Raw genomic sequence first — 144179 nt, 5'->3', positions numbered from 1 at the left:
TGCAGAAACTAGTCCAGTCTAGGGAAACTGAAAAATATATTCTAGCTGGGACTGTTGTGACATCTACTATAAAGATGTGCTACTAAACTACCTTTGAGCATCTGGCTTTTCCCACAGTACAATTTGTTTGGGAATGTGATCTCTACAAACTGTTTCTTATTTCATGGCTGAAGAGCAGTAACTGAACATGTTCAGACAAATTTACCATGAAAGTATTGTATCCCTTTTATCTTTGGACAGAGGAAATTCTTCAGGCAAAGTTTCTTTTGATCAGTAAATGCCAACCCAGCAGTGCGCTGCTGGCAGTGATGAAGCTGTAGGTATCTGTCTGTTCTGAGTTGATAGAATGGCCTGCAACAAAAAAAAATGCATGAAATTCATTCTTCAAATTCCTTGACAATGCCAGCCAGTGAGAAAATGATGGTGACAGTGAAACTACTTGTAGCAATAGGGTCCTCCTCCTACTTTAGGACAGGTGGGAGGAGTGCTCATAGCATACAGGCTGTGGGATAGTCAAAGAAATGTAGCAAGAATCCTGTTAATGAGAGGAAGAAAACTTTCTGCCACAGGGCACAGCTCACTTGCTTTTATCAGTTTTCTGAAATGACCTGAAGAGTAACAGCACTTCTGCCATCCAGCTAAGATTGTTGCTGTCAGAATAAAAATAACATGAAGCATATGTAAAAATCTAAATGGTAAGTGTTCATTCACCTCTTTGTATATGACAGTAACAGGAATACAGAATTCATAGTATTGGTTCAAAGAAATTTAGTTCCTCTTCTCCAAGCTCCACTCCAAGGAGTGATTATATTTGTGGCAAACTCTTTATCTTTCATGTATGATTATCCAAGGTAAATGACTTAATGTGGCTGCACAAGTTCTTTATTATTTCTGTGCTTACGCTAAATGAAAGGCATTAACAAGGTGGGATAACCTACTGATGGGTAGGGAAAATACTACATTAGTGTATCCGGGTAATTTGTATGCCAAAACAGACTGGTTATTGTTTTCCCTGGTGTCAAGAGATTGCCAGTACTGCAGAAACAATCTTACTGAAAATTTTATCCCTCTGAGTCTTCAAAATCAGAACTTAGTCACAGTTCTTAGTTTACAGTCTCTGTAAATTTAAAATGTTTAAAAATGTAAGGAAAAGGAGAAGAGCAAGATATATACCATGCACATATATCATGCACTGTTAAATCATAGAATCATAGAATCAAAGAATCATAGAATCAGAATCATAGAATCATAGAATCATAGAATTGTCTGGGTTGAAAAGGACCACAGTGATCATTTGGTTTCAACCCCCCTGCTATGTGCAGGGTCGCCAACCACCAGCCCAGTCTGCCCAGAGCCACATCCATCCTGGCCTTGAATGCCTCCAGGGATGGGGCATCCACAGCCTCCTTGGGCAACCTGTTCCAGTGTGTCACCATCCTCTGTGGGAAAAACTTCTTCCTATTATCCAACCTAAATCTCCCATCTTCATTTAAAACCATCCCCCCTTGTCCTATCACGATTCACCCATGTAAACAGTTGTTAATGATCTAACCTATATAAAAAAAGGATGTATTATATATGCTGAATTTTGCTGGTAATGATTTGAGAAATAATTTCTAATAAAGAAGAAAAATCATAATGGTCTTCTGAACAATATTTTCCAGGGATAAAACAGAAAAATGCTGCCGAACCTTATAGAATGATAAAGATGATATTTCCTATCTGGAGGAGTATAACTGACAATATCATTAGAAAACAGATGTTTCAGAGGACTGGTGGCTGAGCTGGGTAGAAAAGTCTTTTCTTGAACACAAAATTGCATCCAGTGAATAACTGTTCATCTGCCTTTTTCAGTATCGTATACCTGTTTCTTGTGTATCCATAGCTAAAGCTGAAGTATGAAAATCCTAGGCATAAAAAACGGCAACAATCAGCTGTACAACAAACTGATTTTGCAGATAAAAATCTGAGTTTTGAACAGATGGTGTAATGTCCTGTTATCCATATTAACATTGGCTGTCAGAAATGTATCAAAATCTGATACCCAAAAAAATGGAATAAGCAATGGGCATACTGCCATTCAACTGCTAAGAGATGGCATGGATATTAATTATACTGCAGAAAAAACAGACCACTTAATAGCAAAAAGACACTAGCTCTTTTCAGGATGAGCCACAGAACTACCTCAGACGTGTTCTGACTTAGAATTGCGTGTGAAATACTGTTCTTCTGTCCTGGAGCTAGTGAAAACTTCTTTGCAGCATGCAATGGAAAGGACTCTGTTCCTCCAGTGGATGCACTTGAAACTTGCAGCAGAATTGAGTACTGGACAACACAGTCCACTCAATCATTATTTCACACTGGCTGGGCATTTTAAGATATGATTTGTGCTGCTCCATTTTTTTTTTTTTCCTCAGTTCTCCTTCATTTTTATTTCTGTATCATATGATATCTGATAAATATTTTAGTTTGATCAATGGAACACCATATGCACATTATTTTAGGATTTAAAGACCATCTGAGATAGGAAATCACACTCAGATAACAGAGTTGTCACAGTTCAGATGCCTTTGTGAAACTAGAGAAAGTTTCCTTTGGTTAACATCCTGTGTGCTATAAATATAAAACCTGAAAAACTGAATTTATACTGACTGTGAACAGAGACTAATAAAGAGCTTTACATTTATCTGGACTTCTCTTTCAGGTTGTTAGAGCCACCGTGGCCTATTTTCATGGACCTTGGCAAAGCCTGCTTTTTTGTTGCTGAGATATCTATAGCTGCAGACAAATACTACATGGCGCTTTCATTTGTGATTCTATTTCCATTTCAGAATCACATGGAGAGCACTTGATCACTACTTTTATGATTTTCTTGTACTGTCATAGTCTGAAATCATACTTAATGTCTATAATGCTAGATATTAAACGTTCCTCTTACCTTATGAACATGTCCTATATGCACATAACTACGTATTGCAGATCCTCTCTTACTTCAACTAGCTAAATATATCATCTTTAATAGCAGAAAAATAGAGGGTGACACATCCCGTTCGCTAGATGGCTCTTGAATATTGATGATGAAAACACAGGTGGGAAAGAAAGTTCCATCAAGTCATTGTAGGCATAAAACAGATATGATTTTTCTTAGTAACATACTTGAAAGTTCTTTCTGAAATCTGTGATAGAGAGTCACTCAATTTAGTAATTTCCAGCAGCCAAGAATGCAATACTGAGAGATGCACACTGGTTCACAGATTTCCAAGAAGGAATTTCAGCTCAAGCTCAAAAGTTGAAAGAATGAGCCCTTGTCATTAGTTTCATGAAAATGTACTTGTCTGCAGTAGGACTATAGGTTTTGAATTTTGTGATTTTAAATATTATACTTCAATACAGAAGGGACGCCGAATGAAGCACCCAGGCAGTAACTTCACTCTGAGTAGCCAATAGCATCATGAAGCTGTGTCCCATGTTTAGTCTTGGGCAGAGGATAGACTGAGGATTTCAAAGTAGACAAATTTATTGTTGATTGCTTACAGCAAAGGTGTTTGTGCAGGCTCAGATCAGATAGAATAAAGCAGTGCACTGAGTTTATTTGCCAAACAACCACTTTGTTGGAATTTAATACCATAGCTTTTGATCAAAACAGTTAATATAATCACTGAATTTGATCACTGAGTTATGGATAGTTTCTTAGAACAGTGAAATAAATATCATCAATCCTTAAGCATCAGTCTGGAGGCTGAGAGACAGAACTGAAATGAGCAGCCTGAAATTACATTACTTTTATGCTACCACAGGGAAAATGTCTTTACATGATATGCATCCTTGGTAAAAGAGTAGAAGCAAGTTTCGACATTTAAGAAATCACAACAAAAATTTATGAAGAATCATTGCACCTTAAAATAAGGATAAGAGCTGGTTAATCCAAACAAAACTGAGAGTTTTTAAAAAGTAATTTCCAAAAGAGGTTTCTGTGATTGAGTGTCCATCTACAAACCTGATGAAGCAAAATACATTTCATCCAAGAAAGAAAAAGGAGGCAACTGCTGTGTCTTCATTTACACCTTTTGTGTTTATGCTCCAAGTCCTGTGACTACCTGTGTTGGGCCAAATTGAGAATGATTTCTGTCTGAGGATGATTCATTACAAAAGGTTGGACTACTACAAGAATATAAATTTCTGCTGGCATTGCCAAACACAGGACGCAAAAGGAAAAGAATACATTAACTAGAGTGCAGTTGGAATGTGCTAAACGAGAATGGAGCTGTGCATGATTGTTCTGTCAGGAGGAACCTCCTTGTGATTATAAGATAACTTTAAGGATAACCTCACACACTGTGCTGTCAAGTCTGAAGGAAACATAAGAACACATTTTTCTATTTGATGGACCATGGTGGGAATGAGGAATGAAAATGAAGAGTGAAATTAGATTCAATCATCACTACTTTGGAGATAATGAAGTAAATACTGAAAGGGTGCTAGCACTCCCTTGAAAAAAGGTGTGTTCAGTAATTCAGACCATCATTTGTATTACACGAAGTATCTCCACTTATGTGATTCTACCTTCCTTTTCTCTGACATGCTCATTCATGCTTATAGTACTTTGAGATGCAAACTCTTTTTGTAGTTTATATGCCCTTGCAAACATAACAGCAGCAAAATAATAAAGTAACAATTCAAACAACAGATAATATACAGGAGAAGCAAGTCTCATTTTTGAAAAATGAAAAGATGACATAATTATCAATTTTGTGAAAGTGACAGTGCTTTTATTGATATGTAATGGCAAATTGGAATAGCATCAATATGTGACTTCAAACAAATATTCTGAACAGCTACTCAGTGAAATCTTTTTGTTTGTTTGTGTTTTTGTTGTTCTTGTGTGTCTTTATTTTTTTCAATCATTAGAAAGTTTGCTGAAAATATCCAGTCTGAAATGAAAATTATCTGCATTCCTATGCAGTTTAATTGAAGATTATCTCTTCACCATTGCCCAAATCTATACAAAGTAAACATTTTACTGTATTTGTATTGTTGCATTGAGGATCCTTCCCTCCAGATAAGGCCCTCTTTTAGCACTGACAAGCACTAAGAAAAAAGAAAATCATTTATGAGAATTAATATGTCTATGAATTCTGTTATTTTGCATACTATCTGCAGTTTTGTGTTTGTACTTGTAATATTAGATAATGGATGGCTGCTGGAAACTGGTTAAGACTTGGAAAGGATAACTGAGGAGTACTTTGTTTTCAATAGATCAGATCACTTGCTTGTTGTTCAAAGATGAGAAATAGGAAGTGATGACCTGTTTTTCTGCATTTACTCTCTGCTTTGTCAATAGAAGTTGCTTCTGAGAAAGATGAACAAATCGCAACCATCTTGTCGGACAGCATTCCAAAATGCATGGTTATCCATCCTCCCTCAGGTCTTGCATGGTTTAAGTGATAACTTCAGTCGAACTATTTCAGTAGATGACCTATTTAAATGAATGTATAGCTGTGAGTGGGAAAAGGAAAATGTAAACTGTTAACCCTAATTGTGCTCATCTGAAGATTGGTTTCTTTATATTTTACCATACGCCAGAGCTTACCTTGTATTCCAGTGGTTTCGTATTCATATCTCCGAGACTTCCTGACTGCTTCTCATCAACTGCAAAAGCAATTAAAAGGAAATAACTGAGCTTTGACAAGGGAAACAACAACCTTGAATTTGGAAGCTGAAGAAGGTGAGACTGAACTGACGGCAGAAACCAAGCAAGAAGTTTACTTCCTTGTGGACAATAAAATAAAATAAAGTTTCCAAATTCACTGAGATATTCAGATTATAATGAAAGCAAGTAGCTCAGCTTCTGGCAAGAAACTCGGTAGTGTGTAGCAAAACTGGATAAAAGTCTTTTGCATTTTAGGGTAATAATGCTCATGTGAAATGCAATGTTAAATGAAATTTATCTTTCATTTCTAAAACACTAGACTCCAACAAATTTGTTTTGCAAAGAATAGATATTTCAAGGTTCAATGAGGAATATCTACCGTTAGTATCTATTTCGAACTTATTGCCCTCTAATGATATTCATGAGACTACCAAAGTATAATCTTTTTCTATACAGTGCTGTGTCTATCAAGAAATTCATTAAGTTATGAATTTCTATTTCACTGCATTGTACCATACTTACAGCTATAGTAGCCATTAACTAAAATTTTATTTTTATTTATTTTTAAGAAAAAGGAGGATTTACTGTGCAATCTAGTAATTACTGTACTTATCTAGTACTACCTGGACTATCTATGTTCTGTAACTAAGGAAAATGTGTTATTAGTATCTCAGAAATTTATTTTTCCTGAACAATTTTTGCAAAGGCCTTGACTACCACCTAGCTCTCTAAAAATGGGAGCAGATAAAAAAATCTTGCAGGAACAAATATTATTTTTTTTTTTTATGTGAACCAATGGTGAATTCGTTTTTAATGTTTTTTATGGTAGAGTACACTTAAGCAAGAAAGGGAAAAGCTGTAACAAGCAATTTTTAAGATCTCAGTTACGAGTGTTGCAGAAAACTGCTTTAGATATAGAGATATTTAAAACAAGATTCAGTTACTTTGAAGAATGTAGTAATTGAAGAACACCACTTAAGACAAAAAATATTTGTTCTTCAGGTGTTTTTTGTTCGTTTATTTGTTTACTTTTTTGTACCTTTTGGGCTCTGATTCAACAACAGATGATGTGTGATGAAAAGAACAATGTCAGTCCTTTGTCACCTTTGCATAAATCTCTCCATAAATTAAAAATGAAAATAAAAAATTGAGAATTTCTAGATTTAAATGATTTTATAAAAAGACATTACTATGTTGCCAGTGTAGGCAACAGTATTGCAAGCTTCCCCTGGCAGTTGCAAAAGATCACTCCTTATAACTAGGATGTTTCTAAAACAGCATACCTAGTCAGTTCTCAGGTCCTTCATGCTGGAGGGAACACAAGGATAACACTTACTCAAGAACACTTCTTAGTTTATGTTAATACCAGAGTCAAAGTTTGGTTAGTCTTGCTTGCTTTGAGCGTGGGCTATAAGCAGATGAAAATGTTTGTGATGTTTTCCTTTTCAGCATGAGGGAATGTTGTCTGAAGCAGCCCTTCTTGTCTGTTCTAGAATCAGAAAGAAAATCTACCTGGAAAGCAAATGGATAGACAAATAGTTAATTTTCAGGATTGCCGCAAATCATGAGGTGAGATCCTAAGAGAGCAAAAAGCTATAGTACTAGTGAAACAAGGCATAGCACACAGGGGGAACCTCAGTCTCCTTCCCAGGCCAGTTCAGGTCTCGGAGACAAGTCACCTCACTTCAATCTCTGATCAACTTTAAAAAAGGAAGGAGTCTCTTTACATCATTAAGGATGATCTCTCTCAGTTGCAACTAGGAATGTATTAATGATCCTTTAGCTCAGGACTGTTCAGACAACTGGATGCAGTTTTAGTAAGATGGTTTCTGTATGTGCAAGCCATAATCACATAAATACACCAGTGGGCAAGGGAAAAGCCTTTGATGTCACCTATCTGGACTTCAGTACGGTCTTTGGCACCGTCAAACATAACATCCTTCTCTCCAAATTGGAAAGATAGGAATTTGATGGCTTCACCATTTGAGAAACAGACGATTCTACCCAGCTACTAGTGGTCAAAGACTCAATGCCTAGATGGAGATCAGTGACCAGTAGTGTCCCTCTGTGATCTGTACCAGTGCTGATGCTCTTCAACATCTTCATCAATGACATCGACAGTGGAATCGAGTGCACCCTCAACTGTGGATGACACCAAGCCACGTGGTGCAGTTGACATGCCTGAGGGGCCAGATTGCCATCCAGACAGACCTAGACAAGTTCAAGAAGTGTGCCCAGGAGAACCTCATGAGGTTCAACAAAACCAAATGCAAGATCGTGCGCCCAAGTCACAGGTTAATACAAAGTGGGGCAGGAAAAGAATATGCACAGTCCTGCCAAAAAGACTTGGAAATACTAGTGGATGGCAAACTGGGCATGAGTCAGCAGTATGCCTCACAGACCAGAAAGTCAACCATATTCTGGGCTGCAACAAAAGCAGAGTGGCCAGCAGGTCAAGGGAAGTGATCCTACTCTTCTACTCTTCCCTGGTGAGGCCTCACCTGGAGTACTGTGTCCAAATGTGGAGTCCTCTGTACAGAAGAGACATAGGCCTGTTGGTGTGTGTCCAGAGGAGGGACAAAAAAAAGTGATCCAAGGGATGGAACACTTCCCTGTGAGGACAGGCTGAGAGAGTTGGGTCTGTTCAGCTGCAAGAGGGCTTTAGGGAAACCTGACAGCAAACTTTAAATATGTAAAGGGGGGCTATAAGATAGAAGGGGGAGTACTCTTTATCAGGGTCTGCTGAGATAGGAAAAGGGGAAATGGTTTCACACTAAAAGAGAGAAAATTTAGATTGGATAGAAAAAAAAAGTTTTTTACAATAAAATTTGTGAAGCACTGGAAGAGATTGCGCAGAGAGGTGCCCCATTCCTGGAGACGTTTCAGGTCAGGCTGAAACAGGCTCTGAGCAACCTGACCTATCTGTAGATGTCCCTGCTCATTGCAGAGGAGTTGGACTAGACAGTCCATTCCAACTCAAATGAATCCATGATTCCAAGTCCCTTGCATAGGCATAAGAAAGTAGGCACTCAATAGCAATGTAAATGATAAAAATGAGTAAATTTCCATTCTTGTGAGATAATAACATAATGAACAAACAAATAGGAATAAAAAATACAAGCTAAGGCGGAAAAGAAAATGATCTTACTTTGGATTGCTGTGGCTTTTCTTTTACTCATAGAAAAGCAGTAACTTTTGAAGAAGGAAAAAACTTCAGCTGCTGCTGACATTTCAAAGTTATTTGTCAGTAAGAAGGTACTTGGAGGCTGATCTTTAACTACTCTGTAAGTAGCAAGTAATTTCCATTTGCAATATTTCAGCTTACTGAGTGTGCATTGATCTCATTTTTTATGACATGCTGCAAAATGATTAACCTCTACCTCACAGATACAAATATATAATGATACATAAAATGCTTAAAGGCAACACAGTTAAGGGAATATGTCCTGGAAATCTTAAACTGTGGCCTTTCTTATAGCTAAGAAAGCCTGCTATTCAACGCATAACTTTTGCCTCACTAATACAATAAACTTAAAATTTCTTAAACATATAACTCCGTTACGGAAAATTATGGATGATAAACATCCACCCAAAACACTATGCTGACTAAGCAAACACAATGATTACAATAAACATATTGCAATCAAAAACTAAATATTTCTTAGCAAAATCTTCTATAAACCCAGGTACCATAAATATCTATAGAAGGTTCATCAAGTGACAGTTAATTAACAGGTGAACTTGGCAAGTGTAAACAACAGGGATTATAGCCCACGGGGCTGAAGTTCTCTGGTGGGTTTGCTACTAGTAGATATGATTGATCTGCTGCATTTTGAAAAATATATATGGTCTCCCTGTTTTGCAGTAAAACAAAACATGTTTGTATTGGGTGAAATAGTTTAATCCTGCTCTCTTCCAAGCAAAATAACAAGAATTGCTAATTTGTCCACATCACTATATCTCTCCTGCATATTTGAACTGACACAGTTCACAGAACGTGATACATTTTGTCTACATTACAGGTGTTTCCAACTCCACAATAGGATGGGCAAGTTACTCTATTATCTTAAGAGATAGTTCAGCACAGATAGAACAATCAAGTTGCCTACTACTGTCTTGGAAGGAAAATGATGAGCTCAATTATGTTATCTTATTAATCTATATGCATGCATAAATTAATAAGTATTAAAAAATTACTTATTAAATGAACAGTTTGTATCTTTAGGTAAAAGTTTCAGACTACAGGATAATAAAGCTTTTTTCAACCATTTGCTCTGCCATGCTGTGTTTGAACTACACTGAAGAAATGACTCATATATTTTGACATAATTCAGTCAGATTTTTTATTTTCAATTTTTTTTTGTTTAAAAACTGGATCAGTTTAATTCTTCTAAAATATTAATGGCTTTATGAGATCTGGATAATCTCTGTTCACAATATAGTTGAGGAATGAATGACTAGATAAACCTTGATGTCTGAAAACCTTAAAATCTCAAGTAACATTCAGAGAAGGAAAGCAGTAATTTCATTGAATGAGCAGAAACATCAGATGTAATTTCAACAATAATTTTAGAGCTAATCCTTAAGAAACTTTGTTCATTTATTGCATTTATAGAGCTAGATAGACTGTGCTTATGTAACTGTGTTCTTTGAACTGGGTCAATTTCTTACCTTGATCAAATTACTGTACTTTTTAACTAATAAATTAGAAAAGGAAACACACTACTGGAATTAAAAGGAGTTATTGAGAAATCTTTCAAACTTCCTTATTCTTAAAAAATCTAAATCTGATACTTACAGCTACTATCATGTTTAAATTGTTGTGCAAACTGTCCTACTATCTGCATTTGATAGCTCCTATCACAGTAGGTAGACCATACTGCTTAAAAAAAGCATTTATAGCTTATGATTTGAGACATTTTAGATATCTTGCATGGAATTTAATCTACATTTTGTCATTGAAATTTCACAGCCATAGAGAGCTGCACACAGTTTAAAGAGACATAATGAATAGGATAGGAACAAATCTGGGCCCAAGCAAAGGACAGTCCTCAAAGATGAGGCGTGAAAGATGTGTATTTTTGGTTGGAACTATGGGGTGAAGTTTTACAATTTTGTGCACTTAATATTATGTAAAGTAATTAAATTGCAGCAGAAAACCTCTCTGCTGTACGTAACAAATGCTGATAAAAGGCATTTACTTTGAGTTTCTGTTGGCAACGGAACACATGGTGGTATGAGGCTACCAGTGTCTATGTCTGCAGGATTCTGATGAAGCTTCTGGTAAACAATTATCACCCAAGAGACTAAAATTAAAGGTCAGTGAAGACTGCCGGTACAAGTCTAGACTACCATGGCAGAGACAGCTTTTGAAGACTTGCTTCTTACTGATACTTTTGATTTGTCTGGCAGAAGCATCACTTTGTCTCCCATTTTGATGGCACTGGGAAGTTTTAGCAACAAGGACTGAAAACTGGAGACCATGTGGGAGCACATAAGTGCTGGGGGAGGGGTTACATCCACAAATTCAGGGACTACAGAGGTAGTCAGATCTGTTCTATCCCTTCTCATGATGTCTAACATAACCCCACACTTCCCTCTTATGTGGCTTATTATGGATATCGCAAATTACAGTCACTGAATTGTAATCAGTACTATTTCTGTAGCTTGAAAATCTATAAATGAAAATGAATTTTAAGCTAATTCATTACTAGATTTTGTCTTTTTGATTTCCACTATTTTTATGAGACTTTTCCTCTATATATAGTAAGAGTGAATAAAAGAAGGAAAGCCAGGATTTATACATACAGAAACAGTGGTGATTTACTTTTGAGTAAAACCAGGTAGAAAAAAATCTGCATCCTTACACTGCACTATAATAGGTGAGTTACTAAGAACTCGTGTATTTGAACTGTGGGATATTCCTCTTCTCCCAGTGCTTTACTAATTCCTTTAATGCTATTTTAACTGTGAATACTGTAATATCTGTGTTAAGTGCACTGATAGACTTAACTGCCCTGACAAGCCTCATCTGGGATTACCATCCCACTCTGCTGGCCCAGGAGCACCATTTCAGCTCTGGTTTTGGTAATCAAATGGTGGTTTGAGGTGGGCTGGGGTTGGTAGTGCTTTGGCACAGTGCAGAGACAGGCCTCTTTCTCTGGTGGAAATACCTGTGTTGCTGATGGCTTATTGTGCTATGGCTCTAGGCTCACCTGAAGAGGAGAGGCATGTGGCTGTACTCACTGTTACACACTGTCTGTGTCTGGCTGATGTCTTCTGAGTTAGGCCATGGGAAAGACTAAAATGCAATTTTCTTTTGAGACAAAGCAAGTCTTAGTCTATCTGGTCTTCCTGGACTGGATGCTTAGCTTTGCTGTGTGCTTAGCCTGCTGTGTGTGTGTTGCTGCCTCTGTTAGAAAAGACTTTCTGAAATACCTCCACAAGCAGCTTTAAAAATATGTTCACCTTCAAGTTGTTCTTTCTGTAGTTGAACTGTGACATAACAACCTCAAAACACAATCTTCACATCCACAGGAAGGAAAAGCTGTTTGGCAAAGGGTGCTCCAGAATTGCTAGGCCACGACCTGAACAAGTGGTTGAGCACCAGGTGAGAAGGTATGGTTAACTCAGGGAGCTCAGGTGCAAGCAATGAAGCTAAGTGACCAGAAGGGTCAGAGCCTTGATCCACCCCCTGCTCACCCTCACTTAAGGGTTGGTAGCAAAGAGAGCAGCATCTCTCTGGATGGAGATTGTACTCTTCTTGAACTATCACTGATTGTTGGAAAGGGTGAGCTAATTTTTCTTCTTTGTTGACTACTATTGCTTTGTGCTTACGGCCTGTTAGGAGGCATGGTTGTTGTCTCCTTTCGCTCTCACTTGTGAGGAAGCGATTGTGAAACATTTGTTTCTCAGCCATTTGTAAGGTCGCTGAAGGGGAACGAGTCTTTACATTCTAGTCTGACTGTTTTTGTCCTGTGGCCCCTTCTAGAAAAGTCTTCTGTTCAGCAGGATTTCTAATAATGACCTTAAGGAAGCCTTCAGCCCAATTTTGTATTCCTTTCTGAGCAAATCTCTGGGAAGAGTACCACTACTTGATTTCCCTTTTAGAAACCTTTATTTTAAATGCTAAGAGATCTCTTCATTTTTCTGATTTTTTTTTTTTTTTTTTTTTTTTTTTTTCCTTATAGGGTTTTACAAAGCTGAGCTGCAAACGTAGAAATGGAATACTTGTGAGTACAATGTATTTTAATACTTAGGGCCTCAGTCACAAAACTAGATCTGCAGAGTTCTTTCAGGTATGTGATTTAGTTAGAGTATTAGCAGAAGTTCGGCTGCTTTTAGGTCTGGAGGGAGCTTTTGTGAGCATACGGCTTTTTCAGGCTGAATATGCTGCCTAATCATGTGTTGCATAGTAGCATTGATCTGCAAAGTTTTGAAGTGAGCTTTTACTTACTTGTGTGATGGACTGGAGGAAAAAAAAAAAAAGAAAATTGGATGGTCATTATAAGGGATATTTGAAGTGAATTCTGAAGGCTCTCTAGAAGAAAGTTGAAAATCCTTTTCCATTCTGTGTACTGTAGGCATGCATGAGTGTTTAAAATAGCTGCTTCAAGCTTGTAGGAAAGTATATGCCATTCAAGAAATATTTCAGTTGCATACAACACTATGAAATTAACTTTTTTAGCTTATCTTCAGTCATGAGTATTATTATTAATTTAAGATATTACTTACTGATTGGTTATTTTTTCTGGGCAGCGTGTTTCTATATAAGTCTTTGTTTCTTGATGGCAAAAAAAAAAAAAGCAGTCAGTTCATAGTGATCTTGTAGTATTCTCTACTAACTGCCTTAATATACAACAGTCATTATTCTATTTATAGACCATTTATAGATAGAAAATAGTGATAAGGTAATTTCAAACTGTTCTTTTTCAATTTAAGCTGGAAAAAATATTTCTATTTAATGTTTGTCAAGGTCTAAGTGTGTTCCAAACCTTTACATGATAGCACTTATATATTCAAACTCACAGGAATATCAATACAAATGGTGAGATGAACATATAGAATCAGTACAGTAGTTGTAAATTATGTCTACTTCATGAAAGTAAAAGCAGCCATGTGGAAAAAATTGTTGGAAAAATAACATGTAACAGTTGCCTGTTTTTAAAGGTTAGTTTTAGAAACTTTAAACACCTTCTGATTACAAGCAGATATGTTTATTTCTCAGTGTTGGAGGTAACTGCTCAGTAACTTTTCTAGGAGATTAAAAACCATGGCAGCTTCAACTCTGTTTAGGTCCATCTGTGACTTCCTAGGCTACAAGCTGGTGAGTAAGTGATGTCATTTCAATTCAGCCAATCCTAAAATATTTTTTCTCAACCTAATTACTTATTAATGCAAATATCTCCTCTCTCAGTCCTTATTTGTGCACCTCCCTCCCAGTTCCACCCACCTTAGGTTTCTGTATACCAGAACTTTCCCTGTCTATTATAAGAGAAATTCTAAATGCTGTAGAACTAGTACTAGCAGCTATTTTTACAGGTTCCCAGTAAGCAGTGACTGTGAAGAATAAGATCATTAACGTGCAACTGGCTGCACAATTGTTAATGATTGCAGGCTGCAAAATTACTTGCCTGTAGTTTTCTTAAATATTCTCTAAGAGTGTCAGAAAAGAAGTGTACTTTCTAAATCTGAATTTGATCAGTTATGCTATCACAACAGAAATACAGTCTTTGAGAATTCATGTCTGTGGGGAAAATTAGAATGTAGCTGAAAGCTTCTGCTAGTGTAGTACTGACCTATGAATACTGAGAGAGTCATTCAAGTGTGCTGTGAAAGGAACAAACAAATAGAAAATTTTCTTTGAAATGGCAGTGGGGAATGTATCTTCACTCCAAGTGAACTGTTTCTCCGTGCTATTTGGCTTCTTAGAACTTAAATTTCCTCTTGCTTTTGGAGCCTCTATATCAAAATTTCAAACTAAAATACTTCTAAAGCTTACAAATAGTTGTAACCACATAATGCCAAGTGACAAAACAAAGATAATCATGCAACGGAGATATCTAACAGATTCATTTCTAAATGTTTACATGAGGATTGTTGTAGAAATATTAGACCTTTTCCTACCATTTAGAACTGATAGCATAGTATCTGAGGTTGTCAGCATGTTTGGTTAATGGATTTGGTAGCAGGTGGGAGAAAAGATTAAGGCTGAATCAGCTAGAACTGTGATGTTCTCCTAGAGAATCCATTATTAGCAGTGTGGAGTACACAACAGATTCATAACTCTTTTTTAGTCAAAATTCTCAACTAGTTGGCTTTCAGGTGTTCTCTCAGATTGTAAATGAACTTTGTTTACATAGAAGTAGAAGGTCTTAAGAGGTTGATGCATCCATGTGTCATAGTAGAAGGATATGCCCAAAGACTCAGTCTGTTGGATTAGAGGAGATGTGCAGGAACTTCTACTGTAGACTAGCTTTCCTTGTGCATAATTTATTACTTGGCTTCACTAACAATGGATCTCACTCTGAGGGCTTTTTTCTTATTCCCAGTAAATGCGTGCCACTGATCTAATAGCAGTCTTTATATCACAAAAGAGAAGAAAAAGTGGTATTGAGTTTTCAGTATTAGGAAATCTGTTCTCCCTCTCATATCTTAACGTAGTATTGCACCAAGATTCTATACAAACTTTGATAAATGTGCAAGTGATGACATAAGTACATTGCATAGACACTTTACCTTATAAGTAATCGCTGATAGTCTTACAGTGGTGATCCTTGAGTAGGTCTGTTTCCTATCAAGAGCAGCTGTTATAGACAAAATTCAATACATCCCATATTAGTTGCGCAGTATTAGAAGGAGGAAGTTGAATTCAGATGTGCAGGTACCAAGGTGATGACACATTGGGTCCTTTTGTTTTGTGGCTTTCTGTTTTGCACATTAAATGTTTACCTAACAGTGAAGCTCTTAGTTACCACCCATTACTTTATTTTTTTGTTACTTAATTACTTGATACACACCCTAAGCACAAACTTGTGGCCCAGAATTTATTACCATCATATGAATTCAATGCACTGAAGGCTACTTGGATAAATTCCAGCTTGCATGTTCACACCATGTGGCACTCTACTGAAAAGAGCAGACAACATGTGATAGGTGTAGAATGAATGTAGTTCTTGAGAAGAGAAACTGAAAGCTTGACACAAAATCTTGCTACTTCGGGTGCATTTTCAAACCTTCTATCCTTCTAAGTGAACTGCTGAAAATAGTAGCTTCTGATATTTGTCCAGTATAGTGGTGTTTGTATTTGAGTTAGATCCTATAAACAAAGCAGGAAAGCACTATAACAATGTTTTAGATCTACCTGGTGCTGTTGCAGTTCACTGGGGTGGACTCTGTACCTCCAATAGAAAGAACTGGCTCAGCCTGCTCTGAGTCATAGAGAACAAGAGGGACTTGAATGTTTTCGTGATAACCTGATAAACAGCATGGTGTTCTGAAATCCAATCCTGAGGTAGATGTTTGGAATGAATTAACTGTTGTCTTGCAGAACTGTTGTAACAAACTAAGCTATTCTGGTTGAAAACCAGAAATCCAGCTGCCTATCAAGGGCTAAGTATGCAATTGCTGTCGTTTGATTATTTTTTTTTTTAATGTAAACACGAAATCTTAATTAGTATTTTTTTTTAAATAAATTTGGCCTAATAGCTTTTGACGTGGTTTCCTCTTTTTTTTTTTTTCCTCCACGTAACCAATTAAAATAATTGTATGCTCGTTCATTTGATTTTTTTTTTTTTTTTTTTTTGTCAAGATGTTGTTAATAGGATTAGTGTGTGCTACTGCTGGGTTTTAGTGAACTACCAGAATTTTCTTCAGTTCAGTGTAGCCTGTAGCTTACACATCTAGTGACTAATTAGAGCAGTAGATTCAGTTTGTAGTGTGGGGTACAGAGTTGGACATGTTTGCTGTGAACAGACTGGTTATAGGAAAAATTCTAGACTGTAGTATAATGCTGAAAAATGAACTTGTACTATACTTCATGCTAGCTGCTGTTAACATGGATTAGTCTTTTCTTGAGCTCTTGAAACACAATTAACTTATTCCTATATAATTTCTTTAGGACAGAATAATCTGGAACAGCTGGGAGGGAATACATTGGTCCACTGGTTGATTTTTACCAAGTGAACAGGACCAGATGGTACCGTAGTATGACACTGTAAAATCTGCATAGTAAGCAGTATCATGCATAAACACTCATTAATTTCAGAGGGGAAAAAATGAAGAAACACAGTTTTTCTGAATGTATTCCAGATCAAAATAACTATGGAATTGAGGATGTGTGGATGGGACTAAGAATGAAAGAATAAAGAAAATGAGTATATGCGGATATACACAATGGAGAAAAGTTCTGTAAAGAAAGCTCATCCACAGATGGAGGGATTTTCTGAAGAACTCACAGTGTGTTGTCGTATCACGACTGATCAAATGTGGAAGGGTTTCAAAGTCAGCCAGAGAGTGCTCTGAAGAGAAAGGAGATAGGCTGAAGGAAGCAGTTGGAATTAAACATACAGAAATGGGTTCATTTCTGTTTTGAGAAGTCTTGGTTGTTACCATGTGTTCCTCAGAAATGTGAATACATTCTTAGTAAGAAAAGAAATGGAATATTAGAGTTGATAGGAAGTGCATAAAGTTGGTTGTTACTTAAGTTGCTGAGCATGTTATTTGTTTAAGTCTTAAAAACTGTGCAGTTTGAGCCTTCACTCCTCTCTCTTTCCAAGTAATATAGATCTTGAAAAGGCACAAAGAAAAGTGGCTACCACGGTATGAAGTGGAAGCCAAAAATGTAATCAATTTAAAACATTGTTTACTTCCCTCATGGAGTTTATGTCCGTAGATGCAGGCAGGTGCTTTTTGATATGCCTTTACCCAGGCTTGGAACTAGAAATGATTCCACCAGAGCTCCTTCAATGTACCTGTGTTTTTTATGTATGTATGCTCTACAAATAACGTTTTGGGCTTTTTATTTTGCTTAATAATTTTTTGATAGTTGCTGTTGACAAGATACTTAATTTGACTCAATACAAAAGTTGCTAGGGCTTACAATGAGCAAGTGAGCTGCAGCTCATTTACTTCATTTAGATGACTAAACAGTGCTTGAATTTTCACAAAAGATATTTTTATTCTTTGTGCCAGCTGTCTGATAGCAGCATGAAAACTCTTCAAATACTAACTTCTTGTTAATCTGGGCTTGACTAATGAGAAGGAAGCAGAGCAACATTGACATTGCTGTAATTTGAATGAGTCACTGTAGTTTGTTTGGTGCAGCCTATACACAGGAATCTTGCACTGGAAATGCAGATGTTGATGTTAAACTTCTTTGCTCTTGGATGGTTCTACAGTCAGATAACACTGAATCTTTCTTAGTTTGACAGTTAAATTGTTGCTTTTTTTTTTTTAACCCATGTCTTAGGCAGTACAGCCTGTAGCTAATCAAGACTATTGCAAATTGCTGAAAACTGAAAGTGTCAGGAAGTCTGATTTTTGAGATGTAAAAGCACAATTTGTAGATATTTGTATGGTTGGAGCAGTTAAATTTTCCTTTTCTTTCCTTTTACTAAATGAATAAAAACTCATACATGAAAATGCATTTACTTCACAGAATGTTGGCTCATAATGCTGGAATTCTAAATCTTGTGTGCATGATAGTGACTATAATTGATACAGGGCATGGAAGTTCTGTACTGTGATGCACTGTCTGAATTTATTCAGAGAGCAAATTGTAACTATAGTATTTGAAAACAGTTTCTAGCTGGTAAGAGTTATATGAAATGTAAAATGGAGATTGAGCCCATTCTTGTTCCAGATGATTACAACCACTTGAAAGTTAACCTAGCCTTATACTCATGAATGTCCCTTTATGGCTCTTTAAAATATGAAATAATTCCATGCAGTAGGGGACTGACTGGAATGATACCCGTGAGCTAATAATGCACAGGCTGCTATCTGTCTTGTAATGCTGTCATGTTTTGTTGCTATGAGAGAGAAAGTAACAACTTGCTAATTTAAGGCTAATATTCAGATACCATTCTTATTTTGTTCTTAACATAGGTCCTTGACTAATCAGGCACAGTCGGATCATTTGACTTGGCTGAAATTTCCTTTAATTTACTTGCTGCTTATTATAGTTCTGTAATAGTATATATTACCAACACTTGCCTTACAAATGTCTAGTCTATTATAATTCATAATTAATACATTTGATCAAAATATTCAAAATCTTCTTAGACTTCCACTGAAGGGAATGTAACAAGCAAAAACATACCCAGGGGGTGGAAAAAGATGTTATGTTCAAGATTATCATTCCGCTTGCTGTTGAAGTTCCATATCACTTATGGAAATTGCTAGATCAAATAATGGATTCAATATTGAGCCAAAGCTTTGAAAGTGACTTTTTAATAGTAACTGGTCTGTTTCTGTATTCAGCTCATTTGGTTGTATGTTGCTATTCAAATTGAGTGTAGTATGACATACAATAACATGGGTGCGTTCATTCCTGTTGTCTGGGTTCCTATCTCTGCTCATTCATGATGAGTGAGGAATAACCTCCAGATATCCGATGGCCAGATAACTTCTTGTTTAGAGGATCTCACACCTCAGTTGGCTGTAAATAAGTAATTCTAAGTTTACTTATGAAACTAAATATTGTCCCTTAATTTGATCACCTTCAGATTAGTCCACATCTGAAGGAACACCTTACCAGTAATTAGGATGGCAATTAGAATAAAGCAGTTAATTACATGGTTCTAATTTCTTATCTGGACCAAACTGCATGTAGTCTTGTTTGTACCTTGAGAAAATTATAATCAAATAATAATAAACAGATACTTTTCTGGTGCAAGCCATTAGAAGATAAAGCATACAAGTGAATTAACTTGAATGCACTTACTTGCCTTGCAAAGGCAATTAATATTTTAACTATTGTAATCAGGAATAGTTTTTACATACAGGGAAAGGTGGAGAGAGAAGTCTTCAGTGCTGTTGCAGGTGACTAGAAGCCAAGCTACAAAGTAATGAGTAATTTTTGAGTTCGTATGGGGCTGCATTGTCCATGTCCTCTTACCACTGGTTTAAGTATATATGCATTCTCCTGAGTTGTGAACAGTTGAATTAAATGTGTAACAAAGCGATAGAATTAGGTTCTGAACTTGCTTGCTTTTATTCTTCATTTCTCCCCTCAATTGGGCGGTAATTTATATAACATCCAGTAGACACCTAGGTATTTAAAAGCTGATATATCATGAAGAGTGGTCAGGACTTTTAATCCTATTCTCTTTTTAAATAGGAGAGTAATCTAATGGTACTCAAAGCTTCCAGGAAGCTTACAGTCTCCCTCCCTTGTCCAATTCCCTGCCAGTTACTAGACTTCAGCCTATTGTTCTTCAGTCAGGAAGATCAGTGCTGTAAATAGAGAAATAATCTGGGTTGGTCTTGTGATTTATTTTTCTTTTTGTGACCATGTTTGTGCAGAAGTTATAACTCTATTTGAATAACATTTGAAGTGCAATTTGCTGCAGTGCTGTGAAGTCAGCTGCATTAATACAGGGGAAGCAGCAATGGTATGGGGACGAGTGACTGGGGACAGAAAGGGGAAGAGCCCACACAAAAGGTCATTTTCATCTATGACCCTAGATGCTTGTATTTCCCACACAGTTTAGCTTAGTTTCCATGTCCTGTGACAGTACTGGTTAGTTTCATGCTGTCTCACCTTTACTTCAGTCTATCAATCAACAATGATTTCAAAGTATTTCACATTCTATGATCAGATGATTCCAATATAGGTTAACAACTGCTTCTCTTTCTGCAGACCTTTCAACTAAGATACAATTGTGTTTGCTTTACGCAGATGTCAGTCTGAGGCTGTCACTATGGTTACGTTACTACTACTATGTTAAAAAAAAAAGTTGCAGTGAAGTACCATTGTATGTGAAGTGACAGCACATACGTGCATATAAATGTGTAGTAATGTGTGTATGTTATCTGTTAAGGATGATGCTTACGACAGACAAATATGTGCTTTAGTGACAGAAATGGTACAAAGTATCTTGAAACCAGATAGGGAGATTGAAACAGCTGTCAAGTTATTTCTTAAAGCGCAGCCTTACCACTATGGAAGAAATGCAAGACACATGGTGGGACTGCAGCCACTATTTATATGCAGTCTCTCAGTCCCAAGAGAAATTTCTTTCCTTTATGAATATTGAAGCTTTAAAAATAAGCCAACATACTTTACAAGTTACATCTGTGTATTCTGTTGCAAATGCGTACTATCATTGTGTGGTAGATGTTAATCCTAGATTTTTGAAACTTGATTTCCTTCTCAGGCTGGAAACGTTTATTCACATCTGGAGATTACTAGAAAGGGGCATTGAAAGTTGTTTGGCAACTTGTAAACATAATTATTTCAATACTGGAAGCGTGTGCCCCTTCTACGAGAGTCTCATTAAAAGTACAGAACATGAGTCTTTGTGGAAATATATTTTAAATCTTGGTGCAAAAGCTTGCAGTAAGCATGAATAGTATAGTTGATGTTTCTAAGAATATGAAGTAATATAAAATTGCTCCGCACTGGAAAAAAAAGAAGTTTAACTTATCCAAGTTAAGACCAAGCGGTCAGAAAACATTAGTTAGATGCATTTTCCTGAAATAATACACTGTTTTAGGTATGCTTGTTAAATATTGTCTCCTTAAAAGATGAAGGTATCTCAGACACAGCAAGACCATTCAGAATCTTGTTTAAGATGATGAAGATGAATATGCTCAAGAGCAAAGAATGGAGCTGCTGGGGATTGTTTGGGCCATCCAATAGCATGGGACTCGTGTTTAGGACCTTTGTATCTGGAAAGGACTACAGAGTTAATTTATGGTCTGGAGTAAATTGTTCTTCAAATCTGTTAATTCCTATTGTAAACTTGATTGGAACTATCTATTAAAACTCATCTATTTTAGAGTGCTTCTCCAAGAGCATCAAAGTGAACTTGTGCTTTCTATATTTCCATTCTGATACGTCTGCCAGCTCTTCAGGTGAGCCATCTAGGCTTCTTAAAAGGTTGCCATAGCATTTTATTGACGTATACTGTTATAATGACATAAACAGTTATTTATTTTCTCATTGTTAGCATTACAAGTCTAACACTTAAAACCTGGTCTCCTTGGTAACAAGTACTATAGGCAAATTGTGGACTCTGCATTCTGCTTACAAAAAGGAGAAAACTCTCCTGTAAGTTTATTTTGTGCTATAAAGAAGTCATTCCCCAAACAAGAGCAATAATCTGTGCTCTTTGGTATTTTTGGCCATGGTTTTGAAGGACACATGTCTGTGAATATCTCCTGATTTCTTTTTTCAGGAATGTAGTTTATCAGGAAGGCTTAGGAAAGCAGATACACATCTGCTAGTTTTAAATAAACTTTAAATAACTTCAAGTAAACCTCCTAGTTCTGTCAAGTTTCTGTGTTTGTTGTATCTACTGTGGTCTCTGAAGAGAGAAGGCTACAGGGTCACACCTGTTCCTTGAAATAAAACATATGATTTATGCTCAAGGGGCTTTGGGGTCACACTACAGAGATGCAAAATTCCCAAAGGAGAAAATAGATTCTTTCATCTGCAGGATCTAAACAGGTGTTGCCACCTTTTATGCCAGCTGCCAGATCTTGGCAGAAAACAGTGCTGATGAATAGCAGGGGGAAAAAAAAGCCACCCTGAAACCTAGCTTTTACTACTTGTCTTCCATTCTATATATGATTCTATTCCTTGTGTATTGCAACAGAATACACAATACAGAATACACCTTTTTTTTTTTCTTTTTTTTTTTTTTTTTTACTAATGCAGTTCTGACACTTACTTGCTCTGAGCTAGTTAACTTCCTCTAAACTGGAGGAAGGTGGGTTGAAAAAATTCATGCTTTTTTTTTTAAATATGATGCTTAAATTAGATCTGGGAAATGTTGTTTCACATGGAATTGAGCTGCAAGACTTTACCTACCTTGTGTGTTTTGTTCAGTTATTTGGACTGTTTTTTAAATTCAAGTGTACATTTCAATGGGAAAATCTGGCAGAGCTTAGAATTCTATGAAGTGGAGGGTTCTGAAATGTTTTGTTGTATTAAGACATTCTTTACTCCAGAGAAACCGTTCCTTGAATCAGCTATTTGTCAGGAGATCTAAAGGAAGGTGTGTAGCAAAATATCTTGGAGGAATCAAGGATTCTTTATTATTGAACACTGAGACAGCACTGGCAGCTCAACTGAGAAATAAGCAGAAAATGTATTTCATTTATATCTTGTCCACAGTATTTTTAAATGAAGGGAAAAATAACTTACTACTACTTGTCATCTGATAGGAATCTTTCAAACTTAATTTTATGGCTGATTTTTTTTTTTTCAAGTCAGTTATTGAAATGGATGTATAAACTCTTCAAACAGAATTAGAGAAACAGGTAATTCTTATGTTACTATTAGATCACCTAAAACACATTTCTTCAGAAATACAACAGAAAGAAACTACTTTTAGTGTCGTAAGTAACTGAGATAGGATGATATTTGTCTATAGTCCAGGTTAGGTAAGTTCATGGATGACATGAAGTTGGGAGTGTTGATCTGCTGGAGGGTAGTTAGGCACTACAGAGAGACCTGGGTAGACTGGATTGATAGGGCAAGGTTAACTGCATGAGTTCCAATGAGACCAAGAACAGACTGACCAAGGCTGATGTCTGTATCAAGCTGCTTGGAGAATGGACTAAATGTCAGGTTGATTGTTGGAAAGGAATGTGTCTACCTAGATATGTGATGCAATGATGTGCACTGTGCATTTGATTGTTTCCCCTAGGCTTGTGAATATGGTTGCCTTTTTCTCTCTAAAACGAGAAAGAAAACAGTGTCACATGTAAGAGGCACAGAGTTAAATGATCACTTGGGTCAGTAATTTTCAGGCAATGGTAGTGTACGATGATAGTGAGTCCATGTTTTGTCTTATCAACACTAATGTATAATTTCCCCATGGCAAGCCCACTGGCAACACAGAATCACAGGCTCCTTGAGGTTGGAAAATACTTCCAAGATCTTCCATTCCAACTATCCACCTACCAGCAATATTTTCCTGCTAAACCACAACCCATCTAAATATTCCTTGAACACCTCTAGGATGGTGTCTCAACCATCTCTCTGGGCAGCCCTTTCCTGAGTCTGACCACTCTTTCAGAGAAGAAATCTTTCCTAACATCCAACCTGAGTCTCTTCCACATGTGACTTGAGGCTATTCCCACTAGTTCTATTGCTAGATATGTGTGAGAAGGGGCCAACCCCCCTTCACTACAACCTCCTTTCAGGCAGCTGTAGAGAGCTGTAAGCTCTCCTCTGAGCCTCGTCTTCTCTAGAATGAGCCACTTCAGATCCCTCAATTGCTCCTCATGATTTTTGTGCACCAGACCCAAAACAGAAGGGTTCAGAACTGAACACAGCACTGGAGGTGCAGCCTCACCAGTGCTGGGTATGCAGTGAGGATGAGCAGAGTGTTGAATCGAGGTGAAGGAATTGAAAATTACTCTACCACTCCTTTAGAAACTAGATGCTGTGTGTGATTTTTCTAGTTGTAATTAAGTCAACTTTGATTCTGTGAAACGCATTTTGAAGATTGTGGCAAAATTGTACTTGGGGAGAGGTAAATACTTTGAGCTAGCAATACAGTGAAACTGTCCTGCATGACTCAAGAAACAAATGTGTGTCTTTCCAAGAAATGAGTTGCCACTTTTGCATAGTATTTTCTGCATGAGCAGACTAACTTAATTATAGGTCTGCATTTGAAGGCAGTGCTAAAATACTATTAGATTCCATATTGGTGGTGAAGTAAGACGTCACTGGGTACTGCTTTTGTGACCTCAGTCAAGATGAAGTACTTAGATTATCCTTAAATACACACCTAAATAAAAAAACTTATTGATGACAGCGTAACTAGTCTGGGTGAGACAAGGAAAAAGACTTGTGCATATGTTTTGGTTTGATCTACCTATGATATAGACAAAAAAAAAAGTCTTGAGTCTGAAACTAGTTACCCTACTGAAGTGTTGAAAACATATCTGCAGTAGTATTTAAATTTGTATTCAGAACATGCGGCCAGAACTCTTCTGCCTCCTCCTTTTTTTTAACTTTTTCTCAGAAATGATTCTGAGGAATATGAATTTAACATCATATGTTGTCCTTCTGCAACAGTTCTTGTAAAAAGAAAACCTTTGCAATACTGTAGTTATGCAAACCTTAAACTTTCAGTGACATTGCAATGCTTCTACTTGTTGATGTTGCCACTTGAAATATAATCAAAAAAGGCAGTACTTGTAGCTATGGTACGAGTGTGCTAGTTATGGTTTTGAAAACTGTTCATGAAGTCTCTCCAAAAAAGTCATTGTTCTCTCCATGAGAAAATCTACTTCTACTAATTTTCTTTCTCTCTGTTCCCCAAAGTATGTATGTATATTAAAATTACTGCTGTTTGCCAAAGAATTGTTCCAGAATGAAAGATTCAACTTTTATTGCAGTTGAGTTAGAAGAGATTATCACATGATACTGGGATGCTTCAGAAGTTTACGATCTGTTAACCAAGCTACAATTGCAGTGCTTGGAAACAATTCTTTGGTGCATGAATGGAAATGGATTTGCGTGCTGGTGTGGGAGGAGGGTGGAACATATTTGTAGAGGGAGATGGTATGATCATCTTATGGAGAAAATAGGCTTTGATCAATCAAAAAATTATTTTTGAGAAAGTGTCTAAGCACTAAGTCTGGAGATCATAAAAACATGGTGCTGTATGATTGGTTTCCAAACTTGTAAAACTTTAATACTAGCTGTTCCAAATCTTGACAAGACAAACATTTTTTTTTTTCTAAATGTCATATCATTGTCTTGGTACATGGAGTTCAATTAATTACTAATACATGTGAAGTGCTGTTATTTCAATCTCTAAGCCTCACCAAGCAGAGGACTGCAAAATGCAGCTTTATTTTTTTTACAGTAAATTTCTATATTTATAATTTTTGTTTGAAAAACAGTGTAAAATCATAAGGGTTTACTTCAGTCAACTTATATGATATTAAAAATCTTGAAGTTCAGTCACAGTACTGACTAGGTGTGGGCAAATGTTGCCATTTCATTTTTTTAAAAAATGATAACATAACACCTATTCTCAAGATGATACTTCATATTTTAGGTCTAGAGTTGTGACCTGAAAAACTCAATTTGCTCTGAAATGTTTCCTACCAAAGGGAGGTAAGAGTTACATGTTAATGAGCGACTCTCAGACTCTTACTGCCAGCTGACTGCTTTTCAGTCACTTTTCAATTTTCAAAGAACAAGAACTAGCAACTATTTGTATCAGTCTAACATCACAATTTGCTGGTCATTTAGCAAGCTTTAAACAAGCAAGAAAAAGAAATGTAAATGTTAGAGTGCATATATACACACAACTGCATGCATGCATTTTTAAAGTAAGCAAGTTCCCTCTTACTCTGTATAATTGAATGCTTTTCCTCCTGCCTGTTTCTCCAAGAAATCTTGGAGGGTAATGTTTGTTGAGCTGGGTAAGAATTCAGGTGTCTTTAAACTTAGAAACTAGTTGGATTCACGTTCTTTCTCTAGTTGCTCCCATCTCTTTAATGTAGTAATTATTTAATTTTCCTGAATGGTCTGACTGAAAATTCATTCAAATATATTTCAGTATGAATGAAATATTTAGCTGATGCCTGCATCCAAGCTTCTAATAATTTTTTGCCTTAAGTTCTTTATCATTTTTTTAGACTTGCATTAGAATTGGAACTGATCAAAGATCTAAAAGCTAAGAAAAAAAAATCCCATAGTATTAATTCTCTTATTAAAAATGAGTATATATAGAGAATGCCATGAGAATGGCATAACTTGACCTGGACAACATGCTCCTCTGAAAAAGTCAGACTCCTAACTGTGTACTGACTGTGTTGAAGTGGGATAGAATTAATTGCTGAGGAATCAGAGGAAAACACTATAGGACTATTACTTAACAGTAAAATGTTATTGTGGAAGTTTGTATGCTATAATGAGGACTTTTTATGTTAGAATCAAGAGAAATCTGCTTTCCACATGTGCTTCAATAATGAGCCATTATAGTTTTTTCTATTGCTTGTAAGATGTCAGGCAGAATTTTTGGTGTCTTGAGTCTTTGAATTTTCTAGATATTTGTTCCAATCAGGTTCTTAGTTTCCATTACACAAAAACTTTTAATGTTTTGTGCAAAAAGGTTTGACCAATATATTCTTAGAGAAAGTTTTAGGAAAAACTAACAGGGAAGAGGTTTTGAACTTAACATTTTTGGAATGACAATAAGAAATTATGGTGGTTCTGGAAGAAAAGCTACTAATATGTAAAATTACATGAACCAAAACATGAATTTTCTTCTGACATGGAGTTCTTTTCCAACATGGAAAACAAACTTTTTAGCTGATTCCTCATTTAAAAGTGGCTGGTAATACTGAAGGCTAAATTTTATGCTATTCTCAATGTCCCTTAAGTACCACGTGATAGACAAGATTGTTAGATTTTGAATTTATTAGCAGAATTTAGAAATGTTGTTCAACAATGAGAACTACTGCCTGAAAATCAATTTATATATATTTTAAAGATGCTTTAACATAAATATTAGTATAGCAGTGTGGTACCTTACATTGATAACAGGGTAAGAGTTTGTTGCTTCTTCTCTAAGTAATTATTACGGAGTTCAAGAAATGAATGTTCATTTCAATGAGGAGAACTGTTTCTAGGTCTTCAGATAGTTCAGAGGCTGTGGACAGTAATAGTAACAGATGTCACTGTGATCCCTTACCAGTTGTACTTCATGCTCAGCTGTGTAAGTGAGAAGAGGTTTCTGAGAACAAAATGCAGAGGAAACTCATTTTAAGGAAATAAAGCAGTGTAGAACCAGATTCAAATGTCTCTTGTGTAGCTGTCTGTACCTAGTCATAATGTATCATACAATGCTTAAGCTGTTAGGGACAAAAATCTCCCTGACAGTGTTATAGCATCCCTCATGCCATAAGTTTTAAAGGCAAAGGTGCGTAGCTAGAACTACCAACAAGCACATGAAAGTTGCGTCATTACTCTTCTGACAAGAACTAACACTGCAATGGTGGGGCCAACAAATTACAAAAGGTATACCTATTAGATTTCAGTTTATCATGAATGCTGTCCTTTTTTATTACTTTTTTTAACAAAAAGTATATTGAACCTTTTTCTGCGTAAGTACCTGGGCATCTGTGTACATCCTTTCTATCTCTGAAAGCAGATGGATTATTGTTTTTGGTGACTTTTGGACAAGAAAGCTCTATAACGGACTTTGGTTTTCTCTGATCTCAGTGTTTTACATAGTGGTGGAAAGAATTTATAGAAACATAAACAATTGGAATTCTCTTAATCATAAACGTTTCAATTTCGAAGCCTCAAGTGATGTAAATTATTATCATGTGTAGGAATAACTGCTACGTTTTTATCCTGTAAGTGAGAAATTATGTACCAACTGATGCTTTTCTGTTTCGAAGTGGACAGATGGTATGTTAAAACATCTTACTGTAACTGGGGTGTGGGGATTGTTTTTCTTGATGTTTTCTCTTCAGTGCAAAGTTGATGCTTTCTCTTCCTTGCTATAGCTTTTGTGAAACTAGAGTGGAGGAGTGTTGGTGTTAGACTTCATATCATTGTCAGCGGCTGCTTGCATGCTTTTGTCTATATAGCTGTAAAGGTGTATAAAGGCTTGCTTTAACAGAATGAAACGAATGCTATCTCAAAGGAAACATGAGATTTTTTTTCTACATGGTGATATTTTACACTAATTATTAGTTTATTTTTTGCAATGTGCCTAGAGACTGAGAATTATACAGTTCCTCTAAAACCATGGCATGTTGTGTTTATCATAAAGCTTCGTAATGGCTGGCTTTTAAGGGCATCTTCTCTCTGATTTCAGAAGACCATGGAGTAGTATATATCAGTAGGCACTAGAAACCTATTGGATAGAAGAAAGCAATGTATTAACTTCAACTTTATTTTCTCTCCTGTTTGTTAGTGACTTTGAAAGTGTGCAAAGATGAATAGAGTCAAGGAAAGAATTGAAAGAGAATACTTCCTAAAATATGTTCATGAGAATCCAAAGTGGATCAACGGTCTGAGGCTTTCAAAATTAATTGAGGATATCTTAAGTGATAACGTCATAAGCACATAAATGTTATGATGTTAAGACAGTTCTTTTGATAGGTAGCAGGGGATTTAATTTTGCTGTAAATTGGGAGAATAGTATGTCCAGCAGGACAGCTTGAAACTGCTTTGGTTCTGAGTTATTCAACCAGAAGGAGCTTAAGGAACATGAAGCAGTTTAGTTCCCCCCCCTATTGTTGGAGACTTTTTTTTTTTTTTTTTGCATCAATATACTGCATTGATCTATTCCCCAAAATTGTAGAGATGTATGAAAATATCACATGAAATTGCCCATTTGGCTGACACATTTTCACTAGTTTGTGCTCTCCATAGTCATCTCTTGCTCTACAAGATACAAATATTATTTCTAACTTAAAGGTGCAAGACTTCAGAGCTGTCAAATAAGAAGTTCAGTAACTGTCAACCTAATATATTTCCAAAGGCTGTGAAGTCATTCTTGTTCATAGGTCCTGTAATGTCTGCCCCTCTGTTGGGGCACAACAGTATAGGAGATAGAAGGGTTGCTACAACAGAAAGGTTATTAACTAGGCTCAGGTGAGCTGTGCTGGCTTACAGAAACAATTAAAAAGCAACTCCCTGTTCACACTTTCCACAGTACAATCTGGAAAAATAACTAGTACTGTTTTCTGGTACTGTTAATTCTTGTCTATTTGCCAAATAAATAACAATATGCAGTGCTCAAACAGTTTTATCCAGTCTTGATTACACAGTTGTGAAAAGTTAACTGAATACATAAATAGCAACCAAGTGTTTTATCTCTTTCTTGTTAAGTATAATTCTTTTATAATAATTGGTCAAAGATGAATCACTGATCAACCAGGGAACAATATAAATTATGGAGTAACTCCTATACAAGGGAGCTGCTTTTTTTTCCTCTAAGGTAACAGGTGTGTAATAGACTATGAAATCCTGGATGCAATGTACAGATGGGATATGGATTTCTGACACAAGAAATATGGGTACTATCAAAACTTGTTGAAATTGGTCTAGAGTCTCAAGATAGGAAGACTACAAGTGATTGCCTTAAAACTGTGTGGTGTTAGTCTCACTGAAATTGAAAAGTAAAAATGGAGTGAAAAAGAATAGCTGTTCATGCTTGTACAAGTCTTAGGACTCTTGAAAGGCTCAACTGTCTGTGTGTAGCCACTTATTAATCCAAATATACACCAGTTGAAGCTATTATCTAGTTCGGAGTTTTCCCCTTTAGAGGACCTGACAAACTGCAACTGAATCTTTTGTTATTTGTGTCTTGGACTTCTTGTGTATAGACTATTTGACCTTCTTCAGTTTAGGGATGTAGAATAATGAGTGTTAGTAAATGACCTTATTGATTAGTCTTGAGGGCAAGCTTGAGGAAAAGACCAGAAGAAAAACAATACTGTTTGTTTTTGTGAAATGAAAGACTTCATTTCAAGTTGTGAATGATTTAGTTGAAACTGCTTGCTCACACTGGAGAACCTCACCTGATGAATGTTCCATGGAGTGACAAGGCACAGGCATTCGTGTCTGAACAGATCCTGGTGTATTTAAAGGCTGACCGCAGCTTCTTTAAAAAAAACAGTGATTTCCAAGTAGCAAGGACAGTGCAGATCTGGCTGGAAGCAAATGCATGCTGCAAGACTCTGAAAGCTGCAGTTCAAGGAGGCTGACAGAGGAGGTGTAATGCTCATAGGCACCAGAAACAGTGCAGTTTGGGTGCCAGTTCTGCGTTTTTATCTATTTCAAGCATAGGCTACTAGTTCTTCCCTGTCTTGTGTAATGTACTTACTAGAGAAAGAAATATGAGCTAACATGAGCCAACAACATATGAAAATAAGGAAATGGGAGTAACTGTTGTGTCTGAAAAGCTCTGACTTTGTTTTAAAACAGCAGAAATACTTTGTGTTACAGTGCCTCAAAAAGAATCTTAGCTTTTGAAAAATCTAGCATTGTATTAGCCGTGATTAATGCTTACTGGCAATTAGCAGTCACTTGTTTATCAAGATGTGGGAACAATGTAGTCCTATGACAGCTCTATGATATGTAGAGCAAATAAAAATAACTAATTTTTCTTTCAAGCCTTAAAAATAGATTTAATCGTTCAATTGTTAGGCAGAGGTAATTATATTGTTACTTAATTTAAAAACTGAAGGTGTCAGTTACATAGGCATCCACTGGAAATAAATGCTTGGAGGCAGAACTGTCTAGAATTTAATGTAAAACAAGGTAGTAAGCTGGAATTGACTTAAATGTGTATCTGTGTTATTACACTGCTAAAAACTTTTTGAAATCCATATTATCATAAACAATTCTTTTTGGTTATGTGTACTTCATAAATAAGACATTAGGCAGCTAGATTTTGCTGTAGCTCAGGTGTGTAGAATGCTTCCTGTGAAATGCTGAGAAAATACTTAGACTTTGTGCAAAAGAAATGTTGATTTGAATGGTAACGTAAGTTGTAAGGTGCTCTGGTTTGAGGAAGTTTACAAAGATAAGGGAGAAAGGAGATGAAACTTGTGTAGGTGTAAGAGTGAGGAAGCTACAATACAGAAAGTCTTAAGTCAACATTCTAGAACTCCATGTATGAGAGAAAAAGGGAGGGATAGCCCAAAACTGATAACATCTGATAATATCTATTTACCATAAAAACCTTGATGTCAACTTCTCAAAAACTGTGATTATCCCTTTGATTCTTAATTAGTCAATAATAATAAAAACCAGACTCGACTATCTTTTTCAGTCAAGAATTTAAGGCCCCTCATCAGCAATATTTTTGTTTCGCCCTTAGTTCCACTCCACCAGTAGAGTCTTTACTGATGTAACTATGAAATGTTTAAAGGCTGCTGTCTGCTCATCACATTAAGAAAATATTTGGGTCTCCAGAGGGAAATATCTCCCTAGGTGAGACAAGTGAAACAATTTCTCTTACTGGAGGTAAAACTGAAATGAACATCTTCAGAATGATGTAAGATCAAAGTACATTTTAAGTTTTCCATTGTCTCTGCAGTGTTAAACCAAAAGGTATCCCAACACGACACGTTTATATTGAAATGAACTATCATGAGAAGCCAAATATTGTGAATGCCAATAAAAACTATAAGATAGTCATCCCTCTTGCGCTTGATGAATAAAATAAAGATGCTTCATATGTTGTGGTACTTGCTTGATACTTTTTGTTATCTTAAAAAAAAAAAAAAGTAAAGCTTTAAGGTAACTGTCTAAAAATCTGTATACTGACAATTCATGAAAGAGATTAATTGCAGACAAATAGATAAAAATGCAAACAGTAATGGAATGAAAGATCCAAAATCTTTTTCTTTCACTAAATTTGAAGGAAGTTCAGGATCCATAGACATTAGAAAAGTGAAAATTCCAATATTCTTCTGGCTTAAAACACCCCACCCATGAAGGGAGAAACAAAACAATAAAGAAGACCTGATATTTGCAAATAATTACTTTATCCAAGGCTAGGACAGCTAGCATGTCTAGTGCTGTCATCTGTCAAGTAAGACCATGAATTAGTCATTCTCGTGTGTGGAAGATGAAGGGATAGGAGTAAGTAGTAGGAATAGTAAAATATAAGCATTGAGATTTACGTTGCTTATTACATGAAAGTTTCTAGAAGACAGGGTAGTTTCCTGCATTTCTTCATTATTTGTTCAACACTCAGAAGTATGAAATAGCTTTGACATGTTTAACAATTATTAGTCTCACTTTTTTAACTTTAAAAATAATTAGAAAAACTTTTATATTCCATCTGAATAGTAAAGTACTTGAAAGACTGGTACTTTGCAAGAAAAATAATTCAAAAAAAAGATAACTATCCCAACACTATAGATAGTTAATATTCAAGTGGTTATTTACAGGATTTTTGATAGTCAGCCAGCGCAGTCTAAGTCCTTGTGTTCAGATTAAGTCTAATTAAAACGAATAAAACCAAAACATCCATAAAAACTCCCCCAAATAACCATTCTTTTAATACATGAAAAAACACATAAAAAGCTTATCTTTAAACACTGATTTTCAGTTGGTATAATTACACGCACAGATCATGTAGTCACCTGCCAGCACTTCCTTGGCAAGTTGGGGAGCTGGTGAATGTTGCAACCATGCTTATACAGATAAATTTGATTGTTGTCAAACTTTGGTTCAATCGTCCTTTAGTCCAAAAATGCTGTCAATTCTCTCAGCTTCAGCTTTGATTTAGGAATCTGGGTGAGAGCATACAATATGAAAATGTTTTTGGCTTTATTGGCTAGTGCAGATTGGACTGAATGTACAGTTTCAAGTTTTTCTGAAACTACGTTGGTGGTTTGAATTAACAAAAATCATCAGATCATCTTACAAACACTCCTGGAGTACGGAATGACCTTCATAATAATTTAAACACAGGCATTTAATTAAGAAATATGAAAAACTGACTCTCAGAATTAAGTCTCTACTGGAGAGAAGTTACTTCAAAAATGCTTCACGTGTATGTTAATTGTATCCTGACTTTGAAGATTGAGCTTCCTGTAAGCAGCACTGCATGGCACATGGGCATCCCTGTTCTTAAAGGAAGACATAAGAGAAAAAGAACTGTCAGCAAATAGAACATTGTACAGACCACAGAATCTTACAGAACATTTTATCCTTAAAGTGTATATTTAAACTTACTGGAGGGAAATTGTACAAATGCAAATACGCTCCAACCCTGAAACTTGCAACTTCTTTTTTTCCCCTCTCTTGTTCTCTATGTGATGGTAAAGGTAGTACTAGTAATAAAGAACGGATACATGTTGAACAAACATTGTGAGAGATCTATATTTCCTGGCTTAGATGTCTGATTTTACTTGGGATATGTATGTTAAATTCACTTTGAATTTAAGATTGTCAGATTACAAAACAAAAGCAAATTGGAAAGTCTGATGTGGTTGAAAGGCAGTTCATCATGTATCTTTCATTCAGGTCATAAAACAAGTGTTTAGTATTAGCAAGTGGTATACTTAACCCATCTTTTTCTGCATTTTTTTTTTTTTTCCTCCAACCTACATTATGCTTGTATATATTCATTATTTAGCTAAGTCATGGAAGAAAACTTTTTTGAAAAAAATGTGAAAAATAGCAGGATGGGGACAGCTGCACAAAATTCATAGCTAGACAACTATGAAACAAAGGAGAAATGACAAATGCTCTAAGTGTGTTAGGTCCAAAAGGAAGACAAAATAAAAATTCAGTGGCTTGATTTTTGAATAGTATGTTTGATTACCTGTTAAGTATCTTTCATATCTCAGGAGCCTGAAATAAAACTTAATACCGGCACTACAGCCCAACATAATTATGTATTCCTATTTCCACATGAAATAGTCTAAGTGACTTTGTTATTTTTGCAATTGCTCATCTGCAATTATACTGCCTTTCAGGGTTTGAAATCAACTACATGCTACGAAATTTATGGAAGTTTTATTTTCTTGCATGAAGAAAAAGCATTGAACAAACTGAATTATACATCCCCTAACCTTATTTCTTTGCTGAAATTGACAATTATGAAGTTTCATGTGGCCTATTTTTTGCTTTATTAAAACTTAGCACGTTATTCAGGTTGCTCCAAAAGTAATGCTTTCCATTTTTTTTCCCATGGAAACTACAACAGATATAAAGAACAATAACAACACTATTTGATAGAGTAAATTCTCAGCCACAAAATGATGTTTTTTAAGAAATCACCGCCATTAACCTATTTGTGTGGATGACTGAGATGCTTATTTCATGGTGTGGCTGCTGTGAATGGCTATCCCAAGTGTAACTTGTCTTGTACCTCGCTGTTGCCAGTGCTGAAACACACCAGCCACTGCCTCACTGTGCTCACATCTGCTGTTTGGTCTCAACAGATGTTCAGCAAGCACTGATGAATTTCAAGGGACGCCATTTTCTCCACATGGAGGAATTCAATGACACATCTTTGCTTCATACGAACTTCATTGTTGTATGTTTTGTCAGACTGCCCCTTTGCTACAGCTGATTTGCTTTCTTATTTGTAAAGGAATTTAAATCTAAGTGCAGCAAAATGATGTAGAAATAAGCTAGTAACTTAGATGAGAGCATTCTCTTTTCTTGATTTGTCTAGTGAAAATTAAAGACATTAACTGCCTTTACTTTTCACTGAAAGTAGGCATGCAACTACTAACCACTTAGCAGTACTGGTCAGGAAGAAGAAATTCAGTCCAAGCTTTGCTTGGCAAAATTAATATATTGTACCTGACATTCCTAGGATATGCTCACCTGTGTGAATCATTTTTTCAACCATTCTTACAGTTTACTCCTTGGCCTAAGACTTTTAAAAAGTACAAAGTGAGAGGAAATCATGTCACTGTCATAAAAGTAAAAAGAGAATTTCTGTTTCTAGCAGGTGAACTTCAGATGCAGTTATGAAAGGTATTTGCAACGCAAGTTGCTAATAACATGCAGAGGCATTTTGTGGCAAATTACTAAAAGACCTATTGTATATCTGTGCTGCAAAAGATATTCTCACACCAGTGATAAAGCATTTGTGGTGAACTAGAAATTGTTTGAATTAGTTGCCATTCCTAAACATGAGTAATAAAGCTGTATAATAATGATCAGTAACTAAAGATAATGAGTTTTCTTTTATTAAGCAAATCGTAGCAGCTGATTCTGTGCTTCTGCCCATCTTCTTAACTTTAACACTATTTCCACACTTCATTTGTACTAATGACTGTTAAAATAGAGGACAGTATCAAGATAAAGTATGGAGAGAGTGCACTTTTTAGTTGTTTAGTTTAGATAGGATCTAAATCTTAGATATCATTATTCCTTTGATACAGCTTGACGTAGCATGTCTCAGTAAGCTTTGTTTACCCTGCACAGAATCCCTAAGTTTCATTCTGAAATGAACTGGGCCCTTCTGACAAACACTAAACCTGTTTGTAATGGGAAAGAAGAGAGGAAGCAATTTAGCCATTAAGCCTTACAGAAAAAGATAAATGCTGCAAGAAATTAGAAATGAAGGCTAATCTGAGGTGTAAGAAGGAGTTTGAGCCTTTATCAGAAGGCTAAAAGATGAAGATGAAGTATCCCATCTATCACATGTATGTCTTTGAGATGGTTGAGAGTGTTGGCTCTTATTTTAACCCTAATGAAGAAGGTTTGTACAACTAAATAGTAATGAAGATCTTGCAGAGTATATTACATACTGATGAATGCTAGATGAAGAAAAAAATGGGAGCACTTGAAGATACGTAGATTAGTTTCAGCTTATGGTAGTGAAATTATATAATGGACTCAATTAAGGTCAGCTTGCATTTACTCTATGGCATCAAAATTAAAAATAAACAAGTGAGGTTAGCAAAAGTGTAGCCATATGCAGTATTTGAAATGTCAGCAATTTATAAGAAACAGCATTAAATAGCCTTGTAAACACCTAAGAATATATTGTGATTTAAAGCCTGGGTGACTTATATTTGCAACAAAGATGACTGTCCTTGCTATTACTCTTGTTAACTACTAAGAGACATGCAGTAACTGTGACAAATAAAAGCCTTTTAATGTAGTTAACTTGTATTTTTCTGGTACTAGTTTGATAGAAGTACCTACAAATTTAACAAAACAGAGAATGAAACCTTCCATAGTGCTGACAGTTACAGTAAAAAGTTTTTAACTATGAAACACTTCAAAATTATTTGGATGGATTTGTGATTTCCACAGATGTTTAATTTTGTCATACTTCTAAGATTAAAGTGAATTTAAGTTGAGTGAAGTGATACTCTTGGTGAGTGGGAATACAAAATTCTCTAATAGTACACTTTCCAGTCAGACCTTAGCTATTTATTTAATTCTGAAGAAAAAGTACAAGGAGAAAACAGTTCGCTTTCCAACTAGTGAAAGTTTCTTACCTTCATGAACACATAATAAACTCAGTGACAGAGGAGGTATCTAGAAATAATTGGAAGGAGATATTGTGTGCTTTTAGGTGGAATCTTAGGGTTGGATAAATTGTAGTAAGAAACAGCTATCTTATGTGCATAGTATCTTCACTAGCTAAGTGCCATTCTTACAAGCAAGTCACTCCATTACTGTAAAAGATGCATGCTGAAAGCTTTTTTTTTTTTTTTGGTAATGAGTAATATTAACACATTTGAAAACCAATGCCAGATTCAGCATATATTCAACAGGTATTCAGCTGTAAGTATTGTACTGGATGTAAAGCTTCAAGATGACAATGTGATTATACTTGATTGGTCAGACAGCCACTAAAACCATAGCAGCAAGGTCACAGAATGTTACAGCGGTCCAAGACAACAGGATCAGCAGTTTAATCCATTAGTGTTTACTAGAGTGCTGTAAGGTATTAGTGATTGTGCAGCTTGAACATTTATGATTAGAGACAGGAGCTGAATAGCATGTTTGTGGCCACATGAAACTAACAAAAATGTAATGTTATATTGACGCTGATCTGGATGAAGAGTCTGATGGAAAGTATCCATGAGAAATGAATGGCAGCCTGACTAGTAATTCTAACTCTAGTGTGCAGTATATTTTCAAAAGAAAGGCTAAAAGAGAAAGTAAGAAAAGCAACAATTGTATTATATATTTTAGCATATAATGTTATTAGTTCCAGTAAAAATTTTTACTCCAGAGAATACAAGTGACATCAAGATGACTATCCTGTTAAGTTCTTCATTTTGCCTTAGAATTTTACTGTGTACATAACACTGCTTTCTATATTATGCCAAAGTGTCTTTGGCAAGCTACAAATAGGAAGAAAAAAAAAAACTACTAAACTAAAACTCTCAACCTATTCAGTATGACCTATTAGAAGAGTGCATACTGTCATTTTAGTCATTTTGCAACAAGTGATGAGCCAAAAGGGGGCTTGTGGAGACACTTCAAATACACCCATTCTAATGACATTAGTCTATTTTTTTATTTAATTGAAGAGAAGCGTAAGCCCTGTTAGTGCCACTGAGGGGACAACCTCTCACAGGGCTGATGTGGCTCCTGATCCTCATCAGTCCAACTCTTAGGGAGCCACTGGGCTCCCTGCTGCTGTCACCTGCTCCTCTATGTTGAGAGTTGCAGTGCTCCCAAATAGTGTGGGCCCTGGTGTGAGAATCACTCGTGGAGACACTGCAGGATTGGATCAGCCACAAGTACTCCTCCTGGCTGAGAAGTGCCCTTGTCCCTTCCTTTGTCACAGCCAGAATACCAACTTAGCTCATCTAAAAACAGTTTTCAAAGTTTCAAAGAACATTAGAGATTTCCTCTCTCTTTATATGTGTATATGGATACACACATGCACACACTCGCATTTTAAATGTGCCTGCAAAATGTTCACCTTGATGTTTACAGTGTTTCAGATAAATGACAGAAAAGGAAGCATTCTCTGCTATATTTTTCCTTTACTTCCCACCCTCCTTTTACAGGACTATTCATTAACGTACATAATTTTTACCTGATTACATTAGCTCAAATTGATCTTGAGATTGTTTCAAACTGTAAATGCTTCATCGTTATACTGAAATTGTTCACCATTATCTAAGTTTTTGTCTTGCTTCAGGAGCAGTCAATGTTGGGGGGGAAAGAGGGGTAAGAAGTAATTCTTTCATTATTATTTTGGGAATATCTTTCTTCCTAGAACCCATGGTTTTCCCACATTCCTCAAGAGGGGCAGGAACTGAAGCTAGGTGATCTTTAAAGGTCCTTTCCAACCAAATTGTTCTGTGATTGATTAAATGTCAGTGACATACCACGTAGTGAAATGCTTACTCCTGCTGCATTAAAGAACAGCAGAAAAGCAAGTGAGCTGATTAATTGTAGCAGATCATTATCAATACCATTGAAATGGTGGATCATTTGAGGTACTTAATAGCAGTAGTAGCTGCATGTAGGCATGCACTTGTAACAATTACTGTAACTTGTGCTTGCAACACTTATGAAGGGTATATAAAGAGGGAGGAAATAAGAGCTCACAAGAAAAAAAAAAGTATTAGCTAAAAGCATGGGCTAGGATAGTTCTGTACTTGCGTGCATTTTATAAATTCATAAGATTTCCTGCTCTATTAATGAAGCATGAAATGAACTGTGACTTCACATTCTAAGCAGGATGTATTAAGATACCTAGCAGCAGAATAAAGGTGAAATTCAAATCCTCTTGAGCAGGAGAATGATGATGATTTCCTCAGTAACCACTGGGTAACTTTACAGTGAGAAAACGCTGAACAGATCAGAAACCTAAAAGCAGTAACCAAAGTACAGTTCTAACAACACGTTAGACAATAGAAATAAAATGAGTAACTCTGAATTTTCTCCAACTTCCAAAAATTCAGAAGATTGAAGCATTTTTCTACAGTTATGTTCAGACTGAATTAATGACTTGAGTGCAGGTTAAAGCCAGATACAGAAGCCTCAATGGGAAACTTCTCCAAAACATTTGCCCATGTAAGATCTTCGCATTTAACCTTTAAGTCATGGTTTAGAATCTGAATGGCCAGATAGGAAAAACACATTGCACATTTTGTAAGGACAGCATTGCTAAGTGTCAGATCTTTTAATGTGGCTTAGAATATTAGGATGTTAATGACAAATATATTTACTAGATAACGATGTCTGCATTGCATCAGTGTAAACACATTTTCAGACCAAAGAGTGACAAAGTGGTAGTCCTCACATTTCTACATGTGGACCCTGCAGAACACACTTAATCCTTAAGAAAAGGGATGAGGCAAAACTGCTATGTTATTAACTGAACTCATCTAGCTTGTCTTCACTTAAAAAAAAAAAAAAAAAAAAAAAAAACACAAAAAACCTACAACCAACAACTGTTGAAACAAATCAGGAATGCATTATCTAGTTATTCTTTTGCCTTTTCAGTAGTGATGCTTACTGATAAATTCACATTTGAAGTGATACCATGATCATATCTGAAGGAAACAGGAAAAAAAAATATAATTACTATAGAAAATCAGTGCAGTTAGAATTTCTAGTCTTTTTTAAGAACTAGCCACCTGAGAGAGCTGTACTTAAGCTTAATTTGTTGACTGATTGCTATTAAGGAATTCCCATCCTTGGCAGTATTCAGTAGGTTATTTGGACGCAGTACTGGTTAACTGGCCCTAGGTGGCCCTGCTTTAAGGAGAGGAAGGTTGGACTAGATGATTTCTAAATGTACCTTCCAACATCAACTTCTGTAGTAGGATGAATATACTTACATAATCAAGCAGTTAAACAAGTATTTGTCCTCCTGAATGTTTCTAACTGAAAGTTCTCTCTGCTTGTCTTACTGCTTCCTGTAATCTGTTCACACTATCAACTAAGTTTGCAAGATACATACGAGAGCAGATTCATTACATAAGTAAGACAAACCAAGCACTGCATGACTTTTGTCTTTCTGACAACAAAAAGCAATGGATCTTGACTATCTTTCATGTGTCACCTAACTTGCTATGAAAAACATTCTGTGATTCTCATTTAAAACATTCACAATTAATCTTAGGTGGTTACCTAGCAGTATAGACATGAAGAGCGAGAAAAGACAACACGATGAAAACATCATCTAGTAATAAGAAACAAATTTGCATGATATACAGCAAAAGAATGCAATGAAAGCATCTTCTAATAAGACACAAGCACCACAGAGTTATAGCAGGTAACAAAGAAAGAAAATTAGCTCACCTCTTTTAGCAAGGACTCAAGAGGAGCATAACTGCTATCAAGAAAGATACCGCTCCTTCAGATGTTAAATCTTAATGAAGGTGGATTGAATGAAGGAGGAGGGGCAGATTGGGGCTCTGCCTCTTCTAATCACTCATCTGCATTGTGTGCACCTGAGATCCCTAGGCTAGCCATGACTTCTCACCTGGTGTTCAAAGATTGGTTTAGGCTGTAACCTGGCAATTCTGTTGCACATGGCTGTAATAACAAAATCAGAATTGTGGAATTGTCCAGAAGTGTTCGAACAAAGGCTATGCTTTGCGTACTGGAGGTGCTCACTGAGCATGATAAACTTACCAGTTACTTGGGATACTGTATGTGTGTTTAGGAGGAGGACGGTGCTGAGTAGTTCAGTGGATAGCAAGTGAGTAACACTGATATTTTTCTAAAAATACGGATGCGAATTACCTAAACATCAGTGTTCCTCTGCTTTGGTTGACTGTGCTTGTGCTTACGTGACGTGAAGTTATGCTTCTAGTATATCAAGATTTTCATTATGATTTCTGATGTTTTGTGAAAATGGAACCGCTATATGTTGGCTAAAGTGTTCCTCTTCGGGGAATGCTTCGAGTAGAAAAAAAAAACCAAGAAGTCAGCTTGTTTTAGAAGGTACTGAATGATCTCAAAAGCTTAGAGTAAAGCTTTTGATTTAATTTTCAAGAAGGTACACTACTAGGATGATGAAGCTCCTTTGGCACCCCTTTCCAAGCAAAAACAATGACATACAGCTGCTTATTTACAGATGATATAAGCAATTATGGTGTGTTCCTCTTCTTCCTGGAAGGTAGGTGGTCTTCTGTGATGGTGTAGTTGCAACAATGGACACAGGAAGAACCGCTGATGTCATTTACCTGAACTTCAGTGAAGACTTTGACACCATCAAACACAACATACTTCTCTCCAAATTTGAAAGATAAGAATTTGATGGGTAGACAGTTAGATGGATGAGTTGGGTTGCAAGACTGTACACAGAGAGAAACAGTCAGTGACTCATTGTCTGGATAAAGATCAGTAGTAAGCGATGTCCTTCAAGGGTCTGTACTGACACTGATGCTCTTCAACATTTTCATCAATGACGTTGACAGTGGGATTGATTGCATCCTCAGCAAGTTGATGTATGACATTGTATGGGAACTGCTGAGTCACGGCCTGAACCTCTGATTGATCACCTGAGGCGAGCTATGAGTCAGCCAGAGGAGCACAGGTGAAGGCAATTCACCTGTGCTGCCGGAAGGGGTGGAGCCTGGCTCCACCCCTCCTGGACCTATTTAAGAGCTGGCTACCAGAGGGGAAGGATCTCTTCTGGAGATCACCTCTCTTGGTGTCTTCTGGTGAGCTCAGCTGAAGGGTAAGTTCTTCCACTTATTTTCTTTTGTGATCGTTGTTTACTTTGCCTAATTCTCGTGATTATAACATCTTGATTATACAGACATCGAGATGCATGGTGCAGTCAATGCATATAAAGCACAAGATATCATCAAAGTGAAAGATTTTGAACCTGAGTTGTGGCAATTCCTGCTATTGTTGCAAGCTGGGGAAGGAAAGGAATATGCACAGCAATGCCAAAATAAACTGGAGAATTCTGATGAATGGCAAACTGGACATGTGCCAGAAATTTTGCTTTGTAACCCAGAAGGTCAACCATATTCTGGGCTGCATTAAAAGCAGTATGGCCAGCAGGTCAAGGGAGATGTTCCTGTCCTTCACAGCCACTCTTTGCTGGTAAGGCCTTACCTGGAGTACAGCACCCAGATGTGGAGCTCTCAGTGAAGGAGAGACATAGACCTGTTGGAGAATATCCAGAGGAGGGCCATAAAAAATGACCAAAGGGATGGAACGCCTCCCCTGTGAGGACTCTTTAGCCTGGAGAAGAGATGGCTCTAGAGAGACCTGATAGCAGCCTTTCAATATCTAAAGGGGGATTCTGTAAGACAGAAGGGGTAAAGGGGGGGTCTGTAAAACAGAAAGAGACAGATAGGTTAGAAGGGTCTGTTGTGACAGGAGATAGAGGAAGGGTTTAAAACTGGAAGAGGGGAGATTTAGATTGGATATAAGATAAAAAATATTTTAAGACTGGTGAAGCACTGCAACAGGTTGCTCAGAGGTGATGGAGGCCCAGTCCCTAGAGATACTTGAGGTTTGGATGGAACTCTGAGCAACCTGATCTAGATGTTAGGTGTTCCTGTTCATTGCAGGGGAGCTGGACAAGATGACCTTTAATGGTCCCTTCCAACTCAAACTATTCTATGAAAATAGAAGTGCTAAGTGATAGTTGCAAAGTAGATTTAGTTGGTTGCGTACAATGCAACAAATAAGAAAGAAACAATTGGGGCTTCAGGGAAGTATAAAAAAAATTTTAGAATTATTTGCTAGATACCTAGAAAAATTGTTTTGTCAGTGAAATGGCTATTACCCTTTGTACAGGAGTCTGTCAATTACTGCTGAAAGCTAAATTCTTTTCTTTCACATCTTTCTATTTTCATTTTAACTTCTGGTTATATTGAAGCAGAAATACTTGACAAATATTTTACGTGTTTACTTAATGGTGAATTATGAAGGTACTCAACCTTCTGTATTTTGAGGTTTTCAGTGAATATCAATAGCTGATTTGCTGTGTTATTCTTATGCAACATGAGATTTATTTTTTTAAAGTCTAAGTGTAATATGTAAGAGCTAGAAGTAATGCACCACTGTTTTTTGATTGATTTATGATGAGAGTGAATGAAGTGAGGGGTATTCAGTGAAAATGGAAGGTGATAACAGACTGTAAGAGAAAGCAAAATTCAAGATGTGTTATTTCTTTATTATTCCAATGTACATTAAGGTCTCTACGAGTTCCCTTTCTCTGTAAGTATAGTGCTACTTAATACAGAGTCAACGCAAAGACATAAAATCTTCCTTTAAATAACACTTTATTCTGGCAGTCTAAACTCTTAATGAAACTCAATGAGTAAATGGTTTTTTACCCATCTGTTTAAATTCCTCCAATTACCAAAATGATGCCCTACATACTTTCCTATTTCATTTTGTACTAAAAATTCTTCTTCCTCTAAGATTTTTCTATAGCTTCATATTGGATTGAAAAGCAAACCATAGATTTATAGCTTCTAATAGGTAAGACTTTATTTGTCTGACAGGTTTCTGGCATAAACCGTGGTAGTAAAAATCATTGCACCTGAAAAGGAAGGAGAAAGGGCAGGGAGGAACAATCTTTGATGAAAACGGAGATGTGTCTACTGATGTACAGCTTGAATTGGTTGCTCTTTGTTACTTGTAGAACCTACATGCTTGTGTATGTGTACAAAAATATACATTGATGTGATACTAGTATGACTCTATTTTTGTTAGAATGGATAAAAACGTTATTTTAGATAAGTGAGTGATGGGATAGCAATTACACTCTTGCATCTCTGAATCTGACTGTCATTCAAGTTTATCTAAAGTTAGAAGTGGGAATTAAGAGGGCTTTTCAGATCTCATTGTGATTGTTGACTATTATCATTCATCTGTGATGGATGAGAAATAAAAGGAGTTTGAAGTATGTACCCATATCTTTGGGCAGATTTTGTGTAACAGGGATTAAGTCCTGGCTTGTAAGTAATGGGAATCCACACCCTTCCTTGTTTAATAACTACAAATTCTCCCTTTTCCTGTGATAAATGTGACAACGTGTCAAGTAAATGATAAAGTCCACTGGAACCATAGAACTGCATTTATTCATAAATATATTTGAATTAATTAATTAAACATTAATATCAGCTACTGTTCTCTCACTGGGATTCTTCACTGCATTTATCTTTTTAGTTTTATCTGACCCCACGAGCTTTTGTTTTCAGTCAACAGTAAGCTGGTGGCTACAGCTTTCCTCTGTAGTAGATAAAAAGATTTTTGAATTTTTCTAAGCTCTCTGACCTTCAGATACCTATGGAAAAAGGTGTAGTATGTTGTAAAATGGAGTAAATCAAATTGTATTATCATTTGAAACATTTTTTGTTTTGTTTCTGTTAGACTCTTTAAAACTGGTTAAATGGATTTAAATGTAAAATGAAGGGGTTAAAAATAATGAACAAAAACTAATACTGGTATGTGGCTGAAAGGTAAATTTTTACGTTTGGACTGTGTGCATCTGAAATGTGATAGATATTATGAAAGTGCCAGTGCAGCATTAACTTCAAGGATTACAGTGAGAATGACTAAAACATTTCTTTCAGCAATTTACTGACACAATCAAATTATCCAAATTAAATGACTGTTAAAAGAGTAAATCTATCAAAATAATCAATTTATGAGCAGTCATCCTGCAGGTGACCAAGCAACCTGGCAAGCTGCCTTATATCACACTATACAATAAAGACAGAAGCTAGAAATAAAATTATTTTTAGCTGAAGTGCGGATGCCTGATCAAGGTCCTTTTTGCTAGTTGCTAGCTATTCTTTTAAGAAAACTTGGCATTGGCTTTCTCTCATGAATGCCTCTAATTTAGTAGTGAAACACACCGGGTAAGACATCTTCATGTAATTTAATGGAATTAGGAGTGATTTGTAATAAGGAGGCATTTATCAGGCTCTATTCTTTCATGGCAAAGTTTCTCTGTGCATGTAGACTAAATTCAGCAAATTCAGCACTGCTTTTCGAATAGTACTGAATGATAAGGACTCCAGAAATACAGTCTCAAAACTGCATTCTCAAATGACAATGTTTCTGACTGGATATATTGTCTTATTTTTGTGATGGATATCTCACTATCTTGGACAAGAAAAGCCTTGCTTGAGTAGAGAACCAAACTAATCAGATACTATGTTGGAGGGTTTGTCCATAATGAAACCTTTATGGACATCTTTAAGATTATTTATACCAGTGCCAGTCCAGATTTACACCTACTTAAAATCCTATGATGAAATCTACTTTAAAGAATGCAGAACCACTTTTGTAAGTATTTTCAAGGCCAAAAATAATTTGCCACTATTAGTTTTTGCATTAAAGGAATATACAATGAAAACATTTAATACTTTAAAGGCATACACTTGGCAACTAAATTTTATTGCACTGCATACATTCAATAAAGGAGGATGAGTTCCACAGTACAGTGTACCCCTCTAAAAACATATCATATTTTTATTACCTCCCTCTCTTTCTCCTTTACTCTGCCCTCCCTCCCCACCCCCACCAAGTAGGACTTTAAGAATGAAAGAGTAAGTGAGATGTTTACACACTCTTCATAATGTCTTAGGAACAGGTTTCCTGATATGTCTCAGGAAATGAGATGTGTTAACTTATACTTTAATATTATTTTTATTTTAGGAGGAAATACTGTATGAAGTTTTTCTTTTTCTCATATTTACTGTTTCCCTTGGAATGGGGGGGACAATACTAATATCTTCAAGGAACAGAAAAAATTATGCTTTGAAATTAGATTAGCTATCTGTTATTATGTTTCTTTAGGTTAACACAAAACTGAGGTTCTATCACCAACTGCAAAGGCTGAAGTTGAAGGTTTTTTTATTGCTTTAACATTATTAGTAGTTGAACTGACCTGTAAATTATGCCACGTATAATGCAATACACTCTTTTAATTTAATGGCTGTAGTTTCAAAGTGTTCATGAAATGATGAATAGGTGCCTCTGACATACTAAAACCTTCATAGTTTTGTTTGAAGATAGTTTACTTCAGAACAAACATTTCAAGATTTAATTAAGGTAATTCTTGACTTGACTACATTAGGTTTTTTGATGTATTGGCTCTTTCTTTTCCTTTCTATCTTAACTGGAAAATGTTTAACTACAGCAGCATAATTGTTCTTTGTAATGCCTTTGCCAGCTGCAAAGTTTTCTTCTGTTGTTTGCAGCTTGAGTCAGAGAAGCACATGGCAGTAATTGCCACAGATTTTTTTTTTTTTTTGCCACATTTGGTCTTCTCTTCTTGCTTAAGGCAATTTAATCCATCAAGGAAGGGCTGGGACTTCTGGCATATCTTTTGACTCTATCTTTAGAAAACAGAAGTGGTTTTGTTTTGATGTGGATTTTTTTTTTTCTTGGTTGGTTTCTTTTGAGGTGCATATATGTTTTGACTTGATTTTTTTTTTTAATTTATCTGAAGGAGGCCCATTTGATTTGGTTCTGTTTCCAAGCATGCTACCTGAAAAAAAACACTCCAACTCTAGTTGCTGTTCTATGGAAGTAGTATTCAGTTAGTGAGCAGCTTTTCTTGCTTTTTCTTAATCTTTGTGCGTCTATAATACTAGAGGAGGAAAAAAAAAAGTTTGTTGCTTTTTTGTCTCACACTAAGCAACAGACTTTTATCTGCTGCAGTGACAAGATAGGAAGCTGATGTACAGAGAAATGATAAAGTATATACCTACGTCTGGAAAGTAAGATGGTTCCAAGCAATAAGTGCTGGCAGTAGTTAAAGATGTAAATATATAAATAAATGCTATCTTCCCATAAGAAAAGTTGATAAGTCTATGGTTGGTATACCATGTTAACAAAATGATAGAGTCTATGCAGCTTGTAGATATGTGTGCAACAAACAAAAATATGATTCTGTTCTTTTTTTTTTTCCAATTTTACCAAATCAGTAATACTGATAGAGCAGTTGGCATTTTAAAGAAGGTGAGCAATTAAGAAAGAGGAGTAATTTACACTCACTGCAGAATTATTCATAGACTTACTGGCATTTTTGCTAAATTTTGCCTTAAATATCCTTAAATTTCATAAGCACTAATCTTAAATAGACAAAAAGACAAAGTAAGATATTTAAGAATCCAGTGAATTACCTGACACAGGAAATACTGCAAGAAGAAAGAGCTACAAAGCCATGTAACTCTTCTGCGATGCTGCTTCCAGATGTTCAAGGTCTGTATGTTTCACATAGCATTTGAAAAAACTTATTTTGATGGCCCAATGCTGTAAAGTATTTAAAAAAATCTTTGCTGTGCAAACTAAGACATTTTAATTTTAATTGCAACTGTAAAGAAAACCTCAGAAAGTGGCAAAACAGATTTCAAATATGGAAATGAGAATTTGTTGTTGTTGTTGTTTCTTCCATTTAATGGTATTTCAAATATTAACATGGAAATTTTCATTTCTACTATTCCAAAAGTTCTTGCTGAGAAGAGAAATTGAGTTAGAACATCCAGCCTCTTAGCCTGCACTACTAAGGTTTGCTCCCTGCACGTTCTGTTTGTTGCTTGAAAGTTACTATAATCTTGTCACAGAGTGTGCTGTATTTGTGGAGTTGCAGGCACATTCACTTGAGAGGAAGTCCAGTACATATGTTAAAACACTGGTGCAAAACAAGACTTATGTCATTTGTCAACTTTTGAAATCATTCTGGAAATTAGACTATAAAGGAAATGAAATCTGATAAGGTTTTCCCTGCTATAAGAGATGTAGCATCAAGGAATTTCCTCTAAAATTTGTCATTAAAGAACAAGTTAAGAGTAATTATAGACAAAACTAAAACCTGAGAGATCATGCCTTTAAATAATTCACCTTCTTTCCGCAAACATCCATGGGAGGATGCCTATTGAAGAAAAAAAAGGCTTTTAATATATAAACATATTGTACTTCACTTTTTTCCAACTCCTTAGTTTCCATTTGGACAATGCTTTTTTAGTCTGTGTTATGCAGGCATCTCACTGAAAGATGTGAAGAGCAGAACCATGAAGTTCAGTAATCCAATCAGGTCACTTCTGAAAGAGAAATCTTACACACCCATCTCCGCTTTGTTGTGTAAGCTGGAAGTTGCCAGTTCAGCAAGACTTGAAATTGCATTTAATCCCTGCAAGCAATATTATGACCTGTAGAGAGAGAGAAAAAAAAAAAAAAACAAACAGTAAGGAATGAGGAACAAGAGGGAGGCAAATTTCTTGACCACTGTGAATTAAGGTAAATAATAAGAGAAGTTAGTTTTATGTTAGATGCTATGACTGATAAGATTCAAGCTTTCTCACTGTGGAGACATGACTCCATGACAGCTTCTTGTTGATTTGAGGGAACTTATTGTCTGCTTAAAAATGCCAACAGATTCATAACAGTTTTAGTAATGATTATAGTACTTCCATCTTTTATGGAGGAAGCAGTGTTAATTCCTAGAGCAACAACAGTAATGCACAATTTAACAAAGACCTCACAAGATGACAAAATATATGGTTTCTACTTAAGCTGGTGACTGCATTCTGACTTCCAGTGTAGCAGCTCTTAATTAGAAACTGGACAGTAGACAGTACAACACTTAAACAGAAGAGATGAATCACAGCTTTGTTAAGTGAAATAAAATGTTGTAAAGTTTGTCATTAAACAATCTGAAATGTGAGCTTTTTCTAATGAACCAAGATATTAAACATAAATGTAACAAATGTCTTGTGAATATACAGCCCCCTAACCTAATTCCAATCGGTACAAGGCATGTGGTCCTGCCATGAGGCCCTACTTCTCTCATTAAATGTAGTAAGCTGATAAAGCTGTCCTGTCTCACAATCACAAACATACTGTGTGGTCCTGGCAAGGTGTTCCTGTTTCTAACTACGTATTCTGTTTAAAAATGTGTATTTACAGGATAAGTACATAAACTGTAGTGTTCACATGGAGAAAGAGCTTGAAAGTTCCTAAAAATATCTGTAGTCCTAATTGGTGGGAAGGAAAAAGCCAGCAGAATATATTGCCTTGAGTGTATACTAAAAAAAAAAAAAAAATTCTTAGTAACTTAGATGTCATACAAAAAAAATATACATCGATGAGGATGGACAGCATGGGATCTGGACAGCATGGTCAGAAACCTACTGTGAATATTGCTTCATTTAAACTGGCACAGCATTGTTTTAGTACATGCACAGGTTAAGTAAGAAATACACCTATTTTTGGAATGCAGAATGAACACTGAGGACAAGGAAGGAAAGAGATGATCAAGATTATTAATCCTGAGGGGTAGTATTTATTTATTTAACTCTGAAGGTTTTCACAGTAGCTCATGACATCTGATTAGCCTTTCTGAGATTAGGAATAATTCAGCAAGGAAGGAGGCCTTCCTACAGAATCTTTTACATTGTTCAATTCTTTTCTGTAAGTTATGCTTTAATAACAGAACAAGTCAAGGATTCCTTCATTCATTAGTGACTGAATACTGTGAGAAATTTAAACAGGTTTTCATTAGTTTAGATTAAGATCATACAAAGTCTAAGCTGTTACTGAGGATACAAGCTTGTCAGTAAGCTAGCTGAAGGTCTGTCTGAGTAGCCAAATGCTATGCAGTGAAGAAATCCACAGAAACTTTGATTGAAACCAGAAGCAGGCTATACACAATAACTTACATTCTGTGGGGAGCAACACTGAAAATCCTTAATTTGTGGTGTTAATTCATGTTTATCTACTGTCAGTTTTCTGCATAACTGCAATCCTTACTACAGAATAAGTAACAGACATTGTTTAAGAGTGTCCCTTTCAGGAAGAGGCAGAATATTTTTGTTATTTTATATTGTAGTGGCGTTTGCTACATATACTGGTCCACCATTGCACACTAATGTAAGTACACAATGTGTTGGCACTTGTAGAAAAGAAAACATCAGGCTGGAATGCATTAAAGAAGTGGGCAATTTTGCATCTTACAGGATATATGTAGGACTTAATTTGACCTTTCGTTCTGATTCCCAGCACTTCAAGAGGTGTGTTCAGTTACTTTCCAGATAGCAGCTGTGAAGAAATGCTGCAAAAAACAAGGAAAAGACTGAGGAAAGGTGTAAGACTTCAAATAAGTATAATATGTTGCTGAGAGCAATCAAAGCGGCCTCTTCCATGATTTTAAGACAAGAAGCAGCAAACTAGAAATACAGTAAAGGAGATCTGGCTAAATTTCCCAGTGGTAACACTAATAAAAAAAAATGCAATTCTACAGGGGCCTTCTACAGAGCAGGTTCAATTTTCAGTAATATCAGGGAGGAAAACAATTATGCTCCCATTTGCAGAAATAATTTCGATGTGTATGGCCCTGCCTGTGGCAACAGATTATTTGGATGATTTTCCAAGGCTGTGCACCATTGCTCTTGCAAATGTCAGTATCCTGAGTAGGATAATGGCTTCTGCCTTGGGCAGTCTGAAGGATGTTTGTACTACCATTACCTTTTTTACCTCATGTTAAATAACACATCACCATGTATGAGATTCATAGTACTATACTAAACTTTTTTTTCCTCTGAAGATGTAAAGATTATGAAATTAAACATTCAAACCTTTCAAACCTTTGCTTGTTGACCTGAGTTTCATGCCATGGTCGCTTGTGACCTCATAAGGAAAGTAGAATATCTAGAAAGGATATGAATGATTGATTGAAATAATTTGACAAGTTTTATAAGTTATTCTCTATACTACAGAAAAGATAATCAGAGACAAAGGAAGTGTAGCTGTACTTCAATGCCTTAGAATAACAGAAAGCTCTGTATGTTAGCTTTTCTCCCTAAAATTTAAATTGCCAAATTACGTAGAAAAATATTTTGTGCTGGCAGTCTAGATGAAAGTAATGCTGCCTGCATTTGATCAAGTTTCCTTACTACTGTTAATAAATCTGATTGCTGAGTTTCATTACCAGTCTCTCATACGTATCAGTAAATTAGGGAAAACCTTCACGTTCAACTGACACCTACATCAGTTGATAGCTACAGGGAACTACACGGGCCTCACCTTCATGCCTGGGAGAACTACAGAGCAGGTCTTCCAACAAGCTATGTTAAGGCACATACAAGACAAAGAGGTGATTTAAGACAGCCAGCACGGCTTCACCAAAGGCAGATTGTGCCTGACCAATCTGGTGGCTACCTATGATGTAATGGCTTCAGTGAACAGGGGAAGAGTGATGGGCGTCATCTATCCAGACTTCTGCAAAGCCTTTGACATGGTCCCTCACCACATCCTTCTCTCTAAATTGGAATATAGATTTAAAGGATGGAATGTTTGATGGATTAGCAATTGGCTTGCTGGACTCAGCCAAAGGGTTGTGATTAATGGTTCTGTGTCAGGGTGGAGGCCCATCACAAGAAATGTCCCTCAGGGGTCAGTCTTGGGACTGGTGCTCCTCAACACCTTGATCAATGACATAGACAATAGCATTGAATGCACCCTGTATAATCAATAGACATCAAGATGTTATAATCACAATATAATCAAGAGAGTTAGGCAAAGTAGACAACGATCACAAAAAGAGAATAGGTAGAAGAGCTTACCCTTCGGCTGAGCTCACCACAGAACACCAAGAGAGGTGATCTCCAGAAGAGATCCTTCCCCTCTGGTAGCCAGCCCCTAAATAGGTCTAGGAGGGGTGGAGCCTGGCTCCACCCCTTCCAGCAGCACAGGTGAATTGCCTTCACCTGTGCTCCTCTGGCTGACTCATGGCTCACCTCAGGTGATTAATCAGAGGTTCAGGCTGTGACTTAGCAGTTCCCATACACACCCTCAGCAAGTTTGCAGATTACACCAAGCTGAGCAATGCAGTCAATACATTGGAAAGAAGGGAAGCCATCCAGAAGGACCTGGACAGGCTAGAGGAGTGGGCCCATGTGAACCTAATGAGGTTCAACAGTGCCAAGCATACAGTGCTGCACTTGATTCAGGGAAATCCCAGATTTTCATACAAACTGGGCAAACAACCCTTTGAGAGCAGCTCTGTGGAGAAGGACTTGGGGAGTCACAGTAGATGAGAAACTGGACATGAGCCACCAGTGTGCGCTTGCTACCCAGAATACCAACGATATCCTGGGATACATTAAAAGAGCATTGGCTAGCAGGGAGAAGAGATGATTGTCCCCCTCTACTCGACTCTTGTGAGGTCCCCTCTGAGTACTGCATCCAGGCCTGGGGCCCCCAGTACAAGAAAGATACAAAGCTGTTGGAACAGGGCTAGACAAGGGCCACTAAGATGATCAGAGGGCTGAAGCATCTCTCCTATGAAGAAAGATTGAGATTTGGTGGCTTCAGGACAGAACTGGCTTCACATTGTATTGGTCCAAACCCTAGTCATAAAATTAAGTTCCCCAAGAAATTAAGCCAGAAATGTCATATGAAAACCTTGCTCAGATCTTAGAACAAAACTGGTACACTTTTTTCCTGTTTATAGGAATCTGAGGCATAACAATCAGACAAAAAAAAAAAAAAAAATCTTAAGTTTCATAAAAATGTAAAAATTTTATTTGGTGAAAGCAAAATACTAGAAGCCACTAAGGTGGAATCTGTGGATTTTTATATTCTAAGAACATTCCCTTGGCTGTTTTAGTAATTTATTTTCCTGTATTTGTTTTGATTATGTATGAAGTTGGATTTTTGTAACTGTAAGCCAAAGAAAAATCTGCTTTTCAGAAATGGAGAAGAAAGATTGTAGCATTGTATTATGTAATGTTTTCCAGTAATCTTTCAAAATTAGATTTGATGCAACTTTACTCCAAATTCAAACAAACTTTCCAGGGTTATCTGAATTGTACTAAAAGGTTAAATATAGGAATCCAGCAGAGTAAAATAGAGAAAGAAAAAGCAACTTTGAGTTTAATTCTTGAATATCTTTGCACCACTATTTAAGTCACTTGAAATTCCTGTATTTTATATATTTATATTTTATTTTTTATTATATTCCAATACTACATATTGATAATGACTACTTCTATGAAATAAATTAACCTAAATGGTTGCTTCACACAAGAAATAAACTTACTTTTTGCAGGTCCAACCACAACTCTTTTCTTTCACATCAGTTTGTCAAGTCTTTTTAACACTCATTTCCACTTCTCCCCCCACCCCCCATCAACAAAGTAACTCTTATAGTGTTTTAACAGTTTAAGAAAAATGTCTGGGCCTTATTTTCATTGATTCCATTTGCTGAATGTGGATGTTTATTGCTTTATATATTTACTCATATGTAAGCTACACAAGTTCAGATTTCAAATATCAATTTGACAACACATCAGGCAAAGTTTCAGTAATATAGCAACGTTGTTTTTAATAGTGGCATGAACAAGAACATCACTGTTAACAAGTTCAAGGAAATAACTAGAAAACGTATGGTTCTGATTCTGTTTGCTTGAGGCAAGTGAGACCATTAGATACAATTAAGACTTGTGAGATCTTCTGGAGGACAAAAATGTATGAACTATAGTGGAACTAAATGTAGTTTAGAACAACATACTTCTTAGAATAGCTATAGGGAATTTGTAGCCTGTAAGACACAAAGCATTTTACTCACCTTGAGTAAATACATGGACGTTGCTAAGCAAAATTTTTCTGCTACTTTTCCAAAAGCCAGATTAAGGAAAAGAGAATTGAGCTTTGTCTTTTCTTACAATGAAACCATTTAGAACTCTTCTGCAATTGCAAACATTTGTTTATAGTTTTGTTCCATAGATGGGATATTATTGTAAATGGAGTTTACTTTCAGAAGTTTTTACATGTTCAGTAATTACATTTGTAATTGAAGTTTTACATCATAGATGGGGCTATATCATAGTGGATGTTTGTAGTAGCTTTTCCATCACAGAAAATAATGACTGAATAGCAGAGATGTTTTTTTTCAGTCTCACGAAGGGAAACATTTAGGAGGAGAAAGGTATCTATTCTGGGGAAAGGAGTAAAGGGAGGGGCAGAAATGAAATGTGTTACTTTCCTGTTACATTCAGAATTATTCCATTATGTTACATCCTGGATAATTCTATCCTGATTTAATGCAATAGTTTGTGGAGTTCACTGGTAGTCTTTAAGTGGGAAAGACTACTTACAGAAGACTTAGTGGAATCTAAGTGAGTATGAAGCAGTCAGCAGGTTGAGAGAAGTGATCTCAGCCCTCTACTCCACACTGTTGAAACCTCACCTGGAGTACTGCATCCAGATTTGGAGTCCTCAGTAAAGGATCCAGATGTGGACCTCTCAGAGCACATCCAGGGAAGGGCCAATAAAATTGATCCAAGAGATGGAAAAGCTTCCTTATGAGGACAAGCTTGGAGAGCTGGGGAAGAGAATACTCTGGGGGGACCTGATAGTGGAGTTCCAGTATCTACAGGGGGGCTGTAAGACAGAAGGGGACAGATTCTTTAGTGGGGTGTGTTGTGATAGGATAATGGTTTAAACAGAAAGAGGGGAGAGTTTGATTGCATGTAAGTAAGTTGTGTTATTTAGGTTTTTTGTTTGTTTGTTTGTTTGTTTTTTTGTATGATAAGAGTGATGAAGCACTGGAGTAAGCAGCCCAGAGAGGTTGTGGGGGCCCCCATCCTGGAGATGCTCAAGGTCAGACTGGACTGGGCCCTGAGAAACCTGATCTCACTGTAGATGTCCCTGTTCATTGCAGTGAAGCTGGATTAGATGACACTCATGGGTCTCTTCCAACTCTAATGATCCTATGATTCCATGAATAAAATTGATACTTCTATTTTGAGCAGCATTTGAAAATGAAAAATAAATAAAATTTAACTCTTCTGTGATTTGTGACTTTCATAATCTGAACTGTCAGAATGAAATGCTTCACTTAATTACTGATGTAACTGGAAAATATGATGACAGAAATTAAATTAGGTTGGATAGGTTTACAGTTTCTGAGTACAGTGGGAAAAAACTGCATGTTCTGTCACTACCATCATCTAAGACACAGAATTTCTCTATACATGTAATTGGTTAATTCCTCGGGTATAATAGTAGAATATAAATTTTCAAATAACTCTTCCAAATCTATGTAAAACCAGCCTTTCCCAAGTGTAACAAATTTATAATGTAAATAAGACTTTCCCATAAAACGATAGAGGTTAGCAGGAGTATACTATGTGAACTCTTTGTATAATAACTATTCAATTTATTGCTATTAATAACATAAGCAAGTGGAGTTAAGAAAATGATTGCTTTTTGAGCTCTAGTTTAGTAATTTTGCACTGTGACCAATATCTTAATTTCTATGAACTGTTCTAAGTTGTTATAACTACATTAAACAAATTCAATGTCAGTGATGAAAAACACGTAAAATTACTTCCCTTAGATATTAATGAGATGAGTATATGCTTCATGTTTTTGAAATACAGATATTTTCCTAAATTTTTACTTTTAGGGAAATAAAAACTGTTACGAAGCTGGTAGTAACTGTCAGAAATTTACTATTGTTATTAAACTAGTATGCCTTTTCTGGTGCTGAAGTTAAAACTTGAATCTTCCCCACCCCCCCGCCCCCAAGAGAAGAGATGGGTTCAGGATTTTTTTATTAAGCTTTTTTTTTTTTTTTTTTTTTTTTTTTTTTTTTTGAGACTCCACTATCTGCCACTGGAATTCCTCAAAAGCAATTCTACCTTTTCCAGATCAACAGAAAATATTATTTTAACAGAGCAGAACAAGCTGTTGATTTTATTCCACAGTATGTACTTCAACTAGCTGTTTTTAATGTCGACTTTAGAATAATATTTCCTATAGCAATGGTACATAGTGTATGTAAAGATAGAATATAATGAGATTCAAGTAAAGCATGAGGTACATAAACTAGTTTAGATGTTTGGAAACCATTCATAATCAAGAACACAAAGGAGGTCAAAATCAACTCAAATTTAGTTCCTTCTCCTTCATCAGAAGCTTGCAGTAGAATCTTAATATGAAACGTATAATGAAAATCAATTGTTTCTGTATGACTAAGTGTTAGCATTTAAGTCAGCATATTCTTTTTTCCTAACTCAACCAGAGTTCAGAGATCAAGCATTCTGTAAATCTGATTATGACATAAAGTGCAGTTCTAAGTTGGTATGGTGTAAGAGCAGCATTTATATGCCCCTGTGATATTTGCCTACTTGCTTACCAGCAAGGGAACTGACTTTTTACAAACTTCATAGAAGTATATATTTTTAGGTTGTTTAACTTTTACTTAATATAATTCAGTGGTTTGGAGGTCCCATCCTCTTTTAACTGGAAGTGTGTCACCAAAAGTCTAGTTTAAAAATAAACATTTAGATAGAGCTTTATTTTGTGTACAGATATAGTTTACTTCACAGTTTTTTGTTATTTTTAGATACCGAGAATGGCGACAAATCTAATTTCATTTAGATTATAAACTTAGAGTTTATATCACAAAACATCTAGGAATATAACAAAATATTAGGATGAACCAAATGATTTTCAAGGAGGATTCCATGAGATTTTTAAAAACGTTTTAAAATAATTCAAGAGAAATTTCAGAAAAATAAGACTTCCTATAAGAAGCAATTTCTTCCTTCCTCTACATTAATAAATTATTTAGGTTTGGCTTCAAATTAAGGAGTTCTGCAGAAGATTAGATATCACTATAGCTTCTGGAAGAGCTGTGGTAAAGGGAACTCAAATATAGTTAACCATAAGTTAACAATGGCGTTGTAAACTGCCTGAAACATGCAGTAATCACCTTCTAAAAGCAGATATTAATATTAGGAATTAATACTGGAAATAGCTGCTTTAAAAAAAATAAAAAGTTGAAAATAAACATGTAATGCAATGGAAAGCACAACAACGACAGCAGAGCAGTGAGATCCCAGGTTGCAGAGAGCAAGGATTTTCTCAAACACAGCAACAAGAAGCATAAGAATAAGTGAAAGATACTACTTACATTTGGAAGGTCTTAGGTATACAAAGATCTCCAGGGGGATACTCCTCTCTCCTGCCAACTCTTAAATAATGTCTGGGAAGGGGTAGATCCTGCCTCCTCCCTTTATGGCCACTCAGCTGCACTACATGCATCTGAAATCCCTTGGGTTGGCTCTGCCTTCCTACTAGGTGTTCAATCACTTCTTCAAGCCATGACTCAGTATTTTCACTACAAAACTGAACCTGACTCTTCCAATCCTCTAATAACAGGCATGTTTTGAGAATAACATACATTGATTTGCTCAGAGAATCATTGCAAGATAGGAAAAATAACTTGAAAAGAACACGTTATCATACTTGACTTGAGGTGAAATATGTATTTGCTCATAAAAATTTTTGTTCTATTTGAAAAGCTCATAATGTGTCTTATGATGATGTTTCAGTCAGATTTCTACGTCTTATTTATAGTTTAATTTGAGATCCATCTTTGGAAATTACTTTCCACAAGAAAAACAGTGTTAATTTCAATATTCTTTGAAGAGTCTGGGGATCTCCTACAGGTAAGACTTTTTAGAAATAAAAATTTAAGAAAAATAGAATTCTAACTTTTTATTTTTTTCCACAAACTGTTGCTAGTAAGCCGCACTTAAGGAGTTTTGCATGAATACAGTGATAAATGTGTGGAATTTTAATTTTGAAAGGGCTTGTCAGTTGATTTCTTTCTTATAAGCACACGACAAAATTTAATAGCATAAAATCAGTCGAAGCAACACTAAAGGACTAATTGAGAATGAAAAGAAATTGATAAGCATAAAACTAGTCTTAAAATAAATCATCAAGTGCACTGTGGTCTAAGTTCAAAATATCTTAATTATTCACTGGAATCTTATCTAAATTAACACCTATCTTTATGAACACAGAATCGGACGAACGGCCCTTAATTTTAAATCAAATGTGGCATGGTATATTTGTCTTCCTGGAAACTGATATATCAAAAATGTACACGAGAAACTGTCATCAGCTCAAAATTATTTCAAATTTAGTTATTTACATTACTTCTCATCTTAGAAATGATGAACACCAAGGGGTGTATATGAGATTATATTTTGGAAATACAGATTTCAGTTATCCCCAGGAAACAAGAGATGAATGTGGTGGAGGGGGGGGAGGTGGATGTGGACTATAAGCCACTTTCCTACACTAAGAGCAAAAACATTTGCTGTATTTTAACTTACTGTTTTAGACTCTGTAGGTATGACAATTAGAAAAATAAAATTCAATATTAATTTTACTACTATAAAATTCTGCTTGCTGGTGAAATCTTCTGAATGATTATTATGAATAATGTGTATGAATTTGGCATGGTCTTTCAGGCTGTTTCTTAGTTGCAGTTCATTTATTAAGTAACACCTTTTATGTTACCGTTCAGAGAATCACATCCATTACTGATGACCAGAACTACAGCATTATTTAAATATTTTCTAGTAACCTCTTAAAACTTACATACTGCATATTTTTTATTCAGGTGCACCTCTATGATAATGTCAGCACAAGTAGCTTTGTATGAAAATGAGATGGATTTGAGCTGTAAAAAGCATAATCTCAAATTTCCCAGAAACTGAAGTTTTAATGAAAAAAATACTAACTCTGTATTGAAACTCAGCTGTATGGAAGCTCAGTTCAGGTTTTAAGACATGAAAATAAGAAATGATAATGCTTTTGAAACTGCCTTTCTAGACTAACCTGAACTAAAACATTTTTAAGAAGTATGATGATGTACAAAGAAGATGGCCTGGGTTCAGGCTGGCTTGGATAACTCTTTTGAAGTTGAACCTTTTCTAAATCAAATGAGTCCCCTTCAAGAAATGTTGATCTGAGATACTATACTTTTGACTGCAGAAGTTGATGTAGAAATCTTTGAACATGTGAAGATGATTCAGCATTAGTGTATGCTTGAGCCGAGAGATGTATTATTAAGTAAACAGATGAGATGATGCGTCAGTCTAAGATGTTTCCCTATGTTACTGCTTCCTCTATTCATTCTTCTGGTTATTTTCTCCTTCACTTTCTTTTAGTAACTAAGGTTTAAAAGGATACAAGTTAAACTTCAAGTGGGTTGAATATTTCAATTAACTTGGTGAAACCAGAAGATTACAGTATATAAGGTACTGCAAAAAAGAACTTGCAGAGTTCTGTTTCAACATTACAATTTCTATAAATTATCTTCTGTTTTAAGTAATATTAGCCATAGCCACAACTCATATTGAATTTGGTAAGTGATCTAATAGTTTTTTCTAACATTTTTTCTGATTCTCAGTGCATACAACAATTTACAGAAGAGAAAATCTCAGTATATTCTGCTTTGTTTTTGTTTGTTTGTTTGTTTCCTTAATGCATGTTGAGTCTGGAACGATGATTTAAGATCTCTGAGGCTGTAAGTATTGACATTCATGCAGTTAGGTGAGTAAACGATGAAATGTGTGCACAGTCGGATTCAAAACTTAATGCCTGAGCTGTTTTGCCAGTTATGAGAATGTCTCAAGTGATGTAAAATTGGAAGTTGAAAGACAGCATGGCTTTATGTTTGGAAGACTGGTTTTCTTTTTTTCTTTTCCTTTTTTTCAAGTTCAGGTGTATTTTCAGGCTTTACTAAGTTACAGAAAGCATATAATGCTAAAGAATGTGATCATAAGTAGCATTCATCTAAATAATGTCTTGCATGCAATGGTGATGGATGTGCCAAATGTACAGGCAGGGAGCTAGAAGATTAAGTTACATGAATTTTCATTTCAAGGTCGGATTGCTTTGTTTGTATATTACTCTCAAGTATTTTGAGTAATACATCTCCTAAGCCAAAGCAATTGAAATTAATTTTCAGCAGCTTAAATCCTTGCTGAATGAAGTACAATATCAAGCTGAAGAACCTCATTAGGGAAGGGCTTTGGAAGATCAGTGCAAAAGCTGGGAGTCAGGGAAGTGGGAAAATAATTAAAGAGTAAGTGCACAAAAAAAAAACCCCTTTCTCCTTACAAATAGTTTTCTACTTGCTAATCAGCCAGTAGTAACTTCTGTACTATAACATCCTGTGGAAGTTACTTACAGACAAAATGGATAGGACTTTGGGGGTTAACATACAAATCAACACAAACAAGAACCACGATCTTTCTTGACATGTCTTTAAAAGAATGTAAGATGCTTGTGCCACCACAGTAATGATGATAGAAAGGTAGAAATTGCAAGGAAAGAATTTAAGCAGTGCAAAACTTGGGAAGTTTGTCACTGTGATTTTGAACAAGCTGGAAGACAGTTTAAACGAATCCTCCTTGGAGTGGCTTGGGAACAGTGAGGTCAAAAAAGAATTTACAATAACAATTAAAAAATGACTGTGATGGGGGCAGAGGGCTTGCTCATGAGAACCAGGAAAGGTCAGCTTATAATGTTTCACATGCGTATGTGGTACAGTTTCTAGGAAACAAGGTGACATGAGAGTAGTGAGCTAGCCAGAGACACAAAGGGAATGACCACAACAGCTATTTTGAGAGTTGTCATTTTGATAAAGATGATTTCATTCCTGAACTTTTTCAAGTTTGGGCAGCTACAGAGTTCAGCCCATCTGTCATTCTACTTAGAAATGATCCCTAATGTCAGCAAGCTCTTCAAAAGTCTAAACTCTATCCACTGTCATAAAAACCATGCAAATCTAGCTTTTGATACATCTTTCATTTCTGACTGCTGTTTGACTGTTTATTAAAAAAAAGAAAAATCTAGGGAAGAAATGAAATACATTAGGTTTTTAATATGCCCAAAGGAAAAGCTAAACAGAAACAACAGGCTGTGCCAACTGTTTAGTCCAGATTCAGAAATCTTGCTTTATCTCAACTGCTACTTTTTAAATAGTGTTAGTGCTTAATTTTATGCAGCTGTTTGTTGTAATTTTAAAAGTAAAGTAAATAAATATACCAATAATATATCAAAAGTATATTGGGTAAATATCTAGAAGAAAATTGCTTCATTCACTCAGGACCTTCTCAGTACTAACTAGTGATAATTATCTGTACTAGAAAAATATGATTCATGTTTTAAAATATTATCAAAGACAGTAAACATTTTTGATCCATTTTGATATTATCCAAAGGCATAATAAATGAAAACACAGTAAGCTTCTCTCCTTTTGAAATAACTTTCTTCCTTAAAACATTATCTATTAACTTATGTAGCCTATAGTCAGCTATTTTTGTCAATATAATGTTCTGAACAATATTATGTAATTTCATCTTCACAAACTGAGTTTAACTGTCAGATCTTTAAACATCCAAGAAATAGCCTTAAAGAGCTGCAGCACAACCTCCTATTTTATTTTCTACTTCACAGATACATACTCTGCTATTTCTTTTAAAAATTTTTAGATGCAGCATGTGAGTACTTCTTTGGTTCACTATTGAATTAATATTGTTTTATGTGTCAATTTCAAGCTTCTTCCGGTGGCTGGATGCTTTTCATCACTGAACTGATACTCTGTGACTCCATTTCTTTACCGCATAATAGATAGTTTTATGCCTTCCAAGCGTCAGAATGAGTAACTTATCATATAAAGTTGGAATTCACGTAGCAACAGATGCCAGCAGAAAACAAAACAATATCAGTTACCTGACAAAACCATAGCAGAAATGGCTACATTATAGAAACTATTAAATACATTGTATGACAGGGAAAGACTTAATGTGTTTGGGCTTAATATACTCCTTTGTGCAGCGATAACCTGGGAAAGAGATACTATCCTAAATATTCCCAGCCTGTTGATCTGGTTGGTATGTAAAGAAAAACATGTAACCATTTATATAAACTGCAATAAAATGCCTCTGTCACTTACGAAGTACAAAGAAAGCCTCAAGGAGCTGTGAAAATGCTTAAAGTGTCCAGTCCCACACCAGCTTTACAGGGAGTAAAGTCTCTTGCCCAAATGAAGGATTATAAAGATGAACGTTGTGAATCTGGTGGGATGTTTGAATAGTTTCTGTTACGGTTAGTCTGAGACAGATTTGCATATACTGAGGAAGCAAGCACAGACTTATTTTGAAGTGTGTGTTTAGCAAACTTCTTAATCCCAGGGGAAATTTCTGTGACATGGAGAACAAAAATATCATTTATTTCCTTGCAGCATTAGCAAGACACTTGATAGTAAGAGATATAAGAAAATCTGAGTAGTTTACTTTAAAGAAAGAGCATAATTCCTGTCAGCCCACTTCAAGAAAAGTACATAGGATGCTTGGAAGTAATGCCTTCTATTTATTCCCATGAAAACTACAACAGATAGAAAGAATGCAATGACATAAATTGATAGAGAAACCTCTCAGCTACAAAGCACTATTTTTCAACATAGTCACCAACATTAGAATTTTTTCTATTAATGAACAATAACCTGTATGCTGAACTCATAAAAATCTGCAAGGCCCTCTAGTACATGGCTCATCATTCGTGTTGCCATTGTCACTACTGAAATGTACATCCACTGTTTCATCCCAATAAACATTCAGCAAGCATTGATGAATGCCAATGGGTGCAATATTTTTTATATGGAGAAATTCAATTACATACCATTGCATCCTAATCACTTCCATGTCAGAGGCTATTTCGTCAGACTGTCCCTCTGCTACCATCTGTCATACAGCAACAAAGAGTAAGACAACACTAGCAGGAAGGTTCCGACTCTACTGCTATACCAGCAACAACTGCCTCTGACATTGTAGGCAAACATAACAAAGTAGCAGACATTACTTTTGGAGTAGACCTTGTATATCTCATTAAACAGATTGTTATATAGCTATTGGTGCTTGTAAAGAATACTTAGCTAATCTGACTTTTCAGTCTATAGAGAGTACTACTGAAACTGTGTAAATGAAGCAATTAAAGATGGTAGTGTGATGGAATATATACTGTATAGTAACTATTGAATCATGGCCTGAACCTCTGATTGGTCACCTGAGGCAAGCAATGAGTCAAACAAGAGCACAGGTGAAGGCAATTCAGCTGTGTGACTGGAAGGGATGGAGCCTGGCTCCACCTCTCCTAGAGCCTTGTAAGGACTGACTGCCTCTGAGAAAGGGTCCTTTTTAGAGATTGGTCCTCATGGAGTTTTGTGTTGTTTGGGGTTTTTTTTTTTGTTTGTGTGGTTGGTTTTTTTTGTTTTTTTTTTCCTTCCCCTTCTTCTTCTCTTTTCTTCCCTCTCTCCTGTGAGTCTAGGATGTGGGTAAGCTTTTCCATTTGTTTCTGATTATCCCTTTCTAACATGAAAATCTTTCTAGCTATACAATCTGTAAATGTTGGCCTAGCCACTCTGTATATTTGTTCATTATACAACACATATGATCTTTAATGGATGGGTTTAATTGGCTTTACAGTAGAGGCTACAGTCATAGTTTCTTTGAAAATGTTTGCTTTTGGATTACTTGGTGTTAAAGAAGTTTATAAATAGTGGGTGCACTTAGAGAAGCAATCTATAATGGTGAAGATATCCTGGTGGATCTCATCCAAAGCAGCTGCTGAGACCACCTGTGTGAATGTTGTCTTGGTTTGTTTTAACATTTTTACTTGATGTTAAAAACTGGACGGTAACTGAAAGTGGCACCACTCATATTTGCATGAGGTGTCTTAAACCACTGGAGTCAAGTCTCAGGTGTGTTGCTGCTGAAAGGACTGTTATTCAACCTGAAAGAGTCTGTTGTGCAAATTGCGCCGGGAAGGTGCAATTCCTGTAGCCTTGGAAAAGGAGGAAAAAAATCTGCAGGGTGTTAAAAAACAATGAAAGAATAACATGCTTTTTGCTGAGCTTAACATCTACCTGAAAGGACTAAAAGATGACCTTGTACTAATCTAAAATAACTTTCCGTTACTGCATCTTCTTTTTACTGTCACCTGGCAAGATTTAAGATCTCTTTAACTGATTTAAGAGGCTGTAAGAAGATTGGTCCTCAACACCAACCCCAACGCCACATGCTCAATCATCCTTTTTAAATTTACAGCTTCGCTGTACTTGGACAGAAGGTTTTCGTAGTGGTCAGCTGAATTCTGTAACCAAATTACACAGTTTGCTTTTAAAGTAAGTAAGCTTAGAAGGAAATTGCACTCTTACTTCAGTGCAAGACTGCCTTTTTATTATATAGCTTTTACAAGGACAGCATCATTTTTTTGCGTACAATGTGGAGTGTAACTCTTAAACTTTGTAAGATAATCTGTTATAATCTGTGGTGGACTGAGTGGTGTATCACTTGGTAGCAGTAGTTTCCTTTAGTTTATAAGTGAAGTATAGCCTAAAATAGTGAGAAACATTTTAAACTGCCTCATCACCTCCCTTTCACTTGCCTAGCTTAATTTTACTTCAATTGTCTGCTTTTCTGCACTCATTTATGAAAATACTTGAATTCATTCATGTTAAAATTGATCAAGCAGGATCAGGGCTGTGATTCAGACCTATTGTGCCTCAACACAAATAGATCTTTTGGCACAGAGTAGGAAAAAATTATATTTTGAAATTAATAGAATTATTTGGGATGAATATGGGATTATCTCTTTAAATATCTCTATGGTTCTGTAAAAATGTTAGTCAAAATAGACAGAAATTGTGTTAGTACTTCAGAGACAAAAAACTACCCTAATTTCACAGCTTTCCAGTGACTGCTTTTAGCCTTTTTACTCAAACTGCACTCAGTATCTAAAGATGAAGTGCTCTTATATGGGCTGTTTTTTATGTGGCTAATTTCTGTCTACTGGTACAATCTACTAGGTAAGACATAAAACTGAACTGCACCCCTAAGTATTTTTAATAATGTTTGCCAAAGTCAGTAACTAGAAATCTAGTTGCTTACATTATTTTCACCTACATTAAGTGCACTCATTTAAGAAGGGCTCAAGAGGGGCTTCTGAAGTGATGTGCGAATGTGATCTCACCATTACAGGATGAGATTTTTGGTGAGCTGTCATTCTGTCTCTTCTCTTATCTTCTCTTATCTAGAGTTGTGGCCAACTGTTACAGGCAAGATGGGATGAATGCTAGGAGGAACAAAAGGATAAAGAACTGCATGAGCTGATGCAGCTGAGGAGGTAGGACTTAAAAGCAAAGACATGGACTGAAATATTCTTTTAAGATGTTAGTGCATCAAGGTGGGTATAAGTGTATTCTTGATTGTCATTGTGGTAGAAATTTAGTTCATAATCTAGAAGGTTTCTTAAGGAAGAACTTGAATAGTTTGTTTTGAAGGTACTCAGCAAAATTCTCTTTTTTCATACTGTGGAAAGTAACTTCAAAAATTGAATGCATATTATTCTATCATGCCTATACAGAAGTTGGAGTCATAACAGCTGGAAAGTAGGCAGCATGAAAAACATGAAGAAAAAAAAAAAGTGGTGATGTGAGGCCTGTTGTATTTCTAGCGTAGAGCTGAGCTCTGAGAAGACAGTATTGTAGGGAGGCGCTGCAAGAACTTCACTTGTTAACTAGGTGGGAAGAAATGGTGGTGTGGATACACAGAAGTGGACATTGGTGCATCCCTGGCAAGGTGGTTATTTCCCAGGGCTCTAGTCCTGGGCAGGATTCAAAATCCAAGGTTGACCTTGGGTTGTTGAACATAAAAAAAAAAAAAAAAAAAAAAAAAAAAAAAAAAAAAAAAAAAAAAAAAAAAAAAATTCTATGAAGATTCTTTCTGTGATTTAAGCTGTAGTAATGCATCTTTCAAATAGTAAAGGTGGCAACAATGTGTGCAGTAAGCTTTATTCTTATTTTTTAAGCTACTCCTTTTGTCAAAAGAAGCAGAATGACCATTAGGAAAATACGTTGTATACAGTATTCGTTTATAAAGTCTGTCAAATTCTAGCTCTATTTTCACCACACATTTCAAAAGAAAATGAGTTACTGAATTTAACACTCTGCTAGATTCTTCTTGGTAGAAGTGAATATTCTAGGTGGAAATCCTAGGATAGGATAATTCGTATTCTCCTTGGGAATAATGAGATATGGGTTGCAAAAAAATTATTTTTCTACCTTAGATTAAAAGTTGGTTTGAAGTGTGAGTAATTTTCTTCTCTTTCTAGGTAGGAATAGTAAAGTATAAAAGAGAAGAGTCTAGAAGTATAAATAATAAATATTCTGGATCCCCTACAGAAAGCAAGTGACCACAAACTTAGAGTTATAAGACCTTTCTTCACCTTTCAACCTGCTTGTAGTTTTCCACCAGAGCACATACTGTGTTGTGAAATCCTTTCAGACCCAGACCTATGCAGTACATTTCTTCATCTTTTTTCCTTAATGATCTCAACACAGGCCACGTTGAATCACTGCAGTTGGGAAGTATGGCAATGCCATAGGGATTAGAAATGGAATAAAATAACAGAAACATCTCAACTCATTACTGATTTTTATCAGCTGTGATACAGAACAAAATGTCATTGGTTTCAACTATGTTTGCACTCAGTCTGATATCACTTCCCACAGGACATCTGCTGGACGATTTAATTTTGTCACACTGGTAATTGTTTTTACCAGGGGAATCAGCTAAACGCAAGTAGTTAATGATAGGACATGTCTGCTGTTGTGCTGTCATAAACATCTTCTATCTAGATATAAATATTTTGTATAAGCTTAGATAATAAAGAATTACTAGGTTTCTGAAGTTTGTATATATGCCAGTGCAGCAAAGGGTAAAAACATTAGTCACATTTCTCTGAATACATTAAGTGAAAATCTAGAATATCTTGCTTGTTAGATTGTAAGCACATTTCTATTGTCTCCTTTTGATTAGAAATATGTGATCTCTATAAGAGGAAATGGATATAAGTTGAGGTTAACAAACAAACAAAAAAAAAGTAAATTTGAATCTCCAACCAGTAAAGAAGTCACATTCTCTAATTGAACTTGCCCATTAGAATAAAAATTATGTGAAGGTAAGGAAAAGTATCTAACAACTAAGGCAAAAGAATAGAAGAAACATTAGAAAAAACATAAATGGTAACACACTATTTCGATAAAGGAATAAGTGAAAAATCCATGAAGGAACAGCCTATATTCTTAATTGACTTTTCACTGTTATTTTTGGAGACATCACAGAATTGTAGGGGTTGGAAGGGACCTCCTGAGATCATCGAGTCCAACCCCCCTGCCAAAGCAGGTTCCCTACAGCAGGTCGCACAGGTAGGCATCCAGGCAGGTCTTGAACATCTCCAGAGAAGGAGACTCCACCACCTCCCTGGGCAGCCTGTTCCAGTGCTCCGTCACCTCACTGTAAAGAAGTTCTTGCGCATGTTTGTGCGGAACTTCCTATGCTGCAGTTTCCAGCCGTTTCCCCTTGTCCTGTCTCCACTCACCAATGAAAAGAGTCCGGCCTCACCACTCTGCCCCCCACACCTTAGATAACACTGTCATTGGCTGTAAACTGTGTATTACTTTTATCTTCCTTAGTCTTCTAAATTTTGGACATTTGGATCATTTGAACACTCCTAAAAGCTCGAAAAACAAAATGATGGAAGTAGGTTAAAAAAAAAAATGTGTTTTATCCATTTGTCTTTCAATTTAAATCAGACAGTTTTTTTCCCTTGATGGTTACATTGTTCAAAGAAAAATACTGAAATATTGCTGCTAAAATATGAACTTCAGAGTTCTCTACATGTCTTAGCCACTAGCAATTTGTCACTTTCTTTTAAGGACATCTGGGTCACTAAAATTTGAGTTTGAAGTCAATGTACTTGGACAATTAAAACTTCCAAGAGTTATTTTTAGGCAAACCTTATGTCAGCAGGCTAAAGGGAGACATTCACCATCTACTTCAGCAGACTCATTTCTTGGGTGCAAAGACAGTAAATCTTATGATAACATCATCATTGTCTCGGGAACACACCCTTGAAGACATGTTTGATTAGGAGCTAATAGCTGCACTTTGTTAAGAAGTCTAGTCCTCATATTCAAGTGTTGTCACTTCCAAATTGCATTTATTTCTTTTGATGAAATGTTGAAAGTGTTTTCACCCCAAATTTACTTTTTTATCTTCAAATAACAGGGCTATGAAAGGTTTTAAAAGTAAGAAATTTGAGAATAGTAAGTATTCATATTTTTATTTCTTTCGAGTATGAAGAAGATAGCAAATAAAATTCTTTCACTAGTTCTCTAGACTGGCGAGGATCAGACCTGAAGTTATTTTTGTCTTACTTTCATTTATTGAGCTAAAATTAACAACCACCTTAAAGCAAGTTTGACGTGCTGTCATTCTTTTCAGCCAATTCAGCAATTCATTGTAAATAACAGCTTTTAAATACTGTAATCGTTATAATCATTACAAATGCTCTGTTAGTCTGGTGCCTTGCATTGTTTTAAGATTTTCTTTGGAATAAAGTCTTGGATTGTTTTTTTTCTTTCCTAATAGCTGAAAAGATAAATGTATACTGTCTCTTGTAGGGACAGCACTGTTGACACTGAGAAGGGTATGTTTTTCATTTTATCTTTATTTCTTTTGTTTAAATTCATCTAGATTTTTGGCGCAAGCTTTTCATTTCTGAACATCAGAAATATTTGTTCTTGGTTTGGTCCTCTCCCCTGCGCCTATTCCCCTCTAATTTTAAGATACCTTCATGTTACCTTGTGATATTACATTAGTAACTACTATTTTCAGCTCAGCAATTGTTTCCAATGAGTTCTAGCTAAAAGATTTCACATTTGCTGGTAACTTCACACATTTCTGGTAGGGAAGCACAGTCATCACTGTTCTAAACCTCAAGTTTTACTAGCTTTTTTTTTTTAATATACTTTTTAAGGTAGGAATCAGATGAATTAGTGCTTATACAACTGATGTGACAGGAAGGATCATTATTTCTGTTTCTGTTCTCTGGAGAGTTGACTAACTGTTGTTAAGACTGTGCAATATTTTAAGGCTCAATATTCTATTCTCTTGGCAAGTGCTTCCCCTATCTTTCTCATATTTTCTTAGTTTTTCTGAATGTACTCATGTCTTCTATAAGTCCTGCAAGAAAGTCCACCTTGTTGCAAATTGTAAAATTACTGTTAACATCTGAATGTGTAGTATTTTGCCTGCAGCATCTAAGAATCTTATGTCAGAGTACAGCGTAATATATAAATATATTTATAATATTTTTATATAAATATATATATATAATATATAAATATATATATTTATATTTATATATATAAATATATACAGAGTAATATTTCTACAAGTAACACGAACATGTTTTTCTGTGATTGAAAGCCAAGGATTCATATAAAAAACTTATCTCACTTCATCTTTTTTATTATTATTATTTACATAGAAAACTATTTGCCTGTTACAAAACTGGTTCTAATTGACTTTTTTAACTAAAGCCAATATTCTGCTGCTTCATTTTTCTATTCTGTAGCAATATTTGTGTTCCCTCTAATTTACTGGAAGATGCAGAGCTGAAATACTCTGGTTTTCAGGGACTTCCAGCATCAGCATGAGTACTGTCTGGAGGAAGCTAAAATGTTTTTGCTAGATGCCATTACTACATGTATGCAAGCATGGGCAGCTAATAATCATAAACTGCTTTTGTGTTAACAGTAAAACAAACGTCTTTATTTTGCATCTTGAGGGTAGAGATTTGAGATTTGATTCATGGCTTTACACAGTTCTGCTAGTATCAAGAAATGCTTTAAATAAAATCTGTGTCTGACATCAGGTGAAGCACAGATGAATTTTGATTTTTTGCATTTTTCAGTGTAAGTTTGATAGGCTGTGCTTTCCTCATTAATGATCGTTATTGTGCAACATCTGTTAAGAGATTAACTACACCTGGTAACTATTTTAGATGCATAAATCAAGTTAATAAAGACTCCCTTTTTAATCAAAAATAAATATAAAAATCACCACCCTAGTAAATCCAACCACCTTTAACCATTAAAGACATAACCACAGCTTGTTTTGCAATTAATTATGAGTTGTTGGACTTCATCATCATGTAATGCTATTATGAATTAAAATACATCATCATTTCATAAGATTAATTTTATCTTTGGAATTCCAAACTGTTTCTTAAGCAGTGTTATGTTCATAACTTGCCTTAGACATACAGAGTCAATCTGAATAACACCACATTTCTACTTTTTCTCTTGTTCTACTATACTGTACTACTATACTACTTGTTCTACTATAGAATAACTATATAAATACTTGTAGATATCGTTTCGAATATGCTGTAATATTATGATTGAAATAATTATGCTTACAAAACAAGTTACAGTCCCTGGATAGAGTAAGATTTCTATGCTGGCAACTCTGTTTAGTTATGCCATGAAGCCCCAGGGAAGGAGATATTTAATTTTAAAGTATAACTTGCATTCCATCTGAAAACTTGCAATGCTGAAGTCTCATCTGCCTATCTACCATTAACACTTAAGTAGGCATTGATAGAAGACATTTAAATTCCCTCTGAAAGAAAATTGCAGAATACTGTTTTGTTATAGCAGTTCAAATGTGCTTGTATTATAAAGTGGTTGGGAAGGTTTGATAACACTGGCCATGATGCTATTACTGGTTGCCTGGCTTCATATAATAACTGGACACATAGGCACCTCAAGGTGTTCTCATTTTCTGTGACAGCTGAAAGATTTCTCTTCCATTACAAGCTCACTGACAGGATTTCATGAGAGTTAAGACCTCTCTCGTACTAGTATATGCTGATACGTTCTTGATCCTTGTATTAACTTGAAGAGGTCTAAATTTGTCTCTGGGAGCCTTTCAATAAAAGAAGTCACAACCGGGCACAGTTTCTAAGGCGTCTACTTAATCTTAAGCCAGAACATTTATGATGTAACCTTCATATCAGTATTAGTGTACCCATGCTCTGGGTACTCTAGCTTTTTCTCAAAGCACTCACCAGGCTAAACTTCTATGAACAGTGAGGACAAAGAAGTAGGACTCACTTTCTGAAGATGTACCAGAGAAGACACTATTACACAACTAAGATGAGGAGCCTGAAAGTTTGAGTTCTCTTGATATTGGTACTTGGAGGTGGAATGTACAAAATCTACGAGAACAAAATTCATCTACATGAAGTGTTGCTAGATGGCACTCTTATTTTTTGGCTCTAGGTGGCTGAATGTCATTCAGGACATCAAACTGGCTGTGGATGATCACTGCCTCTCCCTGGGATGAGCAGGGTTCCAGAGGTGGCCTGGAGCTATGTTGTTGGCTACTGAATGAGGATATGCCAATCCTTTTAAATAGTGATATAAAGCAGTGTTCTTAGAATACTCTTATAGAGTTGGCCTGGAAAATTCAAGTATGAGGTCTGGATTGAACAAAATATGGGTTCTTCAGTTGTTTCTTCTCAGAATTTTAGTTGAACTGTCAACAATTTCTTAAGCATATTATTACAGGTACAATTTTTTGTAACACACTGATACATCTGCTCTTGCCTGCCCCAAAATGTTACTGTGCTTTATCTGCAGTTCTAGTTAAATTCATTAGACAGCAGGCATTCAGTATTCTTTAGCAACTGTTTGCTGCTTCTCTGAAAAGCAGCAAACAGTTCTGTGTGCTGCCAGCTGAGATCTGTACCCCACTGGAGAAGCTGGTAATGGTTAGTTTGAATAACCAGGATGGACAATGCATCTGTAGTCTCTCTGATTCACAGTGACACTGAAGATTAATGTTTCAGATGTTATCTGTGATGTAATTGCTACGTAATAAAAGTGGAGAAACAAAAGTTTATAAGGTGATCTGAAACTCATTTTGTATCAGCCTACAGCTGGAAAGTTTAACGCTTCACAATCTGAAATAATATGTTTCTGCATGATGCTATCAGTACACCTGGGAACAGAAAAATGATGGGAGTTTGGGCATTTGGATGTATACTAAGTTGGCTGGATATTGGAATTAGAATTAAGTTCTAAATGATTCAGGGTGTAATTGTCCATGTGGAAAATCAGCATTCTGTGCTCTAGCTGAGCACACATCTCACCCATCTGCCCTTTGAGTAGCACAGTGTGATCTTTGTAATATAGTGATGTTCTTGAAACAGAAGTGTTGCCCTGAAATAGAGCCAAGTCACTGTGTTGTATGCTCCTGGGTGAAGTTGGGCTGAGAAGTGAAATGTGGCTGATACAGACTTGTCTTGTGTAGGATATGTAGCCTGTATAGTGAGTCAAAGCAGTGAGCCATCTTCCAGTTCTTGTATGTTCTCCTTTTTCCTTCAGATGCATCAGTACTGCACTGAGCCTACTAGTCTTATGCAGTTTCAGATAGGTCAATAAGGAGTACTACATAGCCTAAAACCCACTGACATCTTTAAAATTAATAATTCCTTTACTGGGAAACTGGCAGATTATTCTCTGTCGTGACTTTGGCACTTAACATCTAGCACCGTCTTGGAGAAATTTGCTGTTACAGATCAGAAATGAGCATGGGCAAGGCTGGTTTCAACCGGCATTTAGTATGACTTAGAGCCAAAGAGAAATTTTGTGCATAACTATAGGCTTATTTTAGATGGCATGTTTAATTTAATGTACCTAGGTGTGTTTGATTTACTAATATAGCTACAGAATTTTCTTACTGTTGAATTTCCAAACTTTCCCTACTAAGAATAGAGACTTAAAGGTCAAAGTATTTTCAGGCTACCTGAGATTCCTCTGAGAGATTAAGCTTGTGTTTTTGACAAGTTGGATGATGGGTACGTAAAACTTTCCTGTCAGTTGTGACAGGAGAAATCTTGGCCCGAATACTGCATCATCACCATAGGGTCATATTTTCTCTAGTCTTCTGAGCAGGTGGCATACATGCTCTTTCACTACAACAAAGTGCAGGAAATATCTGGTATTTGAGGAGACTTGTGATGGCATGATTGGAAACAGGAAATAGGTGAATATTTGTCTCAGATTGTATTTATATGTGCTGAAGATTCACTGTGCATGTGACATCTTGTGAAAATAAGCTTATTTACTCTTTCTTTTTTTTTTTTCTTTTTAATTTAGAGAGCCTGGAATTCCTGGGAGCATGGGACTGTAGGAAACATTCCCATTTTGCTGGATTCTGACTGTTAAATATATGGGTTGGAAAGCATAGGTGGTTACTTGGAATAAGAGGAGTTGTATAAGAGAAGGGCAACAAAGCTGGTGAGGGGTCTGGAGCACAAGCACTCTTATGAGGAATGGCTAAGGGAGCTAGGATTATTTAGTACAGATACAAGGAAGTTTGGGGGTGACCTTATCACTCTCTACAACTACCTGAAGGAAGATTGTGGTGAAGTGGGGGTTGATCACTTCTTCCACGTAATTAGCAATAGGACTAGAGGGTATGGCCTCAAGTTGCACTAGGGAAATTCAGGTTGGATGTTTGGAAATGCTTCTCCAAGACAGTGGTCAGGCACTGGAATGGTCTGATCAGAGAGGTGGTGGAGTCCACCAGCCCTAGGAGTGCTCAAAGAAAGTTTAGATGTTGTATTGAGGGACATGGTTTAGCGGGCAATATTGGTGATTGGTGGATGGTTGGGCTGGATGATCTTAGAGGTCTTTTTCAAAGTTAGTGATTCTTTGATTCTTTGTTTTGCATGTTGCATGCTGCCTCGGCTCCTCTGCTCTGGCAGGTGGTGTAGATGGTGTTTTCCTACTTGAGTAGTGGTGTGGTGAGGGATGAGAGTCCTGACCATCTTTACTTCACCTTATTCTTAGGGTGCTGGAAAGATTATGGTTTATGTCTTGGATTTAAACATGCAGTTATGTTGTATAGAAGTAAAAAACCTTAGCTTGTGAAGTTGGACCTGTAAAAAATCAGGAAAATTACTTAAAAAAGGCATTTGCTTAATTCAGGGCATTAGTGAATGCACAGAGAGGGAGAGGCAGGCGCTACCCAGGAAGAACTGCAGACAACTGAGTATTCCCTAGGTATTTCTCCAAGGGATGTTTATGAAGAAATTATGTGCTGTCTATTAAACTCAACAAAATGTTTACACTTGATTTTGTATCATCTCTGTAGAAGTCGCATAGGTGTGATGTTTTAAATCTGTACCGTATACTCATCGATAAACTAAGTTTCTTCTTAATCTTGGGGCTTTCACCTGTTGTATTAATATCTACACTTCTATCCTACTCTTACAAAATACTGTAGTCATTCTCTATAGAACTACATTTTTCCTGTCATTTTTCCTGCTGACTTCAGCCAAGGTCTATACATATGTTCAGAAATTAATGCAGATAATATTTATAAATAGGTAAATGTGAAATGGCCTTGGGGAAAAAAAAATCTCTCAAATCTATTGCTGCCATTTGGGTTAAAATACCTTGCTTTGTCCCTGTTAAGAATCTTAAATAATGCACTGTGATTCTTTGATGTGCCTCCATTTAGATCACAGGATCTCTATCTATAATTTCCTGGATTTCATCCATTTGAAATGGAAACTCAGTATCTCATTGCGCTTTCTGTATATTACATTACAGATTATTGTATTTAGCATTCTAAGAATGTCCAGTATGTTCAGATTTAATGATCACCAGTTATGAGCTGCACCTTCTTTGAAATAGTTTTTCTTATAAGAATATTGCAGTTGGGGACAGATATGAAGTCAGTAATCAAGTTTAAAATATTTAATTCCAGTTGAGCAAACTAATCATAAACCTTCTAAGTACTTGGATACAGGTCTTGTATGCTTCAAACTTGTGAGTAAAGGTTAGTAAATATACGTATTATTAGGGTTTCTCTTTAGATGAATACATACTATTAAGATTTCTCTTGAGCTGATTAAGAAATTCTTCTCCAGGATTTGACAGGATTTTTTTAAATGTAAGTATTTTTGATGAAATCTGGTGAAATTCAAAAATGGCAGCTTTTCAGGCAACAAGCCTGAGGGGTTTAATACAAACATAAAAGAAACAGTCAAAACTGTGCGTGTTTATATGAAGGCATTGGAATGCCCTATGTGCTACTTAAGTATGTTGTGATTGTAATTATTTACATTAGTCTAAATATTTATGTAATGCGCAACTGTGTAAGTACTAGGTGCTAAGTAGTGAATGAATGTTTTCTTTACAAGAGAGGTGAACATTTCTTTGAGCAGACGAGGCCTGTATGTTTTTAGGAGAACAATTTTCATGTTATTGGTTTTTTTGAAAAGCGTGCACAACAATATCCCAAGGAAACATTTGTTTCTTCTCTTTTAATTCATTTATATTGTACTTGTCAGCTGGTCTTAAATGCAGTACCAAAAGTAGCATTTGTAATTTCTATGTTAATTTCTTTCTGCAAATTGGAGTGAGCTTTCTCATCTTTGGAGTAGACCCAGACACCAGTCTGAAAGAAGAGATAAAATCAGTATTGCTAATTATTTAGACAGTGAACAAATGAAGACTGGTGAGCAGATCTTCTTAGTTCTGATTTTGCCAGAGTTGCTCCATATCCTTTTACAAGAATCCTTACTTTGCTAGTTTTAAGAACTGGCAAAAATAGTTACCTACTGCAGGAAGGGGAGGAAGAGATCTTCAGTCAAAAATATTTTCTAGAGCAAGAAAGAGACTTATCTGAGCCTATGATGGCCTCACCCATGGTTCTGGCAGGCATGTCGGCATCCCCAGGTTGCAGGGCCCAAGTCTGAGGCAGCAGGAAATTCTCATGTGAAGTGCTAAATTCATTCTTGGTCTGAATGTAGTGCAGGGTTATGTTTTTCATTGTTGTGCCTTAAAGTCAGAACAATCAACAGATTTATTTAAAACAAAGATATTGTTCCATGCATTAGAGCTTTTTGATTTTTAAATTACTTCTCTTCTTTTGCTGCCATGACTCCTATTAAACTGTTTTAGGCAATTAATTATGGAAATGAGTTCCTATACTGGCAAAGAACGTGTGTGTGTGTCAATTGGAAATGAATAGAAAGCATACTGACCAGAGAGCATGAGGTCCTATTGGTAACTCTTGCAAAGGGCAGACAGTCTTCTCTTCCAATACATCTTTGACTACTAGCATTCTTTTTTTTCCCTGCATTCCCACATACACAACCAAATCTTGAAAGGGGGTCTTAATATCACTAAATTATAACATGCCTTTGAAAACACAACAATAAAGCAGTGAGATACATCAATAATTTTGTCAGAAAACGAGGAATTGTGACATCTGACTTACAGACATTGCCGTGTTACCCTGTGGCTTTTGTTTCCAAGTATTTGTGAACAGACATGAGTGACAGGCTTTGCATTTAGGCGGTAAGTAAAATGTCAGCTGAGTTCTGAGTTTTTAATGCAGCTTTTATGGATAGCCAAAGCTCACAACCTGAGCTGTTTTTCTTTTGAGGTTCCTGGGAGGGGAATTGATTTCTACCTGTTATGTGGGTAGGTGATGTTTACTGTGAGCACTAATTGATTTGATGGGCCTATCCTAAAAAACAGGAGGGTCTTTCAGAAGATTTGCGACAGTATTTTCTTGCAAAATAGATGGAAAGGAATGTTCTTTTGTGAGAACTTTGCATATTAGTAGACATTGTTAGATTCAATGAAGTTGATTGGAAATTCAGAACAAAACTTGAGGCTCTGAATAAATTAGATTAAAATCTAAGACAATACTTGCATGATGCCCTGTGAGGAAAATCTGTAAACTTTCATCCAGTTCTCCTTGCTGACTGAGGTTCTGTTCTCATGTTAATGTTGCCAATAGTGAAGAATTGTGGGAACAAGAGTACAGAGTGTATGTGTTATACAAGCAGAATTGTGTTGAAACAGTCTGAATAATGGTATTTTGTATGGGATGCCAGCCAGCCCTTTAGTGCTTACTGCTACTGCAAAATTGCTTGCTAATCCTGCACCAACAATTGTTTTTCTAAATCATGTTGGAACTTTGATTTCATTGTAATACGGCAAGGCTAGAGCACTTTGGATTTGAGGCTCGGGACAGATGGTTTGTGTCATTGGAAGAAGGGTGCTTTGTAATGGTGCATCACACTGGAATTGCAGATGACAACACCTCGTTCAAAGGCCGGTACTTTGAAAGAGATGCACTGCTGTCCAACACTCTGTACTCGGTTCTTACCCAATAAGCTGGCTGTTACTGGCTCAGATACTGATGGCATTAGGGACTCCTTTGTCTTAACTACTGGCAGCTTTTTTTTTTTTCTAAAAAAAAAAAAAATCCAAACGTAAAAAGGTGACTTGTGTCAAAGCTGTAAGGGAGAAAAAAGGAAAGTGTAGTTAGTCTGGCCATTAGTGCCTTGAATTTTAAAATTTGACATGCCACCTTGCCTGTCAAAGAGGTAGCATAAGAAAGTCAAGTTTTAAATACTGTGGATTCAAATAGGCCAGATTTCTAAGCATTTAGATGGCAAGGAGATACATTCAGAATAGCTTCATTGTTCCCTAAAATCCATCCTGAACTATGTTATATTTTGCTGTTCGATTGCTGTTGTTTATAAGTGCAAAACAGCTACAAAAAGTGAAGATTGGTTTCTAATGTTTGCGTTGATGTTTCAGGCTGGGGATTTCACAAGGATGGCAAATGAAGAAAAGCTTGCTTTTGCATCCGGAAGGGATTATATTTGTTAGGAGATTGGAGAAAATTCAAACAAATAAAAACAAGCCATTGCTAAAAACAACTGAAGAGTTATGTAATGGTGCAAATGGATGCGGAAGTACTTAGTTCTGTGGATAACTGCCATAGCAAATCATCTCTTGACTTCAGTGGAAAACAACACATCTCTGGCGAGCTACTCAGGTAAAAGTATCCTGTGTCAGAATCCTTCTCTTATACTTCTTTTATTCTTTTTGTTGCTTTTTAACCCCAGTTGTAATGGAGGGTGATGTTTGTTTTTTTTTTTCTTAACTCCTAGAGCAGTTGGGAGCAAAGCCTAAACTAAATAGGGCAATGGTGAAAGATAAATGGTTTGGATCGTTTTGAGTGTCAGTAAGTTTTTATTAAAAATATAAGCCCAAAAAATAATCTAGTGATTATTTTTTAAGGTAAATGTCACTGGAAATATAATCATGGGTTTAAAAATGCTATTTTAACTCAAAGTTACATAACTTAAACCTTTTAGTTTATAATAATTTTCCGCTTTTGCTTTTCATTACTGTGATTTTCTTATTGCTTTACTGTTGAATTATCTACCTACTATATAGAATCATACAACAATTTGGGTTGGAAGGGACCTCTAAGATCACCTAGTTCCAACTCCCTGCAATAGGCAGGGGCACCTCCCTCTAGACCAGTTTGCTCAAAGCCACATCCAGCCTGGTCTTGAATGCTTCCAGGGAGGGAGCATCCACAACCTCACTTGGAAACTTGTTCCAGTGTCTCACCACCTTCGCCGTAAAGAATTTCTTCCTAATATCTAATCTAAATCTACCCTCTTCCAGTTTAAAACTATTTCTCCTTGTCCTGTCTCTACATGTCCTAACAAAGGGTCCCTCCCTAGCTTTCCTGCAGGTCCACTTCAGGTACTGGAAAAGCCCCTATAAGGACCCAATTCAGCCTTCTCTAGGCTGAAGAATATCAACTCTTTCAGCTTGTCCTTGTAATGGAGGTGCTCGAGCCTTCTGATCATCTTCATGGCCCTCCTGTAAACCCACTCCAGCAGCTTGATATCCCCCTTGTATTGAGGGCCCCAGAACTAGACACAATACTCCAGTGGTTTCTTATGAGAGCAGAGAAGAGGGGCAAGATCATCTCCCTCAACCTGGTCATCATGCTTCTCTTGATGCAACCCAGGATACAGTTGACCTTCTGGGCTGCAAGCATACTCTGCTGGCTCATGTTGAATATTTCATCAACCAACACTCCCAAATCCTTCTCCTCAGGGCTGTTCTCTGCCCATCATGTATATTTGCTTGGGATTGCCCCAACCAATGTGCAGGACCTTGAACATATTAAACTTCATGAGGTTGGCATGGGCCCACCTGTCTAGCCTTTGTAGGTCCCTTTGGATAGCATCCCTTTCCTTCTAGTGTGTCAGCTGCATCACTCAGCTTGACATCATCTGCAAGCTTGCTGAGGATTCATTTGATTCTACTTTCCATGTTGTACAAAGATATTAAATAGCACTGATCCCTGAGGAATGAAGCTTGTCACCAGTCTCCACTTGGACACTGACCCACTGACCACAGCTAAGTGTGGCCATCCAGCCAATTCCTTATCCAGCAAGTGGTCCATCTATCAAGTCCATTTTTCTCCAATTTGGTTAACAGGATGCCATGTGGGACAGTGTCAAATACTTCGCACAAATCCATGCAGATGGCATCAGTTGCTCTTCCTTTAGCCACTGAGTCTGTAACTTCATCATAAAAGGTCACCAAGTTTGTCAGATATGATTTGCCTTGGTGAAGCCATGTTGGTTACCACCAATCACATCTTTATTTTCTATGTTCTTTAGTGAGAGACATCCCACCTCATCTCAGTGGTTCCAATGATGACATAGCCCTGTAGGCACCCCATGCTCCGTGCATTAGTGTACAGGCATTTGAGCTGGGTCCAGCTGAGGCTGATTTTCCAATTGGAGTTCCCTCATCCTGCACTTTTGGTGGTGCCTTGCTGGACTGTGATACAACTGCAGGCCTAGGGCATCCATTACCATCATCAGCCTCAAAGTGGGATGGTTTGAGATCCCCTCCCCTGGCAACTCTAGTTTAAAATCCTCCTTATTAAATCGGAGAGCTTGTTACCAAAGATGCTCTTCTCTTTCTCTGAGAGATGAAGGAATTACTTAAAGTAAGTAATGCCAGAGTATCTGTGAGTGCTTAAATACAACATACAGATTTCAAAATGATAAAATTAAAGAGTTGCAAACTGAGGAAAGAGCAAACAATGGGGGGACTTTTAGCACCAGCACCTTATCAATGATAGGATATACACAACAGCGCCAAACAAAATTGAAAATATAACCCAAACACAGCTAAATCATGAATTTAAAAAAAATGTCCACACTCTATTTCTTGACAGTGCCTTCTGTAACTTCTTGTTTATCTCTAGTTATAGGTCACTTCTTAGTCCTCTGCTTACTTCTAACTAGTTAAATCCTTGGCTATACTTTTATCTGACTTAGACATCTTTATCTTGTACTCAGGCTTAGAAATGTACAGATAATAGATTTTAACGAATAATTAAATTGCTTTTAATTAAAAGTCACCAAAAAATCAATGCTGAAGGGGCTGTCTGTTAGGATTACATGCAAGTTAATAAACATTCAGTTGTATTGCTCATTAAGAGAATTAAGAGAATGTAATGTTACTGCTCAGCCTTTTTTATCGTCTGTCTCAAGCCTACAGAACTTCATCATAAATCAAGTTAAAAAAATAAAATTTCTTATAAAGCTAAACGACCTAATATATCAATGTTTCCAGATAAGATCCAGCACAAGCTTCTCTGAAGATAGGGAGCATCAATCTTAGATGATTCATTTCCTCAGCTTCTCCCAATACAATTTAGTGAACACATAGTCTCTGCAATAAAGACTTTTTCCCAAAAGGCTGAATATTTGTACTAAGATGTATTTATGAAGTACAAAAATTGCATCATCTCTTGCATAAAAGCTATATTTGAAAAATGAAATAAGCATCTTAACATTATATTTTTTTAAATGAACCACGTCTCTCACAAAAAAAAAAAAAAAGATTTTGTCTCAATAAAGAAATCACAAGGGACTTATATTATGGCATCGACCATTACGTATTTTACTGTCCTTCAGTTTTCTGAGAAATCCTTACTGTCAAATTCACAGTATGCACATTCACATTTAAGAATCCTGACTTCTACTTGCCCTAGCCTGAGGACAAGAAACTGTGGTTTGCTCAAAAGAACTGAGGGCTGAGCATTCGCTGTTTTGTTTCTGGCATAAGTTGCTTCTGTTTTCTGAGTGAATGTTGAGAAAAATACTTATACACCAGGAAATATTTTTAGGAGTTTGGATGTGAAGTACTTCAATAAACTGAAGTTAAAAGATGAAACTGTAAAATTCCATGTAGCCGCTTTTCTCAGTTTACAAAAGAGACGGCCAAAGAGAGATTGGGAAATACTCATTACAGAGTTTCTGTCACTTACTGTATTGTAAAGCTAGAATGAAACTTTTTTTCTTTTAATGAGGTGTGTATGTCATCTAGAGGAATGTACATGGGTGGAGTACCTCTCAGACTCTCTGGAGATGGGACTTCAAGGGCAGGGAGCCATCCTGGAAGCAGCAAGTGTGCATCTTGAGTAGGACACATAGGCTTGGTCAGTTGCAAAGAGGGCAGCAGGAGGAAGGTGAGATTTAATTTTGTTTGTATTTCGTGCAAAAAGTGTGAGCAGCCACAAGTGTTCTTGGGGTAGTGACAAAGAGATGGGTGACAATATCATACTCAACGATTAGAGATGAAAAAAAGCTGCAGAAAAAGAGAAATGCTGATTTTAAAGCCATTATGTCTGAGCATATGCAGTTACAGCATTATGGCAACCAAATTTAAAGTATCAGTTGATGCTTACAAAATAGAGAGATGGCTTTGCTTATTAACTACATTAGGAATCATGAGCAAAAGCTGCCAAATTTTAGCTGATAGGCAGGTTTTCAAGACACAAGCTACTCAATCGCAAAAAGTTATTTGACTAGAAATGCTGGTATGCCTTTAAAGATACACAATGTATTAATGTCTGATTATAGCTTGGTTCCTTCTTACCACATTATGTCTTTTGCAGTGGCCCAATTCACAAATGACAATTAATGACATAAGCAGTATCATGGCAGACAACTGACTGAGTTAGGAGGCAATAGTACAGATTGAAAGGATTACCTGCCTCTTCATTGTGCATCAAAAAGTTCTCCTTGATATCTTATGTTATTCAATAAAAAATCCAAGAGGACTGTTGCCTTCATTTGCATTGTTAAAAACTTTCTCATACAACATATATAAGAACCTGTTCTATTTAGAACAAACTAAAAAAACTGCTAAAGAATATGTTTTGCAAGTTCAATTTACTAATTCTTCATTAAATTATTGGAAAAAGATAATCTGATGTCTACATTTCTAAATATCTGATAGTGTTCTTGGGATTACTTTCACAGTGTGACTGATTGGTTGTTTTCTGATAGCTTAGTACTCAGATATCAAAAAGTAAATAACATACTTAGAAATCATACTTTGCAGCCTATTCCAGCATACATATCTTAATTGTAGAGCAGGCTTAAGATCAGAAAAATAATTTTTAGTTTATTTTTTGTTCAAAATATAGTGGTTGGTGCTCAGCTCCTCCGTGAAGCATTTTCTACTCAGTAACATACACTCTGAAAGAATGCATTGCTTACACTACAATCACTTTTTGTTTTGGGTGGTTCATTTGTACTTAGGATCCTAAAATCAGCTCAGTTGTGCATGTTCTACTCTCAGACCACTTCTTAAACACAATAGGTGAAAAAGATGTCTGGTTTTTGTTTGTTTGCTTATTCTTATCTGGCTGGATTTGTATCTAAGAATGGACTAGGGAATAGCATGTCTAAATAAAACAGGATGGGAAGACCTATATTGTCCAGCCAATGCTGACTGAATTGGTGAATTGGCAGCAATTAACAGGAAGAAGGTCCTTTGACTTGGGAAGCTGAGCTTGCTAGTTCATGTCAAGGCAACTGCTGAGGAGAGAGGACAGGCTGCTTCTTGAGCAGGTTAACCAATCAACCTGGGTTTCCAATAGGTTTGAATTTCTCATCCCTATGCCTGTCACTTCAGATTCTTTTTGATTTCTTTCTCAGAAAGAAATCCCCTGCTTCACAGGGACTTAATACCTCTCCACTGAAACTCTTCCAGCCTGTTTCAGTGTCTTTTGTCTAGCTGGACTGAAAACAGCCTAGAATTTGCCTGCTTTGGTCCCGTATGTATGTTTGCTGTCTGGCTGCTGTCTCTGGGGATGCTCAAGAAGAAAAAAATAGCTGAAATATTACTGAGGGTTGTCTTTTCATCTCTTTAGACATTTGTTTGGATCTCTTGTTTCCAGTACTGCTCATTTCCATGAAGTGGAGGCATCTTCATGCCTTGGAAATTCCTCCACATATTCCATGTTAGGTACAAGCATTTCAGAAAGTGCAACACTTTCAGTAACTCACTGTACCTTTGTTTCCTTGGGTAACCAGAATGAGAATAGAATTTTTTTCTTTCTTGGATTTTATGAGTAAATTAAGCGCATAGTAATGGATGCTTTCTGTTAAACAAAAATGATGTAACTAAAATTGCTAACTGCTTTTAGCTTTTGAAGCCCTTTTTCTTAGCTTCATCCTGGAATCCAGGTAGAATCCTTTGTTATGTTTTTCTTTTTTTCTTTTTCTCCTTCTGAGGATCTTGAATCTCCTTAATATAAAAACAAAAAAGAACAACAACAACAACAACAACAACAAACACTTTATTTATTTGTTTATTTTGTAGTGCTATTGTGAGTTTATTTATGGCAGGGATAAAAATGGCTAATATTCAGCAGTCATAACTACTGTGAAGAGACAGTGACTGATAATACCTTGTAAATCTCTAGGCTAACATGCCTGCTGCCAGTACTGCATGCATCTACTTTTTCAGAATAACATCTAGCTGTCCAGAAGGAAAAAGTTACTGTTAGCGGAAGTAATTTCCAAGGACATAATAGTTAAGAGGGAGGGCATGTCAGTTTGTCCTAACATCTTCCAATGTATGCTATTTCATTCAATGTTATCCACTTCTTGGGCAAATTAATCCTCCAAAATACAGGGGTTTTTTTTGTACTGAACATAGCTGTTTTAATGACTACTTTCTATGAAGATGATCATCAACCAGAACACTGATAAATACAAGATTTAAGACTTCTAGTACAGAAACAGCTGTTTAGTATCTAGCAGTTTCATGTGCTTAGTCAGAAAGAAATTATTTCTGCCCTATATGAACCATTTTGGCATTCCAGGATATGCTTGGTCTTAATAGCTGCCCAGTATCTAAGCAAGAAGAGCAGCTTGGATTTCAGGCCCTGAAAGCTCTGGCATTCCTTTCTTGTGCTGTCTCCGAGTTCCATGTGGTGCCTTTAATTGTGAACAAGTAAACATTAGTCTGGTGGCTTGAGCAATTCAGTAGATGAAATGAGACAGAAGCTGTCTCTGCAGGTGGGTTAACAGCTGCTGCCAAGTGCCTCTCTATCTTACTATCTCAGAACAAGCCTCAGAGATGAGGCTGAATAATTTCCAGTGTCATGTGAAGACTGGAAGCAGCAGGAGAGATTTGCTCTGATTCTTATGAAAAAGATTGATGCAGTGTTTTCTTCTGAAGACTTGAAATTGAGATGGAAAAACACTTCATTTGTTTCTTTTTCCAAGTAATTGTATTTCAAATCTTAAGGTAAGCATGCAAATGCTGGCCTTTGTAAGTGTAGTTTCTGGCCTTTGTAAATGTAGTTGCAAGTAGTAAGCAATTAACTCTCTAAATGCAACTACCTCTAATTTAGCTATCAATTAATTTCATCTCAGTGCCTCAAATACTGACACTTGCAAATAAGTAGGACAATCTGTCTGGAACAAATAGCTTGTGAATGTCATTCCCTATCTTATTTGCAGATACTTGTTCTTGACAGAAGCTTTAAGGAGGGGAGAGAAAGCTGCCATGTGGAAATAGCTTTGGCAAAATAAGTGGATAAAAGCTCCCTTTTTCCCAGTGCAATTCTTTTCCTTCCCCTTCCCTTCTTTCTGCATATTGGCCAAGCTACTACTACTTCTGTACCCTAGACATGAGATTCCCATAATTAGCAAAGGGTCAGCAAAATTAATTAATTAATTAGGAAATAAAGGAGACTTGTTTGGAAAACAAAACAAAATCTTTATTGTTCTTTATCTGAGCTGTCTTTACATGTAAAACTGTTTCATGGTAAGCTGACTTTTACAAATTCATTTTTGCTCATCTCAGTAATTGAAAGAGGGACATATTTTCCCACACAGGAGGCTATTGCATCAGCAGGCCATTTCTGTTAGTGCATATCTGTGACAGGAAAAGAGTTGCTTTCTAAAAATCCATAGAAAGCAGATGAAATGTCTTATCTATGCAACTGAATCTTAAGCTATGATCTATCTGTCTTTTATGAGCTAATGAGGGTCACAGTGGGTCAGGATTAGAATGGATACTTCCAGGAAAAATAGAAGTGCAGTTGGAAGTAGTCTTTAGTGCACCAATAAGTGGTACTTGCCCTTTGACTCAGTGATACAATATAGCACGAGAGATACCATAATGGTCTATTCAGTCTCCTAGTTTGGTGTCCGAACAGATCAGTTATATTTAGTGTAGAGCAACATAAAGATTCACTCTGGTAGGTCTGTCATAATACAATTATATGACTTTTGATGGACAACAAAAGAAATAAGGAAACATATTTTTTTCCAAATCTAAACTCTTTAAAAGTAGGTTGCTGAAAAGACTGTTTCCTTACATAGTGTAAAATTGGTGGGTATATAACACAGAATAAATAAGTAAATAGTAGAACATATGCAACCTTCAGTTAATGCAACTGCTAGTTTGCCTGAACCTCAAAAGTGTACCAGAAGGATCGCTCTGGGCATGCCTCCCTTCTCGGGCTCTTTTTCTTTAGTACTAGTCCTGCGTCTCTTCCTGAGACGAGACAGAAAGTTTAAGGAATATTTTCATAACCCCGTGAAACCAATCTTTTAACAGTGTGGTTCTTCATAAAAAGATTTTTATAAAGCAGAAATAATTTTGTTTTTTTAATCAGTAGCATTTAATAAAATGAGCATGGCTAAATGCAAGGAAGTTGGAAGCTGGCACTAGAGCACGGTTCATTAAGAAAATAGAGATAAACCTTGAGTGTAATGGGGAAGGCTTTAAGGTCGCTCTAATGCAGTATGTTGTAATCATAAATCCATTGATACAATGAGAAACTATACTCAGCTAAATTTTCTCATAGAACAGGTGGATTTCCTTGACTTCTCAGTGCTTTTCAGATCCCACTGCTGAAAATGTTTAATGATCCCAGTTCATATTCATGATATGTTGCAAAATTATCTGATTATCAGATGGCAAGAAGCTAGACTGAGAATTGGGTCTCACCCTATAAATAGTATTAAAACAAATATTGCTGCCACATCATTTCCCATAAGAGCTCTGTTTTGAAATAATATATTTCAAAAACTTTAATCTGTGTTTTTCATCTATGCATGATGGACTTAAACCTTCTCTTGACAGATACATTTTCAAAGTTCTGATTTCAAAATATCTTCCAGTTTTCTTAGCATTCACATGGAAAGTATGCAGAAGTTGACAACTGAGAATGAAGAAGGGAGACACTCTGAAATAAAATCTTTGAGATTGGGCTTGTCTGAGAAATTGAGTATGCATGTAGTTATGTGAACAGCACATGTTCTAAAAGGTATATTTACAAAAGAAGCAGTAGGACTTAATCCTATCTTTGTGCAGTACTTCAAAACAGTTTTCTAAGCTTGGCTCAAGGTAAAGATTTCTTTTCAAAGTGAAAATTTTAGGAATTCTTGCCACCATCTTCAGTTTGTTAACGATTTCATGAAGCAGCTCTTCTGTTTTCATTTCATACAAAGTGCAACTTTAAACCATCATCAGAGTCCTTCTGTTACACCTGAATTTCACCCATGGCAATGTCTTCTCCCTCATCTCTTTATGGGTGCTAACGTTAATAGTTGCACAAAAGTCATTAGCAAAATGTCGACACAAATAACCTCTGCATTAGCAAAGAGCTTTTGGTCTCCGAAGTAGAATCACATTTCCCTACGTGTGTACAGAGAACAGGAAAAACATTGATTGGGTATTTACAGAGTTCTAAGTGCAGAGTGGAGCTTTACAGAAAATCAACATGAGCATTTCCCATGCAATCAGCCTAAGATATTGTGGATACAAAATAATATAGTTTACCTCCAGGGCAGCCTGAGAAAAGGTGAGGCTGGGATGAAGCCATCTATGTTCCTCATGTGAAGGAAGATCCTTGGTAGCAATGTATGGAAGTAGCGTGGTTAAATCACCTGTTCATTGTAAACACAGATGTTAAGGATACAGGCAGACAAACAGCTGCTTCTGAATAATTTTAGAGGCACGTGCTGGGAAGCAGTGTTATCTTCAAGGAAAAATCTTCCAGGGACTCAATATCTGGAAGAAGATTTTTTGACTGGTGAATGAGTTTGATGCTCAATTCTTGTTGCCATTTCAAAAGATATATCTGATAAATCCAGATGTTTAATCATAATGATGTGTTGATGCTCTGTGAGGCTACCAAGTGAGGGAGTTCAGTACCCACCGAAGGGAGGTTAAAAACAAGCCTTTTGTTTAAGACAGGCTTTGCGTTAAATGGTGTATAAAAAGTGAGGTAAAGAATCTCTCTCAAGAAGGCAAGTTTCACTTAACACAGATTTCTCAACACTTAAAGGTTCCATGAAATGGGGGAGGAAGCGTAGAAGTAGCATAGATGCAAATCTACAGCTACTCTACAGAGTTTGTGTATATTAAATCAAATGTTTGCACAAGTGTTGACTGTATCGGTAGGTGAGATGCCATGCTACAGACAGACAGCCTAGACCTGCCAGTCTAAATCTTCAGACCTTCTGTTTTGCTTTGTTTTTCACTCCCTCTCCCCACTCCTCACTTCCACAGCTCTTCCTTTAGCTACATAACGCTGAGATAAAAGTTTGGGGTTTTTTTTGCTTTTAGTTGCTTTGAGGTTTTTCGTGTTTGGTTTGCTTAAATAATAGAGCATGGCAAACAAGGTGTTAGATGGGGCATGAAGAAAATTCTGATACTTTTTAATATCAGCTGTTAACTTGTTGAATACATGGCACTTCACAGGGGAGCAGGCAATCAAGTTAAACTTTAATGGTAAAACCACATTGTTCCGTTACACCTTGCCTTTCATCAGCAATGTGATAAAAAAGAGGTGGTCAGCTTGCTGGAAACACTACTACTGAAATAGGAAATGACACACTGATTACCATTTTGGTTATAGAATATATTCGGATATCTATTCTTTAGTGGCAGAAAAGCAGGTGTTCAATATGGCTAGAAATACTGGCATAGTTTGTGCAGAATTTTTGAGAAGTGTACAGCTTAAGACAAGCAAACTGTATTATTAAATCTTGTGTGGGGAAAAGGCATGTGCACCTAATTGAGCTTAATAAATTTGATTTTCTAACACACGTATTTTTGGCTATAGATGTACATACTGTCTCAGAGGCAACGGAAAATAATAAAGTTAATTCACTGCAGTCATGTAAGACAGTTGTGCTCATGGTTAACCTGATTATATTTCTTTTTTACATGTATTTGTTTCTTAATGTAGAGTCAGGATCTCTCAATGGCATATACTGTGGAGATGAGTGCTGCAGTCCTAAAAAAGAAGAGAATTTTAACAGAAATGTTGCCAAAGCAGAGCTAGCAGGAGCAGCTAAGAAATGACACATTTAAGATGTTAATTTTCTCAGCAGCAGTCAGATGATAGGAGGCCTGTAACGGTATCCGTGAAGGGGAGTTAACAGCTGCTGTCTGCTCTTGGTGGACGACCGTATTAGAGCTGATTCCTCAGGCACAGTTAATTAGTGTACGTAGAAGAATGAGGTGTAGAGGATGGTGGCATTTGTCATTCTTGATCTACAGCAGGCATTTAAACCATATTTCAGTAGCGGAATCCCCAGAATGATTTTCTATGCGTCTGTTTGTGTCATGTTGTAAGCTGTCAAAACCACAGTCTGAACTAGATGTTTATCACAGCTTCTGCGGTCTGAAAAACAAGAATCTCAGTTAGTTTGCTGTTATGGAAATAGCAAGTCACATAGAAATGTCCTGGAAAACAGTCCTAATGTTTGTGAATACTTGAAAAAGCTTGTGTATTCTAAAGAGAATACTTATGTCCTCTGCTAAATCTACACATTACTGGTATCATAAACAATTACAACTGCAGCATGCATGTTAGATTGTGTATATTACAGTTCATTAACCAGCCCTCGGGCTGACTAATTGTGCCAGATGGTATAATTTTTGTTTATACTTGACTTACCATGAGTGTTACTATCTTGATTCTGATATTTATCTGCACTAAGCTGAGAGGGAGGAAGGGTTCCTAATTCACAGGTGCCTTCACTGAAAAGACCAATTGCAGATGGAAACATTTTAATGAGTTGTGATTCTAGATATAACAACAGGAATGTGGACAATCAGCATTTGCCAAAGCTGATACCGAATAAAACAACATCACCCCAAAATCTTCTGGTCAACCTTTGAGCATGCTAGCTTGGATCTGTGGGGAGATTCATACTCATATATTGGTGTTTTGCAGCGGTGCAAATTAATATTTATGTATGAGTTCATTTTGATTATACATCTCTAAAATAATCACCTTTTACTGTGCTCAAACAAATGTGGTATGCTTCAACCTACTTTGCTTTCTTCCTAGCCAAAGACTGACACTTGAAAAATTTGCCTCCTCGTTACTCTCTCCCCCTGAGCTGGGCCATGTGTACGAATTTAATGAGGATGAATGTTAGATTGTTTTTGTTAGGGACTCTGTAGAACATCCTGTGTTCCCTGCTGACTCTTGGAAGAGAAGTGTTTTGTTTGTCTAAGTAATTTTATCATAACAGGTAAGCAAATCAAATCAATTCCATCAAAATTTTGCAGAGCAGTGAGTGGATCCACTTCATCCAGCTTGAATTTAGCTGAAGAGGTGACTTGCAAAACCTGGTGGAGCACTTCTGTTGGAGTTATCCCTTCAGTAATCTTCACACAGTTTGGAGGTTGTGATTTCAGAGGAGAAGAATGATTACCCAAATGGTTTCATCAAGTACATCTTGTTCAGAAAAAAAATAATTGTAGCCAGGAAAAAACCCTTTGCTGAAAAGGAGGTAATAAACTGTTACAATCCTCTTATTCTGCAAGCTTCCTTAATGTCCATTTGGCCTACAGAACTTCAGACCCTTTTTATGAAAAGGCTGTATTCACGTGATGTAATACTGCAATATGCTTGGCTGTGTGAAACTGTTGAAGTCCAACACTGTGCTCTGAGCATTCCTCTGCAGGCTGCTGCTTCAAGTATGAGCCATAGAGATAAAATATCAATATGCAAGTTTTTAAAATTGAAGATGTAGGTAAATAATTTCAGAATAAAAGTAAATATCCTTCTAAAGATGCTGTAGACAGTTGAGATATGCACTGAATAATCATGTTGACAAGCACATTAAAATGGAAGCTAAAAATCTTCTGCTGGAGAGGGATTCATTTTTAACAGGCACAAATAATCTTTGCTTGTGGTACTAATGGAAACCAAAAACCAGCAATGCAAGTACAGGTTTTTGGTTTTGTTTTGTTTTTGTTTTTTGGTTTGGTTTTGTTTTTCCAGAGAGAAGGCAGTCTGGGTTACAAAACAAACCCAGGTTAAAAAGAAACAATTATTTTGCTATCTATTGCTTAATGCAACTACTTAGATACTCAGTATCTCAGTTCTCAGTAGCCCTGAGAACAGTTCTTACAAGAACTCACAAGCAATCTTACTGCCAACTATTTAATTTTGCTGTGGAGCAGCTCTTATCTTTTTAATTTTAGTAGTAATTAAATCTCTTCTCTCATGCATCTGAGCAAAAATGGTATAATCTTGACAGCTCTTTGAGACACAGTATACCTTTTGGAAAGGAGGGGGATGGAAGAGGCAGGGCTGAGTAATTTAATTTATTTTTAAAATGTCGTTCAGAGTTGTATACTTGAGAGGCTCATGTGCCTGTTGCTAGGTTTGCCTTTCACTGCTATAGCAACAGTCTGGTGGTAGGGCTCAGTGGGAGACGGCGGTGTGATTTATTGCTGAGGGCTCACTGTCCTTAGGGTGAACAGGACAAGGTTGTCAGTTTTACACCACAGGCTGGAGCAGAGGCAAGCATTTTTAAAATCGTGCAGCTTCAAATCCACCTGTCACTCTCTTTCCCTTTCCCTAGGGACTGAAACTGGTAACAGAGCTGAATGCAGGGTCTTCCCCTTTCAGTGGAAAGAAAGAACACATGGAGAGGATGCAAACATTGAGCAAGAGGTTTTTAGATTCATTAGGAGCACATGTAATCTCACTCATTATTACCTTACTGGTAAACCTGTAGCAAAGAGAATTGTTCTGAAATGAAAGCAGCTGATGGTACTTACATGAGATGCTCTGATCACTTCCAACATTTATTCCAAGCACTTCTTATTTGACTTCTGACTGGTTGAGGTTTTCATTTGTTTGCGAGGTCTTTTCCTATAGATAGCTATGTTTTCACAATTCTCAGCTCATGAAATAGAGTGAATGGGTGTGACAGTGTCTGAGAGCATACAAGGGGATGTGTGTGCAGGTTGGGCTACAGCTCAGGGATGCATCCACATGCAGGGAGTTAGCCATGCTGCCTCCCTTTCATGGGGCTTACATGCTTGACCTGGAAACATTTGTATTATGCACTCTGCTCCCTTCATCTGGGTTCAAGACTTCACCTTGCCTTCTCCTGATCATAGAAGTTTGTGTGCATGCCATTCCTGAAGGAAGCATGCTTCTTACCGTTATTGTAAAATCCTGGTTGCTGGGTGGTTGTGCTGGTATTTGCACAGCATCCTAATCATGAAGTACTATTCCCTGCCCTCTGTTGGAGGCTTGAAAGCACAGGTATTTCTCTGATGGCCTTCACAAAAATGCCTCAACCCCAGAAGAGTAGCTTGCCTGGGCTGGACATGGTGCTGCTAGAAGTCACTACAGGGAAGGGATTGCAAGAGGAGCAGAGAGTTAAACAAGAAACAGCTTCACAGCCCTCCTGAGAAGATTTGTAACTTAGATACATTAGATCTTGGCTGAACAATTTCACAGTTGTGTGAAGAATGAACTTTGTCTTCTCATGTCTTTTCCATCTGGATGAAACTTTGGAGGATGAGGAGAAAAAGACATGTTTTCGTACGTATAAGCAGAACAGAACTGTCTTTTTCAAAAGGTCATATATTGCAAGCATTGACTTCTGTGACTTCTGTGAGAGAGGTTTCTAACGGCTGCTGAGGTCACCTGATTTTTGGAGATTTCTAGTTTTCTTCACAGAACTATAAAAAAAAATAATTTGAGTAGCTACAGGTAAGTTATTTTTGTAATTTGTATTTTGAAATTTATTTCTAGATATTATTGCTACAGTTTAGTGCTCAGAAACTCTCATGAGTGTGTTGGAAGCATTTTTTTAGGTCTTAAACTGTGGAGTATCCCCTAAATAACAGGTGGAGTTTCTATTTTATTAACAGAATTTTTCTAGAAGTAGTTGGATGTATAACCTCAATACATTAACAAATAACTTCCAATAGATGAGGAGAACAGCCCTACGTAACTACCATTTTTAGTTAAAATATATATAATCAATTTTGCAATTGGCCATCTACTCGTTTTGGCTCAGGTTTTAGGCTGATCAACTTCCTGGTATCACAGTCATTATTTCTGTTTTCTTTCTTGTTTGTCATTCTTGGTTTTCAGGATTATTCACTCATTATAATACAGTCATGGCAGAAACAGTGGGCATCCCTTCAAAGGTGCCCACTGCTGAGGGACATGATTTAGCAGAGGGTTGTTAGAGTGAGGGTAGTATGGTTAGTTTGCAGTTGGACTTGATGATCTTTAAGGTCTTTTCCAACATGGGCGATTCTATGAATGCTTTCCCTCTTCCCTCCTGCAGGTTAAAGATAAAATTAGACATTAGGATATTTACACAGTAATTGTATTTATATAATTCAATTTAATTAATTTTATATTAAATTATATTTTGTTAATTTTTCCATCTGCATGTATTTGTGAAGCAAGGAAGCCACTTTCATATTCCTAATGCTTGCAAAGTTGTGATTGAAAATGAAATACCTGGAGAGAGAACATCCTGTTTCTAAGTTTCCTAGTGATAGTTTTCAACATATTCATTCTTTTCTTATCCTCTGCCACAGTTTAAAAGAATAAAATCTGTTAACAACAGGCATATGTGATCAACAGCTCCTCCTACTTCAAATCTGTCTTTAAGCTTCACTTTTTGGGAGTCCTTCCTACATTAACCTTCTGTTAGGGTTTATATCAGACCAAAATGTAGTAACTGTGGTGCTGTGCAAATGTGTGCCTGTTATATTGCAAACTTGTTTGCTAGTCTGTTGATGGGATGTGATTGAAATCTGCTGGCAAAAGTACAAATGTACGTTCTCTGAAAATTGGATGAATAGTTACTTAAAGAGATGCACAAATAATTGAATTTTTATCCATTTAAGAAATGTACCATCTTGATTTAGCTGATGCTTTTGAACGAAGCAGGATCCCCAGATTCTGTGGGTTCAATTGGTTCACAAAATAAGGCAAATGAAAAGATGTTGCTAAATGAATCAGTGTCTTAAGTAAACAACTGTTTTTTCATTTAATTCAGTTTTTCTATAAATACATTGGTTAAATTCACCCTTATTTCCTTTAGGATAGTTATTGATAGTTATTGGGAAAGTTTTGCTCACCTTATTACAAAAAGGTTAGTGTTGCTTTATCTCATGTTTGCTTTTAGAATTTGGCTCTGATACAAAGGTTGGGGGCTCTTGGCTTTGTTGATTTCAGGCTGCTTTACTTCATACCAGCCCTGTTACAAAGCCTGTGCCTCTGTCATGTATGTCAAATATCTGTGTGTCTGGAGAGATTACCATCAGACTCTAAGGTGTTTATTCAGAATATATGAAAGGGAAAAAGACACAAAGGTAAGAAAAGACTCAAAAGGAAGCAGCATATCCACACGCCATTTCTGACTGTTAGCAATTGATGTGGCTGGGCTCTTTTCAGAGTGAATGGCCAAAGGAACCTTCCCTGTTTGACATTCTCCCCTGTGTCTCATCTGCACTGCACAAAGAATCTCAGCCTCCCATCTCTGTTCAAATAAATTGTATTTCTAGGTCAGCCACACCTCCCAGTGAACAGGGAGAGGCTTGGCAGGAAGAAAGGGAAGGTTCACTGCTCTTCTAATTTTACGTACAGGCATGATAAGGCTAATGGATTGGGATATGTTAACTACACTTAGGCATAAAATACTAATGATAACTATTTTCTTCTTAAAGTAAATGCTACTACTCCTTCTCTGGCAGTAATTTCAGAAGTGATTGAATATTCATGAGTTGTTCTTGATAATGAGATTAAGGCCTCTCTTATCTCATTGTATTCTTACACATTCTTCAGGAGAACAAAGAAGGTATCTTATAGGTTACTGAACACTCAAACTTATTTTCTGCAGAAGGAGAAAAAATGTTTTGTTTGAGCTGAGAATAGAAGAGCAAACCTTGAATATTTAGCTGGCAAACCAATGGGCATGGATATAGAGTTCAGTCCTGACAGCTAACGAATACAACCAATAAACCATGGAAGCCAAATCTTTTCTTTAAAAAAATACATAAATGACAGCTGTTGTAATATTAAAAATATGATTTTATTTTTTTTAACTAGGTTCACATATGAAAGCAAGTGGTGAATTCTATACTGAACTAAGTGAATGTTCTCTTAGAGTAAAGGGTGCTGGATAACACACAAGCTGTAGAGATGGCTGTGAGCCTTGCTCCTTCTGTTTTCTTCCTATTTTCTCTGTGCTGCTTCTTCCATTCCCACCTCCAATACAGCCTGGTGAGGCACAGGGCTGTCCATCAAGGGCTGTAACATTTACCTCCCATCCCCTTCTGCAAGGGTTGCAATTGCTCTGACATGTTTTCTAGCCACAGGTTGTTTTTTTTTTTAATTATTTTTAAATGGATAAAAGAACTATGCCCACAGCAGAGAAGATTAATTCACTTTCAAATAAATCATATTTGCTTAATACCTGTTTAAAAAAAAAAAAAAGGGGGGTATTTTTTTGGTTCAATATAGAAGGCAGATAAGAGTCTTGATTTTTGTACCGGAGGCAGTGTGAGTAACATTTTTCAGAAAATAGAAGATTGTAGGGGGGTTGGAGTCGTAAAGAGGGGAAGAAACATTAGTTTGGTAAATTTCTGTCTGCCTGATTTGGAGTTGTTGTTGCATACAACTAATGCTCTAGGATTTAAACTTGTGTTTACCCGTCCTTCAAATTTGGTAACAACAACAAAGCAGTTGTGTTAATTCATCATGTGATAGGCTTTACTTCAGAGGATATGTTTATTCCTTGATCAAGAGTGTTTTTTTTCTTACAACAATTTTATGTAGATAACTGCAGTTAACAAAAGACAGCAGTTGGGCATCATTTGCCTGAAAAACAGAAAAGATGACTGCATTTTAAAAAAAGTGAAACGTGTATTTTATGAAATTTATACAGGAAGACTTCTGCAAAGGATCTAATACAGCAATTACACTCCATAAGAGTAAAGCATTTTAAATGCTTATAGACTGAAACACATGTGTTTTAATGAGAATGGGGTGTAGTTTAGGTTTATTTAACAGAAATGGCTCAGAACCCTATCATGGACCTGCTTTAAGTTGTGCTAATGTGGATAACTGACCAATGTTCAAAGTACTTTTCCCCTAAACCCCATCTATAACTTTGCTGAATGCTGGGAGCAGTTACAATTCAGAAAACTCTGTACCCTCCTATACTGAGTTGTCCTGGCTTCTGTGTCTCAAGACAGATACAGAGGAGCTGATTGCTGCTCTTTTACCTTGTCAGAATGAGTAAGGGAATGGGGCATGTGCCCTGCAAGGAACACTGAAAAGACTGGTGCTCTTCCATTTCAATCAGGCATCTGTGGTGAGTTATGACCAAGGTTCAAAGTATTAGCAAGGCAAGAGACAATGAGTCAGCATCATCTCTAAATCTCACTATAGGAAACCTAGGAACTGGGAAGTAGGTTTAAATGAATTTGAAACAGATCAAGTACTTTTATTATGGACTTATGGAACTTGTTTCTAAAGGAAGCTGTAGAGGTAGACAAGAGTATATGCAAATGCAATAATAATAATAATAAAAATAAAAAAGGCGAATTGTGATGGATGACTGGTCCACTAGCAGACAGGGAATACTCAGGAATAAGAGTATTATATTCTATATACATGAATATATTCTTTTAGATGTGTGCTAGAGCAGCATAAGAGTAGTAAGTTATAGGTGGTGTCAGGGATCACAGAATCATAGAATGGCTTATGTTGGAAGGGATCTCAAAGATCATAAAGTTTCGACCCCCTGTCACTAGAACAAGTGCTAAATTAGGTTGCCCAAGGCCCCATCTAACCAGGCCTTGGACGCCTCCAAGGATGGGGCATTCACAGTCTGTCTGGGCAGCCTGTGCAAGCATCTCATCATTCTCTCAGTGAAAAGGGTGAGATGTTCCATTCCCACTGAAAAAGGGGCACCATGAGTTTGTCCCAGTAAGGCACTTCTTATATTCTTAACATTAGCGAAAACCTCTGTGTAACGATCATTTCCCTTTTTATCCACTGACAGTGGGGGGGGGGGGGGGGGATGGGAAACAACAACAACAAAAAGCACTCTAAGCTTGGGGCCAAGTTTGAATTCCTTAGCTCTCATTACGCACCTGGGCTGAAGCTGTGAGCTGGTTGTGCTTTGAAAACCCATGCAAGATACAAACCTACCTATTTTAATGTGTGGTGAGGACAAAATTGTTGAGAAAAGAGACTGCTTGCCCTTACAACTCTTGATACAGTCTATGACAGCTGCATAAATTCTTTCTCTCCTGCACTTCTACTGGGGAGGAAAGGAAATCTTCTCTCTGCTGAGAGCAGAACAGCTTGCCAAGGAAGTGGAGGAAAGCTCTCAGACTCAGCTGAGAGGCAGATCTGCCTTTTACTGTCTCCCAGACAAGGCTACAAGGCTTTGCCTATATGAGAACACTGCTTTTCTGTTGCTTTTAGTCAAATCACAGAGAGAATAAAGCATGATGACAGAGGAGATCTTGGGCAAACACCTGCCTCTGATGATGATAAAAAGCACTAGTAACTGGAAATCTTTGCTGAGACCAGCACCTGCTTGTCTTCATGGTTTACTGACGTGCTAAATGTTATTGCAGTTAGTGGTTTGAGTGGAGAAGTAGTGGTTGCTAAGAGAGGTTGAGTCTCAACAGACCCAGCCTTGGCATGTGTCCTGGTTTGGAGAGAGAAAGGGCAAAATAATAGACTACCCAAGAAAAATAATGTGTCTACTTTGCTAATGAAAGGCTTGAGGTCTCAAATCTCAAAGTAATGCATTATATATGGATTTTAAGAAGCTTTGAATTTTTTCTTTTTTTTTCTGGAAGATTTGGTGCTCTGTGTGAAGTACCTGATGTGGGACTTAGCTGCTTACAGTGTGTTTCACAATACTAGAGAGAGCAATTCTACCTTCATCAGTGGCCTTTAGAAGGATTGCAGCAGCATGGATATAATATTTTTTAAATTTCAAGATACTGAGGTGTTGATGAAGAAGCATGTGAAAGGTCAGGTAGATTGTTTTTACCATCTGCTGTAACTTTGTTGACTTGAGTAACGTCTTCAAATGAGCTGCAAAAATGATCACTATGCAGCATGTACCATGTAGATTAATTCAGTGGCAGAACTTTGTGTTCAGAAATTAAAAGACTGGAAGCTAATATTGACGTAATAAAATATACTCAGTTAAAATTTGCTAGCTGAAAATCGTAGTGTGAAGTCATATAATTAATGTATACTAATCTGATACCTAGTGTTGCTAGGTATCAGGTCAAGTGAGTACATTGTAAAGTAAGATCAGAAAATGATTGATAAAGCTGGAGAATATGAAGTATGGAAGAATATGAAGAGTGCAAACCCAGAATAGTAAATTAGAAAAATATATACAACTTCATATGCATACAAGAAGTCATATTTTTGGAAGAAAAATTTTTGCTTTTTTTATTTACTTCTGTATGATCTGAGACTGAACATTTTTTAAAAAGACAACAGTGTAAGCCAGTCACAGAAATGTATGTTGTTCAATTCTGTTTCCTTATTTCATTGTGCTAACAGAATATGCTTTTCCACATACTAGGAAGCTCCATCCACAGGAATCTACGCTTTCTGGAAATGCAGGCATTCTTTACATTCTTTCAGTGATGCAGGAGACAACAGGCCACTTCTCACCAAGGTCTGCCTTAGAAAAGCGACACAGATATTTGCAGTCATTTGTTGTTATAATTAACTAGCCCAGATTTTCAGTTGGATGCTATATAGAAAGCCTTGATAGGGCAGTTTTGATGGTACTGTGTCCATGCTTTATAAATGGAAGTAGCTGCTATTCATTTGAGACCTAATCTTACAAGTTTTGGAGATGCAGATAATATAATCAGACAGAAAACACATTTTCCTGTAGATTCTGTGTTCCAAGATGAAAAAAATTACAAGACTTACACAAATTTTACTGTATTTTTTCTGCTTATAATTGTAATACTTCAAGTATGCTGATAATAGGAAGACAGAGGAAGGCAGGGGGTTGGTTTTTTACTATCTGAAAAGTCCAAAACTGCTTCTTGTCCTCCAGCTATTGTTTTTTTATTCCAAACTGACTGTATTGGATCCAAGTTGAAGGAGGGAAGATTTAGGTTGGATGTTAGGGGGAAGTTCTTTACTAGGAGAGTGGTTAGGCCCTGGAACGGGCTGCCCAGGGAGGTTGTGGATGCCCCATCCTTGGACGTGTTTAAGGCCAGGTTGGACGGGGTCCTGGGCAACCTGATCTGAATGTGTATGTTTGGTGGCCCTGCTAGGCAGGGGGGTTGGAACTACATGATCCTTGAGGTCCCTTCCAACCCGGGTGATTCTGTGATTCTGTGTGTGATTCTGTATTCAGACTAACCACATGTTCCAGTGACTCCTCTTTCTTTTCTAACAACTCTAGAATTGAAGCTCTTTCTCATTTGCATGATGACAAGAGTTTAGTCTCACAAAAATTTTGTTCTTCATTTTCCCTGTTTTCATCTCTCAAAAAAGTGTAAATTTTAAGCCATTATATTTGAGATTTTTTTAAAACATGTTTCAGAAAATGATTTTCATAGGAAATATCTGAAAACACCTTTGGAGATCACCCATTAGACATACTGTACTCATTTCAAGGATGGATATTTAGGTATCCTGTTTGCCAAACACTGGTATCATCACAGCTTGAAATATTTCAAATGCAAAGGATGTACTGTTCTGCTAGAAATACATTTATTGTATTATTGCTGGTTTAGGAAATCTTGAGGAGGGTAGAAGTATATTCCAGTTATGATAGGATACATACTATCCAAGATCTGTCAAAAACCAGTTCACCAGTAAGTAAGCAACATGTATTTCCAAAAATCCTGCTTAACATGAAAGCTACTAGATGCAGTACAGTGAGAGGAATGGAAAAACTCTGAGGTCTATCCACTTTGACCTTAGATGTAGCAAGATTCCTAAAATAACTTCACTGTCTACATTAGATTAGTTGTCAGGCTGTGTTCAACTTCACTGCCTGCTGTGTTTCAACATGACTTGAATAAGCTTTTAGATCATGACTTTAATCCTAGAGATTCTGAAGCAACACCATAGTGTCTTTTAAAATACATGGGTATGAAGCAGCTGTTGAAAATGGAATACCATGGATGAATAGGCTTCTCTGTCACACAGATTGGACTTGCTGTCATTTTTCCTTGAAAACTGTGTTCTGAAAAGCATGTGCACAAGATATTAGTTTTCCATAATTTCTAGTACATCATATCACCTGCATTTAAGTGTGGGGTTTTTGTTTCTGACTAAGGACTGTACGTAAACTCAAAGTACAAAAAAAAAAACAAACCAATAAAATAAAAAGTATTTGAGGCAACTACTTCAAATGGTGCTTACATACTAGGGCTGCTCTGACAATAATGCATCTTATTTTGTTTTGTTGGCCCATGACGTCAGAGGCAGGTGTTGGTCATATGGCAGTAAAGGTTGAACCTTCCTGCCAATACTCCTTTGCATTCTGCTGCTGTGGGACAAATGGAAGCAAAAGGGCGATCTGACAAACTGACATCTGACAGGGAAGTGCAGGTGAAGCAGTGATGCATTATTGAAAAAATGGCAATCATTGCAATTCACTGATGATTACTGAACATCTATGGAAAACAAAGAGTGGATTTGAGCGCAGTGAGGTGGTGGAGTGGCATGTTTCAATAGTGGAGAAGGCAACATAAAGGACAAGCCACATTCTGGATGGCCATGCTCAGGTGCCACATCATAAAATGAAGAGTGTCTTGATCAGGTCTTCCATGTGAATAGGGAGATTTCTACCAGGCAACTGTCTGTGGAGTTAATAGTGGGTTCATTGCTCTCCTAGAGATGGCGGCAACATTGGAATACTGTAAGTTTGCATTAGTTAGATCCCATGACTAGATACATAGGAACAGAAAGAAAAGCATGTGCAAGTTTGTCAGCACCTATTGAACCATTATAAAGGCTAAAGGTGACATTTTCCTGGATCCCATCATTCCTGGATCTCATCATTATCGGTGGCAAGACAAGATGTCACGACTACAAGCTAGAGTCAAAACAGCAGTCCATGGAGTGGAGGCATGTGAATTCCATAATGAAGAAAAATTTCAAGATTAGGATTTGGTGCTTTTTGACTTCCATGTTTGGATTGATGAAAGATGCATGAGCAGCATTTTCCTAGCAACATCATCACAGCAGCTATAAAACAGTGGGTCACTTCTACTGGGCAAGTATCCCAAGCATTTGTTCATCGTTGGCAAAAATGCATAGCAAATAGTGGTGCCTATGTTGAAAAATGGTATTTTGAAGCTGAGAATTTACTCTGTCAAATAGCATTATTGTGCTTTTCGTATCATTTGGAGTTTCCATGGAGATAAATCAGAAGCATTACTTTCAGAATTACCTACATATTTTGGACCTCTGAGGTTGAGCCTGCAAGCATGAAAGCTAAGGCCCAAATTTTCAGTGAGCTACACACATAGATGATGACATTATTAAATTCAGTCTTACTTGACAGAAAGTAATACATAGTAGGTTTCAGAAAGCTATTTCCTTGGTAATTCCACCCAGAACAAGATCATGAAGAATTAACAGCTCTTCCAAACTCTAAGTACTGGGAGTTGACCACAGAGGGAAATTGAATTATCCTGCTCGGAAGAATTGCATGGTCATGTGTTCCAATCTCATTCCCATCCATGGATATTTTGATTCCTGAGCTGGCACTGCCAAGTGCCCAATTCATTTAAAGCCCTTAAGGATTGTTGATCAATCCTGTTTACTGTCGGTCCCTGCTGACACACCCTTAGACAGATAGGCAAACCTTACTTGTTAACACTTGCAAATTCAGGTTGGATCTTCTGCTTCAGCCAACATGGCTGTGAGCTGGTGGATTGCTTGTGTACAAGCTGGGATCACTGTGTCAAGACGTACTGAAGGTCTTAAACAGAGTGTATGTTTTCTTATCTACCCTTTTCTTCCCTCTAGCATTCCTGTGTGTGAGTGCTCTCGTCTCCCTTTCTATTGCCACAGAGGATGAGTGTATGGGAACTGTTGATCAAAACCTGAACCTCTGATTGACCACCTGAGACAAGCAATGAGTCAGCCATGGGAGCACAGGTGAAGGCAATTCACCTGTGCTACCAGATGGGATGGAGCCTGGCTCCACCTCTCCTAGATGCCATTTAAGGGCTGTCTTATGAAGTCACGTAGTGGCCTTGGACTTTATACCTAAGTGCAAAATGTGGAAATATAAAGCACTCAAGCTAAGCTTATTTTAACATCAACTCTCAGATCTAGCCCAGTATTTAAATTCTAAATTCATAATAATCATTAATGTTCATATTATCTCTCTGTAACATCTTCCTCTATTGCTCAAGATCATGAGTTTAATAGTTCAAGTCAGCAGTGAAAATGTTTTAAGCAAATTACTTAGGTGACTGTTTGCTGATGTATTTTGCCTTCCAACTGAACAGATGTAAAACTTCAGCTATTTTAGGAAAACTTATTGTTTAGCTTTGTCATTTCAGCAGTAGTATTTTAATATCCTTGTACAATTACATCACCCACTTAGTGGATGAAGAGAAGGCAGTGGGTGCAGTCTTTCTGAATTTAGTAAGGCCTTCAAAGTATCCTTCTGGATGAATTGTATAATTGAGTTGAATGGATCCATGCTATACTGGCTGTGTGAACTGCAAAGCTGAGATGATTGTAGTAAATGGAGCTTCATTAGACTGAAGACCAGCCGCAAGTGGAGTTCCACAGGGCTCAGTTCTAGGGCCAGTCTTGTTAGATATTCGTATCAATGATCTGTATGCAGAGTTCAATGCATCCTTAACAAGTTCACTGAAGGTGCTGGAGTGGGAGATCTTGTTAACTGTCTCAAGGGATGAAAGACCTTGTAGAAGGATCTAGATAGGTTGAGAGTACTGGACAATCTTCAGTGGCAAAAAAATTCAATAGGGGTAAATATGAGGTTCTGCATCTAGGATAGAGTAGTTCCAGATAGGAACAGACTGGGAGATGAGTGGCTGGGGAGAGGAAAGGGATCTGGAGGTTCTGTTTACAGCATGAGTTAGCAGAGAGCCCTGGCAGCCAAAAGGGCCAATTACATTTTAGGATGCATTAAATATTGCATAGTCAGCCAGTCAAAATAAGTGTTTCTCCCACATTATTTAGCATTGGTGTGGACTCACCGTAAATATTGTGTGCATTTCTGGGCATCATAATAAAAAAACGATGTTGAGATACATGAATATACCTGAGAATATTTGTAGGTCCATTCCAGCCTAACTGTTTAAAAAAGTATCTTTTAAGCCATCTGTAGTGTGTTTAAAGAGTTTCAAAATATGCAGAAAAGTCTTTGTTTCACCAGTTCTACTTTAAAACTTCAAAGTAGAATGTGAAGCTTTGCTGATTAGTAAGAAATGTCTGATTCTGCTGTTACACAGAAGAGTAAGGTTAGACTTGCAACTATTGTGCAGTATTTGAAAATCAGGGTGTAGTCCACTTAGAAGTATGAAGTAAATTGACCATGAAGCAATAAAAAAAAAGGCTAAGACATGATTGATATGATTAATAATAATGTGTTATGGTCATAGGATATGCTCAGAATGGGTCTGGAATTAGAATCTGCTACTGAATTTGCTGCTGTTCTATTTGGCCAACTCATATTTTAATGAAACAAAATTTATTAACAGCTAGCTTCTTTAAAAGGCGATGAGTAGTATTGTATAAGTAATTCCAAGGCAGGACATCAATCTCTTAGATATTATCTTAGATATTATATTAGACATTTTTGCTGCTTTCTCTAGAAGTTCCTTGAGAAAAATAAAAGCTAACTTTTATGTTTGGGGGAGGGTGGAAGAAGAAGGAAGGAAAGAAAGATTAGCAAAGTAACTACTTCTTTATGAGGTATAAACCTTAGCTTTGAATGACCATTTTTTCTACATTACAATTTAGAACATCTGTATCTATCCATGGTCCACCTGCAATACAAGAAAAATAGTAATGCAGCCCCACAAGATCATAAACTTTCAACGCTGTTATGTGGTTTTCACCAGTGTTTTTTGTGAGTTGATAGTGTGCAGTTTGAGCACAGGCTGTGTGAACCATAGTGGAATGCTATGGAGCCTGCCTCACACTCAGTCAATTTGAAAACTGCGTCTGATACACATCACGTGCACTTTTGTCACTTGATGAATAAGACATATTGATAATAATATTTCATCCTGAAGGTAGCAAGTGGTGGAAAAAATATTTTATGGTTTGCAAAATGAAATCAAGACATTTATGGAATCAAAAGGAAAATTTGTGCCAGAACATGAAGATGATAAATGGCTCATAGATTTTGCATTTTTGGAGGATTTGACCATTTAGTTAATTGAGTTTCAATCAGACTTTCAACTGAAAACTTGATCGTGTTTCTTTACTAGATTTTTATAATACCTGTCTTATCAGAGAAAAATATCCCTTGCTTCACAATCACACCTTATTTTCACTTATCGGTAGTACATATGTTTGTGTCTTACTATTTCCAAGCATGAAGAATAGTATGTGTAAAATTAGATTAAAATGTCTCTGAACACTTTGACAGCTCACTAAAAATTGTAACCACTTGCATTAAATGATTTATTTATGCATTAGTTTCACGAAAATAAGGTAAAATATCCCACTAATTTTGTTTTTGTTGCTAACTTCATATGTTTTAACAAAAATGAAACGTATTGTTACTTATATGTTAAATATGCCATGCATTTTATATGTGGCCCCAGTTCTTCACTCAATGCAGCCCAGGCAAGTCAAAACACTAGATGCTCACGTGTATGGGAATTGCTGAATCACAGCCTGAACCTCTGATTGATCACCTGAGGCAAGCAATGTGTCAGCCATGGGAGCACAGGTGAAGGCAATTCACCTGTGCTGCCGGAAGGGGTGCAGCCTGGCTCCACCTTTCCTAGACCTATTTAAGAGCTGGCTGCCAGTGAGGAGGAAACTCTTCTGGAGATCTGCTCTGCTGGAGTTTTGGAAGTGAGCCCAGGATAGGGGTAAGCATTCTTTCTGTTCTGTTTTTGCTATTGTTACCTGCTTTGCCTAACTCTCTTGTTTACTTCATAATTATGACATCTTAATATTCATTTATTGTATGCTTATGGTTTGGAAGATTGCATTACAATGATGGGATGCTTCGGACTCTTAACTTCAGCAGCAGACAAGACTTTAGATAAAAATTCACTGACATTATGGTTTTCAAACACTAAAACAGTTTTCTAGTGCTGTGGTTGGTGCCCTGTTCCTGTCGGCATTCAAAAGACCTTTGTACAATGCACTCAACAAAGTGCTTTAGTTTTTGGTTAGCCCTGAAAAGGTAGTTGGGCTCAACCTTTGCAGTTCTCTTCAAACTAAACATTTATATCTTATTCCAAATCAAACCTTTACTGATATCTATTCAATTGCATTGTAATCTTTTTGGCTGTGTGTGTACTGGCTGGTATGAATTAGGAATTTTGTAACCAGAGTTGAAGATACATATGGAGGCCTACAATATAAATGGCAATATATTGAATACTTTTGTAGTATAATGATTTTATGCTTGGCTAGTCTGTAGGAGAACTTAACACGTGAAAGGAACAGAGCTGCTGAGACTAAGATAATGTTATTATAGCAGGGTTTTTAATGTGAGGAAGATTATACAGGGAGAACTTTAAATGAAACAACTGTTGGAAAAAGCAGACAAGATTTTGAGCCAGTTCTTTATTTTGGATCTTCAGCCATAGGTATGGGCTTCTTTGCTGTATGCTGAATGAAGAAAGTACAATATTAATATGTAACACAAAACTTGCAAGCAAACAAGGAATTGTAGGACAGCAGTAACAACTACTGACTTTTTGTGTATCCCTATTAATTGTTCTTGGTTGTTAATATAATATGTTGATAGTTTGCAGAGTGAGATCTACTGTCTTCTTCAGTAAAGTAGATAAAACCTAAGTAGCCATCTCTGCTCTAAAGTGTTTGTGTGAATACATATATTTATTGGTGACTATTTTATACCTCATGTGTCCACAGCATGAATTATTATACTGGATAAGAGTGAAGATGACATAAGATACGAAGATGACAAATATTGCTAGATGTATATGAATGTTTACATTGAGTTAATGCTTTAATCTTTTTTATCTCAATCTAAACTGTAGTTGCCCTGCTAAGGTGAATCAGAATAGCGCATTAGCTTGAAACAGTAAAGTGGGAAGTGACAACTGAGTGGAGCCCACAGAAGGAATATATTTATGAAGTGTGGGATTTTTTTCTATAATTAAGTTAATATTTGAACAACAACACCCAAGACTATCTAGGTTCTGTAGAGTGGCTGTGGGACATTTGGTCAGAAGATTCGCAGCGAAGAGCTGTAACATATACCCAGATGTCAGTATGCAGCACTGTACCTTAGAACAGTGTTAGAGAAGTTCACTGGAGATAGATCAGGTGTTGGAGAGGAAGAACACTTTTGCAAAGTTTAGCTTGTTATGTGGAGAAGGATTAATAGCTGCATTTCAGTTAGATAAAGCAACATGCACTTCTGTAACTCCCAAGAGAAAAATCCAGATCTAGTACAGTGCCATCACCTTCCCTCATCTCAGCATGGCAATATTTTCAGGAAAGTTAACTACAGATCTTAATATTCCTTAGGAGAAAGATGAGATCATTGCTTGGACACTGTCTCCTCAGGTAAATGAGGATACATTGATAAAAACTGAACAGTAAAAGACTGTTACTTTAGGTGGCCTATTTTAAAAATAAGATTTTGAAAGTTCATTAACAAGCAGAGAAATCTTGCATATTATTTCCACTTAAGTTCTGAAACAGTGACATTTCGGAATGGAGAAATGTTTAGTCTCAATATATTTCTGGCAATCATTTTCCTTAACGAAAGAATAAATTTGCAGTTAACCTTGGATTGTAAAGGAGTATTATTAAAAACTTTCTGAAACCCAAGAATTACCGGAGTATTTCGTATGTTAGCTACTTGCTAATAAATAATATGAAACCTGTGTTCAAATGAAATACACGCACTGGCAGTGAAAGCTTTCTAATTTTTTTCAGGGACTTTCTGTTCTCTGAGGTAACACAGGCTTCAAACCATTTTTGAGTTTATTGTAACTCCTGATCAAAGTACTTATGTTCCTTTATAAAAATATTTAGATCTAAATCCAATTTATCTAATATGTGTGGTGAAGAACTGAGTAAAGAGCAACAGTTAATCCCATTAAAGTTTTACATCATTCCATTTAGGTTTTACCAATATCTTACAGGTGGTGAATACAAGGACAAAAGTATTGTCTTTTACACAGGGGAAGAAGAGCAGGCATTGGAGGCCTTAAGAGGCTGTGAGATAGCTATATTAACAAAAATGGTAGTTGTGTAGTGGAGAATAGGAAGAGGTGAAAGACACTTAAGTATGTTAATGTGAAATGCCAAAGCTATATTTTACTATTATATATTATATAGCTATTATATACAGTATTATACATCAAAAGGTTTAATGGAGCTGACTGGACTGAAACATGACTTTATAGAAGACTAAGTTTTCTTTAAGTTTGGTGATTAGGATGAACAAGATAACGTAAAAATTTTAGTGAGAGAAACTCTAAAATACTTTCTGATGATAAAATGAAGGAACTAAATTGCAGAATTCAAAGTAGTAATGCTACTCATCTACATCTTACTTCCTCTTTAATTTCAGTTTTTGAGAACTTCGCTGCTGTATTTCAGTGAAATTATAATGTGTTTCTGACAAGTGTGGGTAAATGTTTTGTTCAGAATATAGGTGACTTTCAATGTTATCTAATCCGGGTGGCCAGTTGCAGGATGAAAAAACATGCTTACAGACTTGTGAAGTGATTGAGGCTAGAGACTCTGGAGGTCATATTGTCCAACCAACATGCTCAAGCAGGGCCACCTGAAGCCCATCTTATGGATGTTAATAACAATAGTATGAATTTGATTATATTAGGCAATTGATACTTAATTTCAGAATTTAACACAAGTTAATGCTAATGAGTTTGCTTCTCACTTTTTTTCCCAAGAAAAATAATTTTCCTCTGACTCCAGACTTTAAGAATTAATATAACTTTGTTTTGTCTCTTTCTGTTGTCTCCTCACAAATGCAGGTACCTTCAATGTTATATAAAATGTTTGTATTTGTTTAAAAAAAAAAAAAAAGCTTAAGAAAATAATACTTCTAGACATTGAGGATTGTAAATTATAGTTTAATGAAGTTGGAAGGAGTAATGGAATTAATATTGAGATATATTGGTATTCTCTCTTGTAAAATTTCTACTGTACACTGAGGTACAAGAAATTAAAACTTAAGCCTTGAAAATTTAAGGTACTCTCATTTGAGTTATTAATATGCATCTAATTTGGAGAAGAATTTGGTTGGAAGAAGCATGAGCATACAGAAACTCTTCCATTTCGACATCAGCTGTAAATAAAGCAGAGCATTAATTTGGAAGGAACTGCTTAATTTGTCTTGGGCTCCTCTCTTTGTCATTGTTTCTTGTTATGCTTGCATTGAAAACACACTGAAGATGTGTAAATTGCAAGTATACTGCAATGAGCTGTGGGCAGTGACAAGAGATTTTTTTGGTTCTGCTGCAGTATAAAGAAAGAAATGAGTGGTTAGAAAAATGAACTTTCACAGGTGATGAAAGAATGAATGCAGAGAATGAATAAGGTAACCATAAAATTGTGTAAGGACCTTCTGTGCTGTAAAGTTTCCAAGTCCAGACTGCTTCTCTAGCAAGCCCATAAACTTTTTTTTTTGGTAGCTCATTAGCCTCTAACTCAAACTAATAAAACAAGAAGATTATTAATTATTAGATACTGGGCTTCCTATTCTGTAATAATACTTACAGTTTTTCAAACCTCCATCACTTTGCAAGGCGCTTCAATTTAGATCTGGAGGACATTCAGCTTTTGTAAACATTACCAAGTATTTTAAATTATTTTTAAAATGCTTTTTTAAAAATAAAGGATGTGTGCTCTTTTTGGCATGTCTTTGTGTTTTAGTGATGGGGAAACTGGAATACTGTTTGTGGTGCACATGTGGAGATGCATTCTTTGTATGTCTAATTTGAACAGGGTTGAACCAAAACTTTGCTTTCTCAGAGTAGCTGAAGATGTCTGTTCTCTTCTGGAAATATTTCCCTTAAGTTCCATTTACTGATTTTGCTGAAATAGTGAAACATGAAATTGAAATATCATTCACATTATCATTTTAAAAACAAACAAACAAAAGAAAACAGAAACGTATTTTGTTGAAACAAAAATGCCTTTTCTACTTTTAAAATGGCTGTAATTGATATGACATCCCACAGGTTGTTTTTTTTTTTTTTTTTCAATAAGCTTTCTACTGTTTGCTTGAAAAGGATATGGAACATAAGTGATGCTTACAATTTTTCCAGCTTTTTTTCATCACATCTGTAGGACAGAGAACTTGAAACCTAAGTCTAAGATGGAAACATCAACTTAAGTGATCAGTTCTCTGCTCTCCTCGTCCTTTCCTCAGGTTTCCGTGGTGCTAACTAGAGAAAATAAAATTAAAAACAAATAAATTAATGTGTATTTTCTTATTATTACCTCAATCCTGATAGACATTGGCCTTGGTGTTTTATAGTTTCATAAACCTAAGAGATTTTATGTTAGTGTTTCTGGTAATTTTACAGCAGTAACATTTGCAATAGTTGTACACATGACTACTTCAGACAAAAACAAACCTCGACTCATTTTTTTTTTTTCTAGTTAGAGTATGACTCAGTCATAAGTACTGCACTGGAAAATGAAATTGTTTTTTCTTACTGCAATTTTTTTTGTTTATTTCAATCAAGCATAAGCCACAATTAAGCTGTATTTTAAAGAATGCATCAATTCAGGGCTAATTGTAGAGCTTCTGAGAATACAGAATTCCTCAATCTCCAGTGCCGTACTGAAATTTCTTTCATCTTTTAGATTTCTTACATATAATTGCAGATTAGATAACAACTATAGTAAGTAGCTTGAAGTTGCATAGGAGGAACAGAATTAAACATGTCAGACTTGGCTTCTTATTTCTACTCAGGTAATTAGAGTTAGGTTTCATTTCTCAAATTAATAGGTGAAATTTGGACTTTACATTCATAGTGGTTGAACTGCCTTTGATTCTGGACTTCCATGGGAACCCAAGCACTTCCTCATTTGCCTTTTTTTGTGAAGAAATGAATTCCTGGATTTGGATTTAAACAAATGAATCTATTCCCTGTTTACATGTGACAGCTGTGATTTCTCCTTTACCTGTACTGATCTTACGCTTTGCAGTTGTTTTGCTGTGTATGTACTGATAGGCTACTGGGACAACCACCACACATTTCAAGCATCTAACTGAAATCAGTTTCTAAATGATTTGCAGTCTACTTCCCTAATGTCCGTAAGAATCAAAAGCTTAAGCAGACCCTGATTAACTGAGTATATCTCCGAAGTCAGAATGACTAATGTCACAGCTAAGTTTGAATTTCTTTATACTATCTTGCTAAAAAACAGACTGGATTCACAACCTTCTAATTGTCTATTGACAATATAGCTATATATGTTGCCTGCAGTTTAGGTAGTGTATGTAGGCTTGTGACATGGAAAACATGATAACTAGTAGTGGTTTTAATAATGAGATATCTAGTCTCACTTTTAGATAAGCGAGAGACTGAATGATGAATGAATTTGATGGTGACAAACAAAATTCAGTGATTTTTTTTATTTTTTTTTAAATGGGGACACAACTTACATATAATAAAAAAACATATTTATACACATTTATATGTGTATAATTATAAAATTAATTATATATTTATATTTACCTTTACATGATGTGAAAACTAAGCTTTTCTATGTGAAATCTCAGAATCAAAACAAAAATGAGAAAGGAAAAAGACCCTAAAATATACTTGTTTTTTTCAGTTTTCCATAAGCTTTATATATTTTATCATGGTAGCATAAATTTATATGGCAGCAATTTGGGATCAGTTTAACTGCTGACCATGTTGCGAGGGAGCCAGAAAAATTTATAGCACTTAACCAGTTTGTCATTTTTTGCCACGCATAAACATTTGAAGGTATTGAGATTCTCGGAGTCTAATATAAGTCTTAACAAAAATAAACTGTTTCCTGTTATTAAAATAAATCTTTGCCCCATAAATAACACAGAAACTGTATGGTTTATTAATGGTTTATTAATTACAGGTTAAAAAGTATAACGTCTGCTTTTTAAAATCAGGAAGTTATCAGTTTTACCATAGCTTCAGTATACCTAAATCCATATCTGTATTTTAACTGCTCATGTCTTCTAAAAGTAACATGATGGTGAATGTTTGACGCTACTAATGTACAACTTGAGCTAAGGTTCAGCAGGTTTCCCATTTAGAACTGGAAAAGATTTTCAGTAATAATAGAGCTCTTAGTTCTAGCTGTGTAAAAGCAGTTAGCTTCTGGGAGGTTCCACACAAATTTATGTTGAATGTAATTTTTCTGAAGCCCATCTAAGAGTAAAAATTAATTTGAAGATCTCCTAAAAGTCATGAGCTCATAGTCTGAGGACAGATCAGACAACAAAAGATGTGATGAAAATAATTACTAAGGTGTTTCTCTGCTGATAAACAGATAGAGAAATGGCAGTAGTTGGCTTAAGTCAAATATGTTATCTCATAGATATGCAGAACTCTCTCTACAGAAGCAATTTCACATGTTAAAGGCTTTCTTCAAAGATGTTTAAATTGCAAAATTCATTGTTCTCTGGGTTTCTTTGACATCCTTGCAGTTGCCCTGTGCCTACATTTAGCAATTTTTATTAGTTCAGGTAAAGAAGAGGTAATGCATGGATTCTCCAATAAGTTTCAGTGAAGCAGATTTATATTTTGAAGATCCCAAATGCATAGTGAACTGCTTTCATAGTATGCAGTACCACAGACAGGCTGAATGAGCAAGCTTTCTATCTCTGTCATGCAGGCAATAGGATGACTGGCCACTTAGATGTCCTTGAATTATGTTGGAAATGCTAAAAGAAAGGAAATCCTTATGCATGGCACTGTTAAGTAAATGTAAAATTCCTTTGGGTGTTTATCATTCAGGCAATCAGAATTGGTTAGGAGTCCACAAACTGAGAGATGAAAACAACTGCTATCTTGCCCTAGAGCTCCATCCAGCCATAAAGCTGTGTTGCACCTCCTGCCCTTCTTTCAAGATATGAGGTGGAGCTACAGGGAAGCAGCTTCCAGCTGTGCGAGACAGGGAGACGCGACTCCTTGGTGCGTGGTATTCAGATCAAGGCCTAGATTATGCATCCTGTGGAATCTCACTGATGAGATAGATGGGTGGGAGAGGATTGGCAGGAAAACAAATGTATGTTACAGAAATATTTTGGATGCAGTTGCATGCATTAAATCTTAACAGCAAGGTTGTTAGTCACAGCTGGCTCTTGACTCCTTTCCAGGTTTATTGAACCAGTTTGCCAGAGAAAAGCTCTGCAAATATAACTTCTGCATTAACATTGAAGGTACTTCCGAATTTCAATAGGATAAACTGTTCACTAGGTAAGTAATCTTACAATTGCTAGAACTGGTTGTAAGACACTATTGGCTGATAGACCATGGCTGAAATTTGTGGATTAGTTCTCCTCAGTGCCATCCTATCAATGTCAGTTAGATTCTTCAGTTACGAGGAAGTTTTTCATCTTCGTTTTCTAGTGCCAGAAAATAAAGATAAGCCTCCATGCAAATCTATTTCATACCTTTTTATTTATCATCATTCTTCTCTGTATCTTACTATTTGTATTGTCTTGTAAAGGTAATTATGGTTCATAAATCCTTTCAGCAACTGAAAGTCAAATAGCCATAAAAGCATACATTTGTCACTGTGCTTACCGTGCTTATAAAGTGGAAAATAATGGCAGTAGGGTGTTGGAAAAAAAGGAATTTAGAATTTATGTGACAGTCATGGTTTTTTAGAGGCCAGCATTATTTTCCCAGTCTCAGAGGCTTCTGAGAAGCATTTTTCCATGTAAATTAACTAAGACAGTACTTTATTTTGCCTGTAAGTATATTCTTTCTCTATGGAATAGTTCCTAATGTCAAATAGCTGTAATACAGAATGCAGTGATAAGGATTTAACATTTGCCTAAGTGCCATTGTAAATCTAGTTAGCTAGAGTTCTGGCCTTATGAAGTTTGCTTATGTGTAGTTTCACACTGTTATTCTTCTGGAAGTATGTAAAAGTGAGAATGATATCATTTGAGTAGTGAGAACAAATCTCCAAAAAATACTCAGCTATTCACAAAGAAATTGTGGGGCCCTTTTTGCAGTACAATGCTGTTGTTGCTCTTCTCAGCTCTCAAATTTATCACCTCTTAAAATACAGGAGAATTTGTTGCAATATTACAATAGTAAAGGCTAAATGTGCCAGGAATTGTACTCCACTTCTCATCATATGTAAGGATCAGTCTGGCATGCGTCATAGCCATAATATAGGAGGAAAGCTTTTTTAGGATAAGAGAAACATCCAGTTCTATAAAATTGTAGATACTCTATATTGCTTCTTAAAATTGCTATTCTAGTATACATGAGGTCCAATGGAAACAGTTTTGATCTCCAAAAGAGACCAAAATCTGTGTGTTTTTTTTTTTTTTTTTTCCCCCCAGTATCTTCTTTTTCCTGCAACATTTAACCAATTTTATTACTTCAGGTCTTTCCACTGACAAAAAGAAACGTGTGGACAGGTATGTTTAGGAGGTTTTTTTTGAGTGCTAATGTTTTAGAAGTTATTTGCACGAGCACTTGCTGCTAATGCATAGCAAAAGAAAATGGGGACCTATCCACAAATGCACTTCCCAGCTGGATTTTGCTAGTTGATTTCCTCTGTGTAGGAAGAATAATTATAGCTTCCTGGTGTGCAGAACCCAGCAACAGTGGCTTTCAGATTTTTGTATGCTGAACGTAAAGTACCGGTGAGGTTACTCATAAAAGAGGCAGCAGGGATAATCTGTCTGTAGTCAAAGAAATTAGGAGAAGGAGATATGTGATTTTTTTTTTTATATATGCTTTTGAAAAGGACAATTTGAAGAATTATCTTTGTATGAAGCAAAAGATACAGTGAATAACTTGGGGTATTTTTGCTAAAGACTTTAATACCACCTTAATAGGGGAGGTATGTACATTCATTGCGTTGTGCTTATGTTTTGTGGGATGATATCTTGCTTTTGAAACTGCATTGTCTGTCTGGCATTTGTTATATAATGTGTTGTCAATCATAATACAGGTTTTAGACAAGCCAAGTAGACATATGCTGCGCATTTAAAAAAAAACAAATTGAGGTTAAAATAAGCAACTTTATCTTTTTATTCTTTAATGTAAATCAGCTTGCCTATAGTCAGCTTCTAAATAGACATTTATTCTGGTATTAAGTTTGCTTTGTTCATACACATTTTTAGCTATCAGCTTTCTTAGGTAATTTAGATTTTTTAAAATACGTTAAATTTAATTATAAATCACTTTATATGATAAAACATAAAATATCATCTGACTGGTAAAGTGATAGTTGCAGATAACTATAATACTTCTCAAATGCAGATTGTGCACAGGAAGCCTGGGATAAAAGCAAATGGAGGCCTGGCCTTTTAAAAGAGAAAATGAGGAGCCACCAAATTATTACCCAGTCACACTCCTACTTTGATTCCCAGAGTGAATATGGTAGCAAATAATAGAACAACATATTTGTAAGCATGTGGACATTGGAAAGAACCATTATGTACTTGCCAGGAAACCTTAAGTACTCTCGTTTATTCACAGGACTGCTAAAGGACCTTCTACATAAAGAAGAAATAGTAGATGTCACTGAATACAACGGAGTTTTCCATGTTTCATATAACGTTGTATAACTGAGCTTGGGATGCAAGGAATGAAAAATGGTAGTAATACAGAGTTGAATACTTTTCAAATAGTTAGCCATCGAGAGACTGTTTCTCAGTGGTGTTAACAAAAGGTTTGTGTTTAGAGTGGGTTTTAGCAAGTGTTTGATGTTTCATTAACGATCTAAACAAGAGAAGAGATATCATGTATTAAATGATACCATCCAAAGCATTTGGACTCAAAATAACACCTTTTGCAAATTGATCCAAAAAAAAGTCAAACATGATTTTTTTCTCTTAGTAGGACAATTCCTTTTCTTTCGATTCCTCCAGTTTTCCTATCTTGAAATGTTCCTAGCAGCAAGTTTCTTGAAGTGTTTCTTTCACTTGTTGTTGCTTTTGTTGTGCTGTTTTTCCTTTGTTTCAAATTACTACTTTGGCTCAGTTTTACACCACTGCCATCACAACAAGACATTTTTTAATTTATCATTTATTTACTAATTTTTTTCTTTTTTTTTTCCCTGTTGGGGGAGGGGGGGAACAAAAACGCAGTCCAATCTCTTCCATAACATTCAACACACAAAATCCTTGGCAGAATTGATGGGATTGACTGATAGAGGTGCCTGAATATCAACTCTTTCAGCTTGTTTAGTGTGCAAGATTGGCATAGCCAGCTCTTCTGTCAAGACTGACAGCAGACAACTTCTATATAGGGAGTGTCTAAGTTGCTTCACTACCGTTAGCTATGCTGGAAACTATTAGTGGCTGAATCAATCTCTTACTACAAAATGTTTTTCTGGCGTTTTAAGATGATATACAAAGCTTGTTATAAAATTCCTTAAATTTATGTGTGTTTCTCTTTTGTGTTATGTTTTAAGCTCAGATCATTTCATAGGAAGATGTTTCAAGCAAGCTAATGTTACTCATTTTTTTTCTCTATTTTTTTTTTCTATTTCTTTCTCTAATTTTTTACCAGTAGCAAGCAGAGTAGTAGTTTACTCTGTTGATGAACTGATTAATGCAGTGGGCTACAATGATGTAGCCTTTACAAGGCATTTGCTTAAAGTCTGCCAAAAGAACCTCATGGATACTCTAGCATTCAAAGTGAAATATGGGGAGTGTGAAATGAAGCAGTCCCCTTCTCACCCATCTAAGTCTAGCTCTGGATCAGACCACAGATTTTTATCAGTGTTTGCTCTTAATTGTAATCTTGCTGTTTTCAGTCTTGTTTTTCCCCCTAAACTAGTAAATCAGATGTGAAAGCTAGAGTTACAACTTCATTTACCCTCAAGTGTTTTCCTCGCTATCTTTTTTGCTTGCTGCTTCAAGTCTGTTTGTGGTAGAAAAGATAACAGACGTTTACTGTCTGATACTGTTTGTCCACATTAATCACTGTTTGGGTTAAGAGCAGGGAATGAGATTTGACTGCTCATCAGGAGATCTATGTTAGGAACATTTTTTTTAATTTCACCATTGCTACTATGTGTGTTTGCAACTAGAGCTGAAGGCGTAAGAATTAACCCACCCCTTACTAGTGACTCAGTAATGTCTTGGACCTCTCCATGATGAGGGTATCATCAAAAAATTAGTGACTGCTTTCATTCACTATAGGTGCTGTGATGTGCATCTCAAACAGATCTTCTAAATGTCCGAGCTCCTCAGGGATTTGAGATGGCAGCAGAGAACTAACAATTTCTCACTGTAAGAATCACTTCTGTCGGCCTGATCATCGTGATTAGGAAAGCATCTATATCTGGAACTTGTTCCATATGAATAAGTTATCCAGTTGCTGTGGCAGCATCTTTGGCTGACCCATAGGTCTCCCAGAAATACTCAGATCAAAGATGTCTTGTTGCTTGCCTATCTGATTTGAAACTTGACTAGTACGTGAAGGGTTGACACTCTTTACTGGATGTTCTTTGGGCTGGGGGTATTGACTGTTTGTATGCAGGAAGGAGATCTGAGAATGAAGCATAGATATTTTCTGCAATTTTATTTAAAGAAAGCTTATCCAGTATACACTGCTTAACACTTTAAGGTTCATCTCAAGTGAAAAAATGAATTCATTTTGTCTGTCATATCCTCTGCTTCTTACAGATAATCTTCCTTGAATGGAAACTTTTGTTCTCCAACTGAATCCTTATATTATTGAGTGCAAGCTTATACATAACAAACGCACATGTAGAAAATGGGAGTGTGACTAATATTTCTGAGGTTTGCTCAGCACGTCTCTCATGCATCTATTTGATCTAAAATCAGTCAGGAGTCTTAATCAAGGTTATAATTTCAATAAGGTTTTTTCTACATATGACACTTCCCTATTTTTCTATCACTTGAAATTATTTTCTGAAAGGAATTAATTAAATAGAATACTCTGTATTGGGTATTGGTTAACACCATGAATAGAAAAAAAAAAAATGCAGCTGTGCTCTCCGTTTTGATAAAGGAATTTGAGAATAGATATGAAGATATCTGGAAAAAAAAACCTGACTTTTTCATATATTTGCAACTCCATTTTCAGTTGTCATCAATACATGACCTGTGAATATTCGAATAGAATTTACAGAATTACAGTCAGCCATTCAATGCAAAGAAAAATCTGATCATGGCTCTTTACCAGACTTCTAGAAGACCTATCCTATCAGAGGGAAATAGCCTTGTTTCATAATTACGCCTTATTTGCACCATTGCTTCTTGGCACTACACACACATGTGATCAACTGAAGAACAGGAAGAGTAAAATTAAATCAAAAATCTGACCAGTACCTAAAGAACTCACTGAGTTGCAACCATTTCCATTGAACCAAACTAATGCGTTGGGTAACGTGCTTTAATGGGCTTGAGCCAGGGTGCTGACCTCTAAGATCCCCTCCAACCTTAACTATTCTGTGAAGACGACAAAGGCAGGTCAGTTTTTAGCTAGGCAAATACATACAGACATTAAATAACTAATGTCAAGGAATTTAACCAGTAACATTTGAACACTGTGTAGAACCTAAACATGGTAATACCGGGGACATAAATTTTGAGTCATGATATATTGAAATTTAATCTAATTTAATCTAGGAAAGCTTGTGGGACTATTAAATTAAATTAACTTTTTAAATTTGACAGAATGATCTCATAAAGGAAGACAAATAATTTTAAAATTATATTTAATATGCAATCTATTTAAAGAGAATTTGCATCACAAAAGAGAATAGGACATAAGGTTTATAAAACGGCAAGTACTTGGTGTATAAAAATAAGTATTTGATGTATTAAAAATAAGAAACCCTACAAATCTTAAGATGCTAAGGAGAAACTTGGCAAGGACGATCAGCAGTAGCAAGGATTTGAAATACTCAAAAGACGTTAACTGCCTTTAAAGAGTATCAGAGGTCATTGCCACAAAGCTTTAGAAAGACCAATTTTTGTTATTATGCTAAAAATAAAATGCTTAGCTTGTAATTTTAGTCCCGTTTCCTTTCCTACTTGGTGTTGAGGATTCTTTAACTACTCTGGATACCATGCTAATTCCTTTCAATTAGTTGATATATGTTCATAATTGACAAATACATTTTTTCACCAATGATTTCTCTCTCCAAGTTAACATAGCTAAGGAAGGAGGAGATTAAGAACAAGACTTGTTTCCTAATGGGGCTATATCATGTTTCCAATGTCTGTGAGACCACTGTATGGAGAATTTTTCATTCCTCTTAAGAAAAATTTTCTGAAACAGTGTGGGGAGAGGACAGTTAATCTTAACTATATATTTGCTCTCTTTGTTCCCTTATTGTCTCCATCTTTACTCTTCTAAAGTAAATGCAGTATTGTGCAGTGGACAGTATGTTCAAGCTGTTCTCAGAAGTTTAGCATGAATTTTTTGAATTTACAGGGTAAAACTGAAATGACTTTTACAGCTCTGATGATTAGAAAAAGTAGAGGCACAAAATGGAGAAATAATATTTAACATTGACTTTTAAGATATATTAGCCAAGTGGAAAGACCAACAATATGAAATGGCCAGTGTCCCGTGTGGTAACCGTATGTTAGTTAGTGAAGGGGACCCACATAAAAATGTCTTCTCATAGCTATCTTGCAGCAGAGAACTGGAAAAAAGACAGAGCTTAGCAAAGGATTAGCTTATTCACATGTTCCTGACAGAGAGTAAGATATTGTCTCAAATGGGTGATTTTTAGCATATTTTTGGTTATCCTTCTAAGCATTTAGTGGGTACTGACAAAGTTGATTTTCAGTCTGTTTTTTTCATGTGATTAACACCAATACATTATGTTTGTAACTAAGCAATTCTAGCACTTCCCTTCTTAAAAGCATTCTTCTGTCACCAAGTATTCAAGAACCTGGTCTACTTGAATGCAGTGTTGAGGGCCACTTAATTATTAATTCATGAGGAGTAGTATCAGTTGTATAATTATGCTGAGAAGAACAATACATACTTGGTAAGTTTAGACTGATAAGCAAGTTGAATGTTGTTTCCTACAGATCTTGCATAGGGTATTAAATTTCTGTGACCCAAAATAAAAGTAGGATGAAAATAAATGTGAATAAATGTTTTTGTTTAAGTTACAGTGGCCTTAATAAAAGAAATTGCCATTAATTTGGGTCCTATATTTCTATTTCTACTGTTGTAGTATCCTATTTTCATCGGAGTTTGCATGAATTATATGCACGCTCTGTTTTTTTTTTTATCCTTTATTTTTTGTGGTTACGTTGTTGCAAAATATGTTTAAGCTTTTCATGGACAATATTCAGGTTTCCATGTGTTTGTTAGCTGTACTGTCTTTACTGGACTATGATAACTGAAGCTTCCCAGAAAGATTCTTGGTCTTTGTTCCAGTAATCACACTGGAGATTGTATAAGCATTCAAATAATCTCCTGATTAATAACTCTGGCTCTTGACCTATGACTTCCTACTTAGGGTGCATTGGTATCATTCTGAAGCTTTTTTTAGTAGAGGCAGCTTGTCCAAAAATCACCAGATCAATTAATAGAAAAATTCAGGAGGAAGTGTGGCACTAATCTACTTCAAATTACTGCTCATCATCTGCTTTCACTGTAAGCTTGCTCAAGAGGCCCTAGCTGTCCCTGCCTTTCTTGATAAGGTAGTTTGGAGGGAGGGAATACTGAATAAAGGGTATCAGAGCTCAATATGATCAGTAGATTACTTGCTGTAATTCCTTTTATCTGTGAAGAAATATATGAAAAGGCTACAGGAAAAAAAAAAAAAGAAAAAAGGTGCAGTGTATGTGCTAGAAAAGGCTTCGTCTGAGAAAGGGCAAATGTCTGAGAATGAGTAAGTCTTTTCAGCTGTGATTGCAGCTGTCTTAAGTTTCAAGGTAGGCAGTTCCAAAAGCTTAGGAAAATAGATAAGCTTTAATAAGGCTCTAATGAGCTAATAGACCCTGAAATGGCCTAGAAGAAGAAAATGAACAGTAACAGTATCCATAAAGTTCCTACGTTTTTCTTAGTTTCAAATGTTGGAATTTATCTTTTGTGACAAATCTGTAGTGTGTTATATACGTTCCATGTTATTCTATGTCACCAGTACTTAAGGTCGTAACTGGAAAACTGTATTCTACATTTATGAGACTAATATGCACTTGAAGATAAAATAAGTAGTGGTCCATGTGAAAACTGAAGAGAATCATTCCTGCAAAGGGAAAAACTGCCTTACATTGAAAAATATGTCTTATTTTAAAAATAAAGACAAAATATATTGTAATGTTTTCGGATGTTTGTAACAATATTATGTTTACTACTGAAAGATAAAAGAATTTTGGTAAACTACTCATTCATTACTAGGCATATAACAATACGGTGTGAAATGATGTGTAATCTGGAAAATGAGCCCAAGTAGGTATACATGAAAACTATTTAAGAAACGAGTAGTGGTGTCTTAACTCAGTCTTTCTTGTAGCACATCAGTGAACGATTAAGTGAAAAGCGTAATGAGCTTCATTATCTGTTTTATTCTGTGGAACTGCTAAAGACTGCTAAAAACATAAAACATTGCCTAGACTAGCAACATTTTTAGCCTTGGTGTTATAGAACACAGTTAACAGAGCAATGTAAAGAAAGATGTAAAGAGGCATGTGAAGAAATACCAAAATTCTTGTTTTTAGGCTGTGATGAAGATATGAAAATAAGCAGCTGAAGAAACCAGAAAAAGTAACTAACTTCCTCTAAGAAGCCACATCTCTTAGACCTGTTTCTCATCTTCAGGGTAGCTGCTTTGTCATTCATCTGCATTGAGATCCGTTTCCTTTGGGGAACCGTTAAGACTTGCCTTGTCAGTCTCCTTTGAAATGGTGTGGTGTTGAATATCAAAGGGAATAACCTTTTGCTGCGTTGGTCTCTGATCTACCCTACTATCTCATTCCCAATCTTTTCCCACTTCTCTGCCCATCTGAGGAAGATGGAATTCTGTATTTTATGGTTTGCAGGGTTCTTGTTACATGTGTGGCTCTGTTTGAAAAACATGGTCAAAGTAATTATGAATTGAATAGTAAGTAGAAACACTCCTTCAAACAGTATAAGAATTTCGAGGTCAATAAAGAAACTAGTTACTGAGTGCTTAGAAAGTGTTTTGTATACAGCCAATATAGTGCCTTGCCTAAATTCAACTAAGGAGAATGAATCTGTCAGCATGTTTTGTTAAAGTTCTGATAGTGTTTAAATCCATTGTGAAGGGCTAAAAATACAAAATATTTAGTATCTGAAAATTTGACATTTTGGTTACCTATAGTGACTGGGGATCTGTATACTGCTGAGGATTGCTTGGAAAGTTTTACTTCTGATGAACAAGGCTGCTCAGCTGAGATTTCAAGTTTGTGTGGAAGAAGACCTGATATTCATCGCTGTATGTTCAAGGTATAAAAATAGTCCTTGGGATTTTGACCTTTTAAGCAGGTGTGTGTGTGTGTGTGTAAGGAAGGGGGGGGGAAGGGGTGGGAGGGGTGGAATGGACATACAGTAATACATTAATTTTATAACAAAAAACTTGCTAGGATTTCAGTAAGTGCGCACGTGTCTGATGAAGTAGTCTTTTGTAAAATCTGAACCACGTGGCACTTGGTTTTCAAATTTATTCGTGAATGACAATGGCATCAACAGATACAGCTGTTCTAACAGAATACCATTGTCATTTCTTAGGAAGAGAGTTACTCACTGCAGTAAATATTTTCTCAAATTCTAGATTCATACTTCAGGCTTACATTTACAGAATTTTTTAGATTTTCCACATTCAAGTTGTCTGAATACTTGTGGGTTCTCTTGCAGAAATCCATGCCATTTGTTTCTCTAGGCAAAGGAGTGCTGATCTGAGGTGAGGGGTGGGGGGGAAGAAACATTCACTTTAGACTATTTGCAGACCTTGCATCTTTTCTTTTGCAAAAGTATGAGTCTGCATGCAGAATACTTGAATGACTACATAAACCTGAAAATTGGAGGATTAATCTTAAAGCTGGTATGGGGAGATTTGGAGGTCAAAAGTGAACACCATATGATTTAACTCAGCATTTCATTTGTGCAAAATGTGGTGTAATAGCTTGAATTGTGTGAATGTTATTCTAACTGATGGTTTTGTTTCTTCTGAAGAAGAAATTGGCTTTATTTTATATGTTATAGAACATTGTTTTCTAAACTATAGTTATCAATGTCTTGGCATATCTATAATCTTTCAGTAAGAAGGGCATTTTTCACTTGCATTTCATGTCCTATTACCTAAGCACCCGTAAGTGGCACAGCAGAGAAACTGTCAGCATTGCATTTACTCAACTTCATTCTTTTTGAGGATTTGAAAGGCAACATTGTTTTTCTCAGTCTTGTTGCTCCTTCAGGAAAATCAATGTTCCATCTATAAACCTTAAACAGCATATAATGACAATGTCAAGTGTATAAATGCTAGGTCTGGCTTTTTCATGAGCAATAATCTTCTGTAATAACTGCTATAACTGACCAGTTTTGAAAGCTCAATGTTTTGGACTTTGAGGCCAGTTTTCCTTATATATCCTCTTTATATACTAAAGCCTGGAAATGCTGTCAGAAAACTGAGTAAGTACATGCTGTCTGCTTCCATTCTACAATACATTGTGTATTCCACAATATGTGTGAATATAGCAGAGTAGAATAGTAATTTGGTTGTGGTAGTAACAGTTAGAATTTGTCATTTATGTCCATCTTCAATACGTAAGGCATTGTTTGGTCACCAGGAGATATGCTGAGGAGACACAGTTAAGCTATATGTGTATATAGATGTATAATAATTGCACTAAAGTCTTAATTGTTTGGAATACGTTTGCTGAAAAAGTGATACTTTATCAGAAGGGCTTTTCATAGGAATGCTGGCCTGAGAACAGTGGGAGCATAGATCTTAATCACAGCTATATGGCATAGCCATAGATTCACTAAGATTGGAAAAGACCTCTGAGGTAATCTAGTTCAACTGCCAACCTACCCCCCCACTATGCCTCCTAACCATGAACCTCAGTGCGACATCTACCCCATTCTCAAGTCACCTCCAGGGATGGTGACTCCACCACCTCTTTAGGCTGCATCTTCCAGTGCCTCACCACTCTTTCTGAAAAAAAATCTTACTACTCATATTCAACCTCAATTGGCCTCAGCCTATCAATACAACATACGTTGATCCCTTGGGCAGATCAATACTTCCTTTCAATTTGGTGTCATCTGCAAGGCTACTGAGGGTGCGCTCAGTCACCTCATCCAGATTATCAGTAAGATGTTCAATGGGGTGGGCCTCAATACTGGTCCCTTAGGAACACTTCTTGTGATTGGTCACCAGCTGGATGCAACTCCATTCACCACCACTCTCTGGGCCAGTCATTCAATTAGTTCTTCACACAGAGAAGAGTACGCCTATCCAAGCTATGGGCTGCCAGCTTCTCCAGGAGAATGCTGTGAGATACAGAGTCAAAGACTGAAGTCTAGGTAGACTACATCTACAGCGTTTTCCCTCATTCACAAGGTGGGCCATTTGGTCACAGAAAGAGATCGGGTTGGTCAAGCAGGACTTGGCTTTCATGAATCCATATTGGCTAGGTCTGGTCTCTTGCTTGTGCTGCGCATGCTATGTGATTGCACTGAAGATGATCTGCTCCAAAACCTTTCCCTGATACCAAAGTCAGTTTGACAGACTTATTGTTTCCTGAATCCTCTTTCCAAAGCTTTTTGTAGATGGGTATCATGTTGGCAAGTTTCCAATCATCTAGGGCCTCCCTGGCTGACCAGAGTTTCTGATCATCATATATTGATGGAAAGCAGCTTGACAATCACTTTCAACAGCTCCCTCACCATAGTCTATGTTGTAGAGTCTGTCTTTGTGGGGGTGGGCATCCTGGATTTGTTCACACTATTCCAGCAATTGATATAGTTAGGTATTTTTAACAAAATAATGAAAATAATTTATTGGGGGGGGGGGTGGGGTGGGGTGGGGGGAGGGGGCAGAATTGCAAAGCTTTCACTGGTGTGATTTTTTTTTTTTTTCTTTAATAACAATAACCCACTGGAAATTGAGCTAAAATGACTGCCTATGCTATTAAGCTGGTAAAATTCTGATAAAATCAGTGACTCAGTGGTAATAGAATTTCATATCTCATAAAGTCAGACAATGATCTATCGAAAGACATACACAAGGTTTTTGTTTTTGTTTTTCTATACTCTTACTCTTGCCTTTGCTGTCATTCTGCCAAAGATTACAAGGGCTGACAAAATATCTTAATTTGAGTTAAATTTATTTTTCTGGTGCTTCTTAGGTCTGATAACATTCCATAGCAGTTTGTAATTTTTAATTTCTTTTTTTTTTTTTCCCTACCTTAAGAAATTAATTGAATCAGTGGTTTGCCATTGTTTTATAGATCTGTGAAGATGAGAGCTGGCATTTTATAAATGCTCTACTGACAAAATGTCAACTTCAAAGCAGGAGTATTTCTCAAATATGAAATTCAGGATTACTTATTCTAGATAGTGCTAGAACTCTTAGAATAAACTGATAAGATTATGATACTGCAGATGAAACACTTTTAAAAACAAGACAAAGAACATAAATAAACTTCTTGATATTTTAGTGAACAAAAATTTTAGATCAGCGCCATTGTTTAAAGACTGCTTTTCTATTTCTTTCTGGAATATTACTTTGAGTTGATGCGGGCAAAGAGTTGGAGACATTTTTTCCATTGCTATGTATGGAAAACTACAGGTTAACAATAGAACAGTTCTGAAAATACTGTTGAAGCAGATGCAACGAAGTATAACTCCTCAATATTTTACAATTGTTTCCCTTTCTTATTATCTTTTAGTATGAAAAACAATGCAGAGATTAGCTTAAGCATTGAAAGAGGATGTAGTACTGTATACAGCTGTACTTCTCTGCTTGCCAGGTCCCTATCCATTGCTGCAATTTTAGCTTCCAATTCCAGTAAACAGTTAGACTGTGTGTAACCTCTCAATGGCATTTATTTTCATGCTCATTTCCTATAGTGAAACAGATTTGATTCCATCCATTTATTCAGTCTGACATGTGAGTAACATCTTCAGTAGTGCAGGAGAACGGCTGAAACATCTTTTTGCTGGAAGCCTTGCAATCCAGATAATTTTTATTTTAGTGTAACAAACGACTAATCCACAGTCAGGCTTTGCCTGGAGGCACTTCTTATTTACAGTGTTCAAAGACATCTTAACTCAGATAGAACCTTGCAAGTCTTGAAAAAGATTGTGAGCCAGAAACAATTGTGAATCCAATATTGCGAGAGATCCTTGCTTTTTTATGAAAACACTGCTGCTAATCTTGGCTAGTTTTTTTTTTTAATATCAAATATAAGTAAACTTTGTTTATAAAGTTTTCAAGCTGACCATCTGAGGAAAAAAAAAAATCAAAAAGAAATGATAGGAGATCAAGGGGAATAGCTGAGTTGAAAATCTTTCTAATCATGTATCAACTGCTGGCAATTTAGGAAATGTTGCCAGTGACATACCAGTGTCTTTTCAACTATAAACAGTAGTTATACAATTAGCATTTTCAGAGCTGGCTAACATTTGACCCCCAAATTATCTATCTTTTAAATGACAACTTAATCAGATTCATGAGGAAAGATCGTATGAGTGTTGCCTACTTAGCTGATAAAACAAAAATTCAGATTCCATCCCTTTATTGGGACTCTTCAGTCAGTGTTTGGATGCCAGCAACGTATCTTAGTCTGTTTGAAGTCAAGATCTGGGATCTGATCTCCTGAGACTCGAAAATTAAAGTTTGCCAGCTTGAATTATCTTTTATCTACACTGTTGTCTGGTTGTTGGCTGTCAAATGTGTTGAATATTGGACCACATGGATCTCTGCCTGGTAGTTAATTGTTCTCCAAACCACAACAAATTAGAGCAGCTGCTGCTTTGGAATGCTTCCTCCCTTTTGATGCTGGAAAGATGGACGTCTTGGCCTACTTCCGTCCAGTTTCTTCAGAATGTTGTCTCCTCCTTACTGGAGTAGACAGTTAATCCATAATACAACATCATCTCCTCTTAACGCCTGGAGTTGTCTGGTGAGTAAGTTTCAAGAAGCAACTGGGTGGTATGCCAATAGGTTGAGTAGTACAAACCTACATCCTCACAGAATCATCTTTTTAGTCAAGTTTCCAGGTGGAAAAAGGAAAAGTAAGCAAAGTCCTTTTACTTCTCTTACCTGGGTGAGCAAAATTCTCCACCTGACCACCAGGTGGGGGAATTGCTAAGATATTGATTAATTAACTGAAGTCTATTGTATTAGTCAGTCATTTGCATATAAAATTCACCACCCTTGCATCTTTCTCTACATTTTCAAGAGTGTAGCAGATGCTACAGTAGGTAATGCCTAATTCTCTACTATTATATTAAAAAATTAAAATATCTTTAACAAAAAATTGCAATAACTTCTTAAGTTTTCAAAGATAACTGCAAATGTAGTTTTTTAATATTTTTATTGAGCTATTTTGATGTTGTTTCTTGGTTTTGGTTTCTACTTCTAGATGGACACAAAAAGCTGCTTTTCAGCTTTATTATTAGTTTATCAGACCCTACTTAGGGAAGTGTTACAAAAGCTTACTTTTTCCTGTATGCAAAAATTGAGTCCAAATTGTGTTCTGCATTTAATAGCTACCATTTGCTGTCATGATAGGTGAAATTGTTATGTTTCCTGAAGTAAAAGCATCTGATTCTCTTTTGAATTTGTTTTTAATCCTTTAAGGCAGCTGAACTACTAGGAAATCTATGTAAATTTATTTCAAATTGTTTCTATGGTAAAGTTGATATAAATCAACTTTGGGTTGGTTTTTTTTTGTTTGTTTTTGCTACTTATAAGCTTGTAAAAATGATGCTAGAATCATAAAATTCATGGTGCCTTATTGATGTAAATATACATACTTTACTACAAGACTGAAAATTTCAGAACATAACTTCAAAGGCATAAATTATGGTTTCTTACATTAAGTGGGTGATTCCTTTAGGAGATTTTTAATTTTCTTTTTCTTTTATTGATCAAGGCCTATTTTGGAAAATAGTATAAAATCTTTTCTAACTACAATATAAAACATTATATATGAAAACATACAGCTGCATAATATTTTTAAATAACATACAGATTAAATGATTATTTTAATGTAAAAAAAAATGAATGAATAAAAGGGAAAAAAATTCATTTACACAACAATGATATTATTTAGATAGAAGTTACGCAGTTTTGAGGCTGACATTAATTCTTACAGTGTCTGTAATCTTTATCGCGAGAGAGAAGATAGAAAATGTCCTGTGGTTTGCCAATTTGATAAAGCAAACAGATTTTATGAAAGAATAGCAGAAAGAGAAGAGATAAGATCTGTTTTATAGGTGTCTTCATAGCACTTCAATAAAGTAAAAAGTGTGTTGGAAGATGCCTTTAGAATTTCTGCTCTTGTTTTTTATTGTGTGTGTTTTTTTTTGTTTTTTTTTTTTTCTTCAAAAGCATCAAATTCCCTTTTCTGCGCTTCTTCAGGCAAAACGTGAGATTACCATAGCAGAAATATTACCCAGATCTTAGGTGGATATGAAATCCTTACAGGTGACCTACCGATTTTAGTACTGCTCAAAAAAAGATGAGAGTTCTTATTCTGAAGATGAGAAAACTGGAACAAAAGCGGATTTGTTTGCTGAAGTTCATTTTCAAAGGCCAGGGATAGCTCTTTTAATTTATTTGAAAATAAGCTTATACTTTGTTTACTAAGCTACATTCCACATTATTTTGAAAAAAGTGCAACAAAACCTAGTAAAGAACATGTATTCTATCCCACACCCAACTCCCAATAAAAACAAGGCATCTTTTCTACATTGGGACCTACGGCTTTTATACAGAATCTTTCATTTCTTCAAAAACAAGTGTGAAATTGAATGTATATGTGGTTCTTCCAATGTTACTTTAAAAAATTTATCTTCTGACTCCAAGTACCTCTGTTCAGAACATAGGAATTCAGTGCTTTTTTTTTTTCTATGTTATTTCAGTGCCTTCTTCAGGCAATTTTTCTTTAACTTCTGAATTGCCACTGTCCTTTAAATTTTAGCTAATTTCCCTTTTTAGTTAAAGACCCTATTGTGGATGGTTGTGTGCGTATGTGTATAGACAATAAACAAAAATACAGAGAACAAATGTTCTGTATATACTTTTATGAAGATAACTTTACTGTCTGCATAGCTAATTCTGTTGTCGTAACATAGTTTTGTAATTATATCACACAGATAATTTTGGTTTATCCTTTGGCCTAGATATTAATATATATAAATTTATGAAGCATCTTGTGGGGTTTTTTAAAAATTTAAGTCCTCAAAAATATTTGCCCAATAACCTTTCTGTACCTCATGGTAGCAACTGAGCAAGAAACATTAAGCAAGGAGATACACAGAGAAAAAATAATGGAAATTGTTATGTTGTACTCTGCATCACAACATTATTAAGGTGCAATTTTGTATTTGTTCATACTTCCACTCATATAGCTTATTTCTGTATAACTTTTTCTATTTTTTCACTTGATCTTACAGGAGTTTTAATACTTAATAGGTAAGACAAGTTGAGGATGTGATCTGCAACCAATTCCCATAATGCTTGTATTTTCCATTATGAGACCCTGAGGTAACATCAAAGCAGTAGAGGGGGATGGGAACGAGTTTAAGCAATATGTCAGATAATTAAGAAAGAAACAGAAGTATAGGCAATCGTACTTTTGAGTTCAGAACATTAGGAAATTTGGGAGCTATCATAGTTTCAGTGGGGGTTCTCACTCAGATGCAGGTAATTTTATGTTTTTTATGTTAAGTCTCAAATCTCTACATCATGGTACTTCTTTGTTTCCTGAACTGTAGTTTTCTGCAATTTGCTTTTAAACAGTTTGATTTTTTTTATGTACCTCTTTTCCCTCTCTTGGTTTCCTCTGATCTGCCAGATCGCAACATAAGCTGGTCTTGCTAGAGATGGCAGAGTGCTCATCCTTGTGCTCTAACACTCACCTCTTATGTAGAAGTTTCCCTCACCCACCATTTAAAAGAGAGGCTGAGTCACTATGGAAAGCACAGTTTTGGAGACTGCAAATGGCAGAGTCAAATCTAGCACAGATTCCTAGAGGATGAACTGCAGTGTGTTCCCAAGCGTTTTTCAATTCAGGATGACGAGATCCAATTGTACCAAATGCATCTACAGAACAGGTAGGAAAGTAGGCTTCTCAAAATCTTGAAACAAAAAGTTCAGTCTTTTATAAGGCTTTGAGCTTTATGGCATATACTTTAATATCTATCCACATGCATCAATAACCAAGTGACAGGTAACTCTTAGATTGTAATTATGTTTACGCTCAGAATGTGCAAACCATTATTCCACTGACAAAAGAGAAAATGCCATGTGCAACTTAGCAGTATCTGTGACTTCATAGCAAAAAGAACAGAGATTTGTAGGTAATCTTTTCCCTTCTGGAGGTCCTTTGTTTCTGTTATTTTAAAAGCAAACTTGTTCTTTACTTACATTTTTTGCTAGATATCCTTCCTCTGACACTCTCATTCTAATTGTATTTTTCTGCACTTCTATAAAGTTTGTTGTAGCATATCAGTCTGTGCAGCAGGAACTATTGTTAAAAGCCTTATTCTAAGAGCAGTGTAATCTGATTTCTTGTGCACTTCTGTCCTGCGGATAGATTTTCTGTTGTCTGAGAAGCCACTTTCTCTGACCAAAGAATTTTCTTTGACTTTCAAGAGATACTTATGCCATAGAAAAGCTGGACTATAGTCACTGCTATCACTTTCTACTGCTTATATGTTCTGTGAAAAGTTGTAGCAATATAATGGTCAATTACTCTTAAGCCATTCAACCAATTTTAACGAAATTTAGCAGTGAAATTCGAAGCATCTTGAGAGGGAAACACAGGCAGTCTGATGGCCTAGGCATTAGCTTGTGGGAGGTCAGGTTAAAAAGCTTTACCTCTTCATAATTCTGTTGCAGCTGGCTCCAGATTTGCAGTATCTGACTTAATAATGGAGAAGACATTTTGCTCTTTCTCACTCCACACTCCCAATAAACTGCGTCCTGGGCAGCTTTTGAAGTCTCTTTGTTTTCTTGGAAATGCCTCACAGGGTTTTAAGCAGGTTGTTCTAATGATCTCCACGACAAAGCTGAAGGACCATTGAATAAACAAGCCCTGTGATAGATCTTGAACACCCTCTTGCAAATCACCTAAATGAAGCTGCAATAGATGATAACTATGTAGGAGCACATTTAATTAACATACAAATTAAACTCAGATGAAGCTCAAATTAAACTCAAAGCAGGTAGGAGTTTAGGAATCCGAGAGAGAGGTAGCACCCAGCTACATGAGTCATTTGGAAGTTATAGACAGTGCATAGGAAGCACGCATAGCAAGAGCACATGCTGTTTGTTCCCATCACAGGCAACCCAGGCATTGACTGCATGCAAAATTTGCACCCTGAGTGCAGCAAAGTTGTTCCTGGTCAAAATGTTTTACAAGAGGAAGAAAAATGTAATGAAAATATAAATGAACATGGAGTTATAGGGAAAAAAATAGCTCCTTTTTTTTTTTTTTTTTTTCATTTATGGTAAGCTTTCATTAAAGGAAGTACTTTTAAAATTCATTATTTTAAAAATATTTAGCTGAGAATATGTCTGAATTATATTTCCATTCCAGGAAGCCATTCTTTCAGAGCTGTTACCTAGATCCATGGGTCTAATACTAATACTTTTTGAGATAAAGAAACAGGAAATTATTTTTTTTTCTCCCATGCTTATTTCAAATTCCCAGAATAAATATTTATGACATACACAACCCTTACTAAAGTAAAGACAAAGGCTCATTAAAGTTGCAGATATGATCCAGTAATTTAATAGTTAATTGTAAGCTTATTTTTAATATTCTTTACGCTGGTGTCCACAGACTTACTATGTTAGGGTCCCTACATCAGTATTGTAGAGTTGTAAAGCATCCTTTCTTTCTATTGTACTATTGTACTATTAAACATACATTCACTGTTTAAGTTTTCTTTCACCATCTAAAGTAAAGGATCTCCTGACACTGTAATATGTTGTTTTCACTTTTCACGTCTGTACTCTTTTCTGTCTGGAAAAAGCTTTGCTCTTCCCCTTCTGTTGCTATGAGAAAAAGCCCAGTTGCCAGGGAACGACAGCAAGAATCCAGCACATACTGAGGTGTCCTCTGTCAGATGTCAAAAGGAACTCTCCTAAATGCTTTCAAGTGTGTTCAGAGAGCAAGGCTTATACATGAGAGAAAGGAATAGTGGAATTAGCTGGCGGTGCTTGGTATGTTCAAAAGCACCCCAAAATCATTACTTTTTAGCCAGCAGTCCCAATACTAGCACTACACTGCTTTCTGTTTTCCCATAGCTGAGGTGCAAGATAAAAACACCAGGCTTAAAACCTTTCTTAGATTTCTGATTTGCTCATTGAGAATTTAAGCTTGGTCTTCTATTTTAAAAATCAGATTGGTGATAGTGTTTTGTGGTCTGGATATGCAAAAAACCTTAAGGAAAAATTAGCCAAGAATCATGGCTGAGCTGAAGCTGTGGTTTGATTCTTATAGCTCTGCTTCTGTGATGGCACAAGTCTTTCTGAGGGTTCCTACAGGCCACTGTGCCTAAAGTCACAGGTTCAGTGCATACTTAAGCCATCCTCAGCTGGTATATTTGTTTTAGCCATAAAATAAAGCTAAACCTTCTAATTCAGAATTCAAGGCTTTTTTTGGAGCTGTATAGCTTGCTTACAACATCATTATGTGACAATATCCTGAGGGAACATAGAGAATCTTTGTCTGGTCAGGGCTAGGTATAGGCTGTCTCTGTTACAGGGGTATCACTGGCATGTGGAAAGAGCATCTCTGGAGTGCAGAATACCTCTCTTGTTCGTTATCTTCTTGTTGTTAGACGCATTGTATTAATGATCCTCCAGCACCGATTTTTGTATGTTTCACTGAGAGGTACTTGTACTTTTCACTGGCATTTGAGGTCAGGTTTAAGGAAGGCTTTAGATATTCCAGTTGGTGTTTTCCAGATTAATTCACCCTGAAATTGATTGTGACTGGAAATAACTTGGTTTGGAAATAAAATGGAGCTAGATGAAACTTGGTTCATGAAGTCTGTGAATGTTGAAGCTGTAAGAAAATGAGGCTGAAAGGAAATGGATAAATGTTAGAAAAGCAGTATTGTTTACAACAGTAGAATGGAAGTGTATATCTGGTACACTTTGGTATACTGGGACCTTGCCAACTACAAATGGGTGATTGGCCCAAATTAGCATTTAGATTGCCTTAGAACAAAACAGAAGTGAAAATAATATATTTGGAAACAATGATGTACGGCTGTGTTAGCATGCTCTGTTAAGAGTCTCTGAATGGGGTCCTTATATGGGACAGATTTATCTAGCAAGTGCCATTATACGGAACGCTTCAGCTTTTCTGGTCATACACAGATCATGACCAGAAGAGGAGAAAGCGGTGGTGTTTCTCCCCAGTTTGTCAGCAGCCAGCCTAATCCTACCAGTGGTCAGGAAACAAAGGATGTGTGACTTCCTTTTCTTGTGTTTCTGTTTACTGTTTCACAAGCATGAGCATTTTTTCTTTGACTTTTTTTTTTTTCTCTGAACCACTTTTGAGTTGATCTTCCCTGGATTTTTCTCTTTTTTTTTTTTTTTTTTTTTTTTTTTTTTTTTTTCTTTTCTTTGACTCCACGCAGGAGTGCTGTACTGAAGCTTGCTCAGGCCCACAGCCAGCAGTGGCATGTTCACAGAGGGAAGCAGCCAGATACCCTGCGGCGCTGCTGATCATCACTGTGCTTTTATCAGCACTAGTGCTAGGACCTCAGCTCCACGGTCACAGCCCTGGTTTAACTCAATTTGTAAAACTACTTGTGCTTGGAGAAATAGGAATGGTAAAACATTAAAGGCGCTTCTGGAGACACTAAATCCTGATTAATAAAACCCAAAACTTGCAAGGAGTTCTACTTGCATCCCGTTTTGTGTCAAGCTCTATTTCTGCTGGGAAACTGTCACAAATCATAAAAGTCATTCTCCTACTTATGAGTCTTATAGAACTCAGCTATGTAGATCTCATCTCACTTAAGCATTAATTATTGCAATAAGATGTTCTCACTGATTTAAGAAAAGAGTACAGATGGCAGAAAAATGTATTCTTTATCTTGTTCTGACAGAGCTGTGTACAAACAGCTCACCGTATCCTCAGCTGCTTGAGTTTACTGCCTAAATAATCCTGAGAAAGAATTCCCAGATATGTTATTGCAGTGCTAAACAATTGCCTGTTCATGTTAATCTCAGGTGAGATTTTTTACTGTGCCTGTCTCCTACAGTGAAACAGGTTGTCTAAAATTCTCCTACACAGCTGATTTACATGCTCTTCTGGAAAAATGATAGCTTCCCCAGCAGCTCACACACAGCTGAAATCTGTTTTCACGAACCATCTTTTGTGGCACGCTTGACATGCTTTACATCTGTACAGTGCAAACAAAAGCATAAACGTAGAGAAGAAAATAAAATAATTTACAGCTCAGAATGAATATTCACAATGAACTGTTTATGTTATTCACCCCGTGGCAACATTTAACGCGGAATCAGAAATTTGCAGTTTAGGTAATTGTGATCACTGATGAACAAGGAATTGTTTCCTACTCGTGTTTCCGATTTGCTTGTTAAACATTTCACATGCTCTGTGAGGTTTTTTCTCTTGAGTTATTTCACCGTGCATGAGTGTCATCAAATAATTACTTGAAACTTGTGCTTTACTTGAGGAAAAAAAAAAAAAAAGATTTTAAAAAGTATTTCAAAGCTGTTGTTTTCTTCTCTACTACCACTGAAATGGTGTTACACCCACAAAGATCTTAAGGTGACTGAAATTGGTAGTAATACGGTGGAAAGAAAAGCTGTCTTTTAAGCTGATATTTGCCCTAGTGATGTGGATACAGTTGTGCCCAGTGTCTTATGCAATATTTTGCTCATGTAAGTAGGCTTTCCCATCTCAGGGATAGTGAACAATATCTGAGGAATTTTCTTGCCAATTGTTGGAGAAGATACAGAAAGCTCATGTAGGATTTTTCTAATATAGAAGCTTAGACTGATTTGATTGAAATTGTTTCAATCATTTTTATTCTACACCAAAAGCAGTAATTATAAATGTATGGATCACTTGCTGAATTAACATTTTTGTAGTGAAGGTTTTGGCTGAGTCTTCTACCAGCACAGAAGGGTATATTATTTTTTATTAGCTGAAGGTGATTTTCTTGCTCTGTGAACATAACAGAGATGGTGTAAAGTCTCAGTATTAATAGTGAATATTGTCAAACAAATTTGCTAATGTTCTTCTATAAAATATTAACATCTTCTTTGGGGAATAAATTGTAACATTGTTTTACAGATGCATGTCCTCATCAGTTGATTATAAGACATATCTGCATTTCTAATATAGGCTACTGCTTCATAAATTTCCAAGTAAATATTTCCAAATATTCACTTTTCTTACTCCTGAAGTTCAATACTGTTTAGTGGTTATTTGGTATTTTGCTGCTTCTTCTAGCACTACTGATCGTTGAGCAACGTTTTTGGTTCATTAGAGGTGTTTTCTTAACAAATATCTTCTTGTGTAGATTTTAAGGTTTTTAAGTTGCTTCAAGAAAAGCAGCTTGATTTGTTGATTTTACTGAAATTTAATTATCACTAATAGATTATTGAAGGAACACTCAATAAAATAATAAATCTTGGCAGTCCATAATGCTTTTAAGCTCCATTTGAAAAGCTGTTTTTTGATGAAGGTAGTCTATCTCTGAAATATTCTGGGAGAATACTTCATTATTCATATTATTCACCCCAGTGCAGTATGGCTCCATCTCTTTGCTCAGCACAGTCTCTAGTGACCTGCTGTGATATATGATGATTAGCAACCCGATAATATACGATTGACTAGCAAAGTCTGCAAGCATTTGGGCATATAGTAGTAAAGCTAGAGGAAGATGCTTCAGTTGCTGTAATAGCAGCAAGTTGTTCTTTCAGCCTGATTTTGAGTCTGAGGTTTACTGACCACAGGGGTCAATTCCAGGCAGAATGCAGGTATGTTGCATGGCCTTAAGAGAGGCCAGAATTTCACCTTTGTATCAGGAAGGTAGGAAGGTACACTTAAGGGAACAGGAAAAAAAAAATGAAAGTAAGAAGAAAAGTTGATTCTTCAACAATTTTTCAAAGTACAGAGTCTATTTTCCCTAATTCTAACACTTGAACAGTTCATCTGTCTTTCTTTTTCGGTTAAAATGAGTCAGTAACAGACTTTAAAAAGTACTGAAAATATGAATATCTTGCTGCTAATAGTCTATGCTTGACTTCCTTTTAAAATTCAGACTTGTGATCTCAAAATTCTCTTGCATTAAATGGATATGTCACTGTACAGGCAGTTCCAAGTGTTGACAGTGCTTCCTACATTTGATGTACCTGCTTTTAAAGGTTTGCTATAAGCTGATGGCTGTGTAACCTTCTGGGAGTGGGAGAAGGAACAAAGGGAGAAATGGAGTAACACAAGTAGGAGGTGAAGGGTAATTTGTCACTCAGTTTCTCATGTTAATTTGTTTGTCTGTTTAAAAACACAAATGCCAGTAAATAGTGCTTTCTGTATGAATTGAGATCTGGATTTAGTACAGTGATAATAGTAGTGACTAAGAATATGTAGTCTTGATTTAGAATAAAACATGTATTTGAATGCTTGCTCAAGGCTACACCAACATCATATTTTGTGCGTATGCTTGTATTTGTGAATGATTTATTTTTTTTGCCTACTTGCCTGCTTGTGTTCTAGCCCATATAGTCAGTTTTACTTCAACTATGGAGAGAGAGATGAGTAGAAGTAGAGTTACATCTATTGAAGAGTAGAGGTAAAGTTATTGTGATTGCAAAGATAAAGGCTGGCAGATCTACAGACACAGACAGAATTAGGTAAGAAAACACAATACTAACCCTTTTCTGAGTACTTTTGCAGCTTTAAAATAAGCTGGGACAAGCATGCCCATCACTAAAATATTCCAAATAAAACCCACCCAACCTGTTCTATGTTTTATTCAAAGTGACTCCAACCATTTTCTATCTAGTCAAATTTCTCTCTATCTCCCTGCAGTAGGTTTTTGTGCTGTAACATTGTAAAGAAGTTTTTTGTCTTAAAACAAACAAACAAGCAAAAAAAAAACCCAACAACATGTTTTTAAGATTTTGTCTCCTAGGATTGTCCTCTTAGTTCCCGAAGAGAATCTGGAATACATAAGAGAATAGATATTTAAGTAAAAAGAAATTTACAAAATAAAACCAAAATCATCTTGATAGTATATATAAATTGCTCATTGGCATTTCTAGTCACTTTTCAATATTTCTTCTTTGAATTAGTGTGCAATTCTGCATTTATTCTCTTAATATGTTTCACTTAAGGAAAAATACTCTGAACATTTACTAAAAAATAGTAAACAGAGCTTACTACAAAAGTTTTGACTTTTACTTGCATTTAAACCAGTGCATGTAGGAATAACTAGTAAATTGTTGTGACCCAAAACAAGGCAAAGGATTCATATTTGGCTTGTTAGTCTTCACAAGATGTGCATGCTCTAGGATGAAACCATAAATTTGACTACTAAGACTAAAAGCTTAAATTTGAATCTGTACTGTACAATGCTACATGAAAGAATAAAGCAGTCAAACAAAACTTACTAATTTAGTAAATTATGAGAATGTTTTGAATAATGTGAAGCCAGCAAGTTTTCTATGGTACTTTCAGTGGTTCTTTACATAAATTTGTATTTCTGCTGTTTTCTCTAATCAAGACATAAGCCAGTTTAATAAAGTTTGTAGTTTTATATACTATCTGACAGGTGCAGTGGGTGTTTTTTTTTTTTTTTTTTTAGTTTTCTTGAAACATTCTAAACCAAGAGATGCTTTCAGATATGATGAGTAGAAGAATTAATGTGTCAGAGTGGGTGGTGGCTCTCAGACATCAAAAGCTAAGTATCTACTTAAAGCCCTATCATATTATAGACCTGAAAAAGCCAAAATTTGAAATCGTATGCAAAGAAATTGAAAAGCTTTGGATAATTTACAAAGGTGTAGAATGTGTGAACATTCCTAATTTTCTTTCATTACATACTATCTTGATGTTTTTGGAGCTGGCACATTTGAATAATGTCATTCGTACCATGGTTACCCTACAGTTTTCTTTGATTATTCCCACACTTGCATAGATACGTGGCATAACATGACTTTTAAACTGTTTCCCAAGTTACCATCTGCCAGCTGACACTGTAAGTAACTGTGTGCATTCCCATAGCCCAGCACATTTACAAACTGAAGTACATTATCAATCTCAGTGAAAAAGTCAGCAGCAAAAATAATAACACAAAAACTATATTATTATAGCTCACCTTTTTTTTTTTCCAGTTTTATTAAGTACTGTTTATTTATGTGTGAAGGTATATGTATAATCTGGTATGATGGCCAAGCTGGTGATTAGTGACTGTCAGAATCAGTAGAAAGTTACTGTCAGGATGCTGTTGCCTAAGTTACTGTTTGATATATTCATGGCAAGCATCCCAGGACTAACTCTTATGTTTGTGTGACAATAAGTGATCTGACATACTTGTGTACCATTAAGAATGTAAAGCCTCATACTGGATAAGTTTTCCAGCACTTTTTAAATATCTGTATTTACTTAATTGCTTTTTACTTCCACTGTGATGTGAAGGCTCCTTGATAATATGCCTTTAATAACAGGCAACTTCTTAGCTGACACAGAACACAATTGCTTCTACGCATCACAACATAGAGCTGTTAATGCCTATAAGAAGATCTCTGTGCCTGATATCTTGTTTTTGTTTGGTTTTGTTTCCCGATGAGTTCATAAGGTAGAAGGGGGTTTAAAATTACCCAGTCCCTTTCTAATCCACATTCAAGCCCCCAGTAGAAGTTCAAACACAGAGGCAGAGCACAGTGAGGAAATTCACCAAGACAGCAAAAAATGCAAAGGTACAACTATGCACCTTCAGATTTCAAATTTTAAGTTAAATACCAGAGATTCTGTGAGAACAGCCTTCAGACTTTACAGGTCTGTCACCTTTCAGTGCTATATACAGTCCAAAATTCTTCAAATGTATTTAACAAAAAATAAAAAAATTAATGGTGAGGATTCAAAACCTGATGTAGCATTAAAATTCATGTGCATACATATATATAGATATATACATGCACAAAGTTCTTGGTCTACCAGCCTGTTTCAGTTGTAGAAATCTACTAAGAGCAGTGAACCTGTTTTTCCCTCTTTCCTTTACCTGGAGAGTCTTGTATTTCTCGTATTTTCTATCATAAGGACTTGTAAAAGATTTCACTAACAGGACTGCCAAAGAAACTCATATTTTACCTTAATTTTAACTGGGGCTTTCTAGTTGATGCTGCTTTGTTTCTTTCTGGTACTAATTTCTGATTTTTCTCCTTCACTCAGGCTGTTAAACATTGCTCTAGGTATTGTCTGAAAACTACTCATTCGTACATTACTCTGTTGTGTACTACATATTACCCTGTGCATTTATTCAATTAAAACATAATTACAGGATACCAACATACTAAAACAAATGAGTGGGTGAGAATTGCACTTGAAAGTAAAAAACATTTGGATTCGGCTGCAGAAAAGAAAGGACTCATTGACTGTAAAAAGAACCAGCTTTTGAGAATAATACTTATATTCATCAATACCATAAGTGCATTTTAGTCTGAAAAACTCCCCAGAGGGTTCATGAGGCTTATTTGTTTGCTTTTTATTATAGATTTGTTTGGGATAAAAGCTTCCCATTAAGGCAGTATTATGAATATGCCCTTCTAGTGGAATAATTAAAAAAGCTTTTCAGGTAATATTACAAATGAAATTAAAGTAAAATTATTAGTTATTTACCCAGCCAGATGCTGGCAGAGATTGAACCCATGCATTTTACTTCGTTCTCTTATCTGTTAATACTTTCTGTATTATTTTGTGTTTCTGCATTCATTTTGAAAATAATTTTTTGATACATCTAGTAAGTATAGCAGGGTCTGTGAAGCAGTGGCAGCAGCATCTGGGAGGTGAAGGAGAACATTTTCTTCTGATTCTTTCTCTAAACTATATAGCAGAGGCCTTTGGCTCAGAGGTGTTCAAATGCAGCATCTGAGGCACAGACCCAGATGTGAACGATCCAAATCCTTTAATACAGATTCTAACATTCCTTATATAGATTCACAAGTTTTCTCTTTTAACTTTCCCACTTGCCTTTACATGTCAACAAAACATTCCACAAACATTCCTTATCCGTGCATACAGGCACTTATCCAATCAGAGCCATGAGTCGTTCCTAGCCACACACTCTGCCTTCAATCAGGGTCATAATCAGGCAGCCATCATGCAGCTTACTTGACTATGTTTTTCTCTTCTTCTGGAGGTGTCCTTGGCTCTCAGGCTCACTTTCTCATGTCGTTTATCTTGCTCCAAAGCTTCTGTCTGAATAGTCTTTCTTGTATTCTCACATCCAAACTTTGACTGTAGGGTGCTGGAGTATGAGCATAGGAGTTAAAAAGACAAAAAAATAAATACAAATGTAATGTGAGCTAGTGCTCAGTTTTGGTGTTTATGTACGAACTTGTTCAGAATATACCTCGTGGAAATAAAAATGATATCTGAGATGTCTATATTTAATAAATAGGCATAATTTTCATTTAGGAAGCCAAATTTACAGAATGAATGTAGTATTTAGAGGAAAATGCTTGCCCCAAAGAAATCTGTTATTCAAGTGGTGGAACTGCAAAAGTAAAAATAAACCAGAACTGAAGGAAATTGTTGGATTTATTTCAAGGCCCTTACAAATGTATTGAAAAAAAAAAAAAGAATATGTAATAAGAATTAAGCAAGGATTATGAAAATGTATTATAGGCAGCTAGTAGGATAATTTTCTAAATTTCTACTCTAATGAAAGAGTGGAATGCTCTCTTTTCACCACTTTTATTAACTTGACTAATCTTTACCCATTCATACAATGCTGTTGCTTTTTCTGTTAATGAAATAACTACTGTGGCACTGATACTGAAAGGATATGTTAGCCTGTGAGGAAGAACCAAAAGCCTAATACAAAACCATAGAAAATGAATACTAAACCCAGCATAACAGTTTCCTGTTTGAGTCCTCCATTCATCTCCTGAAAATATGTGAAGGAACAAAGCAAGATCAAATCCATCTGCTCTTGCAATGAGATGTTGCTGCTGTGCTGTGCTGTTGTGTCCACAGACACAATTCTTTGTGTATAGAAATGAGACAAGCTGTGACATTTAGAGGGGGAGCTGGGCACAGCTTAACGGCAGTAACTTTAGCAGTGGACAGCAAGTTTAGTGCAAACTGAAGACTCAAACTGATGAATGGAGACTCTTATGCCAAGTTCTTAAGAAATGATTCAAATAAGAACATTTTTCAACACACTTAAATACATGCATGAAATAAAGTATTTTTTATTGAGGTGAGTTAGATGAATAGGAGCACTTAAATATGTAATTTAGTGCTCTCTGTCCGCTTTAGCATGAAAATAGGCTTACCTTAGCAGTGTTTCTAGCTCTGAACTTCTAAAAGAGCCTTAGGCTTTCTTGCGTGTGCATCTCGGTGCCTGAGGACAGTAATTGAGCTCTGGCATTCGGGGCATGTCAAGTGCAGTCCCATGGCTCCTCAGAGTACTGTGCAAACATACAGACAAGGCTGAGAACTGTGAAGGGACATCTCCTGTTTGTTTCCTGCTCAAGTAGGTTGGACTTATAGATGTGGCTTTCATGTATCCCAAGAGCAGAGGGCTGTTCCATTTCTGAACTTCTCTCTGGTGTTCCCGTGGACTGGTGCAGCCAGCCAGTGAAATAGCTTACAGACTGTACTGTTTAACAGTGGCTGAATTCGTGGTCTGCAACAGTGTAGCAAGCACTAATATTTTTCAGAGAACTTGTTTTAAAAGAGTTTTGTAAGTATTTGATCCCCCTGTTTTTTGGAAGATTGTTGAGACAAATGGACAGTCCCTCTAGAGACAGGGAGGACACAGGAAGACTTTTAACATTAAAAAAGGGTATGCAGTGTGCACAAGTTTATTTCTAGAAAAATGTTTTGGGATCCCAAATTTCACTCTCATACGATGCAGCATCTGACTGTGTATCTGCCCATGGTTATAGGTGCTGCACCAGTACCTTTCCGTCAAGTTCTGAGGACTCTTCAAAAAGTAGCAGTATTGAAATTGAACATTCTTCATTTATAAAAAGGATATATATTATATGTGGGGAACTCACTTTAGAGGGAGTTGCATTTGATGATCTCCCGAGGTCCCTTCCAACTCCTACAATTTTGTGTGATTCTGTACTGACATAATGTTTCCAAAAATGTTCCTATAGTTGTTCAAATAATCTATAATTGTTCACCAAAATTTATTAGAAATTAAATGCACGAAAAGATGAGGAAAATCAATTAAACTAGACCTTTAAATGTCATTAAATTATTGCATTCTTTGTATTCAAGTACTTTTCTTGTGCATCTCAATATTAATCCAAGTCAGTGATCAGAGCTGGTATGGAAATGCAATTTTATCCCCTGAGAGTATTTTTTTCAGGAATGCTTTAAATTCAGGGCAATCTAGAGACCCAGGAACTCCCTGTAGTAGGAATTCCCTGGGAGCCAGATTCCAGAAGGCACGCATGAAAACTAACCAAGTAACCTACAATTCGGCTTTTTTCACTGCCTTTGCCTCAACTAGAAGAGTTTGGGGTTCCTTGCTTGGCCAGCACCAGCTTCTGGAAGAGCCCAGTTTGTAGAGAAATGCATAAGTAGATGAAGTTAACCTGTGTCTTTAAATGATTGATGAGATCAATGAACAGCTTAGAAACCTCCGTTTTTGTTTGCTTCTTGATGGAATATAAAAATAAGGAATGAAATCCACAGGATTGTTAAAGTAACACAGTGCAGCTTTGAGGAGCAGAAGCTGCTATCTTCTGACAAAATTGGGGTGACTTACTAAAATTCGACATTTGTTGGCAGTGCGCTTTGTAAGTACCAACATTTAGTTGGTACTAGATGGTAGAGAGACATTTGATAATGACAGATGGAAAGGTGACATTAATACTGTATGAAGGAAAAAGTAAACAGGAAAACAGTTACATGCAGTAAAGCTTGTGTACACCTTTTTTTTTTTTTTTATATGTAAGTTACTGTGCAAGTCATGTATTACTGACAGTAAACGTAGTGCTGCTTTTGGAGCAAATAAAATTATATAGAGCAGGTTGGAGCAAACAAAATAAATGTGATTACTACTTGAAGTCCTCTTCAGAGGTATTTTATTTGGCAATAGTTTAAGCATAAGATGAAGTGGTTTTCTAGTGGATAATGTAATATTTCTGACCTAATAGTAAGCAATATAACTATTGCCAGTTGTCCAGAACATAGTCTTAACAGAGGTATTAGATTATTGAAGTATTGTTCAGGGATGTTTTCCTCCTTAAAGTGCACTTGAATGTAAAGTTTTATAGTGGTATCTTTCATTTAGACTGTCCAAACAGTCCTCTAGAGCTGCCTTTAAAAAAATAACAAAGGAAGCAGAAAATTAAGGTGTCCTCCTTTGGATGGAAAAAGGAAACAAATGGAGGGAACTACTACAGTGATGGCATAGTTTAAATACAAATGAAGGAACCATACAGTACAATGTGTTGCACTGAGCTAACTGATGCCCATGAGAAGATGTTGGTAAGGAGGAATCCAGAGATTTGAGGAGCTTCAAGGGGTTCTGTCATTTTATCCTGGGACTTCTACATCCAACTTTATTTATAGTGCTTTGAGAGAAACAAAACTACAAATAAAATGAAACTACTTAGGTGTTGTTACTGTAGTTTGGCTAAAATAGTGCTAGAAGTAGATTATTTTGAAAATAACCAAGGGGTCATTTCAGTTTAAAAAAAAAAAATAAATAGGGAGAATGAGGTAGACCTTAAATTTACAAAGCTACATGAGAAGTATTTTCTATCCAAAACATTGTTCCAATTTCATCTCTTACCAGAGATTTTTTTTTAGGAAATTGAGAAATTTTACCAGTGCTATCAAAAATGAAATAAACAATTTTTCTGTAATATAAAAACTGCATTTTTTATGGGTAGCTATTATGGGTGTTGAAACACAGGATTAAAATGTTTAAATTAAATCACTTAATGCACTTGCTCAGCTATGGCCATATATTGAATAGGATCTGACTGCAACTTTAGAGATGTAACAGAACATTGCAAGAGAGTGATTCCATCAGCATTGGTGAACAAAGTCATCTACCTGGACTATCGCAAGGCCTTTGACATGGTCCCTGACCACATCTTTATCTCCAAATTGGAGAGATGTGGATTTGACAGGTGGAAAATTTGGTGAATAAGGAATTGGTTGAAAGGCCACAAAGTGTGGTGATGAATGGTTCTATGTCCAGGTGGAGACTGGTAAAGAGTGGTGTTCCCCAGAGATCTGTCTTGGGACTGGTGCTCTTTAACATCTTTATCAGTGACATTGATGATGGATGTGAGTGCACCCGCAACAAGTTTGCTGATGACACCAAGTGAGTGGTGTGATTGACATAATGGAAGGAAGGGATGCCATTCAGACAGACCTCAATAGACTCAAAAGGTGGGCCACAAAAATGATCAGGGGACTGGAGCACCTCCCCCACGAAGACAGGCTGAAGGAGCTGGGCTTCTTCAGCCTGGAGAAAAGAAGGCTGTAGGGTGACCTCATTGCAGCCTTTCAGTACCTAAAGGGAGCCTACAAACAGGAGGGGAATCAACTCTTTCAAAGGGTAGATAACAGCAGGACAAGGGGAAATGGTTTTAAGTTGAAGGAGAGAAGATTTAGGTTGGATGTCAGGAGGAAATTCTTTACTGTGAGAATGGTGAGGTGCTGGAACAGGCTGCCCAGAGAGGTTGTGGATGCTCCGTTCCTGGAGGTGTTCAAGGCCAGATTGGATGGGGCCCTGGGCAGCCTGGTATAGTATTAGATGGGGAGGTTGGCAGCCCAGCGTGTGGCAGTAGGGTTGGAGCTTGATGATCCTTGAGGTCCCTTCCAATCCAAATCATTCTATGGTTCTGTGGTTCTATGATTGTATGATATGTGTTCACTTGTTTT

At 36.3% G+C, this 144179-nt stretch overlaps 3 long non-coding RNA genes across 8 annotated transcripts; 2 read left to right on the top strand and 1 right to left on the bottom strand.

Moving 5' to 3' along the window:
• Positions 1 to 45785: 45785 nt before the first annotated feature.
• LOC125688085 (uncharacterized) lies at positions 45786 to 57290 on the bottom strand. 5 transcript variants are annotated; one of them, XR_007374590.1, is made up of 5 exons: positions 57184 to 57233; positions 54451 to 54644; positions 50837 to 50909; positions 50217 to 50313; positions 45786 to 48412 (listed from the first exon to the last, which is right to left on the bottom strand). It is a non-coding gene; the product is annotated as an uncharacterized LOC125688085 (long non-coding RNA). The 5 variants fall into 5 exon arrangements; XR_007374591.1 differs by lacking the exon at positions 54451 to 54644 and having other exon boundaries at positions 57184 to 57290; XR_007374588.1 differs by lacking the exons at positions 54451 to 54644; positions 57184 to 57233 and adding an exon at positions 51824 to 51861.
• A 6045-nt stretch (positions 57291 to 63335) lies between these two features.
• On the top strand, positions 63336 to 77843 carry LOC125700047 (uncharacterized). The gene is made up of 4 exons (XR_007379766.1): positions 63336 to 63408; positions 64181 to 64257; positions 65170 to 65258; positions 77620 to 77843. It is a non-coding gene; the product is annotated as an uncharacterized LOC125700047 (long non-coding RNA).
• Positions 77844 to 104523: 26680 nt separating this feature from the next.
• On the top strand, positions 104524 to 115599 carry LOC125700890 (uncharacterized). 2 transcript variants are annotated; one of them, XR_007380079.1, is made up of 4 exons: positions 104524 to 104562; positions 112029 to 112128; positions 113276 to 113309; positions 114379 to 115599. It is a non-coding gene; the product is annotated as an uncharacterized LOC125700890 (long non-coding RNA). The 2 variants fall into 2 exon arrangements; XR_007380080.1 differs by lacking the exon at positions 113276 to 113309.
• The last annotated feature ends 28580 nt before the right edge of the window (positions 115600 to 144179 follow it).

This window comes from Lagopus muta, chromosome 1 (assembly GCF_023343835.1).
Source record: "Lagopus muta isolate bLagMut1 chromosome 1, bLagMut1 primary, whole genome shotgun sequence".
Classification (NCBI taxonomy): Eukaryota; Metazoa; Chordata; class Aves; order Galliformes; family Phasianidae; genus Lagopus; species Lagopus muta.
This window is presented reverse-complemented; position numbering and strand designations above follow the sequence as displayed.